At 53.7% G+C, this 136,281-nt stretch overlaps 7 protein-coding genes across 10 annotated transcripts; 3 read left to right on the top strand and 4 right to left on the bottom strand.

The window, feature by feature from the left end:
* The first annotated feature begins 6 nt into the window (after positions 1 to 6).
* YBX1 (Y-box binding protein 1) lies at positions 7 to 9,909 on the top strand. Of its 3 annotated transcripts, none has more exons than XM_057430768.1 (8): positions 7 to 328; positions 749 to 812; positions 4,417 to 4,450; positions 6,524 to 6,613; positions 6,782 to 7,084; positions 7,642 to 7,724; positions 7,820 to 8,097; positions 9,530 to 9,909. In XM_057430768.1, the coding sequence occupies exons 1-7, from the start codon at positions 169 to 171 to the stop codon at positions 8,064 to 8,066; spliced, it is 981 nt and encodes a 326-aa protein (XP_057286751.1). In that variant the 5' UTR covers positions 7 to 168; the 3' UTR covers positions 8,067 to 8,097; positions 9,530 to 9,909. The 3 variants fall into 3 exon arrangements, with proteins under 3 accessions (XP_057286751.1, XP_057286752.1, XP_057286754.1); XM_057430769.1 differs by having other exon boundaries at positions 9,535 to 9,909; XM_057430771.1 differs by having other exon boundaries at positions 7,832 to 8,097.
* Positions 9,910 to 12,315: 2,406 nt separating this feature from the next.
* On the bottom strand, positions 12,316 to 14,483 carry LOC130610727 (claudin-16-like). Its single transcript, XM_057430789.1, has 5 exons — positions 14,250 to 14,483; positions 14,028 to 14,156; positions 13,268 to 13,432; positions 12,960 to 13,151; positions 12,316 to 12,471 (listed from the first exon to the last, which is right to left on the bottom strand). Exons 1-5 carry the CDS (start codon positions 14,392 to 14,394, stop codon positions 12,380 to 12,382), a joined length of 723 nt encoding a protein of 240 aa, XP_057286772.1. The 5' UTR covers positions 14,395 to 14,483; the 3' UTR covers positions 12,316 to 12,379.
* A 3,773-nt stretch (positions 14,484 to 18,256) lies between these two features.
* Positions 18,257 to 22,881, bottom strand: CLDN19 (claudin 19). Its single transcript, XM_057430767.1, has 5 exons — positions 22,622 to 22,881; positions 20,564 to 20,728; positions 20,269 to 20,356; positions 19,712 to 19,858; positions 18,257 to 18,431 (listed from the first exon to the last, which is right to left on the bottom strand). The coding sequence occupies exons 1-5, from the start codon at positions 22,845 to 22,847 to the stop codon at positions 18,380 to 18,382; spliced, it is 678 nt and encodes a 225-aa protein (XP_057286750.1). The 5' UTR covers positions 22,848 to 22,881; the 3' UTR covers positions 18,257 to 18,379.
* Positions 22,882 to 24,595: 1,714 nt separating this feature from the next.
* Positions 24,596 to 31,759, bottom strand: P3H1 (prolyl 3-hydroxylase 1). The gene is made up of 15 exons (XM_057430766.1): positions 31,338 to 31,759; positions 30,773 to 30,925; positions 30,418 to 30,607; positions 29,865 to 29,996; positions 28,058 to 28,197; positions 27,293 to 27,382; positions 27,124 to 27,176; positions 26,675 to 26,796; positions 26,411 to 26,538; positions 26,233 to 26,328; positions 25,960 to 26,110; positions 25,401 to 25,518; positions 25,146 to 25,221; positions 24,854 to 24,994; positions 24,596 to 24,765 (listed from the first exon to the last, which is right to left on the bottom strand). Exons 1-15 carry the CDS (start codon positions 31,614 to 31,616, stop codon positions 24,646 to 24,648), a joined length of 1,989 nt encoding a protein of 662 aa, XP_057286749.1. The 5' UTR covers positions 31,617 to 31,759; the 3' UTR covers positions 24,596 to 24,645.
* On the top strand, positions 31,615 to 34,559 carry CUNH1orf50 (chromosome unknown C1orf50 homolog). Its single transcript, XM_057430776.1, has 4 exons — positions 31,615 to 31,738; positions 32,214 to 32,332; positions 33,405 to 33,536; positions 34,219 to 34,559. Exons 1-4 carry the CDS (start codon positions 31,615 to 31,617, stop codon positions 34,399 to 34,401), a joined length of 558 nt encoding a protein of 185 aa, XP_057286759.1. The 3' UTR covers positions 34,402 to 34,559.
* A 3,808-nt stretch (positions 34,560 to 38,367) lies between these two features.
* CDC42 (cell division cycle 42) lies at positions 38,368 to 63,456 on the top strand. Of its 2 annotated transcripts, XM_057430763.1 has the most exons (6): positions 38,368 to 38,476; positions 51,335 to 51,475; positions 55,486 to 55,558; positions 57,416 to 57,525; positions 57,639 to 57,836; positions 63,276 to 63,456. In XM_057430763.1, the coding sequence occupies exons 2-6, from the start codon at positions 51,371 to 51,373 to the stop codon at positions 63,363 to 63,365; spliced, it is 576 nt and encodes a 191-aa protein (XP_057286746.1). In that variant the 5' UTR covers positions 38,368 to 38,476; positions 51,335 to 51,370; the 3' UTR covers positions 63,366 to 63,456. The 2 variants fall into 2 exon arrangements, with proteins under 2 accessions (XP_057286746.1, XP_057286745.1); XM_057430762.1 differs by lacking the exons at positions 38,368 to 38,476; positions 63,276 to 63,456 and adding an exon at positions 61,747 to 62,603.
* Positions 63,457 to 88,784: 25,328 nt separating this feature from the next.
* WNT4 (Wnt family member 4) lies at positions 88,785 to 104,445 on the bottom strand. The gene is made up of 5 exons (XM_057430808.1): positions 104,255 to 104,445; positions 92,453 to 92,688; positions 90,359 to 90,490; positions 89,465 to 89,607; positions 88,785 to 89,283 (listed from the first exon to the last, which is right to left on the bottom strand). The coding sequence occupies exons 1-5, from the start codon at positions 104,329 to 104,331 to the stop codon at positions 88,816 to 88,818; spliced, it is 1,056 nt and encodes a 351-aa protein (XP_057286791.1). The 5' UTR covers positions 104,332 to 104,445; the 3' UTR covers positions 88,785 to 88,815.
* Between the last annotated feature and the right edge of the window lie 31,836 nt (positions 104,446 to 136,281).

Here is a 136,281-nt window from a genome sequence, read left to right on the forward strand (position 1 = left end):
TGTGGCCAGTTCGATCGGTCTCGGGAGCGGAGAGCGGAGCTCAGCGAGCCCGGAGCAGGGAGCAGCCCCCCCCCCCCCCCCCCACGGCCGGCCGCAGTCACCATCACACCGCGGGAGGCGGCGCTAACAGCCGGTCACCACCACCGTCCGCACCGAGCAGCCGCCGCCATGAGCAGCGAGGCCGAGACCCAGCCGCCCGCCGCCCCCGTCCCCGCGGCGGCCCCCCCCGCCGCCACCGCCGACTCCAAACCTAACGGCGGTACCGGGAACGGGGGCAGCGGCCTGGCCTCGGCGGCTCCTCCCGCCGGCGGGGACAAGAAGGTCATCGGTGAGGGGACGGGGACGGGGGGCGGTTGATGAGGGGGAGGAGGAGGAGGAGGTGGTGGGGGGGGGAAGCGGCGGCGCGAGCACAACCGCCCCCCCCTTCCCTTCCCTTCCCTCACACGCCGGGCCCGCCATCGCTGAGGGGCGGCGCGCGCGCGGCGGCGGGAGGAGGAGGAGGCGGCGGCGGGGGCGCGCGCGCGCGCGGCCGTTGGGGCTCCCAACGCCTTCCTCCTCCTCCTCCTCCTCCTCCTCCTCCCGCCGCGCGCGCCGCCGGGCCCCGCGTGCCGGCGGGGGGTGGGGGCGGGGAGGCCCAAGATGTCCGCCACGCGGGGCCTTTGTGCGCGCCGCCCCGCCACGTGCCGCCCTGACGCCGCCGCCTCTTCTTCTCCTCTTCCTCCCTTCTCCTCTTCCTCCCTTTCCCCAGCAACGAAGGTTTTGGGCACTGTCAAATGGTTCAACGTGAGGAACGGTTACGGCTTCATCAACAGGTGAGGGGGCGGCCCGCGGGGAGGGGAGGGAGGGAGCGGGCTCTGTCACTTCTCCGTGACACTGGGGCCTACCCCGGTGCCGGTGCTCCTGAGTGCTGCGGCCTCACGGGCTCGATGCGTTTATTGTGGTGGTCACGGTTATGGTGTTGAAGCGATGCCTTTTCACGGCGGTTTTCGAGGGGCTTGGTTTGGTCGGGTTTGGGCATTAAAGGCCGGCTGTTGGTGTTTGTGTAAGCTCCTGCGTGAGGTTCAGTCCATCAGTGTCAGAAAATAGGAGGTGAGCGCTTGGTGTAGTTAAAAGCCCGCTCTCCTGAGGAGACCCAGAGTGCATGGGGAAAGCAGCAAAATCCAGGTTGTTTTATGTCACAAGACCGGAGCCTTTTAAGGGGCTCTCAGGACACAAGTGCCCAGAAGGGTGTTTCTGTGACAGTAGTTGGTTTGAAAGCAAAACTGGGGCACTTAAGGAGTTGTATAAGTGCTTAAAACGGGTATTGGTGAGGGTGTGCAGCAGTAGAGGAGTCCTGGAACTGCTCTGCAAGGCAGTTTGGGTACTGGGTAGCTCTGGAGGTCTCCCTGTGGCTTGTTCTGCAGAGGCCACATTCCAAGGAGCTCTTCCCCTTAACCATGTGGTGCTTCAGCCCCACAGTATCAGAATTTGACTGAAGGACTTGGGGAATTATAGAATCCCAGCCTGGTTTGTGTTGGAAGGGACCTTAAAGCTCACCCAGCTTCAACCCATGCCACAGGCAGGGACCCCTTCCACTAGAGCAGCTTGCTCCAAGCCCCTGTGTCCAACCTGCCCTTGAACACTGCCAGGGATGGGGCAGCCACAGCTTCTCTGGGCACCCTGTGCCAGCGCCTCAGCACCCTCACAGGGAAGAGCTTCTGCCTAAGAGCTCATCTCAGTCTCCCCTCTGGCAGGTTAAAGCCATTCCCCTTGGCCTGTCCCTACATCCCTTGTCCCAAGCCCCTCTCCAGGTTTCCTGCAGCCCCTTTAGGCACTGGAGCTGCTCTAAGGTTTCCCTAGAGTATGTAGTGGTGCTTTATATTTGGCCTTTTATTTAGGTTTGCTTCAGTACTGCCTTTTTGTAACTGTCTGTTACCTTATGACCCAGTCTTAACTGTCTGCCAAGCTCCTTAATGGGTTTCATGCCTGCAACACTCAGAACTCCACTCTCTGCCCAGTTTGCATTCTTCATGTAGCGTTTCCATGTTAAGTGTCCTGTAGTCATCAGTGCTTTAAGCTGCTTGGGCTGTTGTAAGCACGTGTAAAGTCACAGGCCGCAAACCCTCCCTCCAGGGAAGGCTTTTTTCCTGTTTCCCTCAGTAGTGGCACAGCTCAGTGATGTGAGTCAAGTGAGGAGGCAGCAGCAGGAGTGAAGACATCCGAGTGGCTTCCCCACTCATTCATTTGGCAGCTGTTTAATCCCTGAGGTTGCCATTTTTAATGAGAAACCCATCATGTTATCAAGAGATTAGAGCCACAGCCTGGGAACGGATCTGGAAGACATTTCCTCAACTCTGGAATCTCTCTGGCTTCTGTGAGGGGAGCTTTAGCTGAGCCTGCTTGCAGCTGAAATGAGCTTTGGAACTGAAGTTTAGCTTTGATGAAGGTGCACGTCAGTCTCAAGTATTTCCTGTGTTCTTTTCATGTTGCAAGTGTGGTTCTGTTCTGTTCTGTGTGTTTCTGAATCAAACTCAATAGGAGTTTGGATTCTGAGTGTCTGTCAGTTGTTTGTCACAGTTGTCAAAGTAACAAATGCCTTTGCAGGCCCTCTTGCCATGACTTGAGCTGCGTGTGGGGTCTGGCTTCTAGTTAGTGCTTTGCTGGACTTAAGGTGGTGTTTGCTTGACTTGTGCTGCTTTGATTCCTTTATTTTTATGGATTAGGAGGTTGCAGAGATAGCCATTTAGTGGAAGCATGAGCTGAATGGCTTTTTAGGCCTGGAGAATGGGGCTTCTTTTGTACCATCTCAAACTTGCTTTGAGAAAGTGATTATTGCATTTGCACCACCCAGGTGGCCCTGTGCTTGCTGTGTCTACATGGAAAAGTGCGTCAGGAAGCATCTTGGGTGGTGCTGGGCTTGAAAACTGATCAGTGTGTTTTATCTGTGTGTACACCTTGAGCTCTGTCTGTGCAACTGAGTCATGTGTTGATCTAAACCTCCAGCTTTTCCAAAGATCTAAACCTGCTTTTCCAAAGGACTTTGGGAACAAGCATCCAGTGGGATTGCTCAAAATCACCCTTGGGAAAGTATGTAGGGTGTCCTCGTGTGCAGAGCACGACCACAAGAACTTACTACCACTTTTTAACCAAGTGAAGGAAGGTGTTCAGCACTCTATTGAAAGCCTGTTACTGGGCTCTTGGGAAGCTGTTGAGCTTTAGGGGCATCTGGTAAAAGACCTTGTGTTGTGAAGAGGAAAGTATTTAGGTTCAGGCTTTGCAAGAGCTTCTGGATGCTCTTTCATGATGATCAGACTGGCTCTGCTTTGTGCCCTTTTGGCTACCATTTTCCCAGTAACCTTTGAGGTTTGTAAGCATCTGGTCGATGAGGGGACAGAGTGACTTAATTCTGCTGGTGCTGTCTGACAGAACAGCCATAGCTTGGTCTGAGTTTTTGGAAGAGTCTTCCTGTTTTAAAGCTAACTGTGAGAAACACCTGGCTTCACCTTAAGGAAATACAACAAAATCCCTTCTTCTGTTCTCCATACCTGCAAGCTCTGCAGCTCTGAGCACAGCTCCACACAAGCCTGCTTTGCAGTGTCCTCAAGCAGTCATTGTAGGAAATAAAAGCTGCTCTGCTGTGGATTCAAACCCTTGCATTGACTGAAGAAGCCAACACCACAGCAAGGTGCTGTTGTAGGGTGTGAGCCTGGTGCAGGGCTGTGGGTGTGTTAGGAGCCCTCACAGCGTGGAGGCTCTTTCTGCTGTAGCATTGAAGTGCAGAACAGAAACTCTCCTGACTTCAGTTGGTGCCGTGTTGTGTTTGTCCAGCCTCAGCATGGAAGTTGTGGGAGCTCTGTCATGCTCACGCTGAGGGATGCTTTTGGATCCTTGTAGGTAGAGACTTGAGCTGTTTTCTTGGAAAAGCCAAGCTCTTTCCTCTCTGCTCACCAGTGCAGCTTGGCTCACCCTGGAGCCTTCAGGGGTTGCTCCTTGAAGGAAGGGAATGTTGAGGTGGAGAGGCTGGAGCTCTGCCTCATCACACAAGGCTTGAGTGGTGATACAGCCTGTTTCAAAGGCTGCAGTAGGTGGTGTTCCGAAGGCTGCTCACTCTCAGGAGTTCTTCCTTCTTCAAACATGTCCATGAGAGGGGTGTGAAGGATAGAGGGGGTGTGCAAGAGAGAGGAAGAATGCTTCTACACGTGACTTACTGGACCTGTGTGTGTGCTCTGAACATACAACATGTATAGCTATGTTACAGTCTGTTTACTTCAAGCAGTAAGCTGGTAGGGAACTAGTTGAGAGCAGGTTGGAGGAGCAAGGCAGATGCTGAAAGCTAGGTGTCTTGAGAGATCCATGTTTTGTCCCCACCCCAAACAACTGAATTCTTAATTTACCGTGCATTTCCTACATGAATTTCAATTTCCTGTTGTCTTGCAGGAATGACACCAAGGAAGATGTGTTTGTCCATCAGGTAAGATCCTTGTTACCTCTGAAACTTGCTGTGTGTCCTCTGGGGGTAGGATTGAAGTTGTGAAGGAGCCTGTGTTTTCCAAGAGCTGTTACTTGAACGGAAACTGTTTCTTACTACTGGGTCACAAGCAGAGCCTGCTTGTCACCAGAGGCTGTGTATGTCCATGTACAGCTGTCACAGGAGGTGAGATAGGTGGGTTGAGCAGGCTGCTACCTTGTATGCTGTTGGCTTGGGGTAAGTTGCTTTGTGGAGGATTCAAATAGCTGTTAGGTAAGGATGTGGAAATAGATAAATGAAAAGCATGCAGCAAGGAGAGAAATTAGTTGTGCTGTGATCAAAATGAAGTGCCACTGAAGAAGTCGGGTTTGTTGTTTCTTCTAGGCAAAACTTGTGCATGATTTATTGCTCCAGGCTTTCAGTGGAAGCCTGGTGCATGCTTTAATAGATGTAACTTCCAGTGAGCTTGTAATCTCTGGAAGCTAGACCAGAGTGAGCACCACACCCATGGCTTATTCCATGCAGCAGGTTGATTTTAGCTTAGTCCTCTGAGTTGTAAGGCTGTGTGTAAGCACTGTGCTTTTCTACCCTTTCTCTCTTGGGCTCTCCTGTTGTGAAGCAGCCCGCAGGAGTGCCATGGGGAGTGTGGGTTATGGCTGGAGTCCATGGGTTGTTCTTTTGTTTCAAGTTAGGGATACATGGCCCCTGTTGTAAACACAAAGAGAGGGAAAAGGAACCCCGGAAAGCGTTTGACTCGAGTTTGGTTTTGCCAGCTCTCGGCTTCTTGCTTGGGCCACATCTAAATTACCTGTGATTAAAATGTAGAGGCATTTGTTTATGAAAGGTTATTCTGTAATGGGCAGTGGAGAAGGGCCAAGTGGCTGTGCTGTGTCTGTATGTTCTGAGGCAGGAATACACACCCCGAAGGAAAGCTGTCAGACCTCATTACTCAGTTTGCAAGTAGAGTAACCTGTAAATGACCTTGACTTACAAGTCAGCTCTCAGGACTTGTCATGTAGCTGCTGCCTGTGTTTCTGGAAGCATGGTTTGGCAGCGATGTGTGTCAGAATTTTCATTGCAAACCAGTTTCGGGGGTCTAATCTCAAACAGAATTGGCCTGTTTGTGCTTTTTCCCCATCTCCATCATGGGGCTGGGGTCTCATGAAGAGCTGTTGGACTCAGCTGCTGTTGGAATAAGGCTTTCCCTTAAAACCACTGCTTTATAGGCTGAGACCTGTGGGCATGTTTTGCCATGGATTTGATCCCATAGAGGGGGAAAAACCTCCTCAGATGGTGTTGCTGGTGATTTTTTGTGAAGTTGTTACACTCGTGTTACTGTTCAAAGTGTTTGATAAGCAGGATGTGGCTGAGCTGTGCACATCGAGCATTAACTCATCTGTCAGAAACTTAATCCACTGCTGAATAGCACAGAAAAGTCAGTGTTTTCTGGTACTGTCATTTCTCATGCAGGCACCGACACAAAGGCTTGTCTGGTGCTGACACCTTGGGAGGGCTAATCCTTGGTGCAGCATACACAGCAGGAGTAAACTTGTGATCGATTGGTAAATACTGTGGCTGAAGTGGTGGTATTGGAAGCCTTGGAGGAGGAAATCTCTTGAGTTCTGGCCATCGATGGCCGCTGCACGATGTGGTGGTGTGGGAGCTGGTGGGGACTGGGAGTCTGAGCGTGCAGCTGGAAGGGCGGATAGGTTTGTGTGTGTGCTTCAGAGGGATGTGTAGCTGCTCTGGGGGCTTTTCATCTGAGCTCTGGTTAGGAATACTATGGCCGGTGTGTATGGGGGGCGAGGGTTTGTTTTCAGACTGCTTTTCCAGCTAGCAGACAGCGTGTTGACAGTTGTTTGCAGTGCATGGTAAAGCTGCTCCATGTTGCAGATAGGCCACAGCTGTAGTACTGCAGGTACATTTTATGGCTTCCTGGATTTTCACAGCAGCTCAACTGGTCTTTCTCCTAAGATACTAATACTCAAATTCCTTAATGTTAAAATAAAAGGGAGAGTACTAAGTAGTACCCTCATGCTGTGCTGTAAGTGTAATCGTGCAATGTTTTGTTGTTAGACTGCCATAAAGAAGAATAACCCCAGGAAGTACCTCCGCAGCGTAGGAGATGGAGAGACCGTGGAGTTTGATGTGGTTGAAGGAGAGAAGGTAAATGTGACTCTTGGGTGTTGGTGGGTGCATGGAAAAGCTGGTGTGAGGTCCCTGGGGCTGAGCTGGTGCCTGATGGCTTTCCAGTGGGGTTATAAATCCTTACTGGGTGCTAAATGACACAGGGATTGATGTGCCTGTGCCCCTAACACCATCCCCGCTCTGCAGGGCGCGGAGGCAGCAAACGTTACCGGTCCTGGTGGAGTCCCAGTGCAAGGCAGCAAATACGCAGCAGACCGTAACCATTACAGACGATACCCACGTCGCAGGGGTCCTCCACGCAACTACCAGCAGAACTACCAGAACAGTGAGAGTGGGGAAAAGAACGAAGGAGCAGAGAACATACCAGAAGGTCAAGCCCAGCAACGCCGTCCCTATCGCAGGCGGCGGTACCCACCTTACTACATGCGTAGGCCCTACGGGCGTCGACCACAGTATTCCAACCCTCCCGTGCAGGGAGAGATGGTGGAGGTAACTGTGCTTGAGAGGGAGGCTACGCTGGGTGCTGGGCTGCTGCTTCTTGTTGTGCAGGGAATGGTTAGGGGGAGGTTTGGGAGCAAGATGAAGAGGTTGCAGCAGGTTTTGGATTGCAGCAGCCAATGAACTGAAGGTCCCGATGTCACAGTTTAAAAAGCAGTTTGGATTTGGGTTAACTTGCTATATGATTAACGTGAGGAGAACAACTTCTACGTCATATTGGGGCTGGGAGCTAGAGGATCTTGAGGTCCTTTCCCACCCAAACTGTTCTGTGATTTGTTCTATGTGTGCTGCTGTGCCCTAGGACCGCTGCCCACCTTATGTGCCTTGGGCTTAACTTGCCAGCCCTCTCACAGCCATAGAATCAAAAGGGCTGGAAAAGACCTTTAAGATCATCAAGCCCAACAGTTCCCCAGCACTGCTAAGGTCACCACTAACCCATGTCACCAAGGGTCTCATCTATATCTACCTCTTCCTCACAGCTTGACTAGTTGTAGCCTCAACACACTTTTGCAGGTGGCTAAGGTGGTTTGTTGCTGAATGTCTTCCAGGGTGCTGACAACCAGGGTGCAGGAGAACAAGGCAGACCAGTCAGGCAGAACATGTACCGAGGTTATAGACCACGATTTCGCAGGTATGCCGCAGATCAACTTCTTCCCTTTTAACCCTCCCTTTTAGCAACAGAGACAGAACATGGCGATGGTCAGATGCTGCACTGTTAAAGCCTAGCTTGACTTTCAGGGGTCCTCCTCGTCAGAGACAGCCTAGAGAGGACGGGAACGAAGAAGATAAAGAGAACCAAGGGGACGAGACCCAAAGTCAGCAACCACCTCAACGTCGGTACCGCCGTAACTTCAACTACCGACGCAGACGCCCGGAGAACCCTAAACCACAAGATGGCAAAGAGACGAAGGCAGCCGAACCACCAGCTGAGAACACGTCCGCTCCCGAGGCCGAGCAGGGCGGGGCTGAGTAAACACCGGCTTTCCACCTCTACCATCATCCGGGTGCGTGTGCGTGCGGTGCCTCCGGAGCACCGCCGGCCCTCCCCTGCTCTTGGCGCTCGCGTGGTGCGACCCCATAGCTGCAGAGCTATGAGGTGGGGAGGCCTCGGTGAGCTGCTTTTAATGGGTGTTGCTGGAGTCACTGCCGTGGGATAGCTCCCGTTGGCTGTGCTCAGTAGGTGAGACTCGGAGCTGCTGTTGTCCGCCCAGAAATAGTCGCTGAGGTGGGGCTGGTGGAGTGGCAAAGCCGGGAGAGGTGGGGACAGGGGTTTACTCTGTCCTGTGGGTGCCTGAGCCCTCGTCACTCAGTCCCCAAGGTGAAGCAGATGGTGTTAAGTACTGTCAGCACTGGTGTGTAGGAAGCTGATGCAAAGTTCCCAAGGAAGTGCTGGAAAACCTGGCAGATTGGCCACTTTCCTGTGGAGAGTGCGGGGCACCTGTTTGAAGCGCTGTGGTACCGGTGGCTTTGCCACTGGGGAGGATGGCACGGATGTGAAAGGTGGATTTAGTTGTGAGGTAGATGGGTTATGATCCGACTCTTGCTCTGATGGTCTGAGCTGTCTTCTGGTGGGCAGCTCTGTTGATTTGGGAATGTTTTCATTGCTTGGACTCTTTCTACTTTTTCTGGCACCTTCCTTGCCTGTTCTTCTCTCTTTCTCTGTATTTCCTCTCGCCAGTGTTCATATCCCACTCTGTTGTGTCTCACTCCTCACTTGTTGCCTCGGAGGGCTGGCAAACAGAACGGCACATCTGGGTTCTGGTGGGACCCCTCCTGTTAGTGGGATGAGCAGGGAGTGCAGGAGCTGGGCAGAGTTTGGTGCCAGCAGCCGCAGACCTCTCTGTGAGGGCTGAGGGGCTGGAGTGCTGATGGATTCACATAACGGGTTCAGGCCTTGCTGTGGTGTTCTCTGTGTGCTGGGCACGAGCCCTGGTTTGATCCTGGTGTCCATCTTCATGGTGAACGCGTTCTTCATGTCACAAGCTTCAGAGAAACGCCACAGGGACCTTTTGGTTGCTCTGTCTATTGATAGTATTGGCTGGTTGTGGTTCCTGTGGTCTGGGCAGTGGCTTACCACGGCTGCCTCTGTTAAGTGTGGGTAGATCTGCTCGTCCATCACCTTCCCAAGATACTCCCTGTCCTCCTGCCTGAGCTCTGTGTGTGTGCAGAACCCAATGGGAGCAGCTCTGCCCTGGAGGGGATGGGTGTGATGGGGTTCCTCTTCCCTTTCTGGAGTCCTTTTGGGTTGGTTTTGTGTGGAAGGCACCTGGTTTGGTCCCTGGGGTGGGCTGGGGGCAGCAGGTGCAGCTGGGGAGGGTTTCTTGTGTGTGAGAGGTGGCTCAGTGAGGATTTGTGCTCCCAGGTCAGTCTTGGTGGACAGAGCATCCGTGTGACCCCTGGCACGGGTCTGATGGTCCTTTTCTTCCTCTTTTTCAGTTTAGTCATCAAAGAAAAGACTTAAGAAATGAAGAAGAAAAGAAAATGAAATTCCAGCAATAAGAAATGAACAAAAGAATTGGAACTGAAGACCTTAAGTGCTTGCTTTTTGCTGTTGACCAGATTACTCGAACTATCTGCATTGTCTATGCAGCATGGGGTTTTTATTATTTTTACCTAAAGAAGTCTCCTTTTGGAAACGATAAACACGTTTTTTAAAAGTCTGTTTTTTCTCAATATACCTTTAAAGGTTTTTAAATTGTTTCATATCTGGTCAAGTTGAGATTTTTAAGAACCTCATTTTTAATTTGTATGAAATATACACCTGATTTTTTCAAGTCAAACTGCAAGCATCTGTTAATAAAGGTCTTAAAGAATTACCTGGTGCACTTGGTCCTTTTAAAACCCTCGTTCCTGTGACAGGGTTTGAGTGTTCATAAAGGGTCTTGGGGATGGGAAAGGACTGCTTTAGTTCTTGAGCACACAGGCTGAGGGGTGAAACACAAAAATCATTGCAAATTAGTTGAGGTGCCGGGTGGGAAGGGGTTTGGTGTCAGCGCCCGGGTTCCAGCCCTGGTGCCTGCTCACACTGGGGGTGATGGAGCACAAAGCAGAGCTGTGCCTCGCTGTGGAACGCCTCTGGGGCTGCCCCACCAGTGCCAGGGCTGCTGCTTCTGGTCACTGCTGGCTCAGCCTTGCCCAGCCCCACGGCTCCTCAACACCAGCTGGAAGCTGCTGGTAAGAACATGAGGGCTGTGGAGGAGCTCCCGGGGCAGGGGGGGTGCCAAAGGGAGACCTTGGAGCAGCTCCAGTGCCTGAAGGGGCTGCAGGAAACCTGGAGAGGGGCTTGGGACAAGGGATGTAGGGACAGGCCAAGGGGAATGGCTTTAACCTGCCAGAGGGGAGACTGAGATGAGCTCTTAGGCAGAAGCTCTTCCCTGGGAGGGTGCTGAGGCGCTGGCACAGGGTGCCCAGAGAAGCTGTGGCTGCCCCATCCCTGGCAGTGTTCAAGGCCAGGTTGGACACAGGGGCTTGGAGCAAGCTGCTCCAGTGGAAGGGGTCCCTGCTCGTGGCAGGGGTTGGAGCTGGAGAAGCTTTAAGGTCCCTTCAACCCAAACCAGGCTGGGATTCTGTGACTTAAAAACCTTCCGGCCCCCTTCTGCCTGCACCGTGCCCGTCCTTTGGACCAGACCCTGCCATTCCCAGCCAGCTCTTGGTCATGTTCTTCATCCCCATCACACAGCTTTAGTGACCACATCCTTTTCTCCAGGGCCCTGAGCTGTTGGATTGGAGGTACCAGTGTTGTGCAGCAAGCCCAGGCCACAGCAGCACTGCTGTGGGTCTCCTCTGCCCTCCTTCATTGCAGGGCCCTGGTCCAGCCGAGGGCTTGTTCTTGAAGTCACAAAGCTGCTTCCCTGCGGTGCCACAGCTTCTCTGTGCTAACCTCGAGGTGAGAGGTAGGGGAATAAGGACAAAATCAGCAATTGGGGGCTGGCTGGGGGATGATTGGGGGCTCAGGCTTGATTTTGCAGTGTTTTGCAAGCGAGGGAGGGTTTACAGTTCATGTAGAAAACAGAATTCCCTTTCCGTGTGGCCATAAAACCCAACTTCGGTGGTAGAGCAGCTCCAATGAGCTTCAGCTTGACCCCCTGCAGCGTTCCCCCAGTGCCCAACCCCTTCCCCAACTGCTCTGGGCTCTTTGCCCTTCCCAGCTCTCAAACCCCTGAGCTCTGGGGTGTTTGCAGCAGCGCTGGTGCCTGCCTGACCAGGGCCACGTGGAGTCAGTGTTGCTCTGTGCAGAGCTGGCTTCCCACTGAATGCCTCCAGAGCACGGGCTCAGTTTTGGAGGGATGTGAAGAGCTCCATTGGCTTCCGTGTCCCAGAGGCATCCCCAGGGAACCCAGGGACATCTTTCCTTAAAGGAGCACGTTTCTGGGGTTTGTTTGCATGAAACCTGTCTGGAAGTGGGGAAACAACAGGAGCCTGGGATGGACCTGGGGGTGTTGGTCAATGAGAGGCTCCCCATGACCCGGCTTCAGTGAGTGCTTGAGCCCAGAACCCCCCCTGTGTTGCTGGGCTGCACCCCCAGAGCGTGAGCAGCAGCTCAGGGAGGGGATCCTGCCCCTCTGCTGTGCTCTGGGGAGACCCCCCCTGCAGCCCTGATCCAGCTCTGAGGCAGCAGCACAAGAGGGACGTGGAGCTGCTGGAGCGAGGCCAGAGGAGGCCATGGAGATGCTGCGAGGGCTGGAGCAGCTCTGCTCTGGAGCCAGGCTGAGAGAGCTGGGCTGGGGCAGCCTGGAGAAGAGAAGGCTCCTGAAGGGGAGACCTGAGAGCAGCTCCAGTGCCTGAAGGGGCTGCAGGAAAGCTGGAGAGGGGCTGGGGACAAGGGATGTAGGGACAGGCCAAGGGGAATGGCTTTAACCTGCCAGAGGGGAGACTGAGATGAGCTCTTAGGCAGAAGCTCTTCCCTGTGAGGGTGCTGAGGTGGGGGCACAGGGTGCCCAGAGAAGCTGTGGCTGCCCCATCTGTGGCAGTGTTCAAGGGCAGGTTGGACACAGGGGCTTGGAGCAAGCTGCTCTGGTGGAAGGGGTCCCTGCCTGTGGCAGGGGTTGGAGCTGGATGGGCTTTAAGGTCCCTTCAACCCAAACCAGGCTGGGACTCTATGGAAAACAGCCTCCTCTGTGGGCGACTTCTGCAGCTGCTGATGCTGTAGCTCGCACAACTCCTGCAGTTGGAGCCTTAACCCAGTTGCAGACATGTCCCAGTATAGAAGATGGTGCTTTAATGTGGTCAGGTTGGAGGGGGAGAGCATCCCCCAGTGGTGCTGGGAGCAGGAGGTGCTGCTGCCCATCACACACGGGAGTCCATGGCGTACATCTTGCTGGTGGCCGTTCGGACCCGGGGCTGGGGAGTCCTCTGGGGTTGCTGGGGGCTGCTGGGATCTACTGGGAGAGAGGTGGGGTTGTGGCATGGTTGGCAATAGCAGGGACCCTGGGGTGCTGCAGTGTTGGGAACATGGCAAGAGAGGGACCAAGCGTGAGGGCTGGAGGTAACATCTGGTGAGGCATCACCTGCCCCATGTCTGTGATGGTGATGCCAGGTTTCCACTGGCCACATCCATGTGGTCACCAGCGCAAGGCTTTGACTGGGCACAGTGATGCGGCTGCAGCACAGCCACTGCTTTGGGTAGGCACCAATGCATCTTCCCCAGGACCTTGAGGTCCCAGTGATGTGGAAGGAGCATTTCTGCACCTCCTCTGTACCCTTACGGGACCCAGCTGGGGTCCTTGGCATGACCCAGCCAGGGCGCACGGGCTGGACCAAAGGGGTTCCCCTTGGTTTGGCTGCACCCCTGAGCTGGTCCTTCACCCGTGGGCAGAGCAGGAGGCTACGGGATGGGGTGGGATGGGATGGAATGGGGCAGACTGACCTGTGCAGGCACAGAGGCAGCAGGCCAGCAGCACCGATGCCACGAGGCAGCCCATGGAGCCAGCCATGCCCAGCCAGCACGACCACCCGAAGTCGTAGTGGACTCCCAGGAACACGTTGTGTGACACCAGCATGGCCCTCTCCACGTAGACATCCACCGCGTACCACACGGAGCCCACCAGCCCCAGGATGCCTGAGAGGAAGGGGGCTGCTTGAGAACCCCCTCGTGCTCCCCAAGACCCCTCTGAAGGGGTGCCCATGGGACACGAGGTCCATTTGCCCCCCACCCCGAGCGCTCCAGCCACGCACTCCCAATGCCGAGGATGCCGCCGGCCCCGTAGCGCATCTTCAGTTTGACACCGGGATCTTCCTTGAGGAACTTGATGCAGTCCAGCCCGAGGAGCAGCATGGCCAAAGCCAGGCCAGCCAGGAGGTCTGCTGTGATCAGCAGGGTCCGTGTCACCACGATCTTCACTGGGTAAGCAAGGGGAAAAACAGGGGAGACTGTGGGATGGTCACAGGGACTGGTGTCCCCGCTCCAGGTTGCTCCCCGTGTCCCTGCTAGACCCAGCTCTGCATGGCCGTGTCCATAGGAGATACCTACAGTGGGACTCACCAACCCCATGCCTGCCATTGCCATAGGCAAGGAGCTCACCAGCAACCCTGCAACAGGACTTAGTGAGCTCATTATTAGACCAGCTCAAGAGCCCAAGTAACTTAAGGTGCACCAATCTGCACCGGGATGCGGCCTCGAGGCCGCCTTGCATAGGCTTGGGCAGGGGATGCTGCTGCCCAGACTGGTTTTACCCCCCAGGTTGATGTTTAAAACACCAAATGTGAACGGAGGGGTGAAAAGTAGGAGAGGTGGCCTGGGTGACACCACGGCTGTGAGCAAGGGGACTTCTGCCTGCAAAGCACTGCTGCTGGAGCAGGAGGCCAGGAGAAGCCCTGGTCCTGCATCACCGACTGGTGGAGGTGAGCCCTTTGCAATGAGGATCATCTTGAAGAGGGAAGAGGGGAAACTCTTAGCTCTGAACTTGAAGGAAGGCCTCCAGGCCGTGGCACTTACCCGGATGGTCAGCCAGGATGGAGTCATACTGGTCACAGGTCCTGACCCCGTCCTGCATGTTGGTGACACACTCCCTCCAGAGCCCCCGGCATTTGTGGCTCACCTGGAAGCAGGAGAAAGTCACAAAGCCCCATGGAAAAAACAATGGGTTTATCCCACCTTGTCCCCTTTCCAAGCCTGGGGAGACGTGGGGATGTCACCCATGGGTGTCAAGGCACCCAGGTGCTACCCATAGAGCGGTTGCTCTGCTCACCTCCAAGCTGTCGTCAGCGTTCACCATCCAGCAGTCAGTGCACGTGGCCAGGAGCAGGAAGAGGGTTGAGAGAAGAGCAAGACCGAACGCTGTCACCTGCAGGGCTGCGCTCATGGGGTCACCTGCAAGGGCACAGGGACGTCCATCACCGCTGCTCCGGCCGCTTCCCAGGTCCGCCAAGAGCAAAGGGCCACCTAGGGCAGGGTGTCCTCTGGATCCCTAGGAGTTAGCTGGGCCCCGTCTCGTGGTCCTCAGTGCTGCCAAGATGCTCTGATGCCCTTAATGAGGCCGGGCCCCCAGGTTTCATGGAGACAAGGCCTGCAGGGATGCATTAACTTTGCACTGGAGGTGTACCCGCATTGGGTTGCTCTCTAGATGTCCTCTCTTCTGCAAAGACCATCTAAAGTTGCCAGCCATTAGTACTTGCCCTTTTGGAATTGAGTGCTGCTGGAAGCCCTTGTCCAGCAGCTACTGTGGTCATAACCTGGGGTCTGAGCATGAGTATCCTGAAGTCCCCTTGGTGCCTCCATCCCTGCAGCCATGGGATTTGGTGGGCATATCACCTGCCTTGCCTTGCTTGTCTTTTGTATTTGTAAGGGAAGGGAAGGCAAAGGAGTGAAAGGAAGGGAAGGAAATGGGGAGGGAAGGGAAGGCAAGGGAGGGAAGGGGAAGGAAAGGAAGGGAAGGAAAGGGAAGGGAAGGCAAAAGAGTGAAAGGAAGGGGAGGGAAGGCAAGGGAGGGAAGGGAGAGGGAAGGGGCAAAAGAGTGAAAGGAAGGGAAAGGGAAGGGAAAGCAAAAGAGTGAAAGGAAGGGGAGGGAAGGCAAGGGAGGGAAGGGAGGGGAAAGGAAGGGAAGGAAAGGGAAGGGAAAGCAAAAGAGTGAAAGGAAGGGAAGGAAAGGGAAGGGAAAGCAAAAGAGTGAAAGGAAGGGGAGGGAAGGCAAAGGAGAGAAGGGAAGGGAATGGAATGGAAATGAAGATAAGGGGAGGGAAGGGAATGGAAAGGAAGGGAAGGGGAGGGAAGGGAAGGGAAGGCAAAGGAGGGAAGGGAAATGAAGGGAAGGGAAGGCAAAGGAGGGAAGGGAAAAGAAGGGAAGGGAAGGCAAAGGAGGGAAGGGAAGGGAAATGGAAGGGAAGGGGAGGGGAGGGAAAGGATAAGAAAGGAAAGGGAAAGGAAAAACAAGATAAAACTAGGAAAGAAAAAACAAGGGAAGGAAGAAGGAAAGAAAGAAGGAAGAAAAGACAGAGACAGGAAGAGAAATAGAGTTCTCACTGAGAGGGGGCTTGAGGGGGGAGCGTTATCTTCACCACGGGCTCATCCTTGCTGGGGTGGGATCGATGGTGAGAGCTCCCTGTTGCCAAGGGCTGGGGCTGTGTCTTGGAGGCTTTCCAGTGCTGATGGGGTTCGATCCTGACCCAGGACGGAGCAGGGCAATGCAGCCCCTGGCCGAGGCGGTGCTGGGCTATTTAAGGTGTTTCCATGGCTGTGAGCTCCACGGATAGCACAGCGATAGGTTGGCAACGGAACCTCCCCAAGGAACACCACGTGGGGAAAACTGGGAACCTGCTGGGAGCATTCCCCAAGGGGGGGGACTCTGTGAATATCCCCACTTCTTTAATGAGACCTTTCAGTTCCTGCCTGGGGGGAGCAGGATGTGTTGGGACCCCAGGGAATGTCAGAGGGGTGGCCCTAAAATCAAATCACTTCCTCTCCCTTTCTTGCCCCCTCTGAGCATCCTTGGGCTCAGCCATGCCCAGGCATCGCTGCACCCTCATCCCCTGGAGCCATGGCAAACACGCACCCCCGTGGCCCCGTTTCATGGGTTCTATTGAAGAGATGCACTTGGGTTCTTAGGTTCGGGTTGTTTTCCCTCTGGATAATCCCCTGCAGCACCCAGGCTGCGGGGCTTTGGCAGCGCACCGGGCTCTTGGCAAAGTGTGTGATGCTGGGTTATCCTGTTTTGCCGGGATTTTGGCACACGGCAGGTCCAACGCTTCAGCACGCAGCGATGAATTAGTGCTGAAAGCATCCGGGAGGGTTTGTGCTCCTTCATTTGCCACCAGTTACTCAAGAACTCGCAGGACTTGGACATCCAAGGCATGATCCCAAGCAACAGGACCCAGCAGCGGCGTGTCCTGGTGACACCTATGGAATAGGTTTATTCTCCTTGTCTGCCCATCTCAACAGTCAGTTTAGTGCAGCTCAAACGAATCTGAGCTCTCCATTCACAGCTGAAACCTTTTCTTTTTTGGGGGGGGGGGTGTTTGAAAAGATTCAGGGAGAGGGGCAGATCCATTGAATAATGAAGATCAAATCCCTGGTTAATGAAGGTGAAAATCAGAGTCCCCACAGGGAGACCCGAATCTTTGTGTTTTCACCCCAAAAATGAAGGAAGAAAGATGTTTTCTTTGATGGGACCGTCTCACGGAGGTGGAGAGGACCCTGCAGATGCCATCGGGGCAGGGCAGGGGGTAAAAATGAGTAAAAAGAGAGAAAACTTCATAAAAGCACCATTGAATTAAACCAGCCGTGGCTCCGAGGTGTGAGAAAGGCCCCTGTGTGTGCAAGCAGGATGCAGGGCAGTGCTGCCACAGAGACATCAATACAACAGGCACCGAGATGGATTTTGTGCATGGTTTTAATGCATTTAATCACTTGTGAAGAAACAAGGTGATTTGGGGTTTTCCCCACACTGTTATTTACATGGAATTTCAGTGCTGTGGTGACGTTTGCCATGATTTTGTCTTTGGGATGCGGTGTTTTCCCTCATTTAGTGGGAATTTCCCCTATTAGTGTTATTTCGCAGGGGTTTGGATGCACGCAAGAGGGATGAGCAGGCACCTAAACGTTACCCATCGCGCTGGTCCTATTAAATAGGAGCGTACCGAGGGGTGGAAAACTCTGTTGTCGCCCGATGCGATGCGGAGGGAGGCAGAGCCCACGTCCCGCAGCGAGCCCGGCGGCCTGTTCCCATCGTCCATCCCGCTTCGCCCTGTGCAGACACACGAGGGATTGTCCAGAGGACAGTGGGGGCCTTTATACCCCTGAGCACATTATCACAGCTCAGCTATTCCCCCCTCCCTCCCCGCTCTTCTGTGCTTGAGCCCGAGCATCCCTCCCTAAGGAGAACCTCGGGTGACCCGGGGAGATGTCACGGGAGGCACCGACCACCCCAAATTCCTGCTCTCTTGAGGTGGGACGGGCTGTATATGTGGACTATGCATCGTGGGCAGGATGAGGATGCTGGCACAAGGCAGCGGCTGTGCCGGAGCCCCATTGGGAAGCGTTGTCCCTCGAGCGTCGCCGAGCGGGATCCTGCCTCTCCATGGGGAAAGCAAGAATCAGCTCAAACGAGCAAAATGCTCCATTAGGCACAAGCCAGCTCTGGATCCATGGAAAACGGGAGACAGGAAGGGAGAGCCCAGCTCTGAGGGTCCATCAGAGGAGGATGCTTGGTGGCTTTCAGCCTTGGGAAGAGCCCCGCAGAGGGACCAAGCGCAAGGTATTGGGATTGCCATGGGTTTAGCCTTAAATTAAGCCCTTTTAAAGGCCAAATTCCCTCCTTTTGAGAGCAACACATGGCAAAAGACCCGAAGTATTTAACCAGCACCTGCCCAGGAGGGAAACCAACGTTCATGGCCCTGCCTGGGCAGTGCTGCAGAAGCTGCTTCCACCCAGCAACGGGGTCACTTGTGAGAGACAGGCCCAGATTTGGAAGGGGAAAGAACAAAGAGATGGTTTGAGACCGATGCCCATGATTGGAAATATTTTAATACCAGAGTCACCAGTTTTAGTACAAACAATCAGCAAAAAAAAATGCATTTAAAAACCCCAACCGGTCCCATTCCCACAGCCATGCATCCCATTGGAAACTTAATGGGATTTTGGATTCAAAGAATAAACCCATTCTTCTACACCATGCTGTTTTCTTGGTATAAAAACGCCTTTTTTGATAGATTTGGGGGGGGGTGTGTGTGTGTGTTTCAAAGCACGAGGGTTCGTTTTCAATCCTCACTGCAGTAGCTTTTGGGGGTGTATTTTTGGAGGGGAACCCCATAAGTTGGGTTCAGCCAACCAAGCACCTGATGGGTGAAGACAGACTATAAGCACTGCTCTCCCCTGATGGGTGAAGAAGGCATTTTTACAGGGGGTCTGCGATTTAAAAGAGAAAGAGGGTGGTTAGTCCCATGTGAGAGAGAGAAATCACCCTCCCCATCCATGGGTGAAAGTAGCATCACCTCCCCTCCAGCATGGACCACGACCCCAAGCAGTGCATGGGCATAAAACAGAGGGAGCTCCAATAAAATACAGTAAAATGGGATAAAACAAAATGGAATAAAATAGAACAAACCCCACCCCCTAAAACAGAGCAAACCAAACGAAACCGTAGAATAAACCGCCATAAAACAGAGCAAACCGACCCGAATCAAATCAAACCCAACCAATCAGCTGCTTCATCTAATTGGGGTTAAAAAATAAAGTCGCCATTAAAAAACCCAACCGATAATCAGGTTCTTTGGATCCCTTCCACTGCTTTCCCTGCAGGTTAGCTGGCACAGCACAAGCAGCACATGGAGGGATGGAGGCACCGGGGGGGGGGGAGAGGATTGAGGGGTGGAAGCGGAGCCCCCCTTTTTGCCTGCTTTAATTTGCCTGACGTCGTTTGTTCTTCTACTTAACAAGGCCACATACTTGTGCCTGGTGAGCAGTAAGGGGCAGGGCAGGTTTTAGCTGGCAGAGCACCAGCACCCGGGCTCCAGTCAAGTATTAATAATCAGTACAAGAAATGCTGGTTTCGGGGAGCAGTGAGGGAGGGCAACGCTTTGCACCCCGAAAGCATCCCTCTGCTGGGCGCGTGGGATGCTCGAGCCTCAGGTTGAGCTCATCTGGTGGGCTTGGACAGCAGCTTCATCCCAGGAAAACCAAGCTCTTTGTTCGCTCCTGAAAATGGGATGCAGGGGGAGGGGGGTGGTGGTGGTGGTGTTGGGGGGTCATGGCATCACCCCTGCAGCATCGGCATCGCTGCTGCATCCATGTGACACATGGAAATGGTCCTGTCACCCCCCCCAGGTTGCTGGGGGTGACAGCCATTGGATGGAGCCTGTGCCCTAAAAATCCCTATTTGAGGGCATGGAGCTGCAAATGGTTGAAGAGAAGTGGCTGCCCCATCCCTGGCAGTGCTCAAGGCCATGTTGGACACAGGGGCTTGGAGCAAGCTGCTCTAGTGGAAGGGGTCCCTGCCCGTGGCAGGGGTTGGGAATGGATGAGCTTTAGGGCCCCATGAACCCAAACCAGGCTGGGATCCTAGGAAAGGTGCTGAAACCTGGAAGATGAGGAGGAGGAAAGGTCTCCTGGAGCATCCAGGGACCAGCGGGGTGGGAGCGCCGGGGTCTCGCCTGGCTTTGGGAGGCAGGGTGAGGGATCAGACGTACTCCCGCGCTGTGGAAGGCTGGGACTGCCGGTAGCTGCGCTGTCCTCGCCGCTCCTTGGGGGGGCAGGAGCAGCACAGGAGGGAGCCCCCCAGCATCATGAGGCCGGTGGCTCCCCAGCCGATGAACAGAGCTGAGCCGAACTCGTACCTGCAGCAAGAGAGAAGCGGGGTGAGCGTGGCAGAGATGCAGGTGATGGGCACAAGGATGCTCAGAGCCCTGACAGGGCTATGGGCGACGTCAAGGAGGATGTTGGGTCTTCTTCTCTGTGGCCATCCCCATCCTTTCACGTCGGATGGATCCAGATGTGAGTTTCCCCATGCTTTAATCCTGCCTTGGGCTGAAACTTCTCTTGCTCTGTCCCTGCACTAAGTCAGTGGTGGTACCAAACAAAGCTTTAGTACTGGGGACACCTCCTGCACCATGGCAGCTGTGGGGTGCCATAGGTCCCACCCCGGGTGGCACATCTGCCTATAACCAGATGGCACAGGAAGATCCTATGGGAAGTGCAGGGGTAAGATGGGATTCAGACAAAGAGCATCCCCCAGCTGGGCTCTCACCTGGCGTTGATGGGGACGCTGCTCTCTCTAAAGAACTCATAAGTCACCCGCGTTGCGTACAAGGACACGGCAGCCAACGTGCACAGACCTGGATATAGGATCATGGAATGGTTTGGGTCAGAAAAGACCATTAAAGGTCTCCTAATCCAACCCCCCCTGCAGTGAGCAGGGACAACTTCAACCTCAAACATCAACACCCAGCCCATCACCAAACCTCTCCCCCCATCAAACAGCTTCTAAAAGGCCTTTGAGGTGCTCAGCATCAGAGAGGTGCCAGGGCTTGGAGCCGCCTTACCCGCGAGGATGAAGAGGACACCTCCAGTGACAGCGATGCGGCTCTTGGTTACGGGGTCCTCCTCACCAACCTTGGTGCATTTCATGCCCACCACGCTCACGATGATGCCGAAGAAGCCCAGGAGGAGAGAAATCACCATGAGAGCGCGGGAGGTCTGGATGTGAACTGCAAGGGGCGGGAGGGGAAGCCCTTCACCGGGTGCTTTCGGCCCCAGCCGGTCTCCAAAGCAAGGTCACCTCGTCCCACGCTGGGGATGAACCTGTCCTTAACCCTGCCCTCGCTGCGTGGCTCCAGTGTCACCCCTTCCCCAGCCCAGGGCACCGCTCCCAGGGCTGCTCCCGACCTTCCTCCTGCCACACTCATCCTCGCCAGAGCCACCCTGTGTGCGCTGTGGGTCCCCACATGTGATGCCCACCCTGGAGCTCAAACCCATATGGGCTGGGGGAGTCTCAGGCACACAAAGGGGCTCAAAGCCATAGGGACAAGAGGGCTCAGACCCACGGGGTGGAGGTGGGGAGCCTGGACCCACATTGTGGCACAGGTGAGAGGAGGAGTAAAGGGGGGTCAGAGCCTTTTGAGAGGGGCTGAGGGGCGTTTAGGGGGGCTCAGAGCCATGGGAAGGGTTGTACAAGGGCTCAGAACACTGGAGGGGTCAGGAGAGCCTCATGGAGAGGCCTCAAAAGTAGAGGGGGCATGGACCCATTGAGGGGTGTCAAAACCGTAGAGGGGTTCAGACCCATGGAAGGGGGGATGTCAAATCCATAGAGGGTTTCAGACCCATGGAAGGGGGGATGTCAAACCCATAGAGGGTTTCAGACCCATGGAAGGGGGGATGTCAAACCCATAGAGGGTTTCAGACCCATGGCAAGGGGGGGATGTCAAACCCATAGAGGGTTTCAGACCCATGGAAGGGGGATGTCAAATCCATAGAGGGTTTCAGACCCATGGAAGGGGGGATGTCAAACCCATAGAGGGTTTCAGACCCATGGAAGGGGGGATGTCAAACCCATAGAGGGTTTCAGACCCATGGAAGGGGGGATGTCAAACCCATAGAGGGTTTCAGACCCATGGAAGGGGGGATGTCAAATCCATAGAGGGTTTCAGACCCATGGAAGGGGGGATGTCAAACCCATAGAGGGTTTCAGACCCATGGAAGGGGGGATGTCAAACCCATAGAGGGTTTCAGACCCATGGAAGGGGGGGATGTCAAACCCATAGAGGGTTTCAGACCCATGGAAGGGGGGATGTCAAACCCATAGAGGGTTTCAGACCCATGGAAGGGGGGATGTCAAACCCATAGAGGGTTTCAGACCCATGGAAGGGGGGATGTCGAACCCATAGAGGGTTTCAGACCCATGGAAGGGGAGGATGTCGAACCCATAGAGGGGTTCAGACCCATGGAAGGGGGGATGTCAAACCCATAGAGGGTTTCAGACCCATGGAAGGGGAGGATGTCAAACCCATAGAGGGTTTCAGACCCATGTAAGGGGGGGATGTCGAACCCATAGAGCGGTTTCAAACCCATGGGAGGGACAGTTCAAATTCATAGAGGGGCTCAGACCCTTTTGGGGGGGGTCAAACCCAAACAGGGGTTCAGACCTATATATGTGGGGGGTATTAAACCCATATAGGGGCTCAAACTCATGGAAGGGGGGTGGTCAAACTCCCAGAGGGATGGTCAAACCCAAGGCAGGGTTCAGGCTTATATATGGGGGTGTCAAACCCATAGAGGGGCTCAAACCCACACTGGGGGCAGGTGTTAAACCCATCCAGGGGCTCAAACCCATATTGGGGATGCTCAGACTCATGGGGGGGGGGGTCCAACCCAAAGAGGGATTTAGACCTATATGGGATGGGGAGTGTGTCAACCTCATAGAGGAGCCCAAACCCACACTGGGGGCAGGTGTTAAACCCATCCAGGGGCTCAAACCTATATTGGGGATGCTCAAACTCACATGGGGGGGGTCCAACCCAAAGAGAGCTTCGGACCTATGGGGGTATCGAACCCATGTTGGGGCTCAAGGGCAGCTCATCCCCATCCTCCCGGCCCGTACGCACCGTCGAGGGAGAGCAGCGAGTCGTGCAGGCGGCACTGGACCTGCCCGGTGCTCTGCGCGGCGCAGCTCATCCAGAGCCCCTCGTGCAGCCCCACGGCCGTGATGATGGCGTCCCCGGCGTACGAGCTCTGCCTCCACTGCGGCAGCACCGCGGCCGCCAGCGCCGATACCCACCCGGCCAGCGCCAGCAGGTACCCGGCCAGCTCCCGAGCCCCGCCGCCGCCCATCGCCGTCGCGTCGAGCCCGACCCGCAGCGCTCCGGCACCGGCGCAGCGAGCACGCCCCCTGGCACCGACGACATGGACGGGGCGGGGAGGGGGGGGGGGTGATAAAGGGGAGGAGGGGGCTGGGGCGGGGGTGATGGGTCCTATGGGGTGGACATTTGGGGCTTGGGGAGGGGAGGGGGGGGAGATTTGGGGGTTGAGGAAGTGATTTCGGGCTTGTGGGGGGGGAAGGGAATTTGGGTGCTGGGGGCGGGGGGGGAAGAGCAGAGGCCTGGGGGGAGGAAATTTGGGTCACAAGGACAGGGTTTGGGGCTTGGTGGGGGGAAATTTGAGTTCTGGGAGGGGGGATTTGGGTCCTGGGGGACATTTGGGGACATGGGGGGGGGAGAAGGGGGGATTTGGGTAGCAGAAGAATGGGATGGTGGGGGGGGAGGATTTAGGGCCTGGAGAAGGGAGATTTGGTGACACGGGGGGGTGGTGATTTGGGGCTTGAGGGGATTTGGGTACTGGGGGGGAAGATGAGATCTGGGGGAGAATTGGGCCTTGGGGAGGAGAGTTGGGGGGGGAACCCCCAAAGAGCAGTGGAGATGGGAAAATGGGGGTCCCCCCAGGGAGCCCCCACCCATGCCCCCTGCACCCTGCCCTGGGCCCAGGTCCCCCTTCCAACCCTGGGGGTGGCTCCAGGAATTTGGCTTGGGAGCAGGGAATGGGGTCACGCCCCCCCCCCCCCCCCACCTCCCCATTGCCAGCCCTGACCCTCGCCTCTCCGCAGGGGGATCTGGCACCGCCACCACAGCACCAACAACAGCGGCCATTGATGGGGGGGGGACACGGGGTGGATGTGGGGGGGACACGGGGTGGATGTGGGGCACACACACGTGTCCCCACCCCAGTGACACCGAGCCGGTGGCAGCCCCAGGACCTGGCAATCGTTAACCACAGCGGCCTCATCAGCAGTCAGCTCACGCGCCCGCCCGGCCGGGGTCGGGCACCGGGATGCTTGGGAATGACCACCGGGATCATGGCTCCATCCTGGAGAAACCCTCAACCCCCCCCACCCCGACACCCCCTGGGACCTGCCCTGCGCCCTCTCCATGTGTTCTGGGGGTGCCGGGCTGCGGTGCGTGGGGCAGGATGCATTTACTCACATTCCCGGGATGGTTATGGTAATGGTCAGGGCACAATTGCAGGCCCTGTTCCGGGGTGCCCCGGTGCTCAATGTCCTTCTTGTTCAAGGACGGTTCCCTCCTCCCTGCAATCGTGGGTCCCTTCCCACGCAGCAGGAGCGGGGTCCAGGGGATGCCAAAAATTCCCTGGTGCCTATAGGACACGCTCAGCCTCCCTAAAAGTCCCCTTTGTCCCCCCCCAACACCTTCCCGGGGCTGCGGGGCTGCAAAACCCTTGGGTGTTTGCAAGGAGGGATGGATGCAGCTCAATGCAGGACAGCAGCCAAGGGCGCAGGGTCGGGGCACAGCAGCAAACACCAGCTTAGAAAAAACCACCTTTATTCACCCATTTTCTGTAGAAGGCACTTAAATAGGCGCAGGCTGAGCCGAGGGGAAAGGCACGGATCTGCTACTGCAGCACCGGGTCCCCATCCCATAAAGAACATCCCTCCCTCGTCCCCAAGTCACCCCCCCAGAGTGTCCGTGCTGCCCCCAGCTCTGCTCTGCACAGGGATGCAGCTGGGCATCCCCCAGTTCCCCATCCCACAGGAGTTGGGGGCCAGAGGAGGGTCTGGACCGGCAGCCTGATGCTGGTGGCACCGGGCCCCATGGGACGTCTCGGTCCCAGTGGGACTTCACAGCTCGTCCTTCGCCACCACAACAGCAGCCGGTGATTCCTTCTCCATGTCCGGCAGCAAATCCCCCTCTTCCGTGCTGAAAAGCATCTTCACCAGGTCATCCGCCTGCACACGCTCCTGTGGGGCAGCCCCACAGGGGTAAGCATGGTCAAGCACGGCCATTGCCCCCCATCCCAGGCCCACACGCTGTGGGGAGGGAGCTTACCCGCTCGCTGTGCCGGGGGTCCAGGGTGAACCAGAGCGCGATGGCGCAGCGCTGGCCCTTGGTCACGGCTTTCACCCCATGGGGGTTCTCCGAGCCGGAGGAGAAACCCACGGCACGACCACACTGCGGCTGAACCTCCGCCTGCCGCCATGGGGCACCCCGGTTGGGATGCACCCCATGGGCAAGGGGGGGGGATTTGGTCCCCATGCTTTAAGTTCATCCCTTGCGGGATGGTGGGTTGAAGGGGACAGGGCCAGCAGGCAGGAGCTGGGTTTGGTGCTGAGCTACTTACGGTCTCAGTCTTGGCATCCAGCTCGGTGAAGTAGAAAGCTCCTCCTTCAAAGTCCCCGTTGAGGTAGAGGATGGCACTGAAAGGAGCAGGAGGTGACAACCATCACCACAGCTCCAGCACGAGGGTGAGGCTGGAGCTCCCCCAACACCCCAGCAAGAGCCAGAGGCAGGAGGGCACAAGCTGGGCTGGCCTCCCATCCCGCTCCTCCCAGCCCATCAAACCATGGTGCCCTCAAGTGGTAGACACCACCAGTACCTGTAATCCCGGAAGGTGTAGGCTGGAGGCTCCTTCACACACACCAGAGCCTCTGCGTTGAGGATGCAGTTGTCCACGTGCACCTCATGGCTGTTGTCGCTCCGGCCTTCTTGCTTCTCTAGAGTGGAACAAGAGCTGGCACATCAGAACCCTTTATCCCTACAGGACCAGGGTCTGTCCCCAAGCATCATGGGCTTGAAGGTGATAAGGAAGTCACCTGCAGCCCAAAGCCCTTCCACTTGCTGGAGAGTGGACCATGAGATGCCGTTTGGGTGGCAAAAGCCTCCGTTGACTTGTCCCATGACATCTCCATGGTCCTCTCCCAGCACCTGATCCCAAATGCTGAACGGCACGAAAGCACCTGCCCCATCGGAGGCAACCACCAGAGCTCCCCATCTTCCCAACCCAGGCTTAGGAACAAGCTCCCCACATCATCCTTTTGGGACACGGACCAGCCATGAGGTCTCCAAGGAAAGCTCATAAACCACAGGACCCCGGCTGCGGAGAGGACCCAGACAGGAGGCTGAAGGAGATGTGCTCCTCCTCGGGGAACGCTCACCATCGATGGCCGTGCGGCACACGAGGTGGGAGTAGGAGAAGTGGAGCGGGACCTCCAGGCGGAAGTAGGACTCCATCATGTGCCGCACCTTCTCCGTCACGTTGTAGTAGAGGTAGGCGCTCTGCAGGGGCACTTTGCCCTCCTGGCCCAGCTGCAAGGGCACGGGGGACATGGGCTCAGGCCAGGCGGGTTGGGCAAGCACATCCCTCCGAACCCCTTCTCCCTTCTCTCCCAAGCCCCAAGTCCCTCCTCCCTCCCTGCAGCCACCCGAACCTTGAGGGCCTTGAGGACCGTCACGCCGTAGAAGGTCTCACTGGGGGTGTGAGGAGACGTCTTCCCACGATAGCCATCCCCTGCTGAGGCTGCTGCCTGCAAAACCCAACCGGTGTTACCAGGCTGGCTTCAGATGGGACCTGCAGCATCTCCTGGCCCAGCCCGTCCCTGCGCTCACGTTGGTGAGCCTCTGCAGCTCCCGGCATTCCTCGGCAGAGAGGACTCCATCCACCACCACGCGCTGGGAGCCGTTCAGAGCCTTGGAGGTCATGGTGACACTGGCTCCTTCGTACACCAAGGGGCCGCCTGCGGAACAGGAACAGACACAGCGATGGGTGCCGCCGACCCTGGGGTACAGCGCTGGGTCCTGCCACCACCCGTGTGGAGGGACGCGAGCTCACATGGAGGGCCCCAGCCCACCTCCCCTCCCGGCCCTCTGCACCTTCCCGGATGAATTTGCTCATGTCAGCAGACTCCTTGGCCTTCTCCTCCACCAGCGTCTCGATCTCCTTCATGAGGTTGCCGATCTCCTCCGAGATGCGCGCTGCCGTCTCCCGCTCCGCCCTGGGCACATAGCGACCATCAGCTCCCCTATCCCGTTGTCCCCACACTGGGGGGGCACCAGGACGAGGACAGGACAAGTTGTCTCCAGGTGACAAAGCCCCGGTCTCAGTGCATCCCTCACACCAAGCTTCTCGGGATGATCTACCCATGCCCATCAACCCAAGGGCTGATGGGGAGCAGAGTTCTGCCTTCCAGCAGCCTCTTCCAGCCCAACACCAAAACCAGCAGCTCCATGGCCTTTGGCTCAAGCCCCATGGGGGAAGAGGGGAAGGTCCCGTTGGTCCCCACATTGGGTAGGCTTGGCCATCAGCTTGGGAGTGCACTCACTTTTGTTTCTCTCGCAGCCTTTTTGGTATCACCTCTTCCGGTGTCCATGTGTCCTACAGCCAGAACAACATCATCATCATGAGGAGCTGGGTGAGGATGTGGCTGGGGCGCAGAGCCTTCATCCCCTTTTCATCTGCCACTGCATCCTGCCTGGTCCAGCTCCACTCACCGGGTCCACGAAGGGGATGCCAAAGACATCATAACTGAAGAAGAGCAGCTCCTTCTCCATGAGGCTGCGCTGGCGGTACGCCTGGATCTCCTGTGGGATGGGCAGAGGTGCAGGTGAGGGCACGGCACGGGGGCTCTGGAAAGACCCTGACCAAGCACAGGAGGGTACAGGGTTTAACACGAGTCCTGCAGCCCTTGCTCCAGGCCCTGGCTTCGCAGTCCCTCTGGCAGACGGGAAGCAAGTGGCTTTCCCCATCCTGCATGAGCTTCCCTGTCCCGTGTGGACGAGCACTGGGCAGAGGATGGGGGAGACAGAGGCACACGTGCCCCTCCTGCAAGAAGCTCTTTAGAAGCAGATTCCCTCTCCTGCTCCAGCTGATGTGGGGCAGAGACCTCCATCCCTGCCTACCACATCCCAGGCAGCACCTGAGCATCCGGATCCAGCTATTTCGAAGGCAAACCCTCTCCTCTTAAAGCAGTTTCACCTCAGTTGTGGAAGTGTGTAGAAGAGGTGGGCTCTGATCCTCCTGAAAAGCCTCTCCCACAGGAGCTGATCCATTGTGCAAGCCACCAAGCCTTCACTTGGCCAAAGATATTTCACCAGGGATGCTCTTCATCTTAGCTATTTTCCAGCTTGCTGGGTCTTGCAGCCCTCTTCCTCTTCAACCTTGCCAGGTGGACCAGAGCAGACCCCAAAACCTCTGCAAAGGTCCCCAAGAAGGGGAGAAGACATCCCTGCAATGGCTCATCCCAGCTGGTCACTCACCTCTCGGGGTTGGATGGGTCCTGCCAGGTTCTCCCCCAGGACTGCAGTGTAATAGGCCAAATTCTGGTTCATCACCTCATCGTTTGGGAAGAACAGCAAATAGGTTTTGGCACATTCAATGGCTTTTTCATAATTCCCATCTGCAAAGAGAAACAGGGATGTCAATTATAGAATCCCAGCCTGGTTTGGGATGGAAGGGACCTTAAAGCTCATCCAGTTCCAACCCCTTGCCACAGGCAGGGACACCTTCCACTAGAGCAGCTTGCTCCAAGCCCCATCCAACCTGGCACATCAAGAGCATCAGAAGCAGAGCAAACATGGATATGGAGGAGAAATAAGACAGAAAGTCCTTGCTGTTGTTCAAAGCATCTCCCAAGCAGGGCAGGTACCCTGGAGCAAATTGCTGCTGCCACAGAGGCAACATTACAACTCCAAGGAGCTCTCCTGCCTCCAAGATCACCTCACCACAGCTTGGGTAGGTTTCTTGCTTGCAGAACATCTCAAAGCCTATTTCCAGGCAGCAAGACCCAACCATTCCCAGGCTAACCTGCAATTTCCAGCCACTTAAGCACCCACTGGATGCACAGGATTCCAGTTTGTCAGTCTTCTTGGATTTCATGGGGGTTTTCCACTCCTTTTGGAGAAATTTGCATAGAAACAGTTTAGATTTTTCTAAGGAGGTAATAACAAAGTAATAATTAAATTGGGTGCATTTGGGTTATAACCAACTGTTCTGGAGGGGAGGTGCCTCTGTGGTTTGGAACAAGAGGTGGAGAGAAGGCAGAAGGAAAAAAACAGGCTTCTGCAGGCTGTTATTTCACTTGGAAAGCAAAGCTGCTGGGGAATTGGGCATCTAAAGCAACGTGGAGGGTTACTGCGGCCAGGCATGCCAGATCCGGATCTCCTGCAGAGCACTGCAGGCTGCAGGAACGTGCCTGTGAGAACCTCGTGAAGTCCAACAGGTTAAGTTGAAAGTCCTCCACCAGCATCAGTAAAGACTGGGGAACGGATGGGTCCAGAGCAGCCCTGAGGAGAAGGGCTTGGAGATACTGATGGACAAAAAACTGGCCTGACCCAGCAGCGTGCACTCACAGCCCAGAAAGCCAAGAGTATCCTGGGCTGCATTAAAAGAAGAGTGAGCAGCAGCTCAGGGAGGGGATCCTGCCCCTCTGCTGTGCTCTGGGGAGACCCCCCCTGCAGCCCTGATCCAGCTCTGAGGCAGCAGCACAAGAGGGACGTGGAGCTGCTGGAGCGAGGCCAGAGGAGGCCATGGAGATGCTGCGAGGGCTGGAGCAGCTCTGCTCTGGAGCCAGGCTGAGAGAGCTGGGCTGGGGCAGCCTGGAGAAGAGAAGGCTCCTGAAGGGGAGACCTGAGAGCAGCTCCAGTGCCTGAAGGGGCTGCAGGAAAGCTGGAGAGGGGCTGGGGACAAGGGCCTGTAGGGACAGGCCAAGGGGAATGGCTTTAACCTGCCCGAGGGGAGACTGAGATGAGCTCTTAGGCAGAAGCTCTTCCCTGTGAGGGTGCTGAGGCGCTGGCACAGGGTGCCCAGAGAAGCTGTGGCTGCCCCATCCCTGGCAGTGTTCAAGGGCAGGTTGGACACAGGGGCTTGGAGCAAGCTGCTCTAGCACAAGATATCCCTGCACCTTGGGTTGGATTGGATAATCCTTGAAGGTCCCACCCAACCCAACCCATTCCATGAATCTATGGATTCATGAAACCTATGATTTCTACCTATGAAGAACAGCCCATGCAGAGCACAGTGTCCAGCACCAACGGCCAAGGGAGGATGGGGCAAGGAGCTGCTTACTGTTGTAGTAGGCAAACTGCAGGTAGTTGAAGTGTGAGGGCAGGAAATCCTCCAAAGGCTTCTCCCGGCCGGGCTGCGAGGCCAGCTCCGTAACGCAGCCCTGCTTGCAGCTCAGCACCTGCATGTAGTGATCTGGGAGAGAAAAAACCCTGTGTCATCACTTCTGGTCACCCAAGGGCTGATGGACAGGACCTAGAGGGGTCTCCACTCCCACCTCTTACTTGCAGCGGTGGGAACCCTCAAGGGTGGTGGTTGCCCACCTTTGCCATCCTCAGCCTCCCACCCTTGGATCCTGGTGACCCTCTGCTGGCTCCTCTCCTGTTTTTCCACATCCCTCTGGACTTTGAGGGATTCCTGGGCATCACCCCCAGTGCCGAGTGTGCACACTCCTACCACTTACTGGCCATACACCTCCTAGTGAAACCTAGGATGGGGCTTGCCCTCTCTGGGGACCCACCACCCCCAGAGGTCCTTAGGGACCTCTATGGGGACAACCCCCCCCCCAGCACTGTCCCCAGCTCTCGGGGAAGAACACAGCCCATGCAGCTCCTGCCTGTGATGGCCTGGAAGAGGTCTGCGTTGTACTCCAGGTAGTTGTAGCCCTCGTAGTCGTAAGGTCCCTCGCAGAACGCGCGGCACTCGGTGTCCGCCACAAAATACTCCTCCAGCGCCTTCTCCAGGTGCAGGATGGCAGCGCCCGGTTGCTCCTCTGTGTAAAACCGGACCCCGAGACGAAACTCGCTCTGAAGAGGGATAAGAAAGGATGAGGGGAGGCTCAACACCTCCCTCTATCCCTGTGCCTTGTCCCCATGGGACTGACCTCGCAGCATCACGAGCTTGACGGGGCACGGTGTAACCTGCCCAAGCCTAGCAGCGGATGGGTGTTTTCGTGGGGCAGGGGGTCTCACCAGGTGGGGTTTGGCCTCCAGGTCGGTGAAGTCATCCTCTCGCACACCCGCCATAGCCTGGTAGTACTCCAGGTTCTGCCTCATCTCCTGGTGCCCGGGGTTGGCCATGAAGAAGGTGTGAGCCGCTGCTGCCGCCTGCGCCGGCCGGTTCATCTGCACGGGATGGGGCCGGGGTTGAGACCAGAGGGGACCCCGGTACCGGGCCATGGGGGGGGAGCAGTGGAACGACAGCAGTGATGGAGGGGGGGGCGGCCCCGGCGAGCTCCTACGTGGCACTATGGGGAGGGCGGGACAGGGGCGGGCAGGGCCCGGGGCCGCCGTCCGATCCCCCTTGCCCCGCCATCAGCGGGACTCACACCGGCTCCCGGGACACGCCGCGGGGATCGCCCCATCCCCGTTCCGTCCGTCCCATCCCAACCCATTGCCCCGGCTCCGTGATCCCTCCGGGCATCCCGCCCATCCCGTAGCAGGCGCAAGAGATCCCCCCGCACCGGGACACCTCCTCTCCCTTCCCGGTCGGTCCCGCTGCCCCCCGAGGACCCCCCCAACACCGCCGGTCCCGTACCTTGAAATAGGCGACCTGGAGGTAGTTGTAGGGGCTGCGCTTGCTGAACTCGCGGTCCAGCTCCTCGGCCAGCCGGTAACGGGAGGGCTCGGCGGGCCCGCAGCCCCGCAGACAGGCGGCACGGCGCAGCAGCCCTCGGAAGAAGAGCAGGTCGCGGAGCACCGGTTCGAGCTGCAGATCGGCCCCCTCCGCCACCCCGGCCGTGGCGTTGGCGCAGAGCAGGCGGCACCGCACCAACCGGGCGCGCACGGCAGCCCGGGCCCGCAGCGCCCGCTCCATGTGCAGCACCACGGCGGGCCAGTCCCCACGGGAGTACGCCTCGGCACCGGCGGCGAAGAGAGCGTCCGGGGGCTGGGCCGGCAACGGGACCTCTGCCGGCCCCAGCCCCGGTACCACCCCCGGTACCTGCCCCGTTGGCGTGGCCGCCCTGCACCTCTCCCAGTCCAGCCCAGCATCTCCCTGTTCTCCCTTCAGTGACTCCCAGTCTGTCCCGATGTCTCACAGTCCACCCAAGTGTTTCCTAATACATCCTGCTGCCCTTCCCAGTCCATCCCAGTGTGTTCTACTACCCCCTAGTGCCTCTTGGTACATCCTTATGCCTTTCGGGAACACCTCCCAGCCCACTATGTACCCCAGAGCTTCTCAGTCCACCTAAACGATTCCCTCCAAGTCCTGCTGTCTCCTCCAGTTGCATCCCATTGCTTCTTGTTCTATCCCATTGCCTCCCAATATGTTCTATTGCTCACTTTGGCTGTGTCCCAGCATCTCCAGGCTTCCGGGGTGTCACCCCACTGCCTGGGGGTACCTTCACTGCCCCACAGCTGCACATGGGGCAGCTCTTGCATCACCCACAGCCCTCACAAAGCCTTGAGTGAGGTCCTTGTCCTGATCCTCGTTCTTCTTCCCAGGCGGACGACTTCATCCGGGCCAATGCCTGCAATAAACTGACCATCATCGCCGAGCAGATCCGGTGCTTGCAGGAGCAGGCTCGCAAGGTGAGGAAGCAGCTGCCAGCAGGCTCGTGCCTCCTGCTTGTGAAGGGAGGGAGATAAGTGAACTGCCAGACATCGGGAAGAGCTCTGACCTGGGTGTGAATCGTGGCCAGGAGCCAAGTAGAGCAGATTCAGGGAGGAAATCGGGCGGGTTTATTGTGTGGTATCAGCTGGGGATGGGGGGATTGTTCCTGGTGCTTTCCCCAAGTCCTGTGCATATCCTGTGTGTTAAGGTGGAGAAGCAATGGCTCCTCCAGCTGAGGTGTCAGGGAGGACAGAGATGACTCAGTCTGGGGACACACTTGCCCCTGTAGTGTGTGCTCCTTTGGGGGGCTCGGTGCAGTGGGGTGATGATGGGGCTCTAGGTGGTTCTGAGCCCCTGGGAGGGATGAGCTGTTACCTGGCGGTGGGTTTGGCTTTCTAGCTCATCCCAGTTCATTTACTGGAGCAGCTGGCCTTGGCAGCAATGCCAGCAGGGCCCAGCTGTGCTCTTCAATTCACACTTGACCCTCAGGAGTGAAATCTCAGAGCCTGAGTGGGAAGGGATCTGCCAGTCACTGCGACTGGCCCGCTGCCATCGAGGCTGCCGTGTCATATAATCGTTCACTGGTGGGGCCGGAGCCGTGGAGCAGTCAGCTGTGGAGCTGGGGAGATGAATCCCTCTTTGTTTGCTGTCCCTTCCCTTGGGGACCGCAGCAGGGAAGCTCCCAGGATATGGCAGCTGTGTATGGAGTCAAGGAACGAGTCCAGCATGTGGTGGGGTTGGACACAGGGGTGAACCTGGGGCTGTGGTGAAGAGGGCTGTGATGCTTGAAGGTAGCTCCACCTCTGTGGAGGGCTGCAGGAGCTCTGGGGCCCAGCTGACAGGGGAAACTGGGAGAAAACTTTATCTCTTTGGGAAGCATCTCTTGCCTGGGGCAAGTCGAGATCTGCTGCATGAAGCCAGACGTGCACTGGGGAGGATGAGGCCTCATGAGCAGCGTGTCACACGCTGCGTGTCAGGCTCTGGCTGAGAGGCCGTGGCGTGGTGGTGTTTTATTTCAAGCGTGGAGATGTTATAGTTGGGCTTTTTTAGGTCTTGGATGAAGCTAACCGAGATGCTGACCTGCACCACGTGGCTTGTAACCTCGTGAAGAAGCCAGGAAACATTTACTACATGTACAGGCGGGAGAGTGGCCAGCGATACTTCTCCATCCTGTCACCTAAGGTGGGTGCTTACAGCCCCAGAGGAAGCAGGGAGGGGAAAAACTGGTGTTTCTGGTGCTTGGGCACTTCTGGACCTCAGATAAAAGCACCAACCTACCAGGGGCATTTGTTGGTCCCCTGCTCAGCTGATGTTTGTCCTTGGTCTGAGTTCCTGTGCTGGTCTCAGAGCCAGATTGTGAAGTTCTCTTGGTGGATGGTGGGCGAGAAGATCTTGGTGCATGAATTCTGCCTTTTGGTCCCAGTGGCACTTCCTCTAGAAGTTAAGAACTGCAAATGTGCCCTGGGCCTTCCCTGACTGCTGTGGCTGCCTGGTGCAGTCTCCTCCAGTGCTTCAGCCCAGAGAGTGTTTGTCTGCAGCTTGGTAGAGTGCTCCTGGGGGTGTCCTCCTTCCAGGCCACCCGTTTTCTTACATGCAGGGGGAAGGCTTCAGAAGGAAGCACCAAGCATGTAGAGCAGCTCTGTGCAGGGCAGGGAGATCTTGTATCCCCAGGCCTCCTGTGCCAGCAGCACTGTAGCTTGGCCTGGTCTTAGTCCTCAGGCCTGGCTAAACCTATTTTGAGATTAGAAAATGGGGTGATCACACAGCTGGGGCTGCTTCAGAGGTGGCAGGGTTATCCAGCACGGACAGAGGGACAGCACAAGGGAAGCTGAGCAGTGACATGAATCTCTCCTTTCTCCTCCAGGAGTGGGGGACCAGTCCCCATGAATTTCTGGGTGCCTATAAGCTCCAGCATGACATGTCCTGGACTCCGCTGGAGGACTTGGAGAGACGAGATGCTGAAATCAACATCCTGGAGAAGCTGCTGAGCAGCCAGGCAGCGCTGCCCCCATGCACTGAGCCCAACTTCCAGGGCCTGACCAAGTGACACAGGCACCGTACAGGACCCCCAGAGTGTGAGGACACAAGGTGCCTGCGTGCTGCCAAAGGCAGGGCAAGGAAAGAGACCGAGGAATGAAGATGCTGATGCTGCCAGTACTTGCTCTGTGCTTTAAGGAACCTCATTCTGCATTCAGCCTTACTGGATTTTCTAGTAATTGAGTAATTTATTTCTTTGATTATGCCAAGCTGTAGTGAGAGGTGGAGGAGATCAGGTGGAGGCAATTGCAAGAGGACTTGGGGCAAAAAGCAGAAGTGCTTGGGGCCAGTGTGGTAATGCCCTGAATTACGTCCTGCCTGTCCAGCTCTGGTGTTCCTCACTGTGACTGCCTGTGGCAGGATGAGTTCAGGGCTGGGTTTTCCCCCTTGTTAAAATTCACAGGGAGACTTTGTGGCATGTGGAGCTGCTCTGTGAGGAGGTGAGGTGGGAATGCGCTGATGGAGATGTCCAGGTTGGATCCCAACATGTACCATCAGTCTGGTTGCTCCTTCCCATGACTTGTTCACCTCCTTGAGAAGACAAGATAGTCTTATGTGCTGCTCAAGGCATTGCCTGTGCACACTGGCCTTAGTGCATCTCCTCTGCTGGAGATGTGTGAGGGTTGGGGGCTGCTTGTGGAAGGGGAATTATGAGTCCACCAAGTAGACTTGCGGTTGGGCTCCATAACATCCACCTGCATTTGTGGTTGGGCTCTCCTGCCTTCCAGGGTGGTGGTGGAAGAGCAGTGTCCTCTGTTCTCCATGGCATGGCTCTCAAAATAATCTCTTCAGCTCCTCTAAACTTCCTTGTTCCCTTTCTAGCATTGATTTGTTTGTCTCACACAAGGTCCCCAGAGCATCCTGCTCCTCCTGGCCCTTGCCTGCTGCTGGTAAGGATTTGGGTGCCCCATTGGAGTCCTGCAGTGTTCTCCCAGATCACCCTCAACTCACACCTCTCCGTCTTGATGCCTGAACCTACTGCTTTGGGTTTGGTGCTGCAGTCGCTGCCAAGGGGAGGGAGGACCTCTCTGCACCCCTGCTACACCCTGATTGATGCTGGAGGCTGCTGGAAGCACCAGTTCCCTGTGGGAAGAGCCATTCCCTGCAAGGGTTTGAGGCAGCTCCTTGGCAGCCCAGGGGTGATTTTGTCCTGGATTTTCTTCTCCCAGCTCTGCTCAGCCCCATTCCAGTGTGCCTGGTCCTGGAGTCAATGAGGGACATTTCAATCACCTTTTCCCAGTGCCCTCCCTCATTTGGAGCACAAGGGCAGATTAAAAGCAATGTATGATTACTATTATTATTATGAGGCCAGGGTATAGTTAATTCCTTATCGAGTCCCAAGTGTCTTAATTTGATGGTTCTTTCCCTGCCTGTTTCATCGCCCCAGGTCTTATTTTACTGCATGTCATTAAATGTGAACTTGGAAGGGAGAAAGTTAATTACAGCATGGGCTTTGCCACGGTGCTAATTACAGCAACATCAGAGACCTTCACATGTGCTCATTTATGCTCCTCTGGGAAGAGGGGATCCCTGCCCCAGTTTTACCTGTTTCCCATCATGAAAATCCATGTGCAAAGGGATCGGGGTGATGTTCAGAGACCTCCGTAGCTTGTGATTTCATGCATTGGGCTGTGGTGGGGTTTCACATCTCAAAGAAACACCCTGGCCCTCTGGACCCCACAACCTGTCCGTGTCCTGCAGTTCCTCTGGGTGCCGGCAAGGCTTTTGCTTGGATTTGGCCCAGAAAAGCAATCCCACCATGGCCATAGCTTTGTATGAGAAGGTATCAGGAGGCCAGAGGGGGAGGTGCTGGTGCTAGTCTTCATCCTTGTGTTTGGTGCACTTTGCACTGCAGGGAGCAGGGATGCAGCTGCTGAATGGTCCTGCTGTGGTGCATGGAGGTGATGCTGGAGAGGGGGGCACCATTTTCCCAAGCAGCTTGCCCAGTGTTGCCATCTCAGCTGGTTTTGGATCTAATTAAACCCAAAGAGGCAGTGTTGGAAGTACTGGGAAATGCCTCTGCAGAGCTCAGCATCCCATCCTCAGGAAAGTGGGCAAGGATGGAGCTGGAGGACAGAGGTTGACTGCCGAGGTCTGAGCTGTGTCTTGCTCCTGTGTGATTTTCAAGCCTTTCATTTCAGTGAGTGTGTGCCCTCTGCGTTGCTTAGAGCAGCCACCACGTAGGTAGGGAGTGAACACAGCAGAACCAGAGGCTGGTGATGGTTCCTGCTGCAGAAGGCAAAGAAGAGGTGAAAAATCACTCATCTCCTGCACGGCTTCGTTTCCACTCAGGAGTTCATCTTGAAGAATCATTTTGAAAGCATTCCTCTCCCTTTGCTCTTCCATGAGGACTCAGGGCTGCAGTGAGCATGGTCCGAAGGCAACTGCTCACTCCTAAGTCCACAGGGATGCACGGTGTTTGCTGAGGGCACAAACGTGCTCCTGGCACCAGTGGCATTGGGCAGAGCAGGTTTTGCTCACGCACACATAAAGGCTCTTCAGGAGGATGCTGTTAACATCTGATCCAGCCCTGGGTGCCCTGAGACCAGCAAGTTGTCTGTTTCAGGCTGGATTTTGGCTCCTGCTTCTCAAACTGGCAGCTCCTGCAGGTTTTCCCCCCTGTGCTTTTGTTCCTGAAGGGTAGTTTTGATTTTCTTTAACTTTTTAGGGGGGTTGATTATAACCCCTCATGAGTGCACGCTGCACCCTGGAGTCGTCCCCTGGCCAGGGGGAGTCACTCAGCAAGCGGAGTTGTGGCTCTTTGGTCCTTTTGGCTTCAGCTCCAGGGAGAAGGAAAAAGGAAGAAGGAAAGTGTGGAATTTGGAAGCAGGGATGCAGGGGTGCACTGCGTGCTGTAGGGGAGACTTTGTGCTCTCAGTGTGGTCCTGCAGCCCTGGGGTGCACACAAGGGGTGCAGATGCCGGGTAGGGGGGTTCTTTGGCTCCTGGGTTGCACACAAGTGGGTGCAGATGCAGGCTGAAGGGGTTCTTTGCCCCCTGGGGTGCACACAAGGGGGTGCAGATGCGGGCTGAAGGGGTTCTTTGGCCCCTGGGGTGCACACAAGGGGGTGCAGATGCGGGCTGAAGGGGGTTCTTTGCCCCCTGGGCTGCACACAAGGGGGTGCAGATGCGGGGTGAAGGGGTTCTTTGGCCCCTGGGGTGCACACAAGGGGGTGCAGATGCAGGGTGAAGGGGTTCTTTGGCCCCTGGGGTTCACACAAGGGGGTGCAGATGCGGGGTGAAGGGGGTCTTTGGCCCCTGGGGTTCACACAAGGGGTGCAGATGCAGGGTGAAGGGGGTCTTTGGCCCCTGGGCTGCACACAAGCGGATGCAGATGCGGGGTGAAGGGGTTCTTTGGCCCCTGGGGTTCACACAAGGGGTGCAGATGCGGGGTGAAGGGGGTCTTTGGCCCCTGGGGTGCACACAAGCTGGTGCAGTTGCAGGGTGAAGGGGTTCCTGTGGCCCCTGGGGTGCACACAAGGGGTGCAGATGCGGGGTGGAGGGGTTCTTTGGCCCCTGGGGTGCACACAAGGGGGTGCAGATGCGGGGTGAAGGGGTTCTTTGGCCCCTGGGGTTCACACAAGGGGTGCAGATGCGGGGTGAAGGGGTTCTTTGCCCTCTGGGATTCACACAAGGGGGTGCAGATGCGGGGTGAAGGCCCCTGGGATTCACACAAGGGGTGCAGATGCGGGGTGAAGGGGATCTTTGGCCCCTGGGGTTCACACAAGGGGTGCAGATGCGGGGTGAAGGGGTTCTTTGGCCCCTGGGGTTCACACAGGGGGTGCAGATGCGGGGTGAAGGGGGTCTTTGTCCCTTGGGTTGCACACAAGGGGGTGCAGATGGGGGGGATCCCGGGTACGGTTCCTAACCCCCCCCCCCGCACCCCGCGTTCAGCCGTGCGCGTTCCCGCGGTGGGGCGGCGCGCTCCAGCCGAGCAGCGCCCCCTGCCGGCCACGCCTCCGCCCCTCCCCTGCGGCCGCGCCCCGCCCGGCGTGCGCTGCGCGGTGACGTCAGCGGCGGCGTGCCCCTGCTCCCGAGCCGAGGAGACCCCGCAGCGAGTTGCCAACGCCCGGCGGAGACTCTGAGGTGAGCGGAAGCACCGGAGCGGGCACGGAGCCGTCGCGACCCCGCCGCTACCCCGTGCCCTTGGGCACCCTCGGCCGGCCCCGCCGCCGTGGGCCGGTGCGTCCGCCGCGCGAGAGCCCCCCTCCGCGCCGTGTGTGGGGGGGCCTCTCGGGCAGCCGCCGGTGGTGGTGGTGGTGGCGGTCGGGGGGGGGGCAGCCCTTCCCAGAGCCGCGGAGGGATGAGGGGGTGCGGCTCGGCCGCGGTGCCGGTGCTGGGGCTCGGCTCGGCTCTGCCCGGGGGGGCGGCGGCGGCCGCGCCTCCCCTCCCGTCCCCTCCCCCGCTTCCTGGCGCGGCGGGCGGCGGCCGGACCCTCATCGCTTGGGAGCGGCGGCAGGAAGCGCTCCTGCGCGGGGTGCATCGGCCATGGCGGGGCCCGGCCCTGCCCCGGCTGCGGGCTCCTGCTCGGGGGGCTGTGGGGTCCGCTCAAGGGCCGGGTTCTTCCGTCGAGCTCTGCGGTAGCGCTGAGCCGCAGCGGGGGTGCGGGCGCTGTTAAAGGCTCAGCCTAAGCTGTATGCGCTGCGAAAAGTCAGTTCCCACACGAGAAGGAGCTGGGAGGCGCTTCTGGGCTTGCGCTGCTCTCGGTTCGAGGTCTTTGGCTCGCTCAAAGGCCGTCCCAGCGCCGGTGATGCCGCTGGTTTTGGTTCGGGAGGGAGCCGGTGCTGCCTCGAGGGTTGGTGTTGACATATGTTTGTCTTTCTCCTTCGAAATCTCATCGCGGTGTGCATGCTGCAGCAGCACGTCACCTAGCTGCGGTTTAGAGGTTTGGTTTGGCGACCTGGACTTCCAGCTGCGGGTTTCCCTGTGCGGGTAGAACTCGCAGCTGGTGGCAGCAGTGGGAGACACTCTCCGGCCAGGTAGCTGGGAGCAAGCAGCGGCACTGTGAAACCTGTGCTCGATGGAGGATTGCAGATGGACAGAATCCCTGGTGTCCTGGCTGTGTGGGTACCCCCTGTGCCTGGACAGAAGCACGGGGAAGACACGGCCTTAACCAGGAGGCCATGTTAGATGACAACTGGGTAGTGAGGAGCAGTTTGGTCTGGCCATCTGTGATTGCCTTTGTCTTGTGTTCATGTATGCCTTTCCTTCTTGGAAAGGAGATGCTCGCTGCCTTCATTCAGGGCGTTCAGACTCGGTGCCCCAGAGGCCCTTGGTTTTCCTTGCCTTTTTTTTTCCTGAAAGGTATTTAAAACCTGGCTCAAGCTCCTTGTGTTGCTAATAGGAATAACTCAGGAAAGCACTTAAAGCTTCTCTCTCTTTCAGGATCTTATGCAAACCCAACTTCAGATAGCAAGCCTTTGTATTCGGCTAGCTATATGTGGAAAATCTGCTTTGTAAACTGTTCCTTCTGGTTAGGCTAGGATGATGGGGAGGGCAGAATAGGCAAATGTATACCTGAGACACAGGTCTTGTGGATGCACGTAAGACCTGAATCAGTGTATTGCTAACTAGAAGTGGTTCTGCGTTTAAGCTGTTCATGTGTATGCTTCAGTAACAATGAGGAAAGGGTTTTTTAAGTCTTGGCAAGGAATAAAACCTACTGCGATGCAAGATAAAACATGCTTGTAGTTTGGTAACGTGTTGTAGGCAGAAATCTTAATCGTCAGATTTGCATACTTTGAACTTGGCTATTCATGACCTGCCACTGATGCTCTACATACATTATAGGCCCTGCTTTGGGGGTGGTTGTTTGCCTCAAAGTTGTGGCCTATTCTGGGGGAAGTTTGTGGTGTTTTCACCGTAGAATAGAAATGCCCTGGAAGTCATGGAGTATCTGAAATGGAAATGGCAGAGCTACTAAAAGAACAATAGTAAACAGAAATGGAGCCCATCTGCAACTGGTTGGGATTTCCCTGATGAGTGTGCAACTGGGCTTTTCTGACTTTACGGGAAAGCCTGTGAGAGGCTGATGTTAAGTGCAGCATGAAGTTGACTGCAAATCCTGATGTGACAGTTCCTCCTGGTTAAATGCACCTGTAGTACTAAAACACATCTCTGAAGTTGTATGAGCACAGACAGCTGGTCATCTTAAAACCTTCTCAACAGCTCCCTGTTTCCCTGCAAGCTTCAGAGTTAATATAGTGTGGTGGTGCCACTGGGTTCCAGCTCTGCTTCTGGCTTTTGAGAACTTGTACAAGAAATGAAGATGCATTATTGCAGCCGAGGTGTGTGTAACCTGCTGCTTGCTGATGCGGGTGCTCACAGCTTCTGAAAGTCGTCCCTGGACTTGTGTATTTTAGCCCTCTTTTTGCCTGCCTTTTGTGGTCACCGCTTTCGCGCTGTCATTAGGCTCAATCGTATGGATTTCAGTGGTCTGAGCTTCTAGAGCAGTAGCCTGCAAGGAGGAGTTGTGGGGGATGTTGGTGTCCTTGCTTTTGAGGCTTCATTCCTGAGGAAAGAACAGCACCTTTTTTTGTTGAAGATGAAGGTGCTGTCAAATTAAGTGGAACTGAATCTGGTTTCTGGTACTCCAGGTAGCAAGAAGCTTTCTTTAACCGCTTGGCTCCTCTGACCCTACTTGGTAAATGCAGGTGAACCCTCTCCCCCCTTTATCCTTTAATATATGACAAATAAACCAACTTCTTGACTAGGTAAGCTTTTATGCTGAGTTTTAAAGATACTCAAGGTATCTTTACACTTCTGCAGCCTGTTATGTGATTAGGTGGCTTCCTTCAAGCCTTGTTTAAAAAAGCTTAGACAATATAGCTAATGGTATGCATCAAAAAGGACTGTCCCTAGGAATGACAGGTGAAACCCTTTCCAGAGCTCCCCCTGGGGCTAAAGCCCAGCACAGAGTTATCCTTCCCCGTGTACATCAGGCTGCATCCTTGTGATGGGTGCAGGTAAATGTCTGAGGTGGGTGACAGGGTAACACGGTGTTCCCAGCTTCTGATGCTGCAACCTTTAGGTTGTTCTTGGGTTGAAGAACTGGGTTTGTTTACGCAGCCTTGGGTGTGCAGTAAACCTGCAAGGGGCAGAGTTTCCATGTTGTTGTTGTGTAATTAATCTTTGTTATCTTCCTGTTGACTTTCAGATAGTGATGTCTATTTTGAAGAGTTTCAAACCTTCAGGATACTCTTTGGCCTGTTTTGAGCTGTCCTTTTCTTGAGCTGGATGGACCTTTCTTCTAAACAAGTGACATTTTATAGAGAGAAAACAAAAGAGTTAGTTTTGCAAAAGCTTCTAAACCCTGTTGTTCTGTTTTAAGCTCTTGTGCTGCTGATCACCCTGCTACTTTTGCATGTTACAGCGTAATTCCTAGCAGGAGAGTTGGTCTGTGCTCTCTCTTTTCTTGTTGTGAAAACCCAGACTAAACCCATCATTAAAAAGGTAATGTGGGGGCTTTCTCTGAGCCTTTATGTGTGGAAGGAGTGTGCAGGGACTGGCTCATCACTACTAAGACTTCTCTGGTTAGGTTGGTGGTCTCAGCACGTGTTCTGTTAAGTCTAGACCCAGCGATGGCAGGGGAAGGTTTTACCTGGCTCGTGCAGTGTTAGGGACAGGCTCTGTAGTGGGAGGGGATCCTGGCATTCTGCAGCCATAGCAAAGGCTGCCAGAATTGTCTTGGTCTGTAATGAGCTGCTTTGAATTGCTCAGCTCTTCTCAAGTTGAAAGATGCTGTGCTGTGTCTTTGGCCAATAACGAGTGTTCTGTTTTGGGGGGGGAAAAATGACAAAAATGCTCCTCGGCTCTGGATGGAAGGAAAGAAGGCATCTGCCACCTCATATAGTGATGTAGCTGTTTGTGTTGGGGCAGCTGGGGCTGGTAAACAGCTCAATGCAAGAGGGCTTGTTGTGGGAGGGCTATGTGCTGGCCTTGGCTTGGGCAGCGGCGTGCTCTGCTTGTGGCCGAGCTGGAGCTCAGTGATCTGAGGTTTTTTAGTGTTTGTGAAATGTTGCTGAGCTAAGTAGCTCCTCTCAAGCATCTTCCATCTCCTTACTGCTGAGAAATTCCTGGTTGCCTGATGGTGTCTTGGTCCTGCTGCCTTGGCCATGGTGCTGTGCATATCTTGTCTTGTGTCTTGGGCTGCTCAAGGGAGGGTGGTTCCAACTGCTCTGGTTCCTTCCTATGGTTAGGTGAGCACAGGGCAACCTGTCGTGCTTCAGTCTTGCTGAGTGTTCCAGCTACTTTGTTTTAATAGAATCCCAGTGTGGTTTGGGTTGGAAGAGACCTTAAAGCTCATCCACTTCCAACCCGCTGCCATGGGCAGGGACACTTTCCACTAGAGCAGGTTGCTTCAAGCCCCTTTGTCCAACCTGGCCACAGCTTCTTTGGGCACCCTGTGCCAGCACCTCAGCACCCTCACAGGGAAGAACTTCTTCCTAGTGTCTGAACTAAATCTACCCTATGTCAGTTTAAAGCTGTCACTGTCTGGCAAAATTGGCTTTTGCAGTGTTTTTTAACAGAGCTTTATCTCTTTAGTCTTCAGACAGTGTGGTGCTACTCGGTCTCTGTCATCCCTGAACACACAGTCCTCCTGTGGTGCATGGAGCACCAGCAACTGTCCCACTCCCTGAGCTGTGACAGGAGTGGAGTGGGGATGATCTCTCACAACTGATGCGCCTTCAGGGTGCTTCCCATTATGCAAAAAAATGTGCCTCAGAATAGAAGAACTTCTGCCAATGTCTGTTTTACTGCTGTTAAATGTAGTTGGCCATGGGTATGAAGAGAGAAACGTTGAAGCTGGTGAGTGCCATGATATGGCTGTATAAGCAAAAAGGTCCAGCTTGTGTATTTTTAACTACTAACAGTATGAAACTAGGCTAATAAAGATAGTTCTTTTTAATGCAGTGTTAAAAAACTGAACAGGTTTTTGTTGTATGGTTTGTGTGAGACAGCTTCTTGTGTAGGGTATATAAGTGAAGAGTAATAATGAAAGATTAAAATGCCTTTGGGAGAAGAGGACTTAATGTAGGCCCACATACTTCCCAGTGTTTAATCTGAGGCAGGTTTTCCCAGTGCTGCCAGCTGGTTTTGGCAGTGTAAGCTTACCTGGAGTGGTAACAGAGGAGTTGACACTTTTGCTATTTCCTGTTGAGGTGGTGGTAAAGGAAAGGTTGTTATTCTGAGCCCTGAAGTGGGACAGGTCAGCAGTGCTGGTGCTGGGGCAAGTGGGCAGATGTGGTCATGGCTGCACTGACCAGCCTGCATGGGCAGCTTGTTTTTGTTTAGGACTACAGTGGATTGAGAAGGCTTTCCCTTTCTGTTGGAGTTGTAGAAACATGTTATGGTAACTGAGGTTCATGCTTTTAAAATTCCCCCGCCCAGCTATCTTCACTTATCTGGTGTGTGTCTGCTTTACCAGGTTGTTTTGGGGAGCCTTTAGGAAGATGTACAAAGCAGCTGTTAGTTCTCACATGGTTAGAAAAAGAAAGTTGCATTAGACATAGAAAACATCAGTTGATCTCAGTTTCATTTTTGAGAGGTCTCTTATGCTTCCTTGGTAATTTGGAGTAACTTGTCTAGAAATGTGTGCTTCAGAACCACAGAGCTGTTGTGATACACGTGCTCTGTTAAGTGACAGACTTGGGGATGCTCCAAGATCCTGGACACATACTTTGTCTCAAACAGGGATTGCTGTAATGACAGCAAACGTTGTGGCTTTCAGGAGCAACATCACCCCCAGAGCTGAATTGGGGCTGTCATGGTGCTGGTGTGGCTACGTCAGTGGTGATCACAGAATGGTATGGGTTGGTCTTGGAGAGGGACTCTTCATCAGTGACTGCAATCGCTACAGCAATAGGACAAGAGGAAATGGGTTTAAACTTAAGCAGGGGAAGTTCAGGTTAGATATAAGGAAGTTTGTGAGGATGTGAGATGCCCAAAGCAGTGGTAAATGCTCCATCCCTGGCAGTGTTCAAGGCCAGGCCGGACAGAGCTTTGGGTGACAGGGTCTAGTGTGAGGCATCCCTACCCATGGCAGGGGGATTGAAACTAAATGATCTTAACATCCTTTCCAGCTGTATTCTATGATCCTATGGAAGGGACCTTGAAGATCGTCCAGTTCCAATGATGATAATCTGGTGTCTCTTCACAGAGTTGGCTTTTGTGTGACCAAGTGTTTCCTGTTCTTGCATCGACACCAGGTTGAGTCTGTGGGTGTGGGCTGGTGGGACACAGCCCACCAGCGTGCTCCACTGCTATGGGACCTGAAACCAGGACACTGTGGATCTGAATTCTCACCCCAATTCTTGTGTTTGTCTTGGCAGCCACTTGTAGGCCCTGTGTCTCTCAGTTAGATATCTTCCATCTAAACCAAATAGCCACACTGTGTTTCTGAGGCAGTTCCCATGTGGAATACAAAAGGCAGGGACTAAAGGATTGTCTGACTTGTTAGTGGCAATCAAGCAAGCCACAAAGCAACCAAACAGTATTTAAAAAGGATATGTTTTTCAGGATCCTGAACTGATGTGGTACAAGACTGTTTCTTGAGTCTGCCCCTTCTGCTTTTTGCAGGAATTGCCTTGGACTTCACCATCTGTCTTGCTCTAAAGGAGTGCAACTCCTGTGCTGGTGTGTAGTTTGACAGCTTTTTAAATACCCAGGCTTTAATGCTCAGCTTTGGGAGCAGATGCATTTGTGTATTGAGGTTGTGTGCCTGATACAGGCTGAGCTAGGGGCAACAGACAGGTGACTTTGGTCACCAGGTGGTTCACATCACAATATATTCTCTTAAATTTCATTTACCACATTAATACCATAGAAATGGCAGATGTGTGCAGGTCCAGGGTGAGAGCTCCATGAAGAAGATGATTCCTAGCAGGCTGAAAGGTGGGCTATGGGCTGGAAGATTTGGGTGATGTCTGGAAAAGGCCCCTGGACACCTGTGGAGGAGAATATCAGCTGTGGGGAAGAAGGCCAGTGCTGGCCAAAGAGAATACTGGCCATGCTCTTGAAGCCAGTTTTGCCTTCTGTGCCTGTTTGTCTCTCTGGAGTTCAGCTCTGAATCAGAGAGCAGCTTCTCTTGGTGTTTTGCGTCGCAGATTTGTGGTAATATCAATGCACTGAGAAGTCCAGGGTCTTTTAACTGTCTGGTTGACAGCTGAACTTCACCAGTGTGGTCTTTTCACCAGAGGTTTGTGATTTCTGATGGAACTGGTGCATTGTCTGCAGCGATCTTTGTGGTGAAGCATTTGCTGTGCCAGGTTTGTGTTGCAGATACGCAATCGGAGCCTTCTCTGCATAATGCTGGTGGGTATCTCTGGGGGGGAAAGCATGACTGCTGGGGTTGTAGTAGCTGATTATCTCCCTCATGCCCTTGATCTGGGAGACTTGTCACTTTGGAAAGCAGCAGGGTTAGTTTGTAGTAGGGATAGAGGAGATGGCAGAGGGAAAGGACCTTGAAGTGGTAGGGCAAGGGTGCCTTGAAATGCGTGTGATTAACCTAGGAACCAGTGATGAAATACAGACATGTATTTAATAATGTGTGTGTGTGTGGGGTTATAAGGTAGGAAAGCAGCGTGGAAGGGTAAAGTGGTTAGCACATCATGAGTAAAATCCTGTGAATGTCGTTACTTCCACTGTGGACTCCCAAATGCTTTGACCCCACCGTGTTACCTGAGTGACCTGTTAGTGTAAAATAACCTTGTTTGGGAGGGGAAAAAAAGGTCTTATTCCTGCTTTTCAGAAATGGATCTGTTTGATCCTTTCCAACAGGATCTGGAAGCTGCGAGGGGCTGGTTCCCCTTGGCCTCCTAGGTAATGGTGTGTACTAAACAGCATCATGAAATGGCTCTGGGTCATCAGGCAGTGGTTGCAGCGGTACCTGTGATGAAATGGCAGCAGTTTCAGGCCTGCCTGAAAGAGGAAGCTGTGGTGCTGCTGAGGCTCGTCAGGAAGCTAGTGCAGGATGTGCAGACAGATTTGACAGCTGGGTTTCCTTTGCCTAGGAGAATGGGCACATTTCAACCTGAAAACAGACTTTGGGTAGCTTAAAAATAAAAGGAGTCTTAACAAGCATGAAGGCTTATGGTTTCTGCTTCAGATTGCTCGTAGAGCAAGAGTAAAGGCAAGATCCTGCAGATTCTTACCCCTTGGTTTAACAGGGAACACTGATTGTGTACGAAGAGCCAAAAAATTCACTTCATGTTTTGCAGTCAGTAGTTCCTACAGCTTCTAGAATGTGTTGCAGCTACTCTGAGTTAGAGACTGATTTTAGAACTGAAGAGTTCCTGTAGTAACAGCATGTTTCATGTGCTTCCACTGAGATGGGAAGCTGAGGCTTGCACAAAGGGGGTTGTAGTCCTCTGTGTTGGGGTGCACGTGGGACAAGGTTTCTTGCAACTTGTGCTTAGTGAATGGGAGCATGCTGTAGGTACTGTGTATCTCCAGCCTTCTGTGACCTATCCATGTCTCTTGGTGTGTGCACAGGGCAAGAAAGTAGAACTCCAACTTTTCCTTTGCACTAGGAAGGATTATAGATCTACACCGCATCCTGCTGGGACTTGAGTTTAACACTTGCATCTCTGTTGCCACGTTTTGGGATTAACCCTAAGTGCAGATCAGCTCTCTGATGAAAGCATGAGGCTGTAAAATGGGCCAGTTCAGTCTGGAGCAGGGCCACCCGATGAATCTGCTCCAGCTCACAAGGCTTTGTAGTCGAGTTTCCAGGATGCTGGCTCCCAGTTCTCCTGGGTTCTTCTGAGTTCTGTGAAGTTCTGTTCGTGTAACCACGTGCTGAACCGATTAAAATCCAGCAAGTGTTAGAAGCATGGTCAGTTAACATGTGCTGTAGTGAAGAGCTGATGTTTTTGATTACCATACAGAGAGGTTTGAGAAATCAGTTCAGTGTGGGTTTTTTTTTTAAGTCTTTAGAACTTGCTGGGCAGCCCTAAGTCACAGTGGCTGGTGTTGCCTTCCCAGTCTTTATCAGCTCTTCTCTCTGGGCTTGGCCCGATGGTTTATGATTACATGGCTCAAAATCCACCCCCTGCACTCAAACTGGGATGACTTCAGCGCTTTCCAGTCTGTTTCAATTCCCTCAGATACTTGAAACTACTCGGTGTTTTCTAGTCCTGCTGGGTGTTGTCAATGTAGACTTCCTACTAGCTGCTTTGGAGGGGGAACAAACCCCAAACCCTGGACTTTCTTTCTTTCTGCCTCTTTTGGTGTTGCATTCAGGGGATGACTTATTCTGTAGTTGTATCTCATGTTGGATTAAATCACTTTTAAACCCCAAGTCCATGATGTAAGTATCTTCAAAGCTATTCCTATGGAAGAGCAGGTCCCAGGATCTAAGCTCAAAAAATGAGCCTGTTTTCAGCTGTCTGCTGTGGACTTCTTAGAAGTGGAAATCATGAAGTGGCTCATCCAGCTAATCTAGCAAGCCGACTAATCCAAGGAAAACAACTTATTCAACATCTCCACTTTCCCATTGGTAAGCTGTTGGAGCCCCATGCTTCAGACTCGTATCTGTTTTAACCTTAGGTCATCTTATTTCAGTATTTAAAGATAAAGTTATATATCCATTAAGGAAAAAAAAAAGGGTGAAGGGATCCCTTTACCTGGATATGTGCTTAAATGCATTTGGTCCTTTAAAGATGTGATCCTGAAGTGTCTCTTTTGGTGGTGGGGCAGTTAAATAGTGGTATGAGAGGGGTGGTAGTTGCGTGGCACATACAGAACTTCTGTGAGCCGGTTCAGTGCTTTTAATGGTCAATTATGTTGATACCTTCCTTTAGAAAGGAAGAAAACCAGCAACCAAACAGGAGTGAACTTGGGGTGCAGAGTTGAGAGGAAGCCCTGCTTTTATAGGAGATATTCTTAACGTGAACTGCTGGTGTTCTCTGCGGTGTGAGGATAACTGTGTACATAAAGATGGTGTTCACTGTGAAGGGCTGCTACAGGAATAATGGGATCCACAGGCAAAGTGTATGTGTGTGTAGCTTGTGCTTTGTCTTTGCCCTGAGCCCCTACCAAAGCCCAGCAGCTTCTCCCCCAGAGCCAGTGTGGGCACTGGGCTGTGCTGAGGTGGGGAAGGACGTGGAGTTTTGCAGCGTATTTGTTTGAGCTGATGCGCTTTCTGATGCTGTGGTTCCATTTTGTTGTTTGCTTGATGCTCTCTGGAGTAAGAAGTTTTAAAGAGTAACACTAAGCATATGTTTATGATATGTGAACACATGGGAGGTTTTCTTACACAGTACAGACTGTTAAGATGTGTAGTTAATCATGGATTGGTATGGAGCAGTGAACATAGGAAGTGCTTCAGAGTCTGGACTTTTCCTCTAGCGTGGGTTCTGGGTGGCTGAAGCGGATATGAAACTGGAGTTATGGATAAACAAGGAAATAGAAATAGCTGGGGCGAGAAGGTAGGAAAGGAGATAGAGCAGGAAGGGAGGGGAAGGATAGGGAATGTCTGGGATGTCTGCTGAGGGGTGGAAAGGGAGCTGGGTTTCTCTGAAGGGGCTGTTAAACTGGAGGTGGATGGGCTCTGATGCCCTCTTGGGTGGGCAGGGCCGGCTGGGACAGGGGTTTCTGGCTCTGGGGGGACTGTGATGAATTCCAGTTCAGTTCAAAAGGCATCTGAGCTGTGGCAGGGACACCAGTGTGAGTGGTGTTTTGTATTGCATATATTGGCTCTGAACAGGGTTCAAGGAGGCTGTTCCCTGTACTGTGCAGCAGCATGGCCCAATGGCTGGTGGTGGTGCCCTGTTCCATGGGGGAGGCAGCAGGGCAGGCTGGTGAGTTGGGCTAGTTTTAACATGAGTGTGTTTGAGTTGTTACCCATGCCTGGTACCTGTCTTGATTTGCTTCTGAAATCTGCTGAACAAGTGACCCTTCCCTTTCCACCTTTGCTGGGAGCAAAAGCCTGTCTCCATGTGAGACTGAGCTGCTCTGCTGCCTGCCTGCTTTCTGGTGCCTTTTTTAGTCTAAAATGTTTTCTGTGCTCAATGCCACCAGCATAACAAGGCCCATCTATGCAGCACCTTCACAGCTGGGGCAATATTGTCTAATACTGCCTAGATACAAACCTGACCTGAATGCAGAAAATGTTTCTTGAAATGGAAGCAATTGCTTTGTCCATCTGAGTAAATGTGTTCAGTTTTTTTGTAGCATTAATGAAGGGCCTGTTGATACGCTTCGCTGGTCATGTGCTGGCTGCAAGTGAGGTCTGCTGCATAAATCAATGGGTTCTGTTATTCTGATACTGAAACACTTAACAGGGGAGCCAGTACAAGAGGATTTGCCTGTGCAAATCCATCATCTTTATATGTTGGAAGAAGATTGTATAAATGGAAATGTATAGACGGTGGCAGTGGTGTTGTGAGTGTGACATTCCAGATGTTGCCTGATGTTCTGCTCCAAGAGAGCCTTTGCTGCCACTTCCTGTACTTGACTGCTTGTACATCTCCCTGTGGCTGGTGGGGATGGTGGTGATTAGTTTGCTTCTACAAGTACTGTTTGTAGGAGCTCCTGAAGTTGTTTATTATGAAGGTAACTGGCTTTGTGTAAATCTCTGAGCATCCCTGCAGCATCCGAAACAAAACTGAGTGCTATAAGTTTAGAGTTACCAGTTACGTTTCGCTGCAAGTGTGATGCTGTGATGTGTAGTATCAAATCATGCTGCAGCTGGGACCAGAGCACTCAAAAACCTGGAACTGCATTGTGCTTCCAGATCCCTCTGAGACATGAAGTGCCCCCATGCAGAGTTCAGTAGGGGTCAATTCAGTTTTAATGCAGTTACCCCCACCTGAGAGCTGTGGTGCCATCCGTGGGAGGGTAAAGCACTGCCACCATCCTGAGGGTGAATTTGCTGCAGAGGCTGTCCCTTCCTGTCCTCTCCCCCCCAACCTGGCAGGGGGTAACTCGGTTTGCAAATCTGTGTTGCTGTAACTCAAATATGGAGATGTTGAAGGTCAGTGGGGGCTTTGCCTGAGGCTTGTGGGGTCAGGATTTCACACCTCTGTGTGGGTGAATGGCCAGAGGCTTGGCACTTCTTGCATTGAAGTCATATATGGATGAAGGGCAGCAGTGTCTCGCACTGTAGCTAATGTCTGGAGGAGGTGCTGATGGCAAATACTGATCTCGTTCTTGTGCTGAAGGCTGTGCTGGAACAGTGTGAAGGTAACTGGGTGCATGATGGCTTTGTAATGTCATGGGAGTAACTGGATTCCCTGGGAACTGGCACCCCACTGAGCTGTTGGCCACTTCAAAGTGGGGATAAACGTACATGTTAAGTAGCAACTTGAACCCGAAGGTTGTAGAACTGTACTTAGGCCTTAAAAAAGGTGAGGAGAGGAGGAATTAGTCATGTTTACTTCTGTCTGTACCTGCTTATTTTTATCCCATAACCTAGTTTGAAAGGTGCTGCTGCTGTGTTTCTTGCTGAGCTTGCTTTACCCAAGTGCTCTCCAGAGGGCACATCTCCTGGGAGGCACGTGTGTTACTGGGCAGCTCTTGGGACCCCAGCTCAGACTTTCAATGCCTCTAAGGCTGGATGCTTCCCTGCATTAAAAACAAAGCTGGAAAAGCCTTGAAGACGTTTTTGCCCACCTCTGGGTAAGTAGGTAAAAACAGTGACTGAATTTACCCAGTGCTCCTTCGCGGTGCAGAGAAGTGACTGCGCCAAACATAGTCTGAGATGGTGCAGTGTATGCTGTGGGAGGGGTCTGGTGTTGAGAGGAGGTATTTGCATGTATGAAAATGAGCAGCTTCCTATTGGATGTGTGATGGAGGCACAGATATACCAGGAATGTCTTATTTTCAGATCCCAAACGTGTGCTGTAGGTGGTTTGGGCTCCAGTCAAAGCTCACTGATGATGTGTGCTGCTATCTAGTGAGTGTGAGAAACATCTAAATGTGTATATCTCCTTTTTTCCCTAGGTTCTGTTGGAGCTGATATTCAAGTAGACTTCAGCTATGCAGACGATCAAGTGTGTAGTCGTGGGTGATGGTGCTGTTGGTAAAACCTGTCTCTTAATCTCTTACACAACAAATAAATTCCCATCGGAATATGTACCAACGGTAAGTGTGCCAACGGCTCCCATAGTCCTGGGTCACATTGGGGTAGGGCAGCAGGAGCTTCCTTCCTAACTAACCTTTGGGCATATCCTAATGCTCATTCTCGCAGCCTGCTTTCCTCTTGGAGACTAATACATCATGGGAGAGTAGCGGTTGCTCTGATATGCTACTGCTGCCCATCTTTCATGCTGTCTGGTGATGCTGGGCTGCCTTTCCTCTATCTAGGCAGTTCTTGCTGCTTGACTGCTCCTCAGAACCTGGGTTTCTGTTTGTTGATGCCGCCAGATGGGATTCTGTGAATGAGATAATTTGCAGTTGTCAGGACTGTGAGTGGAGAGCAGGCAGCAGGAGCACCAGCTCTCAGCCTGCTCCCTCAGCCCTTGCTACACCTTCAGTTTTAGGGAAAACAGTATTTATGTTGCTAGAATAGCCAGGGTCTATTTTTAGATGCTCATTTTTGCTTTGCAATCCAGAGGTCTTGCTGTGAGTTACAAAGTGTGGCTGGTTAACTGCAGCTAAGCTTGAGAAATAGGTTTGGATTTAGACTGTGCTGCCTCATTCATTTGTACTTCCAAATATCTGCATAGTCCTTGGCTATTTCTGAGTAACCTTTTCGAGTTTTGCAGGCTTGTCGTTCTGAGATACTGAATCCCTGCCTTATGTAAAGCTCAAAGTGGGAGCAGTTTGCTGCCTGCCTGTGGTGTGTGCATTATCTTTCTAACAGAAGAGTGCTTTTCTTCTCAATCTTGCATATGCTGATACAGCTCGGGCACTCAGGTGGTTCAGTGTTTTAGTGAGGTTGCTGCAAGACACTTTGACATGAGTTTTCTCTGTTATGACCCAGAAAGGCCATCATCTACTGATAAATGAGTTGAAGAGTTTTTTGAGGTACCTCAGACAAATTTGGATCTGGAAATGCATCACAGAGAGGTTTAGCACCTGCTTTTGAAAGGGTCAATCATCTTTTGTGCTATTATAAAGCAACTTAAAAGAGCAGAGGGCTCCTCTGAGGTGCCAGGTAGCTCTGCCCATAGCTCTTTTGGAATAGTCACTTCTTTATAAAGATACCCTCTGTGGAAAAGAAGCTGCAACAAACATCGTTGCCTCTTTTGGGGGTATTGGCTTTGTCCACTACCCAGAGCTTTTCAACTTGCCAACTTTGAGGTTTGTTAAGAATAGGACAGGCTTCCACAGAACAAAAATGATTGTATTTAGTTGTGGATCAGGAACTAAAGACGAAAGGACTCTCAGACCCGTGTTCAGGTTGGATGCAGTGGCCACTGTCAGGAGCCTGAGGGTTGTGCTGCAGGCATGGGGACCCAGGTTCAGCCTGTCTCATGGAGGTCCTTTGGTACAGATCACTCAAGAAGTTGTATTTGAAACTGTGTATTGCCGTGCTCAAGTTTTTGAGAGTGGTGTTAAGTATCCTGCTGTGATGCTCTGGGACAGCCACATCCTGTGCTGACCTGTGGAGCTCTGCTTGCCCTATTTAAGCTGTTCTTTATGGTCAAGACAAAATGAAAGTGGGAGTTCAGGCAGCGAGTGTTTCTATACTTACCCCTAGTGACATGATCCTTTAATTATGTTAAAAAATGCTGTCATCTTACAGTGTGTATTTTGAAAGCTTCTGAGTTTGTCCTGCAGATGGTGGTACTGTCTGTCTGAAAATCCCTGCTAATGCCTTCCACTAGAGGAGGTTGCTCCAAGCCCCATCCAACGTGACCTTGAACACTACCAGGGATGGGGCAGCCACGTCTTCTCTGGACAAACATTGGAGAATACACCAGTCCAGATTGATGGATGAGTTTCTTTAACTTGGCACTGTGTCTTGCAGCCCTCTCTCTTGTTTGAAGCTATTTCCCAGTGGGAGATGGGCTTCATACTGCTGGTTACACATGATTTGTCACCTGCATGTTCTTGATGCCATTGCCATTATCAGAAGGGACAGCGAGGGGCATGTCTGTGGAGAGGCATGGGCAGGTTGGGGGTGAGTTCTGTCACACCAAAGCTCTGGGCTGTCTGGCACTGGCAGGAGTTGGAGCTTCTTGTTGGGCTAATTCTTCTTCTTCTGCTTTTTAGCCTGTTTGGCACAGTCCAGGGTGAAGTTGTCTGTGGATTATGCTGTGAGACTGCAGTGGGTCTGTCTGAAGGCCAGCCCTGTAACCCTGGCCAGCTTGGGGCTGAACCCCAGACCTGTTAGTAGTAGCTGTACCTTAAAAAGCAAAAATGAAAAATCCCATTTTGTAGATAGAGAGCTTGAGAAATGAATCCTGATGCAGGGGAGTGCTGATTCCCCTAAAGGGCAGCTTCAAGTAGTATTATTGACTCCCTGTCCACTGCAAAATGAGGAGTGTCTTTGGGGGATTAAGCTGCTGACCATCTTCGGTCATCTGAAAGAAGCTTTGAAAGAGCAAATGCTCTGACCTTCAGCATGGACCATCCAGTTTCTTGTTCTGACCCTGGCAGTAGCTGAGTTCCCATCCTGGTCTGTTCTTTCAAGCCTTGAAGCAGTAGGCATGGCATACTGAACGTGCTCTGTGAGGTGCTTCCCACCCTCCTCAGCCCCAAGACCTTAGTCTGGGGTGCTCCGTGAGGCAAACCCAGTGTGCTGTGTGAAAGATTGGCTGCAGGTAGGGAGGTGGGGGTTGGAATCTCTTGTACTTTAAAATCTTGAATGCTGATCCAGTATAGTGTGCCAGGGGTGGACCTCTGCTTCTGCTGCTGTTCCTGGGGATATGCAGCTGCTTTCTCAGTCCCTGTGGGTTGTGAAGAGTTGGGAAAAGTCAGCATAGTGTCAGGTACTGCTGTGAGCAGGACAGTCGGGTGGAGGGGAGGCAGATGGAGCTCTTGGAATTCAGCTTTGAAGCACCGTCTCACTGGTCTGTTTTTAGTGGGATTTTTCTGAAAGACCTAAGCTCTTCCTAAAGCCCTGTTAGTAGGTGCATGTGACTGCTTATTTCTCCCTCACTTGCATGAAAAGCTTTTTGAGATGGCTGCTGGCCTCTTCCAAGTGTTGTGGGTTCATTCCTTCTACTGTGGGAGCTGCTCAGACTCAGTTTGGTGCTGAAGCCGAACTTCCCTGTGCTCACTCGGAGCTCTCTGCTGGCTTGGGGTGACCTTGGAGCACAGTGCAGGTAAAGGTGGGTCTTTTCGTGGCAGTGGGAAGGATGTTTTGCCAAGGGTACTTTCTGAAATGCTGTCTCCTGTGGTTCTGAAGATCAAATGGTTCTTGAATGAAGGATACTGACCTCAGACAGTTTACTCCTTTATGTGGGTGTTGAAGGAGGCGGCTTTGGGTAGCTCCCTGTGCTCAGTTGTGTTGTAAACAAGTTACTGGGTGAAACCCTTTCAGCATAATTAGCTTTTGATCTGCCCTTGAGGACAGGACTGTTGTGCCAGCTGCTGTACAGAGACAATATAACTTAGGAGCCAGATTCTCCACTTAGTGAATTTGACACAGACTGATTTTGACCATCTGTAGTGCTTCCTCCAAAGATGGAAGATAAATTCCTGTTGGAGAGATGGGCTCTATAGAATTCCTTGGATGCTCGCAGAGACGAATGTCAGAGGGCTCAGGTCCTGTCAGAAGCAGCCCCACAGCTCTGTGCCCTGAAGGGCAGTGCTGAAGTTTATCTGTTCAGTCTCTATGGGGATGTGTTCTATGTGTCACACCAAGTGTGAAGGTGGAGATTTGTGTGCAGTGTGGGAAGTCTTTTTGCAATTACAGGCAAGAGCTGTTGCAGGTGTTCTACTCAATGGATTTTCCCCTGTTACCTGCAGTCGTATACCCAGTGTTCCCTTGCTTTAGATGCCTCATGGAAGCAGCTCCTGCATCCCTATTCCAGATTGAATTGTCCTGTTAACAGCCTTAACAGCAATAGCACTGTGAGCCTCGGGGCTTCTCTTACCCTGTGCAGGTGACTTGCAACGAGGAGCCCTGGCAAGGTGAGTAGGGTGCTGGTTTGAGAAGTGGCTTATTCACATCCTCTTGAATGTGTTTCTCTTGTTTTCAGGTTTTTGATAACTATGCTGTAACGGTGATGATTGGAGGAGAGCCTTACACCCTGGGCCTCTTTGATACTGCAGGTGAGAAATCAACTGGTTGGGTCTGTGTCACTGCCCAAGATTTAGCTGAGGTGATGCTGACCATGAAGACATACAGTTGATTATGTTTTTTATGAAAGGGAAAGATACTCCTTGATTCGACATTCTTGACCTTTGGGGAGTTGCTAAATTGAGTTCTTAAACAAACCAATAAAGCCCCCAAACAAACCACAACAGCAACCAAATACCAAACCAAGAAAACGTTCCACTTGCTTTATAGAGCTGTTTTATTGTGTGACACCAGATGACAACTTTGGAACTTTCACCTCTAATCAAAGTATCAAATCACCTCCAAACCTGGAAGATAAAGGGTTTCTGCATTTTTCAACAAAACTAAAGGAGGAAATCATGTTGTTTAAAATACATGGATTGTGTGTGGGTTTTGTTTAGTAAACAGCCTATTTTTGACCAAATGTCAAGACGGAAGGGAGACCCTAGGGCAGCTTCCAGTGCCTAAAGCTGCTGACAAGAAACCTGGAGAGGGGCTTTGGACAAGGGCCTGTAGGGACAGGCCAAGGGGAATGGCTTTAACCTGCCAGAGGGGAGACTGAGATGAGCTCTTAGGCAGAAGCTCTTCCCTGGGAGGGTGCTGAGGCGCTGGCACAGGGTGCCCAGAGAAGCTGTGGCTGCCCCATCCCTGGCAGTGTTCAAGGCCAGGTTGGACACAGGGGCTTGGAGCAAGCTGCTCTAGTGGAAGGGGTCCCTGCCCATGGCAGGGGGTTGGAACTAAGGTCCTTTCTTTAGGGTTTCTTCCAACCCAAGCCATTATATGATTAAACCCCCTATTGCTAACTGTTAAATTAAAAAGAAATTCTTTGTTTTGAACTTATGCTATGGAGACCAAGCTCTTTGGAGTAGTCTGTTAATTGCAGTAAGATGTTCCGATCGGTGTTTGGCTCCTCTGTGTCCATGGGGCTGTAACAAGCTGTGTAGACCTCCATCTTCCAGCTGCAGATCTGCCTCCATTGAGCTGTCCCAGGTGTTGAGTTAGGTCCTTTAGGATCACAGATGTGTGTGCTCTCTGTGATAGGTGAGAGAGCATCAGTTGTTCAAAATGCCTCAGATCACAAGTTTTTGATTTGGCTCCCAGTGAGTACAAAAGCTTCTTCAGGCAGGTTTGCTTCTGAAAGCAGAGTGCTCAGTGAACTGAGCAGGAGGAGGCTTAAGAATGAGCTTGGGCAGTGTTGAGCTGGTGGGGCAGTGCCCTGCAGGCTCTCTCTGCCTCTGCTGGACTCAGGGGGAGGAGCCTGGCTTCCCCTGGAGCACAGCCTGGCCTGGATTGTCTGTGTGTTTCTAGGGGAATGCTGCTGGATGCCTGAACACACTCGCCTATAATGGCAGCATTCTCTTCTTGCTGCCTGGGGGATACCTTCCTCAGTGTTCACAAGCTAAGTCGGAACCTCCTAGTGATTGTTCTTCCTCCAAACTGCAGGGTTTTTTGCAGGGAGATGAAATTCGATGGCACAATACCTGTAATGAATGGAGGAGGTGCAGAACACCTCATCTACAGGCAGATCCCCGTTCAGCAGCTGTTCTTTATAACTGAGGAGAGTGTGATGCACTCTGAGGGTGTTTGATCTAAGCATTCATTACACATGCTTCTGCCGGATTCCCAGCTCCCTGCGCTGTTAAGCTGCTCATTGTTACACAGCAACTGAATGATTTCTGGATTTGAGAACTAGGATCTTTGAATGTTTGGGTTCAGGGCATGTGTATTTGCTTAAGAGTTAGGATTAAACACAATAATGCTGTTGTGCTGAAATTTGCATTCTGATTGCCTGCAAAGGGCAGATTTTTCACTGTCTGGGGCTAATACTGTGTCAATTTTCTCCTCTGTAGGTCAGGAAGACTATGATAGATTACGACCACTCAGCTATCCACAGACAGATGTATTTCTGGTCTGTTTTTCAGTGGTGTCTCCTTCTTCATTTGAAAATGTGAAAGAAAAGGTTGGTTGAGTTCTGCCTAGAAAGACAGCAGCCACAGTGGTTTGGAAGTATGTCAGGAGTTAGCTTATTTGTTACTTAATTAGTAACAAATACTGTGTCTTCTCTGTCTTTAGTGGGTACCTGAAATTACTCACCATTGTCCAAAGACTCCTTTCCTGCTTGTTGGCACCCAAATTGATCTACGAGATGACCCCTCAACAATTGAGAAACTTGCCAAGAACAAGCAGAAGCCCATAACTCCAGAGACTGCTGAAAAGCTGGCCCGGGACCTGAAGGCTGTCAAATACGTGGAGTGCTCTGCACTGACGCAGGTGAGGGGTGGTCTTGGACCCTTATTGCTTGCTTATATACCAGGCTTTTTTCAGTTATGGGGAAAACCAGCTTAGTATGGATGTGAAAGGGTATAAGCTCTGTTCCTGGTGTTGACATTGTAGCTTTCTCTTTGTCCTGTTGTTCTAAGGCACAAGGACTTGGCAGCGGTACAAAGAAAATCGGCCTGTGCAGATTAGGCACAGCGTAGAGGGTGATGGAGGAGGATGTGTTTGCTGTTATGGCTTTTGTGCTGGAGGACAATAGCTACTGAAAACTTAGGTGTGTTATGGATAGTAAGCGGGACACAGAATGCAGCTCGCTGCTGAAGAGAGCAGGCAAAGGCAAAAAACTTCTTGAAGTCAGTACTGGTACTTCTGAGACTGGAAGCAGTTGTGAGCTGCTTTCCTTTCTTGTGCACTTGGTGGGGAGCTGTTTCCCGTGTCCGTCTTAAGGTGGAAGTTCTGTTGAAAGAGAAACTAATAATAAAATAGCTCTTAAGATGTGAACATGATGATGTTGAGTGAACTGACTTGTGAACATGAGTCTAAAGCCAACAAAAATAGCTGCTTTGAGGCCAGGAAACCTGATTATCCTTTCCCTTTAAGTTAGGATTAGTAGGGTGGGGTGGATGGGAGCCATCGGCTGCCTCGCTGATGTGTGGCTTTGACTTTGGGTGCCCTGGGAACTTGATCTTGCGTGCCTGGTCTTGCAGAACTGTGACAACTCTTCAATAGATTCCTTAATGCTACTCTAAAGAACTTGCTCCTACCTGATGTGCATGGAATTAGGGCTGCACAGTGTCAAGTCCCTCACGTTTTCAGTTTTGTTATATTCATCTCTAGTATCTTCAGCACAAAGCTTTATTGCTAAGCTTCAAGAAGCCTGAAGTCCTGCCTGTCTTGCACCTTTTGCCCAGATTGCATGTTGATTAACAAAGCTTTGCCTGGCTGTTTGCTGGAGGAGGAAGAGGCTTTGATGGAATTGTGCAGGAGGTGGTGTGGTGAGGCACACAGTCCATCCTGGGGAATCCTTGATCCAAAGGTGCTTTTGGCTGTGCTTCCCTACTGCTCACATGCAAGCTGAGAGTTAATTGTGCTTGAGCTGTACTTCTCTTAGATCTGGTCACCCCCAGAGTACCATTTTTAGATGGTGTCTGGCACATCCTGAGTCCTGCTGCTGATTAGAACCTGTTAGAACCTGTCAGTTGGATTAATATGTACCAGGACCGTTTTGTCCTGTACTGCTTACTGAGATCCTTTCCTCTGTAGCTTTAAACTTGCCTTGTTTAGTCTGCTTAAATTGCATGGAAGCACTTAGAATTACCAGAGAAAGAGGGGATACAATTAAAAATGTCAGTGTTTATCCATTCTCATTTCCACATAGACTAAACTATCTGTTGCAGAGAACAGCCTCATGAATTAGAAGCTCAGCCTGAATTTCCTTCAGAGCACTAGTGCTCGTGTACCCATTGATGGTTTTAGGAGGGTGGCTTTCTTAGCTACAAAGCAGTCACAGTAGCTGGTTTCAACTGAAGCTTGACTCAGTTGAATAGTTCAGTCTCTCCTTACCTTGGCCTTCATCTCCACAGTTCACCTCAGCAGTCCAGGGTGGCTTGTTCCTTCCCAGCTAATTTAGAAATGACTTTGACACCATGGTAGCAAGTGATCATAAAATCATGGAGCCAGAGCATGTTGTTGTTTTTCCTGGGAGCAAGAATTTGCTTGTTGTATGGAAGAGCCAATGTTCTGGAGTCAAGAGGCTGAGTTATCTCCTCCTCCCTGAGGCTGGATGCCAGCAGTACTGAGGAGACAGTTCTATCCCTCCTTTCCTGGGCTTGTGAAATCCCTTTTTTGTGATGAAAGCACTTCTCAATGTCTGTCTTTGTTTTTCTACATAACAGTACTAAATACCACTGTAAAAAGTGGGTGACACTTTGCTTTAGGAAATGGTGACTGACAGACATGACAACTAAACAGACTGTAACACTTGAGTTAAATGCGTGAGTGGGCTTCCTGAAGCTCAATGCTGGTACCTAACACAAGGGAGAACTTTGAATTCAGCTCCTTTCCTCCCCCTGATGCTGGGTTGACAGTTCTGGCACAGTCAGATTTATGAAGTGTCTTAAACTGCCTGCAAAGGGAGGTGAAGGAGCCTGACCTCAGCCTTGTCCCAGTGCAGCACAGGAGCTGTGGTACTTTAACCACTGTATCGAGGCCCGTGTGCCAGTGGTATCAAACCCAGGTCCTTTCCTGTGGTTACTCTTGGTTCATCCAGGCTTTTAAGCTCACTCCCACTTCCACAAATATTTTGTCTCTCTCCTGTGTTTTTCCACCCCCCCCTTCCTCTTCCCTTCTCCATTTTATTGCTGGATTCTTCAAAACAAATCCCAAATTCTGTCTTCCAAATTAATTTCTCCTGTGCAATAGGAAAACAAGAGCGGAATCCCCGAGCAGAACTAAGGAAGCATGTTTCCCTGACTCCTGCCCTGCCTGCATCCTTAATCTATCTAACAGGGCATAATGAGTTTATACAACAGCTTTATTCTTGCAGGGCAAGAAAATCTAATTAGTGCTCAGCCTTCCCATAGGCGTTATTGTATGATTTATCTCGGGTCTCCAGCTCTTCTGTCAGCTCATTTAAAAAGAGCTGCTGGGAGGATGTACAGAATGGCTGCACATGGTGATTTCCTTAACTTCTGTTCTCTCAAGTATAATCTTGCCTGTAACAATATGGACTTAAATGCTTCCAGATGGAATTGCCTTAAAGATCTCCCATGTAAAACAAGATTAAAGACCTTCTAGAAGGGATGTACCAGTCCAGCCTGTGAGGGAGAAACCAGTTACATTTGAATGATTAAAAAAGTTAATCTTCATTTTGTTGTTGACAGGAAGTCATTGAAGTTTCTGTTTGTCTTGAGCTGGGCTCAAGCAGTTTTGAACTTGAGAAGGCTGCTCTCATGACAGCAGATTTAGGCGAGTCCAGTTAGCGTGGCCGGAGCTGGGTTTCACCGTTGGCATTAGTGTGGCTCAGCAGAGCTGCAGCTCCCGTTGTGCTACCGCAGGTGCAGTGCTTGCCTCGTGCTCCAGTGTAATCCCTTGCAGCCCCCTTGCAGCTCTCTGACTGCTTGTTGGATCTCAGTCACTCCAGTCCTAATGCTGTTCTGTCTTCCCATGACTTGACTGGTTAGACTGGCTTTGGTACTGAGCTGAATAACTGACCGCACCGTTACCATGCTGGCTCCTTAGCAGCACCGGTGAGGTGTCGCATCGCTGCTTCGGGGACTGGCATCCAGTGTCTGAAGGTGGTGACTGCTTCACCAGAGAGGTTCTGCTTCGATCCCAGATCCTGTTTTGTCAGCCATCTGGAGATCTTCAGTTATTCAGGGGCTGAATTCACAAAGCACAAGGAGTTTGGAGCCTTTGCTCTGGACTCACTGGGGTGGTTGGGAGCAGTAAGCCTGTACACTGGAGGCACTTGCTTACCCACTGTGGGTGACTGCAAAAGGTTTACCTGACCCTTTGGATCCCTGTGGTGGGACCGGCTGCTCTCCACTGTGTTTATTGCCCTGTACTCTCCCCACGTGTGCGTTCACAGTGAAGTGGAAACCACCATTTCTTGTGCAGCGCCTCCCACTCTGTGTTCCTGCCAACTGTGTTTGTGCCTCTGCCCTTCTTGGGGTTCGTTTTGTCTTAACTTGGTCCATCACATGTTCTGTCTGTCTCTAACACTGACTTCTGGGTCATCTAAATGAGATTTCCTCCTGGGATCTACTTTGTTTCTTACAAAGTAAATCTGTTTGCTGCCTCTGTGAATTCAGCCTGGTCTATCCTGAATGCTCTTTGTATCTGCTTGTTTTTCTCTAATCCTCTAACCTGGCTGCTGTTTTTTCTCCTCCCCTCTGTCTTGTAGAGAGGTCTGAAGAATGTGTTTGATGAGGCTATCCTAGCTGCCCTCGAGCCTCCGGAAACTCAGCCCAAAAGGAAGTGCTGTATATTCTAAACTTTCTCCTTCCCCTCTTGCTGCTGCTTCCTCTGTCCCACTACTGTAGAAACCTGGTTAAAACATGAATAAAACCACCTTGATTGAAAGCTGTTGTGCCTGTTACCACCTTAGAGCAACCTCTGTATTAGCTCTGGACTGAAAACAATACTTAAGATCTTTAGTAAACTGTTGTGATGTGGAACATGAACTGGACTCGCTTAACTCTCTGCTGCTGGGGTTGCCAGATGTGGGTAGCTTTATAATTCAGGGGGAAAGGATCTGGTTACATCATTCTTTAAAGAAAGATCTAAAGAATAAGACATGATGCTTGATCTTCCTCAGTCCAACTGGAAGAAACCGCTGGGTGTGTTTTCAATCTCTACTTGTGACTCTTGTTAACTGTATTTGCATGCCAAAAGTACCTGAACCGGTGATCTGCAAGTGAGCTGTAACGTGAAGGGTTTTCTGGGTCTCCTTTGTGCAGTGAGATGTTTTTCTGTTGCTGTTGCTTTGGCTGTCTGTGCTATGGTGGAGTATTTGTCGGTCCTGGGGGGAAGGAAATCTCAATGTACTTGCTACTGCTTTATGAACTGTTAAAATTCTTGCTTTCACTAACATGGTAGAGCTCTCCATTTCAATAATAGAACCTTAAAGCCTGTTACTGTAAGATGTAAAGCTGCTTCTTACTATCATGCTTCTGATTTTTATTGTTTTAAGGAGAAAACATCAATTGTAGCTTGTCTTTCAAGTTTGAAATTAAAAACTGCAGTTGTTTGTATAAATGACTGATGAAGCTTTATTCTGATTTGCACTTCCTGGCTTCAGTTTAACACTTAACCCTGCGTCCAGTGCCCGCTCCTGCTCCTCCATCCCGACTCCTCCGGTACCATCCACAGCTCCTGGGCTCTGCCTGTGGGTGCCTGGCACCGGAGCCTGCCCAGCACTGGACTGGGGCTGTTCTCCTGCATGTCTCTTGCCTTGTCTCCTCTCCTTCACACGGGTGTCTGCTGCTCCGGATCGGGCTCTTCCATTTGAATGCAGCACTTCCTGCTTTGTCATTAGCATGTGAAATGTGTTAGCAGCCAGCTAATGATAAAAATTGCCTTAAGGAAATGACTTTGGTAGGTGTGCATTGCTTCGTGTGAAGTATAGAATCATGGAATGGTTTGGGTTGGAAGGGACCTTAAAGATCATCTAGCTCAACCCCCTGCCGCGTGCAGGGACAAGTATACACCAAGTGTTCTGGTCTGGTCTCAAAGGAGTCGTGTTCCCATTCAGAAAACCAGGTGCTGAAGCACAGCAAGGCGCTGGGAAGGAGCAGAGGAGGCTCTGGGAGTTGTAGGTGGCAAACCTGGGCTCATCATTCAGGGGGTTCTCTGCCGCTTGGCTTTCGGTGCTTGTGTTTGTGTGAAAGCTCTGAAATGAGACTGCCCCTTTCTCTCTCTGCCCCTTTCCAGAAAGGCCTAAAGAATGTATTTGACGAAGCGATATTGGCTGCCCTGGAGCCTCCGGAGCCGAAGAAGACTCGCAGGTGTGTGCTGCTATGAACATCCCTCCACAGCCCCTTCTGCAGAGCTGGTGTTTGATGTCGTACTAAAAGCAATGTTTAAAAATCAAACTAAAGATCCAAATTTTAAAGTTTGTTTTTCGCAATAATGACAAATGCCCTTCACTTCCATCCTCCCCCCCAGCCCTGTGTGAGATGAGAATGTTAGTGTTTATTCCCCAGTGCCCCCTCAATTCAGTTAAACTAGTTAATTTTGAGTAATTCTCTATTACCAGAAAACACTGATCAGTACTAGTTTTTTATTTTGTTTACTGTTTCTAATTTGTTTTTTGTTTAAGATCCAGGCATGCTTGTGATGACTTTCTCTGTAACAGACTAATTCTGGGCTGCTTTACTGCAGCCTTGTCCCTTAGGCCAGTCTGGCAAGACTTAGTTCTGGTGGCAAGAACTCGTGGGGCTGTTCTGCAGCCAGCCAGCAGCCTGGGTGTGAGCAGACTTGAGGGCTAAAGACAGACACGGCAAAGTAAAATGTCCCAAGCTGGTGCTCCTCTAAGGAGGAGTGTAGAAAATGTATCTGCATCTCCTCTGAAGTTGCCTTGTATCTCTTCCCCTGGCTTTCCACCGTGCAGGTCATAAATTTCTACCCCACCCTCTAAGTTATGAAGCCTTAGGAATAGGAGAATCCTATTCTCTGGATGCACCATCAGACTTGAAAGTAGCTTGCCAGCCTCTTCTTAATCTTTGACATCATAAGCTTTTGTCATGTCACGGAGAGCTGCACCTTTTTAAGCATGCCCAATGATTCCGTTGGCTCTTAACAAACCCATCTTCTGCCAGTCCTCAATTAGAGAGAAATTAATTACAGTGACCAGCACATACACTGCTGAGAGAACCTGCTGTGGGTTCAGATGAGTTCTGGAGCTGGCCCTGGTGGTGCATGTCTTCCTGGATGGCTCAGCATCCTGCTGGGAGGGGTGGAAAGGGCAGACCTGTGTCAGTGGGAAGCAGCTGCAGGGAGGGGTTTCTGCTGTTTGGGTAGCACCATGTGGGGACCAGTGAAGGGAATCCCCTTTCTCTTCGTTTGGCTCCTAGGTACCCTTGAACCCATCAGACGGGCTCCAGCCCCCTGAGGTGTGTGCAGGGTCTCCCCACACTGACTGCACCATCGTAGGGGTTTACCACAAGATTATTTGGCCTTGCAAATTCAAAGTTTTTTAAGACTTAGGGAATCTTCTCCACCTCCCAAAATTCCAGTTTCTTGTAGACTCGGTAGTGTTGAACCAATGCTTTTTCATGTCTAAGTTCTTTGTATATGCATTCTTTTCAGATGTATTAAACATAAAGTATCTTCACAAGCCTGCCTGAGGGTAGTTATTTCCCTTGTCTTTCTCTTGAATGTGAAGGACTTTATGGCTTTTATCCCATGCGAGCCCCACTCTCCTCCTTGCAAGTTAGTTTGGGTCTCTATGCTTAATCCTGTCAGTTCATGTCCTCCCTCATCTCTGCTGCTGCCTCACTTCTGTCAGGGTCACTCTAATCTTCAAAGCAATGTCTTTGCTGTAGCACCCAGCTCTGAAGGGAGGGATGGTGGCTCTGAACTAAAGGAATACTCATCATTGAGCATGTTCCCAAGTATTAAAAGCTGGCTTCTGGGGGGTCATTGGGGTCTGCACCTCTTCTGTCAAGAAGGCAGGCTTTGTGGAAGCTGCCTGTGCTTCTCTGTTCATGGGCAGGCAGCAAAACCCGAGGGACACCTGACACTGTACCCACGTCCCTCCCAAACCACACAGGGTTCACACCTTTTCGTTCATTCTGGCCGAAGAGCCAGTGAAGTCTCACATTGCTGCTGCATAACCTGTATTAATTATTAAAACACATCCCAAAGAGTCTCCTTAAAGGTCACTTTTATTCGAAGAAGCTGACTTGGTGGGTGCTGTAATCCAAAAGCTTGGTGTGAGATGTGTGTTTCCACTTTCCATCTGATTACTGCTGCTGGTCCGCTTTGCAGCTCAGGTACGTCTGCAGAAGCCTGGCTGTGGGGCTGTGGCTCCTGGCTGGAAGTGCTGCTGGTGCTCATGGTGCTGGTAACAGCTGAGTGCTGGTGGCTGCTCTGTGTGCTTACAGGAGGCTGAAGTGAGCTTCTGCACCTTCTGTGAGCTAAGCCTAATTCACCTGTCTAAACCCAGCAGCAAGGCTGGTGACCAGGGGGTTGCCTGTATGAAATCAGGCAGGAAACTGCTTGAGGTGGAGGGAGAACCCTTCAGAACATGTGTTTTAGGTTGCAGGGTTACCCTATTGAGCTGTTTTCTCTCTTGGCTTCATCCTTACTTCAGGGTTGTCACTATCTGGTCCCTCTGCATCTGTTCCTATGGCAGTGGTCTGGGCCAGTACTTTCTGGCAGGTCCATTTGGCCAAGCAATAAAGTCTGTTCTGTTAAATCAGTGCCACGAGGTTGAACTTGGCTCTGGAGGGAGCGCTGGAGGTACTGAATGTTGGAAAACCATCTTTTTCAAGGAGCAGTGCTGCTTCCTTCCTCTCAGGGTTGCATTAGTGTTGCAGAAGTCTGTCTGGTAGCTCCATGGCGATGCTGGGATAGAGCTGTTCTATCCAGAGAGAGGACAAGGTGCTGGAGTAGGTTAAACAAGCTCAAACAGCTTAGCTCATGGGCTTCATTTGGCTCTCCTGGGAGCCTCCAGTTCTTAATCCTGCACCAGTTTTGCTTAAGAACAGGTAGTGAGCAGAGCTCATGCTTCCATTGGCTTCTATGTCTTTATCAGGTGCTTGTTGTCTCTAAGCAGTGATTACTCCTTGCCCTGCCTCAGCTGCATTCCTACACCCTTCTTCCCATTAGCTCCATTAAGCTCTGTAGGGAGATGATCACATTCACTATTTGCATGGAAGCATCTTGCAGGATACTCTCCTGCTGGGCAGTGGATTCTCCTGCCTGGTTTTCCTGGTCAAGCTGATGCCAAAGTGACAAGAGAGGAGGTGGGAGCCTTCACAAAGTCCGACCACTTCAGCTGCATCAGGTAAAGCAAGTCCAGAGGAGGCCGTGAGGATGCTCAGGGGCTGGAGCACCTCCTGTATGGAGCCAGGCTGAGAACATTGGGGCTGTTCAGCCTGGAGAAGAGAAACTGCGTGGAGACCTCAGAGCAGCTTCCAGTGCCTGAAGGGGGCTACAAGGATGCAGGAGAGGGACCCTTCAACAGGGACTGTAGTGGCAGGACAAGGGGTAACGGGTTCAAACTGAAACAGGGGAAGTTCAGGTTAGATAGGGAAGAAGTTCTGTAGTGTGAGGGTGCTGAGGCACTGGCGCAGGGTGCCCAGAGAAGTGGTGAATGCTCCATCCCTGGCTGTGTTCAAGGCCAGGTTGGACAGAGCCTTAGGCGACCTGCTCTGGTGTGAGGCATCCCTGCCCGTGGCCGGGGGTTGGAACTGAATGAGCTTAAGGTCCTTTCCAACCCTAATTCTTACACGATTCTATGAAACCCATGTATGCTGAGGTGACAAACAGCATGAACTGTTTGTTTCCCACTGTGCTGTTGTTGTCAGTATGGAAATCGAGGACTCTCAGGTAAATAGGCAAGAACTTGATGTGGAGGAAAGTCCCTGCCTCTTGTGAAATCCAAAGCAAGAGGTGGGACTCCAGGGCTGATGAGTGGTGGGGGTGAGAGCTCCAGGGCAGTAGTTGCTTTCCTGAGCAGGGGATCACTTCAAACACCCTCTTAGCTCAGTCCCTCCCTGGCTGCTTTAGTTAATATGTGGATCTGTCCCACTGTTTATAAGCTGATGTAACCAGTGGTGCTGTTCCTGTAGCTTCTGGTGCAGGCCTGGTCTCTGTGTGGTTGCTGTAACTCAAGACTGGTGCTGAGGTTGTGTTATGCTGCTGGCTGGTTGTTCTCTCAGAGCTTCCTTGTGCTCTGTGTGGCCATGAGCTTTATTGTGCTCTCCCACTGCAGGGCAATGGAAAACTGTCATTCCTTGGAAGAAACGGTGCTGCTGAGCAGCAGCTGCAGCTGGGCTCATCTCCTCTTGAGCACTGGGAGATCAGGCTGAGCCCTGCAGCTTTCCCAGAGGGAGCTGCTTGCTCAGCCACCTTCTTTGCTTCTCTCCTCCCCAGTCATGTGCTGGTTCTTGCCATCAGGTCTGTGTGTTCTGCTTCCTGCGCTGCAGCCCTCATTGAAACACGGGTAGGGGGTTGTGTAAGGGAAGATGAGCACATCCAGTAACACCTTTGGGAGAAAAGCTCTTTGGAGCAGCTGCATCTTCACCAGCAGCACTGAGGCACCCGGGCTCCACAGCAGGTTCCCTGGACTGCAGTACACCAATGGGCAAATGCTGCCAGTGCCTGGAAGCCTTCCCAAGCTGTTTGCCATCTCCTCTGACGTGGCCATGGTCCTCTTCATCTTGCAGTCTGCCTGGGTGATGTCTGCCTGCTTTCCCTCCCTGATGGGGCTTGCAAAGGGAGAGTTGACACGATGCAGCTCTAAGAGCGCTGTTAGCTCCACTCCATGTGCAAATCTCCAAGTTGAGGACGCTTTGTGAGCTCTGTTTCGCATCCCAGAGGGTGTTTGGAGTGTGCTCGCTGGATCTGTGCAAGGTAACATTTAGGTGGATGTTGTCCTCCAGCAGCAAATGGCTTCTGGGGCTGTGGGAGCCGCTGGCATTAGCTTGAAGGGCCCCCTGGAAAGCTGCTCCTGGGTCTGGTTTCACTTGGCAGATCTGCCCCTGCCGTTTGCTGCTGGAGGCGCAGCTAAAACCAGGCTGCTGATGTTGGCGCTGTCCCAGGAGGCAGCAGTGTCCTCTGCTCCTTGGCCACCATCGAGGTCTCATTTTGCAGCTGGCAGCAGCTGCCTCCTTTTAAAAGCAGGCTTTGAGTGGGATCTGGGAGCGCTGCTGTCAGCACTGCCCCGGCCCCAGCCTTCCTGTCACCAGGACCTGCAGGAAACAGCCCCCGTGTTACACGGGGGTCCTGTGCTGGGGATGTCTGTGGCTTTGCTTCCCCTCTCTGCCCATGCTCTGCTTCCACTGAGAAACATCCCTTGCTGTGGTTCCTCTGAGAGCTGCAAGTCACCCGTTGGGTGCCTGGAGACCTTCCTGCTGCTGAGTAGTAAAACAAGCACAGAAATCAAGCTCGAAACAGGGAAGTACTGCCCCAAAACCTCTAAAAGTCATCCCAAAGGGATAACGAATAAGTCAGTTGTCGGTGGCAAAAGGAGCAGTCCCTGCTCCTGGCTGCACATTCCTGCTGGTTTTGTCACCTTAGTCCCGCTGCTGATCTATGGTGATTTGTCCCTTTCATGAGCTGAATCAGTTCCTGAAACCCAGCCTGGGAAGCAGAAAGCAGGAGCAGGGAGCTGGGGTTGGCTGGAGCGTGGATGACTTGTCCTGCATACCAACCATATCCTGGGCTGCATCAAGAGGAACGTGACCAGCCAGGTCCAAGGAGGTGATCCTGCCCCTCTGCTCTGCTCCTGTGAGACCTCACTTGGAGCATTGTGTGCAGTTCTGGTGTCCTCAACATAAAAAGGACATGGAACTGTTGGAACAAGTCCAGAGGAGGCCACAAGGACGATCAGGGGCTGGAGCAGCTCCTGTATGGAGCCAGGCTGAGAACATTGGGGCTGTTCAGCCTGGAGAAGAGAAGCTGTGTGGAGACCTCAGAGCAGCTTCCAGTGTCTGAAGGGGGCCTATAAGAATGCTGCAGAGGGACTCTTCATCAGGGATTGTAGTGACAGGACAAGGGGTAATGGGTTCAGGCTGAAACAGGGGAAGTTTAGATTGGACCTAAGGAGGAAATTCTTTGCTGTGAGGGTGGTGAGGCACTGGAATGGGTTGCCCAGGGAGGTTGTGAATGCTCCATCCCTGGCAGTGTTCAAGGCGAGGATGGACAGAGCCTTGGGTGCCCTGGTTTAGTGTGAGGTGTCCCTGCCCATGGCAGGGGGTTGGAACTGGATGATCTTAAGGTCCTTTCCAACCCTAACTGCTCTATGATTCTATTCTGTGATGCTGTTGCACAAGCAGCCGGTGGCAGGGCGCAGGCTGGAGCTCCACAACAGGGTTATCATGAGCAGTGATCCTGCTGGACCCACCTGGCACATCCAAACCTCCTCCCTCCTCTTCCCATGTGAACTGGAGCCAACCGAGCAGCTCCTCACCGAGTCAGGTGAGAGAAAAACCTTTGTCATGGGCTTAGACCAGGATCAAAGCCTGGTGACAGAAGGAACTGGCTTTAGCTCAGGCAGAGGAGCAGGGGAATGGAGCTCCCAGGGCTGCTGCAGGCTCCTGTCTGACTGAGGACTCTTGGGTATAGATTGGGTTTGGTTTTAGGACGCAGCCTGATGCTGCTGCCCTCCACCTGCCTCTCAGTTGGATGTTGAGGGTAACAAAGGGGGGTGTCTTTGTCTGATCACCCCCGGTCTAGTGGTCCCTTGGAATTAGTAAAGCCTTTTCCTTACCCAGGGAGGTTTTGGGTCCGAGTTACCAAGGTAAGCCTTGGGATAAGGACCAAATGGACACAGACCCCCTGGCAGCAGAGACCACTTTGCAATGGGAAGAGGGCTTCCCTGGGGCATTAACAGTCAGGTCCTCATCCAGGGAACAGAGCATGTATAGTGGGGTGTCTCTGAGGATGCTGTGAGGTGTCTGTGAGGATGCTGTGGGGTGTCTCTGAGGTTGCTGTGGGTTATCTCTGAGGATGCTGTGGGGTGTCTCTCTCTGAGAATGCTGTGGGGTGTCTCTGAGGTTTCTGTGGGGTGTCTCTGAGGATGCTGTGGGGTGTCTCTGAGGATGATGTGGGGTGTCTCTCTCTGAGAATGCTGTGGGGTGTCTCTGAGGTTGCTGTGGGGTATCTCTGGTGTTTCTGTGGGGTGTCTCTGAGGATGCTGTGGGGTGTCTCTGAGGATGTTGTGGGGTGTCTCTCTCTGAGAATGCTGTGGGGTGTCTCTGAGGTTGCTGTGGGGTATCTCTGGTGTTTCTGTGGGGTGTCTCTGAGGATGCTGTGGGGTGTCTCTGAGGATGTTGTGGGGTGTCTCTCTCTGAGGATGCTGTGGGGTGTCTCTGAGGATGCTGTGGGGTGTCTCTGGGGTTGCTGTGGGGTGTCTCTGGTGTTTCTGTGGGGTGTCTCTGAGGATGCTGTGGGGTGTCTCTCTCTGAGAATGTTGTGGGGTGTCTCTGAGGATGCTGTGGGGTGTCTCTGGGGTTGCTGTGGGGTGTCTCTGGTGTTTCTATGGGGTGTCTCTGAGGATGCTGTGGGGTGTCTCTCTCTGAGAATGCTGTGGGGTGTCTCGGGTTGCTGTGGGGTGTCTCTGGTGTTTCTGTGGGGTGTCTCTGAGGATGCTGTGGGGTGTCTCTGAGGATGTTGTGGGGTGTCTCTCTGAGAATGCTGTGGGGTGTCTCTGAGGTTGCTGTGGGGTGTCTCTGAGGATGTTGTGGGGTGTCTCTCTGAGGTTGCTGTGGGGTGTCTCTGAGTTGCTGTGGGGTGTCTCTGAGGTTTCTGTGGGGTGTCTCTGAGGATGCTGTGGGGTGTCTCTGAGGTTGCTGTGGGGTGTCTCTGAGGTTGCTGTGGGGTGTCTCTGAGGATGTTGTGGGGTGTCTCTGAGGATGTTGTGGGGTGTCTCTGAGGATGCTGTGGGGTGTCTCTGAGGATGCTGTGGGGTGTCTCTGAGGATGCTATGGGGTGTCTGTGAGGATGCTGTGGGGTGTCTCTGAGGATGCTGTGGGGTGTCTCTGAGGATGCTATGGGGTGTCTCTGAGGATGCATGGGGTGTCTGTGAGGATGCTGTGGGGTGTCTCTGAGGATGCTGTGGGGTGTCTCTGAGGATGCTATGGGGTGTCTGTGAGGATGCTGTGGGGTGTCTCTGAGGTTGCTGTGGGTGTCAGTGCTCAGCAGTGGAGCATTGGTGCTGGCCGGTCAATCACTGTTCCGCTTCCAGCTGCCCTCTGGTGGCCTCGGCCCGCAGGACTGGGCTGAGGAACGAGCCTGTTCTTGATGTCAGGCTCTGCAGCACAGGGATCCAGCGCTCTCTACTCCAATCCAGGACCGTTGGGGAGCAGAGCCGGCAGCGTTGGACACGGTGGGTTCCTCTCCAGCAGCAGTGCCTGCCTCTGGGTGCTGCCCATGGAGCCTGCTCACACGGGTTGGGATCTGCCTGGGTGTTTCAGGTAGTGCTGGGGCAGGAAGGGGCTGGCTGAAGGCCTCACAGTAGCTTCTGATAGAACAGAATGGTTTGGGTTGGAAGGGACCTTAAAGCCCATCCATTCCCAACCCCTGCCACGGGCAGGGACCCCTTCCACTGGAGCAGCTTGCTCCAAGCCCCTGTGTCCAACCTGCCCTTGAGCACTGCCAGGGATGGGGCAGCCACAGCTTCTCTGGGCACCCTGTGCCAGCGCCTCAGCACCCTCACAGGGAAGAGCTTCTGCCTGATATTCTTCATGGTCACTCTGATAAGAACTGGGCCTGAGCTCTGCAACTCAGGTTTGCTGTCACCTTGGATGTGCTGTCGGCATCTGTGCTCGGATAAACTCCCTAAAGGTAGAATTGAATGAGGTGTTTACCAAGTTCCTGACTTTCTGCATGTGGGAAAACTCTTCTGTTAGTGTTCAATTTCCAGCTTTTCCTTGGATTTGGAGAAACGGGGGCCCTGCCCAGGGCTGTGTAGTGCAGCCTGCCCTTACTGCCCCTTCATCCCGGGAGCGTGTGGGCATCTGCTCCCTCCTGTGCCTCTGCTGCACCTCAGCCTAGAGCAGTGCCTGTCTGAAGGGTGCTGCTCAAGTGTGGGTGCCAAAAGCCAGCCCCCTGCAGCACAATGAGTGCACTGGTCCTGTCCATGCAGTGCCTGGAGACACTGTTTGGAGGTGGATGAACGCTGTGCAGGTTTGTGGGGCTCATTCCTGCTGTGCTGATCCCACACACGTCTGCCTGATGCAGGATGTGCCGGTACTTCCCTGGGTATGAAAACACAGGGCATCTGCAGGGACCCTGCTGCCACCGTGGCCAGTGCTGCTGCTGAAGAGTCCTGCTCCTCCCCTTCCTGAATAGGACACCGATGACCTGGCGATGCCCAGCATGTGGGAGGACATCAGCATCTCACCAAGCCACTGTGAGTGCCCGGGGAGGACATTTCCCACCTTCACAGAGAGGGCATCAGCTCCCTTATGCAGCACACAGCCCTGCAGAGGTGGATGGGGGCTCAGCAAAGAGCTGCAGCTGCCCTGAAGCTCGTCCTGCATTGTGTTGCCTTTATCCAGTCTAAGCCCCCACAGCATGCAGCAGCAATTGCAGCTTTCTAGCACCCAGAGAGCTGGCTCTGATGCTCAGGTGAAAGCCTTTTCCCTTTCTCTGCTCGTGTTCTGCACCAGGAACAGGGCTCTGGGGCAAACCGGGCAGGTACCACTTGTCACGGGCACTGTTTCTAGAGGACTGAGGAGCATCTGTGGTGGTTTCTGGGTTTGGGGATGAAGAAGTGAGTTACCAACCCCTTCTAAGGGTGTGTTTGAGCGGATGGGCCTGGGTGGCTGTGCTGGGTCTGCACTGGCCGGGTTGCTGCAGGCTCCCAAGGAGGCCGCTTGCTCCAGGTTACAGCCAGGCTTTGGAGCCCCTCTTGGTGGGGTGAAGCAACACCAGCTCCTCGGTGCTTTCCCAGGGGCTGGAGCTGGTGGCGCTGCTCTGGCTTGGGCTTTTCCTCGCCAGATGTGACACCCTGGTGGAGTCTGTTCCAAGAGGCGAAGCAGAAGGGATCCGTGTTGTGTTTGCTCAACCCCAGCTGCAGCTGAGCAAACTTTGCTTTTCCTCCTCAGGAATTAGTGTTTGGGTGAAGGTGAACAGCTTGCTCCTTAGCGCCACTGCGCAGGATCGTGTGCTTCTCTTGCTGTTTATGGCCCCTTTGCTTGATGATCCTAAGGATGTGCCCATGGGCTGGACCCACCTGTGTGGGTCCAGGCAGCCCGGATGGTTTCTCATGGAGCTGGCAGCTAGGTTTTCCAGGAGGATGGTGGAAGCGTTCAGCCCTTTTCCCTGGAAACCGTTTAAAAATGAGCCTATTAGTCCTAAAGATAGCGTTTATCCTTTCCTGTGGACAGGCAAAGCAGAAGTAACGCAGCAGCATCCTTGCCACTGTGCGATGTGGCCACCTCACCCCTCCTGGGGTGGATGTTGGGGCTCCTGCCATGTATAAAGCCCCCCTACCCTTGATGGATGCTGTCCCAGGACCTGTCCCCCTCCAGCGCCGGGCTCATCAGCAGGATGCTCTGCAAGGTACCCCAGTGCTGACTCCATCGCCGAGCCCCGCGGGGCAGGGGGGTGCCCGGGCAGCGCAGGGGTTTGTGCTCGGTGCGTGCAGGCTTTCCCCAGCCCGCTAGATGGCAAACACGTAAAAGCTTTGCTCTGCTCTCGCTGCTGCGGTGCCAAGGCCGGGGATGGAGATGCTGTTGTTGTTATCGTTAGTATGTTTTGCTGGGGCCATCTGCAGCAGCAGCAGCAGCAGCCACCGGCTGTAGGTCCAGCGCCATCATTTACATTTCCAGCTCCTTTGTATAACATCAGCAGTGCAGGGTGTCCAAACTGCTCAGCTCTTTGGGGCTGCGCCATCAGCGCAAGGAGCCGCATCCGTCTGGGCTGGTTCTGGCTTCCTCCGGATGAATCCAGTCCTGTTTTAGAGAGGATCAGGAGGAAGAGGAGAGAGTGAGGGGCTCAGTGGGGGAGTCATCCCACTCACAGCCACTGCTGAGCTGCCTGGGTTTCGCTGGGTCTCCAGGGCTGCTGTGCTGAGCTTATCCCACCACTGCTTGCCCTGAAGCTTGTCCCTATGGGGCAGCTTCTGCACAGGCACAGGGGAGCTGGCAGAAGGCCTCTCGGGTGCCGTGACCTGGGGTTTAGAGGAGCCTGAACCCACTGTGGTGCTGCCCAGATGCCCCAGCCCAGCTTTGCAGATGTCAGAGAACCCCAGCCTGGTTTGTGTTGGAAGGGACCTTAAAGCTCATCCAGCTCCAACCCCTGCCACGGGCAGGGACCCCTTCCACTAGAGCAGCTTGCTCCAAGCCCCTGTGTCCAACCTGGCCTTGAGCACTGCCAGGGATGGGGCAGCCACAGCTTCTCTGGGCACCCTGTGCCAGCGCCTCAGCACCCTCACAGGGAAGAGCTTCTGCCTAAGAGCTCATCTCAGTCTCCCCTCTGGCAGGTTAAAGCCATTCCCCTTGGCCTGTCCCTCCAGACCCTTGTCCCAAGCCCCTCTCCAGCTTTCTTGTAGCCCTTTCAGTGCTGCTCTTTACCCTGTGGTGTCTCAGCCCTGGTAAATCTGGGGTGATTTGGCCTCTTTGGTGAGAGGAATTGCTGAGGTGGATGGGACAAACCTGTCCCAGGGAGGTCACTGATGCCTCTCCCCAGCTTTGGCTTCTGGACCATTTCACATCCTCGCATGAAGGGGAGATGCTGAGTGTTCAGTGAAACAGTGGGAGCATCTTCTCTCTCCTGAGGGCGAGGAAGCTTGAACCCGTGGAGCTGCTGTGTCCCATGCGACATGGAATAGCTCCAAACGCTGCCCAGGGAGCTGGGGATGCAGTTGCCTCTGCACGGAGCAAGAGGCTTTATCAAGGAGCTTGATGGATGCAGGTGCTGAGGTGCCCCCAGAGCTGCCTCTGCAAGTCCCCCCCCACTTCAGCCTGTGCTCTGAGGGGCTGAAATACCTTTGAGAACCTGCTTGTGGTGGTGCACAGGGAGCAGCATCGCTGTTGGAGATGCTCCTGTGTTGCTCGTGGAGGCTTTAGGAAATGTGAGCTCTGACCCCGTGCCCTGACCAAGCCCATCCCTGTCTGGAGACGTGAGGGGGGATGATTCGCCCTGAGGCTGGGTGTTCAGGTGCACTCCTAACCCTGGGAGCAATGGGGAAGGGTGTGTGTGATGTGTGCGCAGTGCTAGTGCGGTGCACGCAGTGCTGGTGCTGCCCTTCAGCGATGGACTTGGCTGTGAATGCAGGGAAGCCTCAGCGTGGTGCTGCGGGCATCGCTTCTGTCCTGGTCCTTCCTGTGTGGTGCAGGCGGTGCAGGGAGCGGTGCTGGGGTTTGGGTCCTGCCTCATTTGAAGTGTCTGCCCCTTCCTTTGCTCCCGGTTTCACCCTGGTTTGGCTCTGGGCTGGCTCCAGGATGGGTTAATCTGTCAAACTCAAACCCACCCAGACAATGAAGGATGTGGGAGCTCTGCCTCCTCTCCCCTCCTGCAACTGGGGTTTGAAAACAATAGCGCTGGTCTGACAGACCTGGTTTCATTCTCTGGGGAGATTGCAGGCTTGGTTGCTGGAGATAACCGAGTTTACGTGGAAGGCTCCAGCTCTGCAGAGGGCTCAGTTTGCTATCGTGGTGTTAAAAATTAGCACAGCACGCGTGCTGCTCGGGTCCCGTGAGGGATGCTGCAAAAGGCAGTGGTGATGGACATCCCTGCCAGGGGCAGCCTGTGCTTTGCCCACCCTCCTAAAGCACAGAGCCTCGGGGTGCTGCCTCAGAGGGTGGGATGGGAAGGGGATGGAGCTGTGTCTGTGGGGAGCTCCCTTTGAGTCACCCCGTTGCTGTGGCTACGGATGATGCTCAGCATCCTTTCCAGCTGTCTGTCTGCAGGACTCACATCTGTGCTCGTGGAGAGGTGCGTGGCCAATGGGTTGGTGCTCAGGGCACCTATTGCTTGTTGGAGGTGCTGAGGATGCTTTGCCTGGCAGGAGTCGCAGCCCAGCCCCGGAGCGTGGGCTTGCCCTGGGTTTGCTGTGCACAGGCACCAAGCAGATCCAGGTTTCCAGGCCCTTCTTTACCTGCCCTCTGCCTTCCAGGAGGGAGCTCTAATCAGGTGCAGATAACAACCCCGAGAGCTGCAGCCCTGTTATCCCCACCTCTGCAGATGTGTTTTATTGTCTTGGGAGGAGATGGCAAATGTCAATGGAGGGAGCACGATGCACCCTGTGGCTCCCACCACGGCTGCAGTTGTAGGGCAGGCTCCGTGTGCTCTGTGCTCATCACCCCTCTTCTCCCTTATGCCTTAGCACAAGAGTGTTGCTGGGGACCAAAGCTCCTTCCTGGGTACCTAAAGCAACCCTGCAGCTTTCCCTGGGTGATGCCTGTATCCAAAGACCAACGCTGGGAGCTGGGGTCTTGATGAATGAGGACAAGTAAGGGGGGAACATGAAAACGAACCACCCTGGAGGAGCTTCTGCTGGCTCTGATGAGCCATGGGAGCGTCTCAGGACCGGGGTGCTGGTTTAGGAAGGACTGCGTCACTGTGTTTGCATTCCTCGGTGAAGCAGGGCTCTGGAACGCAGCTGGGTCTGTCAGTCTTTTGATGCTGTCCCATCCAAAAAGCCCTGAACCTGCTGGCTTAGTTACCCAGCTCTGGCTCCCTGCCTGCTGCCCTCCCGAAGGCTGCCTGGAAGGTGCAGACGTGGGCAGAATGAGCCCTTACATCTGTCATAACCTTGCTGCAGTGGCAAAAAGGAGCAAAATAAGACCTGCTCTAGTGGAAGGGGTCCCTGCCCGTGGCAGGGGTTGGAGCTGGATGAGCTTTAAGGTCCCTTCCAACACAACCCAGGCTGGGATTCTGTGATTCTGGTCACTTTGGTGCTGTCGGAGCTTGAAGGAGCAGGGACCCCCACCACAGCCAACACCAAGGGCTGAGAGCCGGCTGTGTGTTGGTATCTCAGTGGGCTGCCTGGAAGGTCTCCTCTGTTTTGGGGAGGTCCTGACGGCCAGAGGGCCAACACAAAATGGAACTGTTGGTTTCTCCAAGCTTTCCCGAGCCCGGGCAGTGATTGCAGCAGGTCCCTGCTTTCGAGGAACATCAGTGGGTGGCAATAGGACCATAGAATGAACCAGGGTGGGAAAAGGCTTTAAGATGACCAAGTCCAACCATTCCCCAGCAGTGCCAAGGCCACCACTGCCCCATGGCACTGAGGGTGTGTGAACACTTGCAGGGACGGTGACTGCAGCCCTGCCCTGGGCAGCCTGTTCCAATGCCTGAGCACCCTCTGGGGAAGGAATTGTTCCTCAGCTCCATCTAAACCCGACTCAGGCGCAGTAGGAAGGAGCCCAAGGGCTGGGCAGAGGTGGAGAAGGGGCTGCTTTGTGCTCTGGGGCCATCCCAGCCCCCTGGCAGCTCCCCAAACCTCTTGCTGCTCCTGCAGTGCTGGCAGCCCCCAAGCCTTGGCTCCATGGGGCAGGAGGCATCGCTTGCTCTCCCTCGCCGCCATGGGGATGCCTGGCCAAGATCACAGGACAGCTTAAGGGTTTAAGCAGATAGGAGGCTTAATAGCTTGACCCCGGGACCTCTCCATCGCCTGCTTGGGGCAGCAGCTGCGGGTTTGCAGCGCGTGTGGGAACGTGTCCCGAGCTGCAGCAGTGACCTCTGCTCGCTGCAGAGACCCAGCTCCCGTGGCCAGGGCCTTGTGTGCCCCTGGAGATGGGGGTTTCCTGTCTGCTCCGGGGTGTATGAGGCTGAATGGTGCAGGGGATGTGGTTACCCCTCTGCTGGTTGGGGTAACCTCTTCTCTCCCGGGTGCCTGCAGCGTGCTCCCGGCTCTGTCCTGCCATGGATGATGGGTGGGATCAACCCGCCTGCACCTCCAGCCCCAGCAAGGAGGAGCGGCCACACCGGGGTCACAGCCTCGCTGACGCTGCCTGGGATCCCCAGTACATGCTGATCCCAGGCGGGTGCTCAGGCTGCCCTAACCCCTCCTGCACCTCTCCTGCACCACTCCCTGCACGTTCCTCATGTGCTGCCTCTGATGGGAGCTCGATGCTGCCCCGGAGCTGTCGCAGGCAGCCCTGATGGGCTGGGGCTGTTGGTGGCAGCCTGGCCTGGGGGTGCCCTGTGCCAGAGGGGCTCCAAGGAGGGGGATTTGCTGCCATCTCCCCTCCTGTCTTCAGCCCGTTGTGGGGGTCCCTGTGCTGCCACCAGACACATCCTGCATCCTCGGAGAGGGTGGGCTCGACTTTATCTCTGCAGAGCCATGGTACTCAGCATCACCATGTGCCTCAGGGAAGCCTGGCAGCCCTGCTTGTGGTGCAGCATCGTGAGGTCCCAACAGGAGCAGGTGAGCCCCAAAACCCCGTCAGGACCAAGGAACCAAACCCAAGCCCGGGAGCATCCCTGGCTGCGGGAGGGACCAGGAGCCCCGGTAACGCACCAGTGCCGGAGCTGTGGGACCCGGAGCAAGGGGCCCGGCCCCGTTTCCCCCTTCCCCACGTTGTTATTTCAGGTGCTGGAGCCTCACAAACACCCGCAGGTGCCGTTTGCAGGGCCCTTCTCCCCTCGCCCCAAAACCCCCCTCTCGGGGCTCCCCAGACCTCGCACCTCTCCCCCTGTGCTCCCCGGGGGACAAGCTCCACATACACGGACCCTTGTTTGCTCGCCTCCCTCCTGACCCGAGCTGCGAACAGAGGCTGCTTTGCTGCGGGTGGAAGAGCCGGCAGCGGCCGCGCACGGCCCCGGCCACCGCGCTCCAGCCCTCCAGGGCTGCCTCTTAACCTGGAGGAGCAGCGGGTTGTTTGTGTTGCTCTTGGCAAGGCAGCCCCGGCCCTCCGAAACAGAGGTGAATGCGCGGAGGTGTGGGGCGCGGGCTGTTTGTGTTGGACCCGTCCACGCGGGGAATTAGTTCAACCCGGCTGCTAATTGCTCCTGAAGTGCGGGGCTCCGGCAGGAGGAGGATGGGGACAGCGAGCATGGACGGGGCCTCTCCTGGCTGCATCCGTCCCGCTTCATCTGCAGGGAGCAGAGGGGTTTCGGCCAGGATCCGGCTGCTCGGGACTGAGGTGTGATGCTCTGCTGCTGGTGGAGACAGAGCAACCCCATCCCTGCCCCTGTTATCCCTCCTGGCATGGAGAGGGAGCTCCTCTGGCTGGTTAAAGCCATTCCCCTTGGCCTGTCCCAAGCCCCTCTCCAGCTTTCCTGCAGCCCCTTCAGGCACTGGAGCTGCTCTCAGGTCTCCCCTTCAGGAGCCTTCTCTTCTCCAGGCTGCCCCAGCCCAGATCTCTCAGCCTGGCTCCAGAGCAGAGCTGCTCCAGCCCTCGCAGCATCTCCATGGCCTCCTCTGCAACTCACTCCCGCAGCTCCACGTCCCTCTTGTGCTGCTGCCTCAGAGGATGCACCCATAACCGTGTGGTACCCGAGGGTGACGTGCAGGGAGAGGGCTCTAGGCCAGGTCAAGGGCAGAAAGCTCCACGCAGGTTAACGTGGACACGGTGCGCTGGTCCTCATCTCTCTGAGGTTTAGCACTGGCTTGCTTTGAGCCTCTGGGGGCTAAACCAGGCTCCTGCCCAGCGCCTGCACCCCTGCTGTGTGCGGAGCCCTGCCCGGCTCCATGCCGTGGTCCTGCCCATGCCCTCTCCCACCGCTCCCTTCCCCTGCTTCCATTTAGTAATTATCCTTTACGAGCCCAAAGGCTCATTGTCCAAATGGGGATTAAGCACCATCTGTGCAAACTTTGAGGCCATTTTGGGTGACTGGCAGGAAACGGATGACTCAGGCATTGCGACACAGATTGCTGTGATCCCTGGGGAGCAGCCCTGTTAACCCAGGCACCTCCCGGCAGCCTCGTGAGGCTCATGGCAAGGGTACGGTGGCAGGTTATGGAGGGCTGTGGTGTCCCCCCTGAACCATGAGGTGTTTCCATCTGCTGTCCCTCCTGGCTGAGCTTTGGTCCATCTGGTCCCACTGGTGGCTCCTGACTTACTGGTTCTCAGTGGGAAGGAGATGCAATGTGTGGGTGCCTCGGTGAAGTGCTGAGGTCAGGTCAGTCTGTGTCAATGTGGACCTCCCAAGACCCTCTGATGTATGAAGACAGGCTGAGAAAGTTGAGGCTGTTCAGCCTGGGGAGGAGAAGCTGCGTGGAGACCTCAGAGCAGCTTCCAGTGTCTGAAGGGGGCCTATAGGGATGCTGGGGAGGGACTCTTCATTTGGGACTGTAGTGACAGGACAAGGGGTAACGGGTTAAAACTGAAACAGGGGAAGTTTAGATTGGATCTAAGGAAGAAGTTCTTTGCTGTTAGGGTGGTGAGGCACTGGAATGGGTTGCCAGGGAAGTTCTGAATGCTCCATCCCTGGCAGTGTTCAAGGCCAGGTTGGACAGAGTCTTGGGTGCCATGGTTTAATGTGAGGTGTCCCTGCCCATGGCAGGGGGGTTGGAACTGGATGATCTTAAGGTCCTTTCCAACCCAAACTGTTCTATGATTCTATGTAGCCCTTTTCCCTCAAAGCGATGTCTGAAGGGTGGTGACGGAAAGCACAGCATCCACTGATGAATACCAGGAGATGCCTTCCCATGGCAGCAAGAGAGTTGTGTTCCAAGTAGTTTCTCTCCCCATCACCTCACCTTATATGTTCCCATAGCCTATCGGGACTGGGATGACACCCAGACTGGTTTCACCCCACTGCGGTGGTGGTGCAGGGGCCCACGCTGGCCCATCAATGAGAAGCAGTTGCCCAAGGTGGGGTTTTGAGCAGGACTCGGTGTGGGTGCAGCTGCTGCAGGGTGAAGAGGGGGATGTTCAATGCTGGTCTCCTTTCGGTACAACCCGAATGGCTGCGTGTGGGGACTTGCTGCAAAGTGTTTGGATTCCCTGCAAACCCCCTGCCCTAGGGAGCTCCAACCAGAACCTGCTTTGGTCCAGTGTCCTGAAGGAGGAAGTCAACGGGGTTTATGGTGGTTAGGGCTGGGAAGACAAAGGGAACAGGCATTCTGAAGGATGGTGATTGAGCTGATCCCATCGTTACAGGGGGTGGATCTGGTGTTCCTGAGGAGGGCAAGCACAGCTAAACCCAAGGATCTGACCAGGGGTCCCTGGGTGATGGATGTGAGGCTGATGAGCGAAGTGCTCCTGATTTCTGTTTGTAGGGTAAAAAGGGATTTCTTACTTGCAACCTTTTCCCTTTGCCCCACGTTTTTGTTGTTCCCCAGCTTCACCACAGCTTGTTTCTGGCTCGCCAGAGCGCTGCTGATGTGCAGGGGGTGATGCTGGAGCGACTGAGAGCTCACATCCAAGATGATGGATGAGGCAAAGCTGGCTTCTGAGGGATGTCAGTGATAGGGAAGGAGCACCAGGAAAATGCTCCTCATTTGGGAGTGTTTCGCTCACGGGTGCTGTCCATGCCCATTGCATTGGGGTAGGAAACGGGTGTGAGATGTGTCAGCTCCCTCCTTTGCTGGGGGCCTGCCTGTATCTAAATCTGGTGTCCTGTGCACGGCTCAGGGTCTTCAGATCCTGAGAGGTGATGGCTGGGGCAGGAAACAAGTCGCCCTCAACAAGGGGCGGTGATTAAGGCAGCTTTACACCACAGGTCCAGCCTGGGCAGATACAATAACCCCAGAAGCTGGTGAAATTATTGGGCAAAGCTAAAGTAAAATGATCTGAAGACAGTGCTAAGGCAGGTGAGATTTTGCTGGGCTTAACGCACAAAACAGGGAAGAAAAGGGAAGGAAGGAATTTCCCCCGTGAAAGTCTCGGCTGATTCAATTTCCAGTGACAGTCAAAGAGTTAAAGTGATCTGTTGGGAGTTATGAGTGTTTATCCAAAAGAAAAGTGGCAGGTGAAAGGGATAAAATAACACAGTTTGTAAAGCAATGCAATATGTTCGAATTAGCCGAGGATCAGAGCTGGAATTTGGGAGGTAATATCGGATAGAAGGAAATGGGAGATGGAGACAGAAATAGGATGAGGAAAAAACAGCTCGAGGTGGCTTTGCCCACATAATAAATAATGAATAAGAAAGTGGTTGGCATTATCAGGACCACTGTGAATTTGGTTATTAGAGGGGATTTTTATTGTACTTTCAGATTGAAGCTCAGGGCCTCTGCTCTATCAGGGCACAGAACAGACCCTCCAGAGCTGGGTTTGGCTGCAAAACCATGTGCAGAATCGGTTACCATTCCCAAGGACATTCCTGGGAGCAGCCATTGCCATCCCTGACTGAGTGCTGGACCCTTCCCGTTCTCCTCCAGCACTTTGGGCTCTGGGTGCTCAGCCCCATGGCAGGGCTGGGTTCTCCCCAGATCTCGATGGGCTGAGCACCTTCTCCAGCAGCCACAAACCAACTGCTCTGCATCTTCCCCAGTCAAACATTTACTCCTCCTCTTGTCTGCAAAGCACTGCGGGATCTTTATGGCAAAGGATGTGGGCAGATGGGTCTTGTCACCATGGAAGATGCAGGGGATGCTGTTGGGAAGCTGTTCTGGGGCACGAAATAAATAGCCCTCAACAAGGAGCTGCGATTAACGCAGCTTTACACCACAAGTAGTGCCATAGGTACAATAACCCCAGAAGTTGGTAAAGTTATTGGGCAAAGCTTAAGTGAAATGACCTGAAGACAGTGCTAAGGGAGGTGAGATTTTGCTTGGCTTAATGCACTAAACAGGGAAGAAAAGGAAAGGAAAAGGACAGAGCTTGGGCACCTCCAAAAGGGATGCTCTGAAAACCGGCAGAGCCATGCAGGAAGATTTTGGGTGGATTTGTCCCATTGCCCTCACTGCTCACCGGCTTTTATGGCCTTGGCTTCATCTGCTCTGCAGGCTGTGTCCTCACTAGTCCAGAGCTCAGCTTCCCCTGGGCTGTTTGCCCGCTTCTGAGAGGTTTCCAGCTAACGTTGGCTGAGAAGAGAGGGCTCGGGGAAATCACAGCACCTCCACTGCCGCCTCTGCCTGCACAGGCTCCCCCGTTGCCTCCTCAGCCACATCTTTGTCCCGACCCCTGCTCCTCTAGATGGAATGCTGTCACCTCCAGCATCTTCACCCGCTAAAGCTGTTAGGTTGGCAGCTCTGTCAAGGCCATGGTGTTGGGAGATGAGCTCCTATTGAATGACTGCTTTCTCTTAACAGAGAGGGCCTTTGACGCTCATTGCGGAGACCAGCATTGAGTTCAAACCTGTGTGTGGTTTGCAGGTACTGCCGTATACACCAGCCTTCTCTAACCAAGAGAAGAGGAAAAAGCCCAAGAGTAGAGTGTAATTGATTCCTGAACCTGCAGGCAATCCAGAGGAAGGACTCCAGGGTGCAGCATCATCCCAGCACTCCGCTTTATCGGCCTGACTTCTGCTAGCTGTGCCACTTGGAGAATGGAGGTGGCCAAGTGGCTTTATTGAGAAATAAAGACACAAAGGCCTGATTTATTTTGCATCTCATTGAGCTCTGGGGCCCTCCCAGATGTTCTGGGTTTCTTGGTGGAAATGAAACGGCTGCAGATTTTCCAGCTGGCCACAGAAAGCAGAGCACTTACACCAGGGCAAGTCCCAAGTGAGCTATCTGCAGAGCTTCCACTGCTGCTTCCCTTTGGCTGTTCTGCCTTTCCTCATGTTCATCTCCAAGTGTGTTGTGTGTGTTGTGTTTTGTTCCTTCTTCTGCCCTGTTGGTTAGTTGTTCATCCTGCTTCCCATCCATCAGACCTTGTGTCTTTCTTCTCTGGGCTTTGATGGAACAGAAGAGACGCAGCACCATCACACCAGCTTTCACGTATGCAAGATGTCCTCTTCCATGCTCCTTCCCCACTTGTCCCTATTACCACACATCTAGGGAGGTTTGCTGATGGACTTGGAGCAAGCCTGCCTTTTGCTCCAAAAGCAAACCATGTGGAAGGAAGCGTGGCTCATTGCTAATGAACCAAAGCATGGACGCCCTCTTCTGCCATTTGCCCATGCAGAGAGACACCATCCCATCCTTAAAGCATCTTTTCTTGGTGGTCCTAAGCCCTGGTTTCCTGCTGTCTCCATCACTTGGCTTCCCTACATCCAGCTGGTAAATTCAAAGGGAGAACAGGAGATAAAGGGAAATTACCCCCGTTGCCACTGCAGGAACATGCAAAGGGATTTGCTGTTACGTTCGCTGACGTGTCAGGGAGGGAAAGGATGCGTGCGTTAATTCCTGCCCTGCATGAGCACTGTTAATGCCACCCATGGTGATCTAATTGCTTTGTGAGGAGGGTGGCGGGTGAGGCTGAGCATGCCCAGGAAGGGAGGATGAGATAGTTGGGAGTGATGACAGTGTTGATGGCCAGTAAAGGGCATGAGGGTGATGTGGCCAAAACAGCTGGCGACAAATATCAGCTCTGCCCATGCGCTCGGCCATGTTGGGCTCAGACCAGAGGGTGCAGAGCTGGCAGACGTGAAACCCAGACCGTGGAGGAGCTGAAGTTGAAGGTACGTGAGACACGGGGTGGGCTTTCCAGGAGGAAAGAAAGAGAGGAAGATGGTGGTGAAGTGGGGAGGTTGGGGAATGGGAGAAAACGATGGAGTTTATCCATCCGGTGGAGCAGGGTGGGGAGGGCTTGGAAGGGATGTCCTGTTTTTGCCATGATGATCTCGAGTTGGCAGTGGGACATCCAGGAAGGTTTATGAGTGGGAGAGGCTGGGTGGAGGTGTCAGCTTGGGAGGCCTCAGGGGAGAGATGAGCTCACCAGGGACAGGGTGTCAAGGGGGCCGAGGACCAAGGCTGAGGCTGTGGGGCTCACGGTGGGAGGGAGGCGGTGGTGCGGGTGTTATCGGATGTATGGGGGATGTCAGGGACCGGCTGAGTGGGTGGGAGCACTGGAGGACAAGGAGGACATGAACTGCTCCATCCATGGTCAGAGAGAAGCTGCCATCTGCTTGCACCTTGTTTCCACAGCAGGGTGAAGCAGGTTCAGTTCCACCACCACACTGGGAGAGGTGGTATGGGGAGAGGAGACAGTCTTTTACCTGGGGGCTGATGCTGGAGTGGGGAGGGATGGAGCTGGGAGGTTGTGGGGTGGGATCCACTGCGGGAAGAGAGGAGCCATTTGAAGGAAGGGGTTTTGGGAGGCTCGGGGCTCATTTTGTCCCATCCTGTTTCTGCAGAAATGATTGAACTTAAACATAGTCCTCAGGGCCTGCCACCCATGGAGGCCAAAGTGAGAGAAGCCACTGGCTTTACCAGGAACCCTATGGGAAGGTGAGCTTCGAGAGCTACAACTAGAGAGACACGAGGTAGAGTGTTAGTGCAGGCAGACCCAGCAGCAGCCCATGCTGAAGTGAGCAGAGCCAGACCATAAGGAGCAGTGTGAGAAGGATGCAGCTGAGTGCCCCTGGCTTCAGTAAGGACAAAGGACAAGTGAAATGCATTGGCTGGGGGCAGCTGGGAGTGTGCTGGGCATCTTCAGGATGCTGGCTCCAGGGAGACCTTAGAGCATCTCCAGTGCCTAAAGGGTCTACAAGAAACCTGGAGAGGGGCTTTGGACAAGGGTCTGTAGGGACAGGCCAAGGGCAATGGCTTTAACCTGCCCGAGGGGAGCCTGAGATGAGCTCTTAGGCACAAGCTCTTCCCTGTGAGGGTGCTGAGGCTCTGGGATTCTATGATCCCAGACTGGGATTCTATGGTCTGGCACCACATCCCCTGCAAATCCAGCACCCACATCACAGGGATGGAGGCAAGAGGTGGCAGGGCCCTGACTCTGCATCTACATCTTGCCCCCTCCCAGCCCAAAGACACCTTGAGACCATGGGCAAGATGCTTCCAGTAGCACACCTAGCAGCTGTGCCCCCTTGGCTATGGGCAGTGGAGGGGTGCATTGTCTTAAGCAGATGAATATCAGTGCCCTCCGGGCAGGAGGAAGTCTCAGACTTCCTGAGATCTAAGGTAAGTGGGCTCCCAAGCCAGTGATGTGCCCAGTGGCTGAGCAGAAGATGAGCCAGCAATCTCCTTCTTCAACGAAGGGAAAGCAGGGATGCAGCCTGTGGTCCAGACACCAGCATCTGTGTACCAGGAGGAGGGAGCAGGACAGCCTCAGTGTCCCTTTCACACTGTTAAAAGGCACCACATGGACACCTCTCCTCCTAACTAAGGACTCTCTGGAAGAGACCAACAAGGAGATGAGATGTTTGCAGCACGGGCTGGTTTTAGGCAGCCCAGCAGAGCCTGATTGCCAGGAGAAGAAAACCCCATGGCTCATTCAGCACAAACTCATTATTTAATGGACAAAGTAAATATGGAGAGAAGAAAAAGGCATTTCCCACCCCCTTCTGGTGCTGAAATTTACAGCTGTGAGAAGAGCCAGAGCGCTGGGAGCCGGGGTATCTCCGGGTGACATTTGCAAGGGCTCAGCTTTCATCACAGCTTGAAAACATCCCATACGCAGAGATTATCTCCGTGCTGATCTGGATTGTCTTGTTCAGCTTTGGCCCTCATCCTAGATGGACAATGAGCAGAAAACTTGGCCAGTGGCCTGAGGGCTGTGACCTCCTCTGCATGAGCTGGGAAGAGGAGGAACAGCCTCCAAGGTACTTGAGAACTTGCAGCCTTGGGGGGGCTAAAGAGATGGAGCAAAGCTTGGATCCCCCCCCCCCCCCCCGCCGAGGATTTAATGCTGCATCCTTGAGCAACCAAGCCATGGAGAGAGGCAACGGCTGCTGTGGTGGGGAGCCCTGTGTTTTCCATTGGGATGGATCAACCCATGTGGCTCATCTCGGTGCCACCCCGCCACCGGGCACCCTTTGCTGAGGGGTTTGGATGTGGGGCTGAGCAGGCAGGAGGGAGGCAGCGCTGAGGGGGATGCCTCACTGCAACCCTCCCTCGCCCTGCGCTGCTTCAAGTCAGTTGTCAGCAGCCTTCCAGCCGGATGGTGTCTGGAGACCTTCCAGCGACCACAGGCTCTCCCCCGGCCCATCACTGCCACGGCACAGACGGGATTTAACGCATGTCTGCGCGTTCCCCCCCAACCTTTCCCCTCTCGAGATGAAGCAAGGAAGAAAAACAAGACCTCAGGTTTGCAGGAGCCTCCTCCTCCAGCCCAAAGGGCGACGGTCACAGCGCCGGGCTCTTCGGGACCGCGTAGGGAGGGCTCGGCAATGCCACCCCATTGCTGACTCCTCGCCTGATGTTCCTATTGCCTCGAGGTGCCGTCCCCAAGTTTTGAGCCCCTTTTCCTCTCGGCTCACAGGAAAGCGGGTGAGGGATGGAGGAACCGGTCTGCTTCCTCCTCCCCTCGCAGTGCCCCTCTGCTTATTAGTTCTCCAAATATTTCGTCCTGCAGCACGGGCTCTGCACTAACCCGATCCCAGGCAGAAGGGAAGCCAGAGCGGGTAGGACAGCGCGTTATCCTCATGGCATCGCTCCAGGCCAGCCTGTGGGAGCGGGACGGGGCAGATGGGGCCCTGCTGCACTGAATCCCAGCGGTCCGGGCACACATAGGAGCATCCCTCCTGCTCAGCCCTCTCGTGCTTCCCGAGGGCAAGGCAGAGGTGTTGGCAGAGCACAGGTGTTGCCTTTCCCCCCCAGCAGCATCTTTCCCTCACCCCAAACAACTGCTCCACTTCATGCTTTTGCTTTTCTCAGCAGCCAACAGGATGGGAACCATTCCCAGAGCCCTCACCAGGTGTGGATAACAGGCATGTGGAGCCGGAAGGGGAGACCTGGGTGTGGGATGCTGGTGGGGGCAATTATGGGACAGAGGCAAAGAAATCCCCTGGGATTTCCTCCCATTGGCTCCCAGCTCCAATAAGAGTCACTGGATTGCACGTTAGGAAGAATTTCTTCCCCAGAAGGGTGGTCAGGGATTGGAACATGCTTCCCATGGATGGTGGATCACTGTCCATGGAAGTGTTCACAAACCATGTAGACAAGGCCCTCAGTGCCATGGGTTAGTGGTGGCCTTGGCTGTGCTGGGGCAACGATTGGACTGGATGAGCTTAAAGGTCTTTTCCAGCCTGGTTGTTTCTATGATTTTATGGCCTCTCTGCATCCTCTTCACAGTCTCCAGCTGAACAAGATGCTGAGAAGTGAGAGGAGAAAGGGGCTTGCAAGGGGAAGGAGAGCACGGTGGGAACACTGCGTCCTCCGATCGCCCTGGGCAGCTGCTGAGGTCACTGTAAATCAGAGCGACCACTGGAGCTGCTCCAAATCCATCCAACGCCCAGCAGGCCATGGAGCATCCTGCATCAGGGGGATGCAGGAATGTCCTGCATCCCCTTCATGGGGATCACCCTGCACTGAGCTTTGCCTCCTGGGGACAGTGCCACCCTGTCACCATCTGCTCATCCTATGCAGGGCTGCAGGCGCTGGCTGAGCTCCATCCCCTCCCCAGGCTCAGCCAAGGCCAGCAGCGCCCTAGGTTGCTTAAACACACAAAAAACAACTGCAGCAGAAGATACCCGAGCACCCAACGCCAGCCCTGGCTTAAACACCTCCTGTCTGCAGCACTCCAGAGTCAGCAGGAGCACGTCTGATGAGAGCAGCATCATGCAGGTCCCCAGCCAGCCACTGAGCGCAGACGCATCCCTGCTGGCGCAGGGCACCAAGGGGCTCTGGCTTCAGCAATGACTAAAGCAAACGAACAGAACATCATCAAAAAGAAGCCAAGAATGCTCAGTTTTTTTGAAACTTTAAATATTTTTTTTCCTTTAAAATCTGTTTTCCTCTGGGGCTCTGTCTCTGTGAAGAGCTGCGCTCTCCCTGCAGCGTCTGGGTTCCTTCCTCAGTCCTGGCCGTGGGGCAAGGGAGAAGCAGGGCGCTCCCCGCCGTGCATCACCGGCACGTATGGATTTCCACCACCCGATGGCAGGGTTTGCACTTGACGGAGCAGCACCAGTGGAATTTGCAGCTGCACCTTTCCACAACCTCCACCTCGTCCGTATGAAAGCCCCGGCCGCAGCACATCAGCTCGCAGCCGTCGATCGCCTTGGAGGTCTTGTTGCACTGCCGGCCGCTGGTACCCAGCACGCCGTTCTTGAGGTCGTGGTCACAGAAGTCGGGACTGGAGTCCAGGTAGACGAGGTCCTCGTCCGTGTGCGGCTTGAACTGGGAGTTTTTGGGCACCAGCACTTTGGTGGATCCGATCTCGCTCTGCTCGACCTCCGTGGCACCGTCGAATTTCTCCTTCAGGACGTTGCCCACTTTGCGGAAGGGGGGCATGGCTTTCCAGCACGTCTTGAACTCGCAGGAGCCGGACACGCCGTGGCACTTGCACTCCACCCGCATGTTGTTCAGGATCGCCTGCAGCACAAGGCACAAGAAGCGAGAGGGGATGGGACACAGCAAGAAGGGCACGGCGCGCAGGGTCCGGAAGGGGTATGTGGAGTGTGATGCTGATGCGCGTGAGATGATGGGGTTAAAGGAAGCCAAAACGGCGGCTGCAGAGCTGCACTGGCTGCCCAGGTTCCCTCCTGGCCATTACCTTCCTGCCTGCCTCGTTGTTGTGCAGGTTCATCAAGGCTCTGTTGGAAGAGGCCCCTTTGCTCCTCTCGCGGACGTCGACGAAGGACTGTGAGAAGGCCACGCCGTAGGCGATGTTATCCGAGCAGCCCGACCACTGGAAGCCTAAGGCAGAGAGCATGGATGAGATGGATACAGCCAGCCCCCTCCGGCCTCGCTCTTCCGAAAACACAGCTGACCTGCCCCTCTTCTGCCTTGCTACCCACAAAGCTGGGCTGCCCAAGGGTATTGGGGAAGATGAGGAATGTGGCCCCGGGGGACACACAAACAAAATGCTTCCTCTGCCCCATGGGTCATGCTCCCAAGTGCGTTTTTGATTAACTCACTTGGACTAACAGGAGCTTCATAGACTCATGGAACGGTTGGAAGGGACCTTAAAGCTCATCCAACTCCAACCCCTGCCACGGGCAGGGACCCCTTCCACTAGAGCAGCTTGCTCCAAGCCCCTGTGTCCAACCTGGCCTTGAGCACTGCCAGGGATGGGGCAGCCACAGCTTCTCTGGGCACCCTGTGCCAGCGCCTCAGCACCCTCACAGGGAAGAGCTTCTGCCTAAGAGCTCATCTCAGTCTCCCCTCTGGCAGGTTAAAGCCATTCCCCTTGGCCTGTCCCTACATCCCTTGTCCCAAGCCCCTCTCCAGCTTTCCTGCAGCCCCTTCAGGCACTGGAGCTGCTCTCAGGTCTCCCCTTTAGGAGCCTTCTCTTCTCCAGGCTGCCCCAGCCCAGCTCTCTCAGCCCCAGGTCCTTCTCTTCTCCATGTGTTTTACATTCTCCTCCTGTCTGGCTGCTCCAGGGCTTGGCATTTCCATGCTTGGCTACTCCGCACCCCAGCTCAGCTGCCCCCCGTTGCTCACTTACCCTGCGGGCTGCCCCCCTGCACCGTGCGGTCACATCCACACTTGTCCAGCTCGCCGCTGCTGCAGGCGCGGGTCACTGCGAAGGCCACCCCTGCCGAAGAGATGGCATAGACGAACGCTGCCTCCCGTGTCCCTGCAAGGCACAAAACCACGGTGGGAAACAGGGCAGCAAGTCCAAGGCATGCAAAAAGGGCTCCTCTTGGGGTGCGCAGCCCCGTGGCCAAAGGCTCCTCTGTGCCTCTGCTCCTCTTCCCTCCCAGCACTGGTGTTGCACATCATGCTATCAAGTGAAGCCTTTTGCTCCATCTCTTCCTTCCAAGGTGCGGGACACTCATCCTTCCCACTGGCAGGGATGCTGTTTGCTTAGTGCCAAGCCTGGACCAGTCTCAGCACGGTCACCTCGGCCCTGAGACATCATTTGCAGCCATGAGAGCCCTGCTTTGCAATAGTGAAGGAGCTGGGAGCTGCCCACAAGCTTGAAAACAAGAATGAGACGGGCAAATCGTAACCTGGGAATGAGAGAGATGCAAAGGTTCTATTTCCACTGGGGCGAGATCTCTCCAGAGCTTATATGGAGAGACCACCTTGCCTGATGCTTGCAGGGCACTTCTACCATGAAATCCCTCCTGCATCCACAATACTTGGCTGCTTTCCACCTCCAGGAACATCGCAGCTGCAGATCTTTGCCGTCCTCTCACACAGGCTCCTGGAGCACCCAGCGCCTCCCAAACCACCCTGCACAACCCCACACTGCACACCAGTGCAGAACCGCACCGGTCCCCAGGGTGCAGCCCCTGCCCAGCTTTTGCATCTACCTATGTGGTGCCCCACGGTTAAGAGCAGCTTGTCTGGGAAGCCAGGGGACATCCCTGAGCATAACCATGGATCAGCTCTTGCAACACCCAAATCCCTACCATCCTCCGAGGCCGGTTGAGGACACAGCCCCTCCATCTCCAAGGAAGGAGGGTTGGCTTTTGGGGTAGTCCCGTGCTTGGGGCAGAGCAGGGGATGTCTTGCCAGCAGACATCACCCTGGCTTGCTGGTTGGACAGAGGGCAACTACTTTGGTGGTCGCAGCCCAGACTTTGGTGGCCGAGCTGTACTCTGGCGGCAGTGGCTGTGGGGGGACTGAGCCGCCTCCAAGTTAATCGAGGTTAATAGTAGGATCGTGTTGGTTGGTTTGTGCTGCGGCTGCCTAAAAAAGAGGCGACTTTTAGTTTCTGGTATTTCTGGTATTTCCAGTCCCTGAACCTTCACAAGAAGAGATCTTCACCCCTGAGTTGAGGGGAGGGAAGTCAAACAAGGAGCTGGGGGGAGGCTTTGGCCTAAGGGGTGCTGTGATGGGTGTACCAGAGATGGCACCCGAAGGGAGGCAAGGGCCGCTTTTGTGCCCTCCACATCCTCACCCTGATGCTCTCTGTGCTTGGTGGGTCAATCACAGCCCTGTGCCACTGGGACAGCAGTTGGGAATAGAGGGGCTGGGGGCTGCCCTGGGCACAAACTCCCCTGAAGGCTGGCAATGGTGGGTGATGATGCTGCTGCCCTCAGAGGGTCCAGCCACCTTGTGTTTTACTCGCCTCGGGTGGCAGAGGGCTGTCCTCCCAAGGTGAAACCTTGGGATGCTTGGCTCTGGTCTGGCCCTCGTCATTGCTTCAGCACTGCCAGGGGAAGAGGCACAATAAATGCAGCCATTGCTCTGCAGAGCAAAGCTCCTGGGCTCGGGGGGAAGAGGTGAGACTGCAGGGAGACTTGAACTTGGCATGTCCGTGTAAGAGGTCCAGGCTCTGTGGATGCCCTGTGCTGGCCCCTTCATGCCGTGGGTACCCGCTGGTGTGGAAAAGGTTCAGGAGAGAAGCACCCAGCAGCAGAAGAACTGCAAGGGCCCGGATTTGCTGTCCCCAGTACAGCAAAAAGAGCCCTGCTGAAATGCCCAGGGAAGAGCCATCAGCCCCACAATCCAGCACTGGCGCATTCCCTATTCTACCTCTCTTCTGGCTCAGCAGCATGCAATGAAAACCCTCCTGCATCCCTCCGGACCGCTGCTGTAGCCATTCCTACCATGCAGCATCGCCCCAGGCACGTGTCCTCTGGCTCACCTTGCGTTACCACCTTGCCAAAGACAGGCAGGGTATCCAGTGTGGAGCAGTTCCAGCGGCGGTTGCGGAACTGGTACTGGCACTCCTCGATGGCCAGCTGGGCTCCGCGCCGCACCGAGTCCATCACCTCCAGGTTCCTCTTGCACATCTGTACCTGGCGCTGGATCAAGCCCTTCAGCTTCTCGCAGGTCTCCTCCTCGGAGATGCTCCCCACCGAAGACAGCTTCGCCAGGTACCTGCCGCGACAGCGTGACTGGTTAGGAGGAAAGGGTTGGGAGATGAAGGCCTTGGGTGACACGGTCTAGTGTGAGGTGTCCCTGCCTATGGCGAGGGGTTGGAATCTTAAGGTCCTTTCCATTCTGTGATTCTATGATCTGGGATACCCTGCACTGCAAAAAGGGGTCCTAACCTCTCACCCCCTCCATAGCTGAGACCTGGTGTCCGTCTTAAACGTACCACTCCTGCAGCTCCATACGATGCATTTTTGGCTGGCAGAGAGCAAGCCCAAGGAAAACAACCATCCCTCGGCAGCCTGGTCCCCTGTCTCTCAGCTGCTGGCTCCCCTTTGCCTCTATTGCCTGCAAGGAAGATATTTTCGGCGTTGTCTGAATGTGCCCGGTCAGGTCTCCTGAGTACCGGCACATCCAAGTGCTACTAGGAAAAGCCAGAGGTCTCTGAAGTCAGCCAAAACAAGCAGGACGGGTGCTCGGCTGCCAGCTCCAGCTGCCACACTGCTCCCGCAGCGTGGTGTGTGCTCATCACCGACGAGCATCGCCCTCCAAACCACTTCCCTCCTGGAGCCTGCTTTTAGCTCCCCCAACCCCCAGCAGGCAAGGATGGCCTCTGGGAGCTGCCAGGTTTCCCATCACTTGGAATTCGAACAGGGCTTGAAGCAGGGAGGACAGAATCAGGAGCCTGCCATAGGCAAAACTGCACACGCTGGGCACCTCCTCCAGCAGCCCGGCTTGTGGATGGGACCGTGAGGTCTTTGCTGACCTGGAAAAGACTGGCCCTGTGTGGAGGTGACCACATGCTCTGCTCCCCATAGCCCCATCCTCAGCAGAAGTTGGCACAGAGCTGCTCCTCGGTGTCAGCATTAGGGGCATGAGGGGCCTCATCCTTTTGGGGCACGCATCTTGCAAGCTCTTGGCACCTCCTCACCGAGCGCATGGGCACGATGGTCCCTGTGGCACATTGCAATAACCCAACCCTCTGCCCTCTGCATGTGCCCATGCTTGCCCGTTTCCCAGGTCCATCCTTCTAGCCCAGCCTCTGGATCCCAGAGGGAGCTTAGGATAGACTCAGTCAGCTTAACCACTGGCTCAGCCAGGCTGTTGGGCAGCCCAAGACCCTCTACAACTCTCTGTGCCCGTGCCAGCACGTGCGTAGCTGAGAGTCCCTCCTTCCCGTGGCTGCTGGCACCCACTTTGAGCGACTTTCTCCTGCCATGGAGAAGGGAGGTCCCCTTCATGGGGCAGGCAAAAACTCACGCTTGCACCCGCTGACCACACCGAGCTTTAACCAGTGTCGGCTCCCGTTGCTGCACCAAGAGACGCGAGTACTGAGCGAAGGCTTTTTGGAAACCTCACTCCTTGACTCTGCATTTCCCAGCCCTACGAGAGCTTGTGGGTTTTTTTGTTTGCTTGGTTTTTCTTTTTTTGTTTTTTTTTTTTTTTCCTCCTCCTCCTCCCAAGTTGCGACATCCTGCTCAGGATCCTGCCTTTGAAGCCCTGCTCGCCTCCGAGAAGTGACTGTGCAAAAGTGGCTCCTGCTCCCTGCCTCTTCCCATGTGTCCCAGGAGCCGGATCTGCTGACTCCAGCCACAAAATCAAGTTGTCACAGCCTCTTCCTCCCATTAGCCCTGCCAGCCTGCCCCAGGAGGAGAGAACAGCATTTTCTCTTCTGTGCATCAGCAGAATTATTCACCAGCTTGGTTTCACGCTTACAACTGGGGGACCGTGGGAGACGGTGAGAAAGCCGGCTTGGCTTGCAGTGTCCGTGGGGAGTCTGCATGGCGAGCTGTCAAAAGCATTCAGCTTTCCTTGTGCGTGGAGATCGCTTGATGCAATGCCTCTCTGACAGCGGGAAGTGGCAGGCTGCCGTGCTTTCAGAGCCAAGTTCTTTTCTAGCCTTTATACCAGCTAAGCATCTCTGCCCAAGCTTGCTGCTCCTCCGAGGGCACAGCCCTGTCTGCAGAGGACCGGCTGCGCAGCTCCGTGATGCACACGGCTGGCTTGGAAACCCCACCGTGGCCAACGCAGGGCTGTCACCTTCCAAGGACATGTAGTGATAGGCCAAGGGGAATGGCTTTAACCTGCCAGAGGGGAGACTGAGATGAGCTCTTAGGCAGAAGCTCTTCCCTGTGAGGGTGCTGAGGCGCTGGCACAGGGTGCCCAGAGAAGCTGTGGCTGCCCCATCCCTGGCAGTGTTCAAGGCCAGGTTGGACACAGGGGCTTGGAGCAAGCTGCTCTAGTGGAAGGGGTCCCTGCCCGTGGCAGGGGTTGGAGCTGGATGACCTTTAAGGTCCTTCCCAACACAAACCAGGCTGGGATCCTATGATTCTGCTTGCCCCCACACCACGCAGTGTCCCTGTCCCTGCGCTGCTGTCCTGGACATGAAGCACAACAACTGCTGTTCCTGCATCTTGCTGTTCTTGGCTGACCCTTGGGAGGATGGTTTGATGCTAGGCAAATCCGGACTGAGACAGCTCCATCCCCTCCCAGGTCAAGCCATCCTTTCAGTGTGAGCATCGGGAAGGTGGCACACGGCAGAGCAGTCAGATTCATCCTAAGACACTGGATCAGCCGATCAGCTTTGAGCCTGGAAGCCAAGAGAACCCGATTCTGCCTCCAGTACCAACCCTTTGTGCTGATCTGGCTTTCCCCACCTCCTGCAACTGAAGCAGGATTTATTGTACCAGGGAACCAGCTCCTGCAAAGCAGCAGGGCTGGTCCTGCCGATGAATCAGTGCCTGCTCTGACTGCAGGCACCTTGGCAGGAGAGAGCTGTGCCGCAGGTGTAACAGCCACATTAATATCAGCTCTGCTAGGGAAGGGGCCATCATCTCCTTTTCTAATATACTTCCCAGCTCACTAGGATTCTCCAGGCGATGGGGAGCTATAAATTCAAAGCACACATGAAGAAAAGCATGACAAGAGCCTTTCAAGCCTTTCCAAGTAGATATACCTGATAAGATGCCTCCCCAGCAAGAATTTAATGCTGTTTGGGATGATAAAATGAAGGCCAAGGATGCTTCAAAGATAGGTACAGATCTCCAAAAACAGGTCTGGTAATTTGTTTTGTAAGGCAGGCAAATAAGATGAAGCTATCCAGAACAGTGCTCTGGCCTCTGTCCCCCATGACAGGTCCTCTGTATGCCATCATTCCCCCTCAGCCCTTGTGTGTCTGCCCTTCCTTGGGGATGGAGGAGCCACTTTTGCACAGTCACTTCTCGGAGGCGAGCAGGGCTCCATGTGCCTAAAATGCCATGGCCTCATCACGCTCCCAGCTTACTACCAGTCCCCTACATCCCATGAGTACCATCACTGCTTCCCAAGCACACACTTTTGGGGCAGGGGAGGAGCCTCCCATCTTGGTCCCTGGTCCAGGAAGCATCAAGAGGTTGAGTCAAGGATGTAAGGAAGGACCTTTACTGAAGGACCTCAGCTCTGAGGCTTTCACAGGGCATCTCTCTACACCATATCCAGGACACCAGGCAGGAACATCTCACCCCTTTTCCCCTTTCTAGGGCACCTGAAGGGTGAGACAGAAGCTGGGAAACATTCTCTGCCCTCACCAGCACTCAAAGATGCTTCCACCCCACAACTCAGAGTGTTTCTCAGGGCTGCAGAGCCCAGGCAAGGTACCAAACCCACCCGCAGCATCCCACGGTCACCATGGAAACCTGGCTGTAGCACTTCGCCTGGTCCTTATCACGGACCTTGCTCCAAACTTCGTTTTCCTGGACTGAGGTGGTAGAGACCACAGACAAAGCCTTTGTCTACCTGCAGACACAGCAAAACAGGCACAACAGGAGGGAACCCAGCAGTTCCTGCCCTTTACAAGGTCTCAATACAGATCTCCAGCCAGGGACATATCACATCTCGATTGTTATGCAGAGCTGCGCAGGGCTCTAGTGTATGCCACAAGCCTCGCATGCAGCCCCAGAACAGCCCTGCTTGTGGACAGATCCCTGCAGATAATGGCACATTTTATCCCCTTTCCAAGATTTGGCAAAGAATATTTCAAGAGTGAGCTGTTCCCCAAGCTGTTTGTTCAAGTTTTGTCCCCTTGCTTCATCACCCATTTATGTTTCTTTTCTCCTGCCTTTAAATCCAAACGGGTCACTTGCAGAACAAGCTCCCTTTCAATAGAAGTTATTGATTTAATACAAAACTGATGGAAAGCCCTTCCCTTCCCCCCCCCCCCCCCCCATCCACAGTATATAGACGAAGATTGAAACCGTAGAATTTAAGCAGCCACAGTTGATCCACCCTGCAAGATGGCAAATAAGGAAACCTCATATCCAGGGAGCTTTGAATAGGCTGGGGGGAAGCCCTACCTAAAAACGATGGTAATAATTTCAGGAGGAAGAATAACTGATGGAATGACAAGGAGATGTTGGAAAAGTCACAGCAGTTGGCAGATAGAGGCAGAAGGAGAGGGGAGGAGATTCCCTGCCGTGGGAAGGTGTGGGAATTTGAGTCATGGACAAATTCTCAATAGAGGCAGGTCAGGGAAGATGCAGCAGAAATCTCCAGTGTTTCTTTTATGTAAGAAAATGAGTTTCAAATGTGAGAACTCTTGTCTCATGTTGGGAACGTTTTCCTTAAGTCAGACCCAGGCCACTGGCATCACTGATGAATCACTTAGAGATGCTAAGAAGTTGGATGAGCTCAGAAGCTTCACCTTGTTCCACAAACCCTCACCCTACTTGGGACACCTGCCTGGCCAAGGCCACAAAAGGCTTGTCCAAGTCTTACACTGCAAAGATGCCTCAGCTCTGCTCTGAGAGGCAGCCTCTGCAAACATCCTCTCTGCTCATGGAGGAGCAAACTCAGCCTGGATCAGCAGTGCATCTCTGTGCCTCTTGTGAATGGGTGCATGGCCAGCCAGTGACCCAGGGTTACACTTGGGATTGGGATTGCCTTGTGCAGACAGGTTTCTTCTGAGGAAGCAGACAGGCTTGTTTAGGATGGAAGAACCAAAAGTGCATCAAGACAGACAGGCGCATGCAGAGAGATGCAGATCAGGCACTGCAAGAAGCCATCCTGCAGCTATGGCGAAGGGGATCATCTTTTCCTTGTTGCTTTCCCCTTCCAAGCAGAGAGAAGGCATGGAGAAATGTCCCAGGGTTGTCAGGTCAAAGGATGCTCTAGGAGGGCCCCTGTGCTTTCTCATGGTGTCCTGCACTGGGCTTAGTACCACTCTCCTGTGCCAACAAGGCTAGGGTTGTAGGAACCAGCCCCATTCTTGGCATGGCTCAGCAGCTCTGCCAACTTGGGCATGTTCCTGTCAGGATCTGTGGAGATCTGCGACCTGCAAGCTCACCCTTATCCAGTGGCTCGCTCTGCAGCAGGACATGTCCCTCCCAGAGACCAGGCAAGCCCTCCTGGGCATAGATATCCTGCCCTTCCATCCCTTCTTAGTGTAAAACATCATTTACCAAGTCATCACCTGAGAGCCTGTCTGGTTTCTTCCCTGGAAGGAAAGCATCCCTCTGGCTCAGTCCTACCTGTCACTGTTACTGCACGTCTCACCTCTTGGCTGATACCATGCATTTCACACCCTAACCTTCACCTCTAACTGCCAAAGCAGTCTCCCAGGAGGAGGCAATACCATGCTCATCATTACCTGCCTACAGCCCTGTGTGTGCAGCTCCACTGCCTGAGCTCGTACCCTGACCCCACACCTTATACCCTGTACCTAACACCATCTGCACCCAGCAAACACACATCTACACATGCACCAGCTACTGGTTGTGGCCTGCCTCCCACCATCACAAGTCTATGGGGACAGTGAGATGGCCTGGCCACTGATCCCAGGCCAGTGCTACTTCTTGGCTTTATGAGCATCCAGGGCAACATCTCCACTTTGTGGTGGGGAAGACCCTGAGAGAAGCATCCACATTGGAAATCTGCTTTGGAAGAAGCCTTCCAATACCTGAAGGGGGCTACAAGGATGCTGGAGAGGGGCTCTTCATCAGGGACTGTAGTGACAGGACAAGGGTGATGGGTTCAGGCTGAAACAGGGGAAGTTCAGGTTGGAGATAAGGAAGAAGTTCTTTACTGTGAGGGTGCCGAGGCACTGGAATGGGTTGCCCAGGGAGGTCGTGAATGCTCCATCCCTGGTGGTGTTCAAGGTCAGGTTGGACAGAGCCTTGGGTGAGATGGTCTAGTGTGAGGTGTCCCTGCCCATGGCAGGGGGGTTGGAACTGGATGATCTTAAGGTCCTTTCCAACCCAAACCATTCCGTGACTCTATGTGTAGGAAATATCCTTTACTGCATCTCCCTTTGTAAGTCAATTGAAGGTACTCCTGAGCTTGAGAACAAGAGCAGCGCCTTGTGACAAGAGGAGACAAGCACAAGCCATTGGGCTGAACTGTGGGAATTCCCCTTATGCAGTGCTTCAGGCTAGACCTGCTTGGAGAAAATCCGATGAGTTTATAGTTTTGATCAGAACCTGCAAATGTGTGGTGAGAGGAGCCTTCTGCGGGGTTAGTTTGATCTCACCCAACTTGCAACAGAGCCCAGGCTGCTCTCCAGCGGCCAAGAGACTCAACTCGTTTTTAACCCCAAGTGATTTCATGAGAGCACAATGCTGGCTCCAGTTCTGCAGAGCAAGATGGATCCTGCACAGCACCTTCACTGCGGCAGCATCCTGTGGGGATGCTGCTGGGGGTCACCCACAGGCATGGGGCTGGAGCCAAACCAAGGTTCCCTGCGCTTTGTACCGTGCCAGCAGGCTCGGATGAATGGGATTTTTGGGGATTCAGAAAACTTTCAGGCTTTAAGGCAATAAAATCAAGTATTGGAAGAGCCAGCGTGGCTGGGAATACAGGAGAGCCCCTGGAAGCTGTCAACCTCCAGGACTGCTCAGCAATTTCATCATTTTAAGGAAGCCCAAATAAATGGCTGTAATGCATTTCTCTCCATCCACAGGGATAAATTAATAGAGCGGACAGTAGCTCCCAGGAGAGTAACATAAACGCTGCTTTGGCTTCAATGCAAAAGTCCAGTTCTGACTCACAGAGCCATAGAGAGCCACTGCAAGGAGGAGATCAGCTTCTTGCTGTTGCTCATGTTTGGAGCTGATCCTCTTCTGCACAACCTGGGGTGCACAGCGGTTTTATCTCGCTCCTGTCCATCCTACCTATAAGGCTCTGCTGCAATAGTTGGGCTGTAGTTTCCATTGTTTCCTTAGGAAAAGGCAAAAATGCCTGTTGGTGCTGAGGAGCAGTGAGCACAGGTCCTTCCAATGCCATCCAGTCTTCCTTCCTCACAGGACCAGTGCTCACAGACAAGCCAAACTAGTGGCAAGTCCTGCACCCAGACTGGCAGAGGCCTCTTGCCTCTGTGGGGTGGAGCCCTTAAAGCCAGTCTGTTCTCATTGCTGGGCTAAAATCAGCTGGTTTTGCCCAAAGTGGCAAGACTTATTCATAAGTAAATGTAATTCCAATGGGGGCTGCTGGCTTCGCCCTCCCTCCCCTCGCCCTCAGGGGATGGGTGTCACTGGTTGCACACACTGACCCTGCAGGATGGAGCAATGCAAAGGAGCCCTGGGCACCCCAGAAGCAGAGAGCTGCTCATCCAACCCACAGCAGCCCTCAAAGCAAGGGACGTTCTGCATCACATCCAATCGGTGCAACCCACCGTCCCATCTGCCAGGGTAGGCACCACCTTCCGCATCAAAACCCAAGAGTATCGGGTTGGGCAGAAGCAGTTTTGCCCTGGAGATTGCTGCATCGACGGAACCAGCACCTCCACAGACAGCATCCACTGGGAAAACGCTGGACTGGTTCCTTGCCAAGTGGAAAATGGGAGGGTCACAGCGACAATGCAAAGAATCTTGTGCAAATGAAACTCAGCCAGGCTCGAGGCGAAGCTGGCGAGGATCACCTTAAAGAAAGAACCAAGTCTGGTTTAAAACCAGAGGGGTGCAAGCGTAGGACCCAGGCATGCTTCTTCCCAAATCCTCCACATTGCACAACCACCCAACCCGGCACAAAATGAGCGTTCGGGCTGCTCTTGCGACATTCCCACTGCAAAGCTGGCAGGGACGAGCACGGAGAATCAGGCCCCGTGTTTGCAAAAGCACCTTGTGGTGTTCAGATGAAAGGGGGGGACAGGGAAATCCTCCCTCTCAAAAGGGGTTACTATGAGAGCGCAGCTGCTTAGCCAGGCTTGTTTGGATGCTTGCAAGGTCTCCACGCTTTCCCAGAGTGCTCAAATTCAGCTTTTTTAAAGGGGTTTAAAAGCCCATCTGTGCTCCTGGCCCCTTAAGCCAAGTCTCAAGCCCAGACGGAGGTTTTAAACCCCTCTAAATAGGGGGTAGAGGGAGCTGCTGGTGGCACACGCTGCTCCGCAATGGCATAACCGCGTCTTGGGCTACCCAGCGTGCATATGGAAAGCATCCTCCAAAGCCAGTTTTAGCTGCAAGAAAACAAGGGAGAGGCTACAGTGATACCCAGATAGCTCAATAACCTGGGTCCTACTCATTAAAGACCCCTGTCCTGTTGTACCCCATGCTTTCCAGGCATGGGGTTTGACTCTCCTCATTCAAACCACCCCAACAGCTACAGATTGCAGCGGCCCCAGTGCCACGTGCAGTTAGCGGATGCCTCCATCCACAGCACATTTTCTAGTTCACCTCTTCAGGTGGACTTCCCTCCCTCCAAAACAGGTAACTAAATGACTAAATAACTAACTAAATGACTCAATAACTAACTAAATGACTGCTTGCCCCTTACTTCCTACTAAAACTGGAGCCCAAGTGCTTCAGAGAGGTGCTCCTTTGGCTGAAACCTTCTACATAACAGCATCCCCAGCACTGAGATGGTTTTGAAAGGACATGCTTTACTTCCACTGCATCACTGCGTGTGCAGGTTCAAAAGCTGAATCAAGCCTGTGAAATGTGGGTTGCTTTGGAAGTAACTTGGCTATTTCCCCTCTATAAAACGCGTCCCTGGATTCCTCCAGAGGTAAAGCAGAAGCTAGAAGTACCTTCCCATGCACGATCAGCTCGGATGTAAAAGGCACTTACTACAGCCCTTTATTTAAGTCTACAATTCCATGCCTGAAGAGGCAGGAGGAAAAGCTTTGAAACTCTGAGTCTCCAAAGGCAGGAGGAAGGCGAGAACGGGGCGCAGAGCATCCCTTCCGAGCTGGAGAACAGCAGCTTTCTGGATCGGCAGCAAGCCAAGCAGCAACTCCCCAACCTCAAGACACTGAGGAAACACAGTTGGTTCCTAACCAGAGAGAAAGGAGCTTGGTCTGTTTAGCCAAAAGATTCGGCAAAGTCCAGTCCAGCTCAATGGGTAGCAGAGCGATCCCTCTGACACCCACCCCGTCTCCCTTTACACGGGATGGGGCAGCTCAGAGAACACCGCTTGCAGAGCCAGAGCAAGCCCTTCCCCACAAAGCCAGGCTTACACAAGACCCCTTCAGCTCGAGTGTTGCAAGCAGCGTCTCTCGGCAGCGTTGGGGATGCGAGTCCGGACAGGTCAGAAGCAGCTTTTTTTTGGGGGGGGCAGTTAGGAAAGAACAGGGGGAAAGAAAAGACAGAACTGAGCTTAATCACTAATCCAGCAGGTTTCTGGCAAAGCAAACTTCACCGCGGCTGCCACCCGGCACACACACCTACGAGCAGAAGTATGTGCTGGTGAGGTGTGGGCTGGCAGCGCCCGGGCAGGGCAGAGCCCACATGCGTGAGGCTTCGCGAAGACCTACGAGGCACGCTCATTCCTCGAATATCTGATAACTCCTGGGATCCTTCTAACCCTGTTTATTGCCTCCGGCAGCCTTTGTTTCTGATGCGAGAAGATAAACAATGGGAATTGTCTTAATCCTAAAGGCAAAGAATAAAAAGCGCCGAGCAGGGGACGATCCTTTCATCCCGATACTTTTGCAGCATCGAATCAAGTGGACCCCCTTCCTTTCAAGCGCACTGAGATGTGTCTGCTTTTCCTCCCCTGTTGGCAGGAACGAGCCCCCCGCGCCCACCCCGCACCTCGCCAGCACGGACGGCTGCACACAGACCTCCCCGGCTATTGCCATGATCCACTCCTCCGCCTCGGCTTCCCAAACATGATCCCAGCTGCGTGCAGCACTGGGGACCAGGGGGTCCCAGCTCTGCGCATCCGCTTGTCCACCTCACTCATGAACCCCCCCCCCCAATGCCAATCCTGGGGCAGCCGAGCCTGCTCCTGTCCAAGGATCTCCCACCATCCCGCAGGGCTTCTTTTCCCTGCAGGAAAAACACTTCCCACAGTTCCCAATATACCTTCACCCGCAGCATGACAGCTTAAAAGACCACCTTGATAGCTGCTATGATCCACCCACCGCTTGCCGGAGACGCGTGGCATGCAAGTCGCTCCATCTGGCAAAGGAGGAGGGGAGGAGGACAAAGTGCTAACGCATCCCAGGCGGCAACCGATGGGAGAGCACCTTTTCCCACGGGCAGGACACTTGGAGAACGCCGCTGACCTGGCGCTTTCCCTGGGCGTAGGGAGCATCCTCCAAAACCCACCCACATCCTGCAGCTTCCAGCGAGGCAAATCAAAAAGGCAGGAGAGTCGGGAGCTGTATCTGGGTACGGAGAGGACTCCTTGTGCGGGGGATGCGCTTGTGGGGCCATGCCTACCTGGGCACAAGCCGCTCGGGATCTCTCATGCCAGCAGCCCCTGGCATTACGTTCCCTCACTGACAAGAGGCCGGGGAGGTGAGATGGAAGTGGCCCATGTTCTCAGCCCCAGAGCGGGTCTGCTGGGTGCATGCACCGGGAACTAATCATTTCCCAGCAGATGGGTGCAGGCGAAGCACCATCTCCCACCAGAGCAGCTTAATTAGGAGGAACCAGTGCCTTCGCTCGGAGCTAGGTGGGAAGGGGCTGCCATGCTCCATCCCCTCTGCCCCGGGGGGGGTGTCTCCCAGAAGACAGTCCCACCGCCTTGGCAAACACGCAGGAATTTTCCAGAACGATTTCCGCCCCTGTTTACCTTACCCACGATTTCAGTGTTTGTTCAGTGGGTTCCCAATGTCACCGTGCCACAGCCCCCCACCACTGTGCTCCCCCCCCGGGAATGGGCTCCGGGGTATGGGCAGCCCTTCCCACCGCCGATCCCTGGGGCCAGCGTCAGCCCTGCCAAACCCTGCCCTGCACCGCTGGCCCTCGCGCAGCACCTCACCAGCCCCCAGGCCCTGCTCTGACCCGATGCCCCGACCTCCGTCCTCCCCCGGCGTGGTCCAGGCTCATGACTTGAGGATAAAAAGGGGACGGGGACTCGAGAACCAGCCCCTATCCATCCAGCCTGGAGAACATCCCGTATCCGAGCATCGCTGCAGCCCACCGGCCCGGGGATGCGGCTCCGAGCCTCACCGCCACCGGGACAACGGGTACCGGCGCGACGGGGATGGAAGCCTGCTGCCCCATCGGGTACCACCGAACAGCATCCTCGGGATGGGGGGGGGGGGGGGGGGGGGGGGCGTCTCGCCACGGAGCTGCCCGAGCCTGCCGGCACCTGCCCCGGGGCAGCAACAAGTGGCGGTGGCTGCGGTTCCCCCCCTCGCCCCGCGGCTACTCACAGCCAGTTGCTGGCGTTGGCCGAGAAGGTGGCGAGGATGATGAGCAGCAAGGAGCGCAGGAAATACTCCGGGCTCATCCTGGAGGGCGGCAGGGACAGACCGAGCGCGCCGGCGGCGGCAGCCCCCCCGGTCCGTCCGCCGGGGCCGGGGCAGCCGCCGCCGCAGGTGGGCGCGGGGCAGGAGGAGCAACAGAAGCGGCGGCGGAGGAGGCGGCGGCAGCGCTGCCCGGTGGATGCGCCCGCAGCGACCGCCGAGCCCGACTGTCAGCGGGGCCGGCCCATCCCGGGATGGAGCGGCGGGACGGGGCGGGACGGGGGCGGGTGCAGCCCCGGGGGCCGCCCCGACCCCGCCGCCGCCTGGGCGGGACCGGCCGCCGGGGACACCCCCGGAGGCGGGACGGTAGCGGGGAGGGCATCGGAAGGGGGGGGGGGGTGTCTGGCGGCGACCCCGGCCCGCTGCAAGGGCTCGGTGGGTGCGTGCGGTCGGGGCACGGCGGGGGCTCGTATCCCTGAGGGTGCAGGGAGGAGAGACGGGGCCATGCGGAGGAGGGGGGGGGTCCTCTCGCGTTTGGTGGTCACAGAGTGGTTTGGGTTGGAAGGGACCTGAAAGCTCATCCAGTTCCAACCCCCTGCCACGGGCACCTTCCGCTGGAGCAGGTTGCTCCAAGCCCCGTCTTGAACTTTGGGTGCTTTGAGGGTAATGGAAAAGCAGAGCCTGCAGGATGGGGCCGTGGGTTTCCATATTGCTGGGAGTGTCACCCCCAAGACTGCCTTCCCCATAACCACTGCCGTTCTACCGGGACAGGTTTCCTAAAGCCCAGTTTCTGAGGATTCACCATAGTTTCGCCAAGTTTTGGCACTTGAAAACTGGCAAACAAGGAGAGACTTCTGGGAGGTTTCTGTCAGGAGGGGATAGAAGCCAGAGCTGAGGTTGCAAATCTCCACAGTGTCTTCACAGGGCTGCCCCCGTGGAGTGCTCTGGTGATGATGGGCTGATGCTCTGGTGACGGGCTCTGGGTGATGCTTGACCAAGCATAGAGGCTTAAATCAACCTCTGAAATCTCCTGGAAAGGCCAGTCCTTGGGAATCCCAGGAGCTCCCAGCAGCACTGCTTGTCCACCCTGGAGGCTGAGAGTGGCAGCAGGGACCCCATCTCCTCCCCCTTTGCCATACCTCCTCCATCTATCCCCAGCTGCCCATGTGGGCACAAATGACTTAATTTAAAGCCAGGAGCAACACGAGATGGCCGCTTGGTGTGAAATCCAAGATCCCAGGCAGCCAAATCTCCTCCCGACAATGTTGTTAGTTAGGTCTATTACTAAAACCTCTTGCTACCATCTCTAAAATCTTGCCAAGCTGGTTTGGAGCTATTCAAAATACCCTTTTGTCTTTTCAATTCCATTTGCCTGCTCTCAGTGTAGCCAGGACACACTTATTCAAAGCACGGCAACTTGCACCGGGCTGCACACATGCCTGTCTAAGTGTATTACACCTACTTTAAAATCTCTGCATTAGTTCCCTGTCAAAGCGAGGATTTAATTTCAAAGTGCTTTGACTTATATTCCAGCTCCTGACAGGCGGCAGCCCACCCTCACCTAGTCATTCATCTGGCTTTCACGTCCTTGCTGATTATCCTGGTTGAAAGCGGGATGCTGGCTGCTTTGCTGGTGAATCGGAGGTTGTTGCTGTGAGCCCCGACTGGGTAATTCAGTGCAACTGGAGCTGATTAATCTGGCTCATCGCTTGAGACAAAGCCGTGGCCTTCCTCCGGCTCCTAATCGCTCTGGGTGTTGAGTGAAGTCGTCAGGAAGGCAAGAGCTAATTGAAAGGCTCAGGGGAATAAGAGGTTAGAGGGCTAAAGCAGAGCCATGTGGATCGTAGAATCATAGGATAGCCAGGGTTGGAAAGGACCTTAAGATCATCCAGTTCCAACCCCCCTGCCATGGGCAGGAGCACCCCACACTAAATCCACGGATACATGCGAATATGATAGTTTTTGGGCATCACGTGTTTTTTCCCCTCACCAAGGGGAAACACCAAAGTGTTCAACACAAGTCAGAGCTTGGGCATGGACCTGGGTTTCTGCATGGGTCCCCAGGGTACCTTGGCTGGTGTGGACGTCTGCATCCCATGGAGCATCCCTGGTCGAGATGCTCCTGATGCCAGGGCTGGCAGTGGTGCTAGCAGGGTGAGGGCACCCTATGGCTCTTGTCAGGGTAGCTGTCATGGAAGACCTCCGTGAGATCCCATAGTTTGATTTCCCACAGCCTTTTGTATGGGCCCTGTGTGCTCCAGGTGCTGTGAGATGCTTCTCTGCCCCATGATGTCCCCTCCAGCACCTAGCTCCAGACTCCTTTTGCTGGCCCTGCATTAAGGGTGGTAGGTTAGGTGGGTTGAGGAGGTGTTTAGGAAGCAGATCCCCTGCTTATTCTGTTCCTCTCCCTGCTAGCAGCAGCAGAAGTTGCCGTCACTTGGCCCCAGCATCCTTGCAGATGTGTTTCTCCTGGGTTTGCTTCCTCCTCCCTTTCACCTCCCACCTTCTGCCCATAACACACCTTGACACCTCTCCTGGCCTGGGCGAGGAGCTGTAGAGCATGTCCACCCCTTTCTGCAGCAGGTTCAAGCCACTGACTGCAGCTCAGCAGGTAGAGGAGAGGGGAACAACCCCACTTACCCAGCAGGAAGGGGGGGTACCTGCATAGGGCGTGAATGCCAGGCTATTTCCAGGAGTCACAGCGTGGGATCACATCCACAGGATGCGTTGGGACTGAGGTGTCCGTGGGGGGGCTGGGTTGAGCCCCATGCTGGAGGGAAGGCAGATGCAGACACATCTGGAGTGAGTCACCCTGAAGGGAAGTGCAGTGTGAGCTGTCTGTGGAGATGATAACAGTGCAGCAGGGCAGGAGGGGTGTTTATTTTACTGCCTCTGCTGTGGAGGAGATGATGAGTGTGAACGGACACAATATGGAAAAGGGCACTCACCAGGAGAGGGGGTCCCTTGGCCTTTTCAAAGATGCCCATGAAGCACAGCTCAACCAGTACCTGCAGCTGAGGTGCTTTCTGTGAGCTCCATTCGTTTGGCTCCTCATTCAGAAGCTCTAAAGACTTCAAAGCGTGGTTGATTTGGACGAGAGGAAAGCCCACATACAGGAGGGCATTTAAGGGAGGTACCAGGTGCCCTGGGCTTGTGCACCCTGCACAGTGGGGTCCCTCCTCTGCCACCCTCTGAGGGCAACAACCAGGGACAAAGAGCCCTTGGCACCCCCAGTGGGCTCGGAGCTCATCACTCTATTAGTGCCCATGTGTTGCTTTAATAAACATCAAACCCCCATTTGATAATAAGGCTCCCTTTGATGTCTAAGTATCTCAGTGGAGGGGAAGAGGAATAAAACGCACCCGAGGAGTGTTTCACAGGCTTGCCCAGGTGCTGCTTTATTCAAAGGCTACAGAGAAATTACCATCACTATATCACAGGCGAGGGAAAGGTCCCAGTGGTGGCAGCAGGAAGGAGACTTCCAGCGCTGAGACCATTGTGAAAGCTTACAAAGGTGTACCAGAACCTGGATTCAAGTGATGTAAATGCAATTATGCTGAAGCATAAGTGCGGACAGGTTGCACTCTTGCTCAGTCCCTAGATGTGACCAGGGCTATTAGTCACAGCGGTGTGGGGGATATTTTACAGGTTCTTTTTGACTTTCTGATGCCCCTGGGGCTTACCAAAGGGGACTGAGAGTGGGGTAGTCTGCAGTCGGGACTGCGGTCTGAGCCACACGATGGGGAGAAGGGCTGTGAGAAAGAGGGAGGCAAAACTCAGTGGTGAATCTGAGGCTGTGGGGGTTGACGCTGAATAGAAACGAATTCAGTTTAGGACTGAATGGACCATAAATATCGGACACTTAACAACAGTGCGTGTATTAATCCTGTCCTGGAGAAAGGAGAAGCTGTTCTGGGAGCCTCCGTCCCAGAAAACACAGGACAATTGTACTCCTTTATAGAAACCTGTGGTTTTTCTGATGAAATTTATTTCAACCTATCCAAACATCTCAGCGCGGCGCTGATGACTGCTCAGAGAAGGTGCTGTACAGGGGTGCCGTTCACAAACAAGCAGCTTTGCAAAGATGAAAATTGCTCTGACAAAAGAACTGTGTCCAGCCCATTCTAAACAGAAGGCGAGCGGCTGCTGTAACCCGTGCTCACCTGGCCGACTAAACACAGCACGATGGGCACTGGAAAGTCAGGATGGTCCTTTCTGAGCTGCAGTGGGAAGCCTTTAGCTCCTTGTGGATTGCAGAGCACTTCAGCCTGTGTGCTTGGGGATGTGTATTTACCTGTGTTACTGTTCAGAATCACAGGCACAGGCGTTCAGTCCTAACAAGCTGCTGTGCCATCACCGGCAATCCGGTGCCAAGGCTGGAAAAGTTCACTCCTCTGGGTTCATTGTCAAATAGGGCATTGAAAAATCCAAGCAGAGTAGCTTGGGATCTAAGGTTTTTGCTTCTGGATGTTGTCTCTGAACACACCATGGAAGTTTCTATGGTGACTTTGTGGGCGCTGTCCATGCAGGAGCTTAAGAGCATCCCTGGATGCTTTCAAACTATACCATTGCAGAAAGAGACAAGTTTACCACCAGCTAAATATATCCTCTTTCGCAGGGATGTGGATGAATTGTCCTGTCCTGTAGTATCTTACAGGAGGTTGTGTCACGGTTCCAGGCTCTGGGGTTTGAAACGCATCACAACTGACTTTACCACTCGGGTTTGCTGCCAAAACAACTCCTGATGCAGGTGCCTGATGCAGGTCATGAACAGGGGTGCACATGCAGCGAGCCTGTGCTGGAGTGACAGCCAGTGACTGCAACCTTTGCCCTACTCACCCTGCCCCAGCCGGATACATAACACCCCGACCCACTCCTCTGCAGTGCTTATTATACCTCCAGGCATCCAGGAGCACCGGGACTTCATCCCCCATCACTGGGGAGCCATGCTCAGCCGAGCAGGGTGGGAGAAAGGGATGGTGGCCACCAGGATTGCAAAGAGGCTTCAATGCTGCTGGTGGCCAAGAAGGGACAAACACCTCTGACCATTCGTGTCCTGTGATGGTGTCGTCTTCACGTTCAGCACGTTGCACATAAGACCTATTCGGGCACCCGGTGGTGTTATCAATGCCAAGATCCTCGGCTTCAGTGATACCCACATGTCTCTTTCTATGTTTTCAGAGCAGGCTGTGAGACTTGTCTTGCTTTAGCTCCCTCCTGGCATCACCCACCCTGTTAGTCCTCTTGTCAGTATAGTTTCAGCCCACCCAGCTTGCACCCCTGCAGGCAGTGGCTGGAGTTCAAGGGAGGTCTTACCCCAAGGAATGGGATAGAGGAGGCAGCTTTGCTTTCGGCTTAGCTATATGGTTCCTAGCAGGTCTATACCATTCAACTCTCTGTGCCATCATTCCCTGGCCTGTTCTGTTCAGTCATGCAGAGATAGCCTTTTGGGGATCCAAACCCAGAGGTGGGAAGGAACAGAAAAATATCAAGGAAAAGATCGATGCTGATCAGGATATTGGATCTACCCATGGTGAATAAAATGCTGCTGGAGAAAATCCTTCCCAATGTCTGTGCTGAACCATCTCTTCTATTGGCTTCATGCACAATGTGCATCCACAGAGCGCAGGAAACAGGAACCTGAGATACGAGCAGCATCTTCTGGTCCTGTGCTTAATGGGACCTCTCAGGTGCACTTGGAGCACGGTGCTGTCTGTGGCTTTACAGCTTCTTCATGGGGTGGCTGACGAAGGTGCATGGATAGGGCATTGTTTCCTGGCTGGGAGGAAGATGTGGGCTTTGGGAGATAACCAAGGGACAGGCTCCTGCACTTAGATCAACCTTAAGTCCACTGCTCTGCCAAAATGCAATTGATAATTGAATCTGATTCCATATCCAAATCCTTGTTTCTCCCAAAACACATCAGGAATGGAGCTCGCACTGCAGCATTGGGCTGTCTGGGGCCCGTCAGTTTAATCTTCTCTTGTAGTGGGAAACTGCTTATTTTAAGTAATGTTCTCTTCAGAAATGACTAATTAAACAACAGAGCAGGAAATGTAAGAGACAGTGAAATCCCCTCAGCTGCCCAGCACTTTTCTATATCAATATGGTGGTAAAATGATGAAAACAAAACCTTTTGGAGACAAAGGCGAGGGACAGACCTGACGACGCAGCAGTGAAAAATCTGTACTTTGTGATAATAAAGCGAAACCACCATGTTTATCCTCTGTCTTGGAGGATTTGGTGCAATTATTCTTTAGGAAGGGAGGGAAGCCACGTAGAAATCAGAATAGCCTGGATTTTTTTTTGCTGAAATATTTGTACAAATCAGGTTATTCAACTACAGCAAAGGACTTCTTTGGGGCTGTTGCTGCTGAAATTATCCTGCAAAACTGGAAGGACCGTAAATGCTTGGCCTTAATAGCTAGCTCCATACAATGCAAACCTAATCAGTGAAGCTTGAAATGTCTGTGGCAGGGAAGAAAGGCAGAGTTTTATGGCTCCGCGGAGGTGTACAGAGGACGGGGCACAAAAAGCCGCTTAACGCACACGGAGGAGAGCAACCTCTGATCTCCGTCTGCCGAAAGTCACTTTGTGCTCAGGGACAACGGGGTGGATTTTCCACGCTGACACGAGCTGCCTTTTGCTTGCGTTGCTCCCTTTTGCCCCCGACTCCCAGCCCCGACCCACAGAAACCATCCCAGCAATCCGGGCGAGAATTAGGGTCGCACCGTCTAACTTTCGGTTTTGCCTCCAGCAAAGGCTAAAAATGTTCCACATCACTTAGAGGTGTCAGGTTATTTGGCCGTGGGCTGGGAGCAGCCCTCAGAACATCTCGGTTACACATTACCCTGAATATCTCAGCAAATGACTTGCAGCTAATTGAAATAAAGGAAACGCGGTGGCTCGGTTTACCCGCTGGACTGTATATAGCAACGCAACCGCTGCGTTCTGCATCGATCATAAATCAGGATTTATTATCCCACCTGGCAAATATTGACTTCATTTTTTTCTCCCCCCCCCCTCCCCACCTCGGTCTGTACTTCCTCCTCCCGTCAATATAGCAGTGTTCATCCCAACTAAAGTCAATAGTTTCTTACTAACATTTCAGGTCTGGAAGTGCAGAGCCTCAGACTCAGACCCTGGATCCCCAAGCCTCTGCTCAGTGGTTTTCAACCTGCTTCAGTTTGCTGAGTCTCAAAACTTCTCCTGTGGCAATGCAGCCCCTTCTAAGCCAACTGTACTGATAACAGGCTCCAGGTTGATGAGTTACTTGCTGTGGACCCCGCATAAGTAGGGATTTGCTGATCAGAGGTTCAAAAGTGCAGATCAGAGAGATACAGGGGAGACAGTCAATCAGTTAGACGTGAATAGTTCCGCATATTGAATTTAGAGGGGCTTCTGGGCCATGGGGCAGATGTGATCCAGAAAACCTCCTAACAGAAACCACCAAGAATGGGACTGTTGAGGTGAGCAATAGCTGTGGGTGCTGGCTTATATTTGACCTATGAATATGCATATATACATATGTATATATGTCTGTGAATTCGGCTTGAAGTCAGGAAAACACTGCCTAGGTCAGGGATGGAAAATCAGCCCCACACTGGCAGTGCCACATCCATCGCCTGTGCCCTGCTCAGGGGGAAGTCTGCAGCGCTGGGGTTTCTCCAGAGCAGAACAAAGAGATGGGTTGTAAATACCACAGAGCCAGGGAAATGGGGGAAATGCAGAGGGGCTCAGACACAGGAAATCTGGGGAGGAGATGGGATCAGAAAGGCACATGTTCACTGTCTCACTCAGGTTAGTGAGAAAGACTGAAAAGCCTGGAGGAAAGAGAAACTCCACATGGAGGACAAGCCGTGGGCAGGTGGAAGGAGCCAGGGTGCCTTGGCAAAGGCTGAATATCAGATGGAGAAGGGATTAAAAATGATGGATTTTGTTGTCCATGTACCTATGTTTCTTGTACTCAGCAATGAGGTGGTGGTGGATAGTGGAGCAACATCTCATCTCCTTGATGGGTAATTCCTGGGGGGGTTTGGGCAAAGTCAAGTGGAGGGATGGCTGCTAGGGGATGAGGAGGAGCTAAGTACTGTTTCTAGGGCTGCTAGACCCAATGTCCTCTCCCATCCAAGGGATAGCACTTGGACTTTGTGCCCTGGACACATGGAGAGTACTGTGGGCTACCAGGATTACAGTGTCCAAGGGTGGACCACTGAGTGCTGAGATGCAGGAGCCCTGCCAGGATGGCGTTAGTGAGGCAGACACAAAAGTACAGTGCTCTCGAGTCACAGATGATGAGGAAGAGATGCCACAGGTGGAAAGGCAGGAGATGGAGGATGCCGGGCTTCCCATCACTCCTGGTGTCTGGATAAGCAGTGTCTTAGAGAAAAGGGATGTTACAAGTATAGGAGCTCCCTAACACTTCTGAGGAAGATACTCAGCATCGAGGGAGATATCCTAGGTCAGGACCCTTCAGGCAGTAAATGATCAGGATACTGAAGCTGTGAGGTTGGCTGTGTTCCTCCTCTCAAGGGTTTCTTCAGTGTTCTCTAAGCTTTGGATGCCAATGGGCATCTCCTATTACTTTTCTGGGGGGGGAGAAATAGCAGAACCCATGTAGGAAAGGAAGGCCTTTGGCATGCTGAGGCTTTGGGAATGCCATGCTGAGATGTGTAACACATTATAGTGGTGTCTGCAACAGCTGAGAGCCTGGAGGGCATCTCTGGACCCCTTTGAGATCCTCAGACAGGTCCTTTGCTGTGATTTGCAGGATGCATCACCCCACAAAGGACAGATCCCCAGCACACCGTGGGGAGCTCATGCATGGCCAAGGGTTCAACACATCTTCCTTCAGTGTAACCACCTGTAAAATGTAAGATAACCAGCCAGGGTCCCTTCTTAACCCATGGAGGAATGGTGGCCTCTCCAGTGTGTGTTCACCCCATCCCTCCTCAGTGGGTTGTTCTTGCAAAGCCTGTGTCAGTGCTTGGCAAAGCTGTAGAGAAGCCCATTGGAGTTCCCAAGGTTGGGCTCTCTTTGGGGTGAGTGGGTGAGATGAATTCGTTCCTGGCAGCCCATGTGAGGAGGACTCAAAGCTGATATTTGTGAGCAGCTTGCTGATTCGAGGCGTTTTCCCCCCTGTGTGTCTGAAGGGGAAATTACAGCAGCAAGTTCAGGCTACCCAGGCCCACAGAGCTGCTGTCACAGATGCCAGAATTCATAAGCGCAGCCGTGGGTGACTCGTGGGTCTCAAAGGACTCCCAGCTGTAAATGCTGACATTGATACACGGGTCATCTTCCATCCTCGAAACACTGTACAAAGTGACAGGCTTCATACAGCCCCAAATGTTGCATGAGTCAGGAAATACCTTGGGGCACGTCTGGCATCGAGGGAAAGCCAAAGGGAAGATGTTTAACCATCTCTCTGGCTTTCTACCAAGCTGAGATGAGCAGCACAGAGTGGCCAGTGTGTGTGGACCCAGGCCTGCTGAAATGAGTACAAAAATACTCAAAAGTTTGATTTTCTTTTCGCCCTTCCCAAAGTGCATTTTTGGGTAATTTCTTAGTTTTTTTAGAGTATTTATTTCTGCGGCTTGGGAAAAGTCCTAGTTTTCAAGAAAATTGGGAAATATTTAGAGCTCTGATTTCCAAGCAGTTCCTCTCAGAGGTGCAGGAGAGGATGGCAAGAGCCTCACAGTGAATGAGAGCAGAGCCTGGAGCATCCTTGTCAGTGGACGCTGGTGCTAAGTGTACGATGGCACCCAGTTTGGGGATCCCAATTTAGAAAGAAACTGAAACACAGCATTTTTAAGGATCTGGCTCAATCCCAGCATACTCAAGCATATTCCCAGGGTGTCCCACCATCTCTTAGAGCTCCTATGGTCATCTGCTGTAGCACCATTTCAAATCCAACTGTGGGTCTGTCCTCCCACCCAAGGAAACACCACACTGATTCAACACTGTTCTTCTCTCTTGAGCAACACAGGGCAGTTTGCATTGCTTGCTCTACCAGGATATATGGAAACATGAAGCTGTGGAACAATTAGGGTTGCTTAAGAGAATCGGTCAGCAAAACAAACATGAAATGTTTAGGAGAGCAGGAGCAGCTATGTCCCATGGTGCACACAGCTAACAGGGAGCCTGACCTACTGTGTTATCAGGACTAAACACAACCTTCATCCATAGATGCTGCAAGGAAAACAAGTTTCTCTCCTGCCCCGTGGTGATGCTATGGATGGGGGCCCATGGAACCGGAGCTGTTGAGGAAGACCAAGTTGAGTAATGCTTAGTGCTACATCCAATGTGGTGAGGAGGTATCTTTCTAGCTTCACAGCCTGGACAGCTGTAACTCATCTCTTCATCTGCAGGCAGCAGCTGCCAGAAATTCCACTTAATCCTCCCAACCCTCTCAAACCCTTCATAAGAGGCAGGGGAGGCATTACAAACTCTGGTACCTGTGGCTGGTTTTAGCATTGTCCTGCTTGGCCAAGCCATCCTAGTCCACCAACTGAAGAGGGAGAAGTGAGGGTGGTGAGGCACTGGAACAGGTTACCCAAAGAAGTGGTAAGTGCTCCATCCCTGGCAGTGTTCAAGGCCAGGTTGGACAGAGCCTTGGGTGATATGGTCTAGCGTGAGGTGTCCCTGCCCATGGCAGGGCGTTGGAACTGGATGATCTTAAAGTCCTTTCCAACCCAGACCATTCTATGATTCCATGAGTGGGAATATCCTGCTCAACCTGGTGGACCAACCATTCCCTAGAGGAAAACCTCACCCTGGTGGAGGCTGGAGCTCAATACGGGGCAGAAGCAGCATCACTTCATCTTAGAGGGCTTCTTTGTGCATCCCAGGTTTAAGGATGCTGACACCCAGCACAGGACCGCTGAGGAATGGCAGAGGCACGAGTTCATGGTGACCATGCCAAGGGCGAGCGTGTCCGGCTCATTGTGGTGGCCAAGCACACGCTGGCTGGGACACGCCACTAGAGGGGGACACAGCCACGTGTAACGTGGCCACTGGCCACCAGCGTGGACCTGTGGGGCAGACTCAGTGGCCCAGTGACCTGATGGCCAGTGTAAGCCATTGCTGTCTTAGACCTTCTGGACCTCTACTGCCCATGGTCATACCCAGCTGTAGGAAGGCAACGTGCAGGTAAAGCTCTCTGGCCCTTTGGTTGATGGTGAAGCCAATGGCTGTGGTGTGGAATGGGGTGGACTTTGCTCTTCACTCTTCCTGCTTGTCATTGGTGTGACCCTGGAGGTTGGCTGGCATTTTCCAGGTCTTAAAATGCTGAACCCATGCATTGGGTCTGCTCAGTGTGTGGAGTGGGCGTATGGCGTGGTGGGATGTGACTTGTGGGGAAGACCCAAGAATGACTCAAATGAAAAGTAGAGTTTCAAGAGTTTTCCGCTTTATTTTTTCCCTTCACTATGGCATCTCTTTAAGAAGAGATCACTGATTTTGGGTAACCAGGCTGTATGCTTCTGGTGGTGTGACCTGCAGCCTCCAGCTTCTCTTTCCTTACAGACCTTTTCTTGGGGACTCTTAGCTGCAGTGACTTTTGATGGTTCAGGTGGTTTGATCTTGGATGCACACTGAAGTTGAGACTCAAAAGGTTTTGGAAGAACCTAAAGAAGGATGGGACATGATTCCTACAAAATTATCATGGGATCAGTGCTTAATTCTTCGGCCAACATTGAAAACTACAGGTTTTTGGATCAAATTCCCCACAAAAGGTAATTCCTGGGAATGTACAATGCTGCTTATCTGCTCAACTGGGTGTGAGGCAACTGTTTGTGTGGGTGGTGGCAGGGTCTATGTGTTGAATGAAACCAGAGGTGTGATGCCCACCTATAGACACCCAGTAGAAAGAGGACCACGGTGTTCAGAGAGGAATGTAGGGTCCAAGCATGGGATTTGATGCCCTGGGTGCATGTCACGTGCTCGTTCAGCATAGATGAATGGGGAAGATTGTCCCTCTGAGCCGCTTGTGAGTGTCAGTGGGACATGAGTGGCTTGGGTGACCTCCTGTTGTATGCCTGTAGTATGGACCAGGGTGGTCTGGCTGGATGTGGGACTTGAAAACCACGTGTGTTTTTGTGTGCATGTGGTGATGGGATCGACTGACTCCAGGGCCTGTCTCCAGCAGTGGCATCTCATGTGTCATATCTAGTCCCATGCAGCATTTATCTTATCCTTAGCAGACCACACAAAAGGTCTGACGATGGTGCCTGATATCAAAGTGAGGGGTGATAACAGGGGATCCTGGTGCCTGCAGGTACATGCAGATATGCAGAACCTCTGCAGAGATGCCTATGGATGGCCACCAAATCCCTCCTGGTTATGTTTTCCCCTGGACAAAGCCGAGGCTGTTACTAGCAGCAGTTTGATTGACAGCTCATCATTTTGTCAAAAACCATGCAACCCCCTGTATTTTCCTCCAGTGTTTTTCAGCCAGCCACTGAAGTTTTGTTCTTCATCTGAAGGCAAAAATGACTCAAAATTCAAACTGGAGCAAATGAGTTTAAACTGGTGGCTTGCAGCTCCCAGGAGATGGTAAGAAGTGAAATTACTTTGCATTGTGTTAGCTAGTTTGCTGAATCTTACAGTAATGTCTCCGACTCAAATGGTAGGTATTCTATTTACGAGATTTATTGCTAACCAAAACCCTCCATAGCAGTGAAATTACTTAGGATTTCTTTAGTATAAATTATTATGGATTTCTGCGATTGATTGCACAATGAATGGCTCTTTTTATCCCTCCGGAGCAATGCAGGGATGGGATTTCACGCCGTTAATTTTTATGGGAGTTCAATGTCAGGGCTCCTCGGGGAGCTTTGAAAATCACAGCCCTTCATTTTTAATTTTCAGTCCTTATAAACAATGCTATTTATTTGGGTGTGCCTGCGAGCTGAGGGCCGGTCACACATTGCCTCTTCGTGGGTCCTGCCAAAGGCTGGATCCTTCTGAGTTTATTGTTGTAGTCTGTAGTTACAAGGGAAGTGCTGAGCCCTGATGCACAACCCGTGCCTCTGCTTGGCTCCAGTTGATGCATCTGGCCAAGGACCCGTGCCTGGACCTATGTAAGGGCTCAGGGATGTGACATGTAAGAGCCAAATGGGTAGTTTTGGGAGGGGAATTTGCTCCTGTTAGGCCAAGTCTGAGCACCTACAGCAACTGTATGGGCTTGGAGGAGCCTGTGGCCATGCTGGTCCCTGGGAGGGTGCAGGCTCCCAAGCAGACACTGCACGGTGCTGAGCCCCAGGACTTGGGTGTTTGGTCCCATAGAAGTCATGCTGGTGAAGGCTTTGCCATCTGCAGCCAGAGCTGGCACCCAACACCTCCAGCTTTGGGAACGGGAACCCACGCCGTGATCTGCACCTTTGGGAACGGGAACCCACGCCGTGATCTGCACCTTTGGGAACGGGAACCCACGCCGTGATCTGCACCTTTGGGAACAGGAACCCACGCCGTGATCTGCACTTTTCTCAAGAGAAATGACAGTAAACCCATTAATGGTTTGCAGCTCCCACTGCAATGACCTTATTGCCCTGACTCACATCTTCCTGGCCCGGCTCCCCCTCTCACTCCCTGCCTGCCCTACCCGCCAGCGGGCAGGGTGCTGGGGGCCCTGGGGCTGCTGGCACCTCCCTCTGCAGTCCTTTGGTGACAGGACCCATTGCCCAGCCTGGAAGCACAGTTTCCATGCTGCCATCCATCCGTGGAGGAGCAGATCTGCCCCACGCTATTGCTTGTAGCCAACCCAGCAGCTCTTATCCCTGCAGGAGCTCCGGGCAAACCTAAGGGTGTTTGTACCCAACTGAGTAGTGCCCATGGGTTAAATTCAATTGGGAAGACTAGGAGGGAGGTCCCAAAAAAGAGGCAGCATCATCCCATGTCCATCAAAAGCAAAGCCCCGGGGTGAGGGTTGTTTCCTGTCCTTCGCAGTTCACCACTCCATCTGCTGTGCCAAGAGGACAATTCGCAGTAGCCCTGGTTTGGGTGGCGAAGGGTTTACAGGGTTCCTCATCCCACCCTGGGTGATAGGAGGGGACCTGGTGACTTGCAAGGAGGGGCTGGAAGCTCCCAGCATCTAAGGCTGGGAGGCAGCGGGATGCAGGGACAAGGTCCTTGGCTGCTCCTTCTGCCCTCTGACAAGGGGCATGTTGCTCCTGAACTTCACGCACTGACATGGGACTGGGACTTCAGAGGACTCTGTGTCTTCCTTGCAACAAGGGGCAATGGGGGAAAGAGCTTGCCCCAAGAAGGGAAACTCGCTTGGAGGCAGCATCCCTGTTGGTCCTGATGTCCCATTAGCTCATACCTGGCTGTGGCAGGCAGCACTGAGGTCTGCCAGGCTGGGCTGATACAGTCCAGAACCCAAGGGAGGCTTTAAGGACCGGGCAGCCTCGAGCATCCCGCATCACCCTGCAGCCCCCTGTGCGCCGCAGTCTCACGTGGGAGACTCTTGGGTGACCCCTTACTGCCAGGTGAGCCCTTGTTTGTGCAGTTGCCCGGCGGATGAGATGTATTTATAGCTGTTGTTAAATCACAGCCGTGCAGCTGAGGGACTGGGCCGCTTCCAAGGACTGCTCACGCCGATGCGGCGGGGGATGGAGGCAGGTTACATATTTACACATTAGTTTAAAATGTGGATTCTTTCCCCCCCGGGGGCCCAGAATGGCTCATAGGCAGCTGCTCCAGCCATCGGCTCGGCTCGTATTTATTTGTGTTTTTCAAACATTTAGTCAGTATTTACACAATAGACGCAATATTAGTAATATCTGCAATAATTTATATGATACCAAATGGGATTTCTCACGGCCAGTGGACTGCCTAGGGACTTGGCCCCTGCTCCTTGTTAAAAGCTTGAAAAAGTGCAAATTAACAAGCTGTAAAACAACGTCTTCATAAAAGAACAGGGAGGGGGGAAAGGCCAGATCCGGAGAGGTGCTGAGTGATTGTGGGAGCCCTGAGGGCCGCTGGGAATGGAGGGTGCTCAACACCTCTGCGATCAGGTCTCTGCTGTCCTGTGAGGAGGAGGAAGGGTCCTGTGGGGCTCTTCTGGGCTGGGCATCAACATTCCTTCCTCTTTGGCATGGTTGGAGCTGGAGCAAACCTAGCACTGGGTGCTGGTGGCACCAGGGATATCCTTTTGCCCTAGTGGCAGTGGTTGAGGACAACATACAACCGGGGTGGAAAGCTCCTGGCTTCCCCATCTCCCTCTTCTGTAGGTGCTTGATATGAGAGGAGGCAGCTAAGCTTTGGGGCAGGGACGGACCCATGGGGCATGTGACAGCATCAATGCCAGTATGGAAACCGGTGCACATCCATCATCTCCATGGCTGGACCCTGCTTCCACCCTGGTCCTCTGGGCACGGTGCTGCTGCTGGGACCAGCAAAGTGACTGCTCACTGCACCTCAGGGGCACATTTCCTTGCAAGATAGACTGAAAAGCGAATGTACGTGGAGCACCTTCACATAGGCCAATGTTTTCCCATCTTCCTCCTTACCATCAAGAAATGGAAGCACTGCAAGGAGGGTGCTGGGGTTTGATCTTGCTTTTAGGTTATTCCTGAACGTTTGGGTTATCTATGAGCAAAAGCTATTTTGCCAAACCCCTGTGTTGTGCCTCAACTTAGCATTAGACCTCTTTTTATTTCCTAGGTAAGTTTCTTATCTGTGTCTTTCTGTATCTTCCCTAGTATGTGCCCCTTCGTACATGGATGCCCCATGAGCATCCTTCCCTGCGCCCCTTCCCGAAGGGCCCTATTCAAGCAGCTTGTGCAGCCTCCCACATCTTCATGCAATGTTGCGGAGCCTTGGTGCATCCTTTGCTCCACTGGAGCCCCTGCAAAGTCCGTGACTTGTGCTAGGTGCAAGTCAGGGTGTGAATACAAGGGGAATAAGGGCATCCTGTGCTCTCTGGTACTGCTGGTGCCATTGCCTCACCTCGTGCCCTGCAGCCAGAGATGTTAGAGCAAAGGTTGCTTTCCTCTGCTGAAATTCTCCTGGCATCAGCTCCAACCACCCCCTGGCCCAGCCTTGGAGCCCTGAGGGCAGCTCAGCCCTGGTCCTTTGCTGTCTAGTGTGCAGTGATCACACAGCCCTGCTCATGGGGTGACGGGGGTGGTTTTTGGGGAGGGTTAGAGAAACAAGCCTTTGGCATCCACCCTGCTTTCTTTTCCCTCTGCATCCCCCCTCCCACCCTTTCGTGATGCCAGGGAATGTCGCCATTTCATCTGTGTCATCCACAGCCATCCTGGCCATCACAGCCCACCCCATGGCTGTCACCTCGTATTGGTCCAAGGGCTTCTCCTCCTCCATCTCCTGCTTTTTGGCCAGAGGTATGTACTGCAGTGGCACGGGTCAGGGTGACAATGGCCTGAGATGATGGCGTGTGGAGGTGGTAGCAAAGGTTTGGGGATGCAGGGTGGGGTCTTGCAGCATAATGTAACTGCAGGGCACACGGTCCACGGGGGCCGGGAGCGTGAGGAGGCGTGTGTTGTATTTCAAGCAGTTCCACACTGTCTCTGCCTCTGCAGCCACTTGCCATATTCAAACCAGATGCAATATCCGCTTGTCAGCAGCGTAGCGTGCATGGGGGGATTTCATTCATATGTTTTGGACCTATCCCAAGCCAAATAAATGATGGAAAGGCGCAATTAACCCAATCTCAAATCTAATCCGCTCTGAGTGCCTCTCTGTCCCAGGCTCTGCCTGCTCCACGTGGTAGTGACTTGCCTCCCGACATGTGTGAGGAGACGTGGACACTTGGCCAATAAAGTAAATGGTAAGAGCTGGAAATGGGGGACTGGTGATGGTGCTGGGGTAGGCTGAGCCTGAAGTGAAGTGTAGCAGCAGCTTTGCACCAGCATGTGGATGGGGAAGGTATGACACAAGGCTGGGATCATGACTGGGAATGGCCCAGGTCACACACACACACACCAGGCCAGGTTGGATGGGGCTTGGAGCAAGCTGCTCCAGTGGAAGGTGTCCCTGCCCATGGAAGTGGTTTGGAACTGGATGAGCTTTAAGGCCAATCTAAACCATTCTGTGATTCCATGATTCCTGGGTAATGATGCTCTTTGCCTGAGCTGTCCCATGCAGGAATGGCTTGGGCTGCTGCTAGGGACACATGTGGCCCTTGTACCAAGCCCCAGCAATGTTCAAGATGTTGCTTTCTCCCTGGGGGCTGGCCAATACAAACACAGATTGTATATGTGGGGCACTCACTCCAAGCCCTGTCCTTAGAGCCTCTCCTTGCATAGAGGCTGGGCTTTGGTGGGCAGCAACCACCATGGGACCTCCAGCAAGGCTGGGTGATGAGCTACAGCTGTGTAGCATCTTCTCACCCAGGCCCTTAACACTTAGAGCTGGTCTCCAGGCCCCTCCGTGGGTCCTGAACCCCCTGAAGCCTCAACACACAGTAGTGAATGTTCAGAAATACATTGCCCAGGCCTCCTCCTGGATCTGCTGTCCACAGTGAGGACTGGTGCCAGGCCACCTCCCTCAATGACTGTGGATTGCTCTGACAGAATCACAGGGCGCAGGGGGTTCATCCAGACCAGGCTCGGTGGTGCAGGTCACAGCTGGTATTTCATCCAAACTGGATGAGCTTGATTCTTCCCCTGCTGATGCACTGGGCGATGGGAGCAGGAGGGTGGATGTACTCTAATGTGAAAAGACTCCTCGGCATGATGGTGTGATCAATCCCAATGTGGATTCTCCTAGCATCTCCATGACATATGAATAGAAACTTGTTTCTAAACGGGTGCAGGGACTATTCCACCCTCTCTCACACACACACAAGATGCCATCGTGTCATCTGCAGCCGTGCACATTTTGGTTACAGTCATGCTTGTCCCCATCCGTGTTGCCTTATTTGAAGATGCAAGCACGCTTCCGCCTGGCCACACTGCCGACAAAGTCACAAGCCAAAGTACTTGAATGCCAAAGGTGGGGAGAGCACCAGCTCTGGGTAACCAGGAGAGCCCAGGGCAGGACCGTCTTTGTTGCTCCATCCACTTCCCAGCAGACAAGCCTGTGGATGCAGTATCTAGCTAGTGCTGCGTTCCTTGTACCCCAGCCCTTCCTTCTCATCTTCTCACCTCGTCTCTGCTAGTCTGTTCCTGTAACCCTGTTTCACAAGCTTGCACAGGGAATTCATATGCTCTGCATGCTCCTTAGATGCCATCTGCAAGCAGCATGCTGCAAGAAAGTCTTTATAGGTGGGGATGGAGAGGAAGAATGCATCCTTTCTTTGCTAATCCCCTGGCTCCAGCAGAGGGGTCCTGAAGAAAACAGAAAATCTTACAAAAGGAGTGCTGGTTGTTGGCCAGACTGCAGTGCCCTTGGTCCATCCTGAGCAGGGCTTCTGGGCATGGCCATGGCTGTTGGGTGCCTTCATGCACACAAGGCAGTGGTTGATGTTGGAGCTTCCTCTTGTGTTTGAGCTACGAGGCCTTGGGTGATATGGTTTAGTGTGAGGTGTTTCTGCCCATGGCAGGGGGGTTGGAACTGGATGATCTTAAGGTCCTTTCCAACCCTAACTATTCTGTGATTGATTCTATGGCAAGGTACTGGTTGGGATTTGACACTAGGAAAGGTGTTGGGCACTGCAGGGCCTCTCTGCCGAGAGCACGTGGCAGAGGCTTTAGTACGCAAGCATGAGGATGGGATGGCTTCCACTGTGGTGGGACTTGGAGTCTTTCATCAGTGCTGGACCTCAGAAATCCCCTTCTGCCATCTCCATTGGAGACCATCACCGGGCAAGGATGCAGAGGGGACGTCTCATTGTCGAACTCCATCTAGTGGCACGTCCGGGCCTTGGCAAGTCCAGAGCATCTCCAATCCAGCTGCTTCCCAGCCTTGGACACTTGGAGCAACCAGCTGGCCCTGTCCTTGGCTGCAGGAACCGAAACACCAGCAGACTGCTCCCTGCTCCTCTTCCCCATCCCCAAGCTATCTTGCCGTGTGCTGGGCAGTTTTGGAAGAGCACTTTGTAGCAGTGATCTGTTTACGAGCAAGGTAAACAGCTGATGCAATGGGGGGGATTTGCAGCGAAGGCTTTTGCTTCATCATCCAACAAAAAAAGCAAGTTGGGATTTGGCCATTTCGAATGGGACAATCCAGCTGGCAAGTTGTGCGCATTTGTCCCTTCCAGGGGTTACAGATGTGTGCTGGACACTGTGGGAATGGGGTTTTATAACAGTAATTAGTTTATTCCTGAGGTAAGCAGTATAAATAGGAGAAAAATTTGTTTCCTGTTCCAATGCAAATAACTAACTGGCAGCCAGTTGGACAAGGGCCATCGAATATCAAAAGGCGAACAGGGGACTGTGTCAGCTCTATATCCCCTTCTGGCTTATTTGCATGCTGGTTGGTAGAGGAATGTTTCTCTTTAGGTTACTAAATTTACTAGCTTACTGTATTTTTTTAGCTTGGGGCTGGTTATTTGAGTGGCCACTGGCCAACTGGCTGCCTACTGTTTATTTGAATGGCTGGTGGCCAGCGTTTGTCACTGGTCCTCTGAGCATCCCAAACCCAAGCTACGTTATTGACCCAGGAGAACGGGCTTCTTCTGAGCTGGGCTGACCCCATGTCAGCAGCAGAGCTCTGCGTCACGTCTCAGCAGGCTTCTCCTCCACCAGCCGTGTGTCTCGTGCTGCTTTTGCTCTTGGAACAACCATGTGTTTTCTTTCTGCCTTTCTTGATAGCTTTTAGTTTTCCCCACAGTGGCATAAGCAGCAGCTAGAAAGAGCTCCTGCTGTTCTCTGCTGGGTGATGCTTTCTAATAATGCTTTGGCCTGTCTCTGCACCAGAGGTGTGAGGTCCTCCTCTTGCTCCAACAAACGTTGCATCTGTGGTTTCCCCAGGCTTCCTTCATGTCCAGTCCCAGACTTGTATGGGATTCCCACCCTCTGCACACCATGGTTTGAGCAGAGCTTGGCTTTGGGCACTGTCTCTCTTACCATGATGTCCAGATGGGACAAAGCTTCACTCCTCCTCTGGAAGACAAGCAGTTGGTTGTCCCATCGACATCTAACCAAACCAGAGGTCCCTTGTGTGGCTATTGGTGTTGGATTAGTAGAATGGTGACACTCTCTCTTCATCAAGACCTGCAGCAGAAAAAAGACTATTTCCCTTCCTATGCCAGAAACACCATTTTTGGGGGAACTTTTTGGCTATATTACAAGCCACTGGTTTTCCATCCTCCTACTGACGCTTTCACATAAGGGGATGCAGCAAGATTTTGGGGACCTTTGGCCAATGACTGTTTCCTCAGGCCCCTGGCGTCTCCCTCCATTCCCCCTCCACTGCACCTCCTTGTCTGCTGTCCTACTTCCACCTGGCAGCTTGCTTTATCAGCTTTGCAAGGACAAGCAACGTTTTGCAGTGGGGCAAAACACCAGCCCACCTTCATCTTCCCCTCTCCGTCGCCACAATCTTGCGTGTTTGGGGTCTCACTCTTCTCCATGCCTACATCTCCTTCCTAAGTGTGTCCAGCTGTAACTTAATGGCAGCAACTGAATGAACATCCCTGGCTTTTTATCTTATTCATGTGGGATTGCAGCGTAGGACCACCTCCTGCTTCATGCGGATCTTTGGCCTGTGAGGGCAGTACCATGGGTCATGTCCTTCCTGTGGCTAGTGACAAAGACATTTAATAGGAGCTTTTCCCCAGTCTGTGGCCAGGTCCATAAATTCCTCCTGTTTTCCTGAAGAAACTCCACCCATTACGTGTAGGTTGCTCAGTGTGTCCCATAATGAAAGACTCAGCGCTGAGTGCTTCCCGACTCTGCCAACTCTCATAGCTGAGGCTGGAGTGGTCCCCAGGCTGGTGTTTGGGGTTTGTTTTGCTAGAGAAAGTGGGAAATTTGGTTAAAATGATCTCTCAAAATAAGGCCTGGAGCAGTGCACTGCATGACCCAGGTTAGGAGCGGGCTTGGTGCCTGCGGGTGTGGAAAGTTTGGTGGAGAAGCAGTCTGGTGCTGGGAAGCTCTTCTCCATCATCCTCTTGCATGTTTCCCATGCCTGGCCAAGGGCCATCTTTCCCATCTGTCCTGCCTTGGAGATGGATGGAGCTGGATACGAGACGTGACCTCAGCCCCCAGTCTGGGCTGTGCTTCCTCAGGGAGCTGGCAAACACCGGGTCGCTGCCTTTCAACACGAGTGGTTCTCCATAGCCCAACAGTCCTTATTCACCAGGCTGAGCTCCACAAGACCCTGAGAGTTCCTAACACCAATCCCATGGACTCGCATGGGGACCTTCATAAAACGTTCCTTCCCTTTTGCTGCCTTGCACATGCACTGGGAGAAGCAGATGCTTGCATGATGGCTGATGGCACTGAAGGTGCACTGATGACGGCTAATGGCACTGAAGGATGATCCCTGTGTCCCTGCAGACACATCAAGGAATTGATCTAATGACACCAGATGCTAAAACCCAGGTTCACAAGGGTGTTTGGGTGTGTTGCAACACCTAAGCCCTGCTGTGAGGCTGAGCCCACAGCTCCAACTGCTCTGGAGTAAAATGAAGAGATTCCTTCATGCTAAAATACTGCAGGAGAGGCAGTTTGAGTCAGGCTTAGAGGAATCTTTCCTTGCAGCAGTGCTAAATCCAAGACCATGAAGGACTACAGTGTGAAGGGAGAGGGACTATGGGCTCAAGACTCATGGCTCTGGTCAGCAAGGCTGCAGATCCCTGCCGGCGCAGCCCATAGCTCAGCACTCTGTTGTTTTCCTTGCTCTCTTGTTTCTGTGCACACTGCTGGTGCTGGGTGGCTCCATGTGGATTCCTGCTCCAGCGTCTCCCAGCAGATGCAGGTGAGTCGCAGGGCTCTGGCTGCCAAGGAAGGGATCGGGGCAGGACCTGTCCCTTCCTTACCATCACCATCCAACTGCCATGACAGACGAGTCCCAGCCTTCTCCTGGGACATGGGCTGGCATGGATCCCTTTTTCTGAGCTCAGCCTGCCTGGGTGCTGCTGGAGAGTCCTCCAGGGACTGGGAGGAAACCAGCTCATCTGGGATGGGAGGTGGAAACCTGGCCATGAGGTCCCTGAAGGGGCTTGGAGCATCTCTGCTCTTGTGGCTGACCTGCAGGTCCTTGGAGAGCCCCAAGCCCACCTTGAACCCTCCCAGGACCATGCCAGGTTGGAGGGAGGATGGCTGCAGCATTCAGCTTACACCTCATGGAGGACCCATGATGAGGAGCCAGGGAACGGTCATGGGATGCGCTTCGGAGTGCCTTGGCCCCATCCTCAGAGGTGGTCTGGGCACGGGCTGGCGGCTCCTCTTTGTGTGCAGCCCATGGAGGAGAGCCCCCCGTTGAGCTGCCCGGTGAATGAGGAGCTGCCATCACCGGCCCGGCGGCTGTAGGAGAGGGGATTTCATCTCCTCGCCCTTAATTCCTCCATCCGCTCTGCCAAACCCAGCCTCCCTCCCGCCCGCTGCTGGCCGGCTCTCCGGCGCATTCAGAGCCCGCCACACAAACCCGCTTGGGATTGTTTTGAATGTGAAATCCTATTAGTCTTAAATTAATTGCCTTTTCTTGCGGAGCAGCGGGTTGGAACTGGCGGGCTTGGCTTGTAATTATTAACTGCGGAAAGGCGCAAGAAAAGCTGCTTCTCTCCTGCTGGGCTGCGCTCTATAGGCGCAGCCCTTCTGTCCTGCTTTCTTCTCCATCTTTTATTAACCAGCTCATCCCCTTTTGCTGATCACCCTTTTATCTGGGAAGGGATGGGGAAGCTTTGAACCTTGGAATTAAATTCTCCTCGGAGCCATGACGAAGGGGCAAGTTTTGGTTCATTTCACTCTCAGGGAAAGTGAGAAAAGTCCTAATGGGAACTGAAATGTGTTGGCGGGGATGTCAAGTGGTGAATGCAGAGGGAACGACTGCAGCATCTGGGGAGATGATCCCAGTTCAGGGCTGGCACAAACTGGGACCTGGCATCTCTGCTTGCTTCGCGCAGAAGGGCTTCCTTGAGTGCTGGGATCCTCTCCCTTGTTCTGGCATAAGGATCATGCACAAGCCAGGAAGAGCCTTGGGAGGTTACTGCAAACAGCACATGGGCAAGATGAGATTAGGGCTTAGGAAATGTCTGACACCAAGACCAGGTGTCAGTGCCCCCGTGGGACTGAGATAAAGAGGGTTTCAGACCTGCATCAGAGCTACATGAAGTGATGGGTCTCCATTTGTGCTGTGCTGTGCTGGTGCTGGCCCCATGGAAGGGGTCAGAATGACGGGGGCACCTCTGCCGTGTTCCTGTTTGTGGTCTCACCTGTATGAAGAGCAGAGGCTAGTCCCTAAGCACCCATAGGTGCCAGGGGCTGTGCTTCGGGAGGGTGCCGAGTGTGGAACATCGTGTGCCAGGGGAGGACATCACCTGCCCAGGGAGCTGGTCACATTACCAAACTGCTTTGGCTTCTCTCCCTTCTGGATGGAGCTGAGGGCTGCTGTGCCAGGTCCCATCCTGGCAGCATGGGGCCAGCTCCTGCCAGTCTCTCTCTGCCCAGGAAGGCTGGTGATGGCCGGCACTATGGATGCAGCTCCATGGGTCCTCTTGGTCCAGAGCCATCCCAGGTCACTCCCACCCCTGGGCCAGGAGGAAGCAGACTCTGATGGGATTTTGTCATTCCCCCCCCAGGACTCTGGGGTTATCTTAGGGTGCATCCTCATACTTTAAGCCCAAGTGACCAACTGGAGCATCATCGGTCCGAAGGGACCACGGCAGCCCCGATTGCCCTCCATCCCCAGACAGCCAGCGTGATGTCTAGTGCGGAGAGCAGCCCTGCGAGCAGGGCAGCATCGGTCTGGGCTTTTCCAAGGTTTTTTGATTCCCGGTGACAAATCTCTCTTCAAGTCTGTGCATGACTGAAATTCATCTTGGCTTGTGGGAGCTCAGTGAGCGCAGCCAGGGAGGAAGGGAGGGGAGGCCGGGCAGCGGGCAGCAGCTCAGTTCGTCCAGCCTGCCTGCCAGATTAGGCAGAAACAGCTCCTGCAACGATGGCTCATGGGCAGGGTGAAACAGGAACTCCGGCTTCACAGACAAAGTTATTTTGGTAGCAGTGTGCGAACCCCCCGTTGGAAAATGTGACACGCTTCTTATCCCCTTGAATTTGCTCACAAAACACTAATTAAGGCATGTAATGAAGACAGCAGCATCCATTAATAAAGAATCATTATGGGGATGGATTAGCGAGCTTATCAGAAACAGGTGGAAGTGAGCTGGGAGTCTGCTCCAGGCAGCATGTGTGAGCAGAGGCTTTCCCAGCCCTCCAGGACAGCGTGCCAGGAGCCTCCAAGGGATGCATCCCTCCGCCATGGGATGGATGGGGCAAGCAGGGGGATGAGCATTAAGGGAGCTCCCTTGCCTCAAGGTTTGTTTTGGGACTGAGCTCCACATCCTTCCCCCAATTGCTCCACTGCTGAGGATGCTGCCAGTGGTACTGGGTATGGGAAGCCACATCCATCCAGTGCAGCAGATACGGGCGTGCAGGGACAGCAAGACCCATCCAGCCCCTCAGGAAGGAGGGAGGTGAGGAATGGCTGGAATATGGGAAATATTCACTGCTTGTAGGAAAAGGAGCTTCTCAGGCCAGGGGAGCATGGTGTCTTGTTAGCCCTTGTTAGCCCCTGACACCACCTGGCTTCTGCCCTGCTATCAATACAGAGCTGACTTACAGTCTCTGCAGCCCCTCTGGGCAGGAATTCATCATCAAAGATGCTCAGCCTGGTTATTTGAAGGCATGTTGCATCTATTCCTGAGCAGCTCTGCTAAGGCCAGTGATGAATAAAGGAAGCTGGGCTCTCCCTGGCCCCCCCTGTCCTTTGTTCAGGAGACATTCCAGTGTCATCCCACACTGTGCCTGTGTGGCTGGGGACCTCCTGCTTCCAGCCACACACCTCGGTGGGACACCCTCCTACCTCCTCTGCCAACAGCCCCCATCACACAGGGATCCATCAGCCACCTCCAGTCATTTGCCAAGGGGAATCCTGTGCTCCTGTTCCCTTCTCCTTTGAGCTCTGGGGTCCCAGTGCACCCACAGAACTCTCCCCCTATTCCCAGTTAAGTGACCGGGTTCACCCAACCCATCATCCCAAACCTGACATCCTTCCACATCCCCTTTCCTTACCAATGAACATCTTTGTCCCACAGGGTTCAAACCCACCTGGCGTGGTCCTGTCCGCGTGGTCCCATCTCCTGCCCCACGGATGGGGGTCACGTAAGCCTTCAGGAAAAGGGGAAGGAGTCCTCACTTATGGACAAAGCTGCGCTGTTTCTGTCCCCCCCCATGGGCAGACACAAAGTGCCTCTGCTCTCATGAGCATCCTCCCCATGCCGCTGCTCACAGTATCCTTCAGCCTGGGACTGGAGGAGCTTCTTAGGCATGGCTTGGACTGCAGGAAGACCTGGGGGGGCTGGGGCCTTGTGGTCCCTTGTGTGTGTCTCGGGGGGAAGCGGAGCAGCAGGTGGTTTTCCTCGCTCAGGGCATGATGCCCCGTGAAGAGCAGAGGAAGGTGTGAGCCAGCAGCTTGGCCTCATGGAAACGGAAACCGGAGAGGGGAGATTTATCCACGGGCATTATGTGTGGTCTCTACAGAAAGCTGGCAATGCAGGGAGGTCATGCGTTCAGCAGGAGGGATGTTGGGCTGATGGCTGGGGAATATCGTGTATTCCAGGGTTTTCTTTGTATACCTGTTACCACTGCAGAGCAACTGAGTCTGGGCAGCCCTGGTGCTGGGTCCCAGAGAGCATCGCTTACTCCACTCATTGGCCTGGGATGGGGAATGTCCTGGCTTTGTCTGGAACACAGAGGACATAGCACTTGAATGGGGGAACTGTGACAGGTCTCACCTAGGTGTTGCTGTCAGGGTTATGCAATGTACTGGCAGCCTGGAGACCTCTGCATCATGGAAAGAGCTAAGGGAACCCAAAGGCAAGGGGCTGGCAACAGCACTGGTGGGTTCTTCTGTGCCAGAGCCTCCTCTTTCTTTGGGAAGGGCTCTCCTCCAACGAGCAACACCCAACATCCACCCTACAAACAGCAACTGAAGCTCACCCAGGCCTTGGAGGGCAGGGGCAGGAGCACAAAGGGTGAAGACATTCTTTGGATCGCGTTTCCTTCCACGACTCCAAAAGAAAAGCAAAATCCTCTTTTGTTTTGGTGCATGTTTACCCCTGACGGGAAAGCCGTGGCTGGTTGGCAGAACATTCCCGGGAACCGATTTCATGGCAGATCTTATAGCAGTGGCTATGTCCCAGCTCGGCCTCTCCGGCTACGCGTTCCCACTGGCCGTGCCGTGGCTGGGATGTTCAAAGGAGCCTCTACTCCCACTGCATTCCTCATCTGCGAATCGGCTCCGGCAGACCAGCGCGGGGCTGGTCAGGAGGTGCTGGCAGGGAAGGAGGAAATGCCTGCAGTTTGCTTACTCCAGACCATCTGCACATCTTCAGTCCAATGCTCTCTGTAAAGTTTTCCCTGGATGAGAGGGGTTGTCTCCACTAAGCATGGCTCATGGCATCCTCCCTTGATCCTTCCTGTGGGAACCGGGCTTTGCAGTGGGAACGGATCCTCCCCACCAACATGGCCATTTCCGAAGTAATTCCAAGACCTTTGGTTTCTTGGAGCTGCAGAGCCTGTTGCCTTGGTACCCAGCAGTAACCTCCATGTACTTCCCCATGTACCTCTGCAGAGATCCTTGACAGAGATGCAGATTCTTGGGGCTCCTGCTTGAGCTTCACCCTCCCAGTTCCTGAGTGAGCTCCTCCTTGGGAAGGATGACACTTCCCAGGCAGGCAGGACAAGGGGAGGGTCAGGAGGAGAGCAGCAGCCTCTGTGATTTACTGATGCGCTTTTCCCTCTCATGGTGGGCTTTCCTTTCTCCCTTTGGCTTGTTGTGTCTCTCCTCTCCTGTCTGCTCGTGGTCTGCGGTTTCCCCCCAGTGTAACCTGAGTGGATTATGGGTTTATCTGCGATGACACGGCACGTTTTAGTCGCCTCGTTGGTTTCTGAGGCTGTTCGTGGAGCCTGAGCCCTGGTCAGCCCCAGCCTCCCCTCCAATACATCCTGGCATAGCACTAAAGTGTTTCAGTGCCTCATATCACCCTGTCCCGAGCGTCTGCGGGAAGGCAGAGGTGTCCAGTGGTTGCCCATGCATCGCAAAGCATCCCTCCTTGCACCACACAGGCTCTTCCTCCCTGCAAAACCTCCTCCTCCTCCAGCAGGCTCTGTCCTTTCCTGCTCAGCCTCCCTAAGATTCTCCTCCTTGCTGTGTATGTCTCTGGCTCCCAGGTCCTGTTGCCCCTGAGGACCCCTTTTGTCCCTCAGTAGAGGAGGAGAGGATAGAGGAGGCTGTGCTGTGCATCTCAAGCTGGTTTTTCCCTATGGAGACCAAAGGAGCTGCAGCGCAGCAGTTTCTTGGACTCTGCACAACCTCAGCTCCTCAAAGGTGAAGCCAAACAGAGACCTGTCAAGAAGAGCATGATCCTGGTCTCCTGTTGAGGAGGTTGCCATGGTGTGAAAAATTAGCCAGCAAGCTCCTGCCCTTCTGCTCCTATTCTCCTGCTAAATCTTTTCCCCAGCATCCTGCCCTCCAAAATCCCTCCCTACAATTGATGCCCCTGGAGAAGGATTTTCTTTGCAGCAGCCTTTTAGGGGCTTGTGGACTTCCCATTTAACAAGAAGCTTCATCCCATGGCTTGTGCTGATGGAGGATGGGCTGCTCCCAACTGTTTTCTGAACCCATCCCATCCTTGCTCTCCAAAGACATGGCTGGGCAATGCACTGACCGATAACATGCCTGCTCAAAATCACAGCCCCTTTTTCCTTTGGAAACATCTAGTTTGAATGTTTAGGAGGGTAAGGTGAAGATACCTTGGGTTGCTGTGACCTAAACGAGAGGAGGGAATGCAACATCAGCGAGTTTGAGGGTGACACCAAATAGAGGGAAGCGGTTGATGCTTTGGAGACCAGAGCTGCTGCTCAGAGGAGCATCAATGTGCTCAAGAGACTGGCAGTAAATTCATTCAGAGCAAACAGATCCTGGCATCATGGATGATAGATTATTCTCACGCAGCAGGCAGCTGGGAAGCACCAATTGAGATCCTATCCCCTGTTTTGGGCTCCCCTACAAAAGAAAGGTGTCTGCAAACTGGAGTGGGTCCATCTGAGTACCACAGGGGTAACTGGGCACTGGAGGATGCGATGTCTGAGCAGAAGTGGAAGGACCCAGGCTTGCTGGGCATGGAGAAGAGGAACCTGATGGGGATAGAATCATAGAATAGAATCATAGAACGGTTTGGGTTGGAAAGGACCTTAAGATCATTCAGTTCCAACCCCTTGCCATGGGCAGGGACCCTCACACTAAACAGGATTTAACTGCCCGTGCCACTACGTACAGGCAACCGTACAGAAGAAAAAGCCAGCTCAGGTGCACAAAGGGCAGTGGCAATGGGAAAACACTGCAAAAAGAGGAATTCTGACAAAAGTTTAGTTTGCTTCATCCTATAAGTGGTCAAGCACTGGAACAGCAGCCCCGAGAGGCTGTGGCCAAAAAACCTCTCCATCCTCAGAGATGTTCAGCACTTAACTAGACAAGGCCCTGAGCCATCGAATCTAAGTCAAACGCAGCTCTGTGTGGAGCAGGGGGCTGGATGAGACCTCCAGAGGGCCTGTCTGACCTACATTTTTGTTCATTCCTATAATTCATCGTGTAAAAGGATTTGCAAATTGCTTCTTCCCAGCTATCTCCATCACGCACATGCTGCCTTGCAAATCACCAGCCCAGCAGCTTAAAGGCAGTCACCTGCAGTTCTGCCCAGGACATCTGTAATTACTCAGTGCAATTCCAAGGTGTGCATTCAATGAAAGATAGGAGAAGGAAAAGGGGCTGGAGCTATGGTATTAGACAGGAATGCCCTATAGCTTAATTCAGTTCTTGAGTTTGTCATTTGTTCCCTGGGGGATTCTGGACAGGTTTATAGGTAATGATACTTTTTGCCCTGCATTGACTGTAAATGCATTTCCAGCACCCAGCTAAATGAGACCTGGATATTTTTTGTGGCACTGTGGGGACTGGAAAAAGGGCTGTGGGAGCATCAGGAGACACAAATCTTCCTGGTCTCTCCAATACAGAAAGAACGTTGAACCTATGCAGTGCTCTGCTTCACAGGGGTGAGGTTCCCCAGCAGTGAGCATGCAGAAAGGGACAGGGTGTGAAACTACTTCTTTATATGAAATGAAGATCTTATAACCTCCTCTGTCAGACACAGCAATAATGGATCCAGCCTGTTTCACTGCCTTCCAGTTTATACCATGGCAGTCATATCTGGCAGGCTGTTCAAGTCATGACTGGCTTTTCGGGTGCATCAGCCATGCTTCCATCCTTGCAAGTGCTGGTTTCTCCTATGGGAAAGCCTGTCTGCTGCCTCTCCTGCACCCCAGCATTCCAACTGTCTGCCTTCAGTCTCCAGCCAAACCCATCACCTCCCTGGCCAAGGAGGTGGGAGGAGAAGGGTGAGATGCCACTGCTCTCTCCTGGGTGGCAGGACAGACTCTGGGAATATGGGGACAATGCTTCAGAAGGATGAGAGTGAAATCTGCCACGTCTTCCCCATTCCCTCCAAGGTCTGCTTGCTCTTGGCTTTCACATAGCTGTCCTAAGAGAAAAGGAAGGGCTGGGTGTGTGTGTGTGTGTGTGTCTTGTCCATCCTTAAGTCCAAATGACCTATGTGTCTTTCTCCATTGTAGCATTTGCACAGTAAGACTTGCAGATGCCTCCAAATCCTATTTGAGCCATGCATCTTCTGGCACTGGGGGCACAGGGAGACAGAGCATTGGGTGCAGGACCACAGAGGTGAGCAGGGGTAAAGGATTTTCATTACAGAAACTCTGGGCTGGGATAAAGAAAGTGATGTTTTCCTCCTGTGAGAGGGATGATCAATTGCACAGCTCTGTCTGCCTGTTCCTTGCTCTCCTCTTATTAAAGATACCCTTGGTCCTTCCATGTAAGCCGTTCATGGGATGGGTACGAGCAGTGCTGGGGGAGAAATCTCTAGGCAAAGACTAGGCTGCTCCTCATGGGCCATTTGGAGTGGCTTCCCCTGGTCCTGCAGGGCTCCTGGCCTCTCAGGTTGCTCACATGTATGGGCTGAGCACCCCGTATCCATCCCAGGATGTGGTGCATTCGTTATTAAATGCTGCCAGGCAAAGAACATGGGAAACGGGGAGGAGGAAGTGGTGTAAGGCTGGTTTGATACCACCTTCCCTTTGGTAAAGCTGCATCAATGCCCTGTGAGCAGCACGCTGGTCAGGGTAGGGGTGTTTGTGATTTAGAGGGTGTCTCCTCAGGCTTATCTTTGAGTGGATGGGCTGGAGCAGCTCAGATCTGCATGGAAACCCATCCAGCCAGCCTTGTTCACAGCCCTCCTCCTCACCAGCTGTCTCTGTAGGGATTGCTAACACACCTATCCCAACGCCTCTGTAACATACCCTGCAATCACGAGCCGGCAGAAGGACAGAAGTCTCGTGTGTTGTTGCAGTGTGTGGGTCTGGCTGGCTCAAAATCCATCTCGATTTGCTCGGGACAGTCCCTGCTGAGGGGTAAGAGGCAGGAGCTTAGCCCGCATGACAGACAGCACGCGAACATGAGGATGGAGATGTGGCAAGTGCTGATATGCCCTTGGCCTCCCTCCCTTGTGCTGTGCAAGAGAAATTCCTTCCTAAAGTGCCTGGGGACTGAAAGGACCCATCCAGAGATGCTTATCCTGCTGGAAACTGATTTAATTCAGAAATATGGGGTGTTAACAGAGGCACCTCCAGAGCATCTGATGTAAATGCATCAGTAGGAGGAGGAGGAAGGGAAAACCTGGCAGGGGTTGGAGCCTGCATCTCTACAGGGGTGGAGAACCACCACAAGAGTGGAGAAGGATGCTGTAGAGAATGGAGTTCCAAGCTCTGTCTTATGTGTTTTGGTTTGGTTTTTAATGAAAACAGTGATTTGAGGCTGTCGCAGGGCTCCATAGGCTGGGTTTTTAAGAGCACCTGCAGTGCTTCAGGTGTCAGAGGCACCCAGGATAAACTGCCCCGTGTTCAACTCAGCCCTGTGGTCGCTGTCAAACCTGTCCAGGGCTGTAAAAAGCAATCACACTGTATTGAAATCGTCTTAACTTGTTCCCAGTGAAAGTTGCTGGGCTAATTCAATTAAAGGCCTAGTGCAGATGGATTTAGGAGCCGGGGTGGCGGATGAAAGAAAGCAGAGAAAGAGGGAGAGATCCCTGCGGAGGTGGGGAGCGGTGCTCCGTGGGCTCTAAGTCCATCACCTAATTGCCCTCTGCTTTGAACCAAAGGGACAAAGGCTGCCCCTTGCCTCCTGCCCCCAGCACGGCCTTTTGCAGGGGAGAGATTCGGGGGTGCCCCCTCTGTGCGTGCAAGGAGAGAGCTGCTTAACTCCCCTTTGGTCTGAAAGGATTTCCCCTAATCCTGACCTCACCCGGCGCTGCTCAGACGCCGCTGCTGAGCGCTGGGCGTTCGTGCCGGCTCTAATCCCACCCCACCGCTCTCCCCTCCGCGGGGGCACTCACCCCTTTTCAGCCCCTGTGTTTGGGATTGAAAGGCTTGCAAAGAGCCTTTGGAGTTCAGTTCAAGAGCCACATTCCTCAGGGGACAGCCTGCTCCCCGGGAGCCGGATTGCAGCGGGAAGGATGCAGCTCTCCTAGAAACCCCGCTCGGATGCTGCGGCTCTGCGCATCTTCCCCTGCCTGAGGGTCTACAGCGGCACCGGGATTTGCGCTCGCTGGCAGTGGAGCTGGATCCCCTCTTTTCTGCTTGGGATGCTCTGGATGAGCGGTTTCCAGCTCCTTCCATGGATTTTGCCCCCGGAGCAGCAGGCAGAGCCCTCGCAGGATGGTGTGATCTGGCTAAGGATGCTCTGCCGTCAGATTTATGTCTCATGCTGCTGAGGCTGCTATTGCCAGACACAGCTTCTCCCAC

The sequence above is a fragment of the Pezoporus wallicus genome, unplaced genomic scaffold, assembly GCF_028554395.1.
Source record: "Pezoporus wallicus isolate ANWC-B61680 ecotype Strahan unplaced genomic scaffold, APGP_CSIRO_Pwel_v1 contig_11693, whole genome shotgun sequence".
NCBI classification, from domain to species: Eukaryota; Metazoa; Chordata; class Aves; order Psittaciformes; family Psittacidae; genus Pezoporus; species Pezoporus wallicus.

What these genes read in the sequence shown, in the direction of transcription:
- YBX1 (XM_057430768.1), top strand. Translation starts at nt 169, where the DNA reads ATGAGCAGCGAGGCCGAGACCCAGCCGCCCGCCGCCCCCGTCCCCGCG. An exon ending in GGTTACGGCTTCATCAACAG is followed by an intron (nt 813 to 4,416) that starts GTGAGGGGGCGG and finishes GTTGTCTTGCAG; the next exon opens with GAATGACACCAAGGAAGATG. An exon ending in ATGTGGTTGAAGGAGAGAAG is followed by an intron (nt 6,614 to 6,781) that starts GTAAATGTGACT and finishes CCCGCTCTGCAG; the next exon opens with GGCGCGGAGGCAGCAAACGT.
- LOC130610727 (XM_057430789.1), bottom strand. Translation starts at nt 14,394, where the DNA reads ATGAGCGCAGCCCTGCAGGTGACAGCGTTCGGTCTTGCTCTTCTCTCA. An exon ending in CATCCTGGCTGACCATCCGG is followed by an intron (nt 13,433 to 14,027) that starts GTAAGTGCCACG and finishes TTGCTTACCCAG; the next exon opens with TGAAGATCGTGGTGACACGG. An exon ending in CGGCATCCTCGGCATTGGGA is followed by an intron (nt 13,152 to 13,267) that starts GTGCGTGGCTGG and finishes CCTTCCTCTCAG; the next exon opens with GCATCCTGGGGCTGGTGGGC.
- CLDN19 (XM_057430767.1), bottom strand. Translation starts at nt 22,847, where the DNA reads ATGGGCGGCGGCGGGGCTCGGGAGCTGGCCGGGTACCTGCTGGCGCTG. An exon ending in CTCGCTGCTCTCCCTCGACG is followed by an intron (nt 20,729 to 22,621) that starts GTGCGTACGGGC and finishes CGCCCCTTGCAG; the next exon opens with TTCACATCCAGACCTCCCGC. An exon ending in AGCGTCCCCATCAACGCCAG is followed by an intron (nt 19,859 to 20,268) that starts GTGAGAGCCCAG and finishes CTCTTGCTGCAG; the next exon opens with GTACGAGTTCGGCTCAGCTC.
- CUNH1orf50 (XM_057430776.1), top strand. Translation starts at nt 31,615, where the DNA reads ATGTGCAGCACCACGGCGGGCCAGTCCCCACGGGAGTACGCCTCGGCA. An exon ending in CAGCCCCGGTACCACCCCCG is followed by an intron (nt 31,739 to 32,213) that starts GTACCTGCCCCG and finishes GCCTTGAGTGAG; the next exon opens with GTCCTTGTCCTGATCCTCGT. An exon ending in TCTCCATCCTGTCACCTAAG is followed by an intron (nt 33,537 to 34,218) that starts GTGGGTGCTTAC and finishes TTTCTCCTCCAG; the next exon opens with GAGTGGGGGACCAGTCCCCA.
- P3H1 (XM_057430766.1), bottom strand. Translation starts at nt 31,616, where the DNA reads ATGGAGCGGGCGCTGCGGGCCCGGGCTGCCGTGCGCGCCCGGTTGGTG. An exon ending in AGGCTGCGAGAGAAACAAAA is followed by an intron (nt 26,797 to 27,123) that starts GTGAGTGCACTC and finishes CTATGTGCCCAG; the next exon opens with GGCGGAGCGGGAGACGGCAG. An exon ending in ACCCCCGGCACAGCGAGCGG is followed by an intron (nt 24,766 to 24,853) that starts GTAAGCTCCCTC and finishes GCTGCCCCACAG; the next exon opens with GAGCGTGTGCAGGCGGATGA.
- CDC42 (XM_057430763.1), top strand. Translation starts at nt 51,371, where the DNA reads ATGCAGACGATCAAGTGTGTAGTCGTGGGTGATGGTGCTGTTGGTAAA. An exon ending in CATCGGAATATGTACCAACG is followed by an intron (nt 51,476 to 55,485) that starts GTAAGTGTGCCA and finishes TCTTGTTTTCAG; the next exon opens with GTTTTTGATAACTATGCTGT. An exon ending in TTGAAAATGTGAAAGAAAAG is followed by an intron (nt 57,526 to 57,638) that starts GTTGGTTGAGTT and finishes CTCTGTCTTTAG; the next exon opens with TGGGTACCTGAAATTACTCA.
- WNT4 (XM_057430808.1), bottom strand. Translation starts at nt 104,331, where the DNA reads ATGAGCCCGGAGTATTTCCTGCGCTCCTTGCTGCTCATCATCCTCGCC. An exon ending in TGGCAAGGTGGTAACGCAAG is followed by an intron (nt 90,491 to 92,452) that starts GTGAGCCAGAGG and finishes TGTGCCTTGCAG; the next exon opens with GGACACGGGAGGCAGCGTTC. An exon ending in GCAGGGGGGCAGCCCGCAGG is followed by an intron (nt 89,608 to 90,358) that starts GTAAGTGAGCAA and finishes TCTCTGCCTTAG; the next exon opens with GCTTCCAGTGGTCGGGCTGC.